This window comes from Lontra canadensis, unplaced genomic scaffold (assembly GCF_010015895.1).
Source record: "Lontra canadensis isolate GAN:19392208 unplaced genomic scaffold, GSC_riverotter_1.0 scaffold91, whole genome shotgun sequence".
NCBI lineage: Eukaryota > Metazoa > Chordata > Mammalia > Carnivora > Mustelidae > Lontra > Lontra canadensis.
In genome coordinates, this window is record NW_022631085.1 from 6,999,351 (window position 1) to 7,118,805 (window position 119,455).

Here is a 119,455-nt window from a genome sequence, read left to right on the forward strand (position 1 = left end):
TGGGCCTCGGTTTCCCCACCTACGAAATAAAGATAATGATGCCTATCTTTGTAACGTGGTTATTTTGAAACAGTCCCTGCTTTTAGAAGGCCCAGGGAGGAAGTAGGCAGACACATGGGAAATGCTGATAGTCAATTTGAAACACAGTCTTGCCTTGTGAGGCTAATACAACAAGACAGGACAAATATTAGAAATCTCAAGAAATCTCATCTTCCCATGACCTGGTGCCAAGGGAGAGGCACCTGCCCGCTCACTTGTCTCAAGGCCCCTTATGAGAGGCCCTTGCTGTCCTCAGAGGCAGCCAGTTCTGAAGGCCACGACCGAGGTAGTTCTGAACCGGGTTCATGGCAGGGCAGAGTTGGCAATGAGAATGACTCAGACCGGGGTGCACCTGTCTGGGTGCCATCATCTCTCACTAGGTCTGACCTCATCTTTGCCACCTGGTCTTTCCACATCCTCACTGACCCCCACCCCACTGCTGCCCCCAGACCCAAACTCAAGAACCAAACCTGACCATGCATGTTTCAAACAGGTCTCTGAGCTGGGTGCTGACATGTACAAGGCTGCGTGTTTGGCAGATGCCAGAAGCTGTGGATTAGTACAAGGAGGGCCCCCCCACCCCATAGAGACACCGAGGAGGAGCCATTGGGGTGCCCAGCCAGGAGCTGATGAGGTCTGAATTTTAGCAGGGGCAGCGGAAACAAAGAGATGAAGACTGGGCAGGCTAGCATTATAGCAGAACTAGAATGCCAAGCCTCCTGCATGGGCAGGGCAAGGAGCAGGGCAGAGGGGCTGAGCTGAGCCCCGGATTTGCCTCTATGAAAACATCCTTCCTCCTGTTGGTGGTCCTCTTCGAAATTCTCCCAAGCCAGCCGGGGGCTGCTTTGAATACAATCAATTCCCTCCTGATTAGGGAGCCCTCTCGGTGGCTCCTCAAGCCAACCTTGCCCTGAGCATGTGAATTTCTTTGCCTGCGGTCAGGATCCAGCAGGACAAACCACTGGTTACCAGGAGAAGCATTGAGCAAGTTGCCAGGCGGGGTCCTCTGTGAAGTCCCAAGGGAAGGACATGGGGGAAACTTCTCTTCTGAGTATGCTTGTCATCCCCGGCTGCGGTGTCCCCAGATAGACCAGCTCACCCTAGGTGGGTACCTCTGCTCGTGCAAGGCTGAGCTCCTGCCTTCTCCCCGTCGGGCTCTATTTTAGCCATCCTTCAAGGCCTGAGTTCTTGCTTTCAGCACCCTTCCACATAACATCAATCTTGGGCTTTACTCATTTTTAGAAAACTTGTTGCCTTGTACTTGGCAATGCATGGGTGAACTTCCCATTTCAGAAGTAGAGACTGTGCTGCCTCGGATTAGATCATGAGGTTGCTACTGTCTGGGACCCAGTGATTTCTTTTCTTCTTTAAAAGTCACACTACTCCAAGATTTTTTGAATGAAAGAACCCAAGTTTGGATTAGCACGATCAAGGCAGGCTCAGGTTCCCAATGGTGAAGGGTGCCCTCTTCCCTAGGTTGTAACTACCTTTTCTGATGCTTTTGGGTGACCACCATGATCCCTAGTGGGGGCTAAGACAATGATTAAGGAGGAGGGAAGAAGTGTAAGGAAGGAAGGGAATGAGGTGAGTAGAGATGTAGGTGACTAGATACAATAAAACTGGTATGTATCCAAATGAGGCCCATAGGAAGGTGCGTGAGAACGCAGACCTAGAAGTCAGTGAAGACAGGAGCAAATGAGTTGGCAGGGAGGCAGGTAGATAAATTGATACGTAAAACTATAATTGGTTAGATAGATTGATTGGTAAATGTGTGTAAGTGGAAAACATACAAGATGATGGGTTGAGGGGTGCCTGGGTGCTTCAGTGGGTTAAAGCCTCTGCCTTCGGCTCAGGTCGTGATCCCAGGATCCTGGGATCGAGCCCCACATCGGGCTCTCTGCTCCTCAGAGAGCCTGCTTCCTCCTCTCTCCCTGCCTGCCTCTCTGCCTACTTGTGATCTCTGTCTGTCAAATAAATAAATAAAATCTTTAAAAAAAAAGATGATGGGTTGATAAGTAGATATTGGTAGGTGGATAAGTAGATCAGGTAAGTTTGAGGGCAGGCAGGTAAGTGGCTGGGCAGGTGCCTAGAGAGAGGAATGGATCCCAAGGAAGGACACCGGTAAGCTGCTTAAGGTGCTTAAGGTAATGACAACAGAGAACAGAAACCGGCTCTGGTTGGGTCAGGTGCCCGGCTTGGAGCCAAGCAGAGAATGGAACAGGATACTGCTCAGCCTGGGAAAACCCATGGGGAAGTGCCAACTTCCGGGTGCAAGTGCTTTTCCTTCTGCGGCTCCTGGGGGTGACGATGAAGAGGGTCTGGCTGGCGGGGAAGCCGTCCAAGGTGAATGGACGACAGTCGTTCCCTCCAGCATGTCTCCTTCCAGGAGGCAGAGTAGGCTCCCCCCCAGATTGGAGCAGGAACAGGTCTTGGGAAGAGAAAGAGGCAGGTGGGAGGGCACAGAGCCTCTCCTGTCTGAGTTCCAGGCTCCGGGGCTAAGTGCCAAATGAGGAAGGAAGCCAGAGGAAACGTTTGGCAGCGTGAGGCACGTCCCTTCCTTTCCAATAAATCAGGCAACATCCTAGAGGGAGACTTTGTTCTATGGTTCCCACAACCGAGTCCTTCTGGCCAAATCTAATGCATCACGAGAACCTAAAGTGGCCAAATAACGAGAGAGAGCCAAAGCAAACAATAAAATAAAACATCCCAGGGACTGGGAGGTGGGGAGATTCCTACGGCTTCTGAGAACCCATGCCCAAAGGCACCACTGGGCAAACTCTCCATTAGCAAACCCGAGCCGGCTGTCACCTTGGGGCCGTAGCTGCCCAAACACCAGCCCTGACATCGATGAGTCAGAATCCATTCTCTCCTTGCTGGAAATGCAAACACCCTACATTAGATAATGGTCACTGGGTACCTTTATCGCCGCCATTTTACAGATGTGGAAAACTGAGGCCCAGAGATGTTCCAGAAAGAGCTCATAGCCACAGTCCTTGGAGTTAGGGAGCTATGACCGGCAGTCAGGCAGTCTGAGGGTAGAGACCATGTACCAGCCCAATGGTGGGGGTACATTGATGCGCTTCTCAGATATACACAGCACCCAAGCCCTCAGCATTGTGTTTTGCATGGAGTAGTTGTCTAGATATTCTGTGTGACCCCCCAGTGAGACTGTAGACACAATTGTTTTCTCTGCACCTCAAACCCCTGGTTTCTTCTTCCTTGTCCAATTCTCCCTGCTGTGACCTCTCTAGAGTTAGCTATCCAAGGCCAAGCACTGCCTTAGATAGTTTCCAGCTACCACCTCACTTAATTTAACCCTCACTCTAGCCCTGAGGGCTTTATATCACCACACCTATGCTCAAGATGAAGAAACAGAGGGTCAGAGTGGTCCGTCACAGGGCCGAGGTCACATGGTTTGTAAGAAGCAGAGTGTGGCCTCTCACCCAGAGCTCTTCAGTGTCCAGCCTGGTCCTTCTCCATCACTGCCAACCTCGCTGCCTCTTTTCTGTCCCCAGACCGCCTGACATGCACTGCTCCCCACTGTCACCAAAGAGTGCCCCGGATGTTTGCTCTGATTCCCCAGGGAAGCTGCTGGGTTGTGTCAGGACAAAGATCTGGACTCTTAGGCCTCCCCCCAACCCCCGAGCTTGCCTGGGGTTAGATGCGCCCATGATGCCTCAGGTAGCAGAGTCGGACTTCCAGGGTCGCAGCCCCAGACATAGGCTTTCTGCACAACCACACCAAGGTACCACGGTAGTCAAAGGTGACTTCTGAATCAGTTTGAAGTTTCAGGCCTAGTTTCAGTTTGAAGATGGTTAACCTGTTTTGGGTAGATTTACGGTATCCCTTGGGTTGTTTAGGAGAAGCAGCCAAGCAGAAAGTGCAGCAGTAGCTCTGGCCTTGGGACACCCAATAGTCCCCTTCGCAGGCCATCTCTTAACCTCTCTGTGCCTCAGTTTGCCATTCTGTGAAGTGAAAATAATGGTGGTACCTGAGTCATCCACTCACCCAGTCATCCCTCCCTCCCTCCCTCCATCCCTGTAACCATCCAACATTCAACAATCGACATCACACACCTACCCAGAGCCAGGCACCGTGCTAGGCATTTGGGATACGATATGATCAAAATACAGATCCCTGCCCACGTGAAGCTTATTTCCTAGTGGGAGAGCAGACAAGAAATGACAAACATAATACAAAAGTAAAGTATATAGAAGGTGAAAACGTCAGTCTAGGGGGGTGGGCTCAGAGTGTGGATGGGGACCTGAAATTTTTTTTTTATGTTTTTAAGATTTTATTTATTTACTTGTCAGAGAGAGAGAGAACACAAGCAGGGGAAGTGACAGGCAGAGGGAGAAGCAGGGTCCCCACTGAGCAAGGAGCCCAACACAGGACTCGATCCCGGGACCCTGGGACCTGAGCTGAAGACAGATGCTTAACTGATTGAGCCTCCCCACACGTGGGGACTGCAGTTCTAAAGGGGATGCTCGGGGTAGGCCTTGCTGAGAAGTTGAAATCTGAGCAAAGAGCTAAGCAGGAAGGCCAAGAGGCTATCTGGAGAAGAATGTTCCAGGTAGTAGGAAGAGCACATGCCAAGGTCCTGTGGTAGAGAGCGTGCCAGGCCTGTCCCAGGGATAGTGGGGTTGCTAGTGTGGCTGGAGGAGATGAGCAGAAGTAGGGTATGAGAGACGGAGAGTCCGTCTGTGATGAGCCTTGTGGGCCACTGTCTGGATTTGGCTTCTTCTCTCAGCGATGGGGAGCCAGTGCAGGGTTTAGAGCAGTGGAGAGTGAAGATCACTAAGGGCTGTGGAGAGAGTTACAAAACCTTCACAGGGTGATTTCCTCTTCTGAACCCCCGTTGAAACCAGAGTCAGGGCCCTTTCTTTACAAAGCACACAATGCCCTTCCCCTTCTCCCTCTTCCCCTAAGAAGGCTGCTCCCTCTGTCCTCTATCACAGCGGCACACCTTGTAGCCCTGTCAGGTTGGGGGGCTGAGCTGGAGGACAGGAAGAAAGGGTAGGGAGAGGGGGCGCCTTGCTCTTCTCTGTCTCCCACCCCGCTGTAGACCACGTCACTGAGCCCAGTTCCCTTTCTAGAGTCACATGGGCTCAGAAACAAAAATATGACATCCCTAGGGAGGAAACTGAGTTAAATAACAGGAACCAGCAGACAGGGGGTGGGGTGTTGAGGTGTCAGAAAACCTCCCCATAAAGGAGCAAGGAGCGTGCCATTTGTAGCGAAGGAGGGCAGAGATGACTCCCCCCCCCACCGGCCCTTGCCATCCCAGAGTGGCTTCTCCACCCCCATCAAGACCACAAGGCTGCCTGCAACCCCATGAAGAAATCAGGGAGGTCATTCAGGTGGGAAAGGGGGAGAGTAAGAGACATGTCCAAGAAGCCAACAGACACCATCTGGGTGAGAACTTAACCAGGAGGAAAACCAACCCTTTGTAAATCCACGTCTGGGCAGAAGAGTGGGAGAAATGCATACACCCCTCCACCCCCCAGTAACCCAATCAAGACCATCAGAAGTCTTTTCACTCCTCAAAGCCAGGTTGGGGATGAAGTTTGTCTGCCTTCAAATCCAGCTTCCACCGCCTTCCACCTGGGGACCCGTGGTGGGGTCACCTTGGGTGGGGGGCACATCTGGGTTTCCTTCATTCGGTTAGAACTGAAGGCTGCTGTGTGCTTAGTTGGGACCAGGCACGCGGCCCATACGCAATCAACGTGAATCATCGCGATCCTCTCCCACTTCAGGTAACTCTGAAACCATAAGGAGACCGTGAATGCCTAGAATCTGCGGCGATCTGTCATAAAATTGGGAAAGCCCAGATCTGGGTGGAGCAGGAGGCAGTGCAGACCTGCCTCTTTAGGAAGAACGTTGTTGGCAACGGAGCAAGAACCTCTGCAACAGGGAAGGAAGACCTCCACGGTCTGTGGGGCCGGGGCGTGGGTGGGGGCACCTTGGTGAGGGCTCATTTTTCCGATGGAAGATGCGTCAAGTGTCGTCAATGCCCTAAAAGTAAGACACTCTTCCTCTCTTTTCTCTGAATGGGTTCCTGTTCTCGGTCTCTGTCTCCCTCCTTCTCTCTCTTCTGTCTCACCCTTTTGATTTCTGTCTTTCGCTGATGTACAGGCGTACACGCACACACATGTGCACACGCACACACGGGCGCACACACCACAGACGCATGTACATGTGCCCACAGAGTATCCTCTGTCCTCTAGCTTCCTGGCTTGTAGTCTCTCTGGCACCTGGTTTCTCCGTGTTCAACCCCACCGAGTGCCTGAAGCCGTCTTCCCCACTGGACCGTGAGCCCCTGGCAGACAGGAGTGCATCTGTAGCCCCCAGCCAGTCCCCAGCATAGTGCCTGACACAGCAAGGCCACTCAGAGTGTAAATCAAGCAGCCGTTTGTTTGCATGCCTCTGGGATGGTCTTTTCTTACGCAGAGTGGGAAGGGTGCTGTGTGGGCTCCAGGATACCCGGGATCACAGACCGGGTCCTTGGAGCACTTGCTGCTCCCGCCAGCTCCTCAGAGGCCCTGACTCCTATCCAGCTCTGCCTTCGCATCTGGGGATAGGGATGAGCATAAGGACCCTCCTTTCAGAGAGGAGGAAAAACCCATCCATGCACTGCCTACGGCCAATCATTGCTACTTGGGCGAAGGGGAAGCTGACTTACCACCGTGGTCCTTGGAGCCAGGGTCCCTCTCGGCCACCGGGAGCTGCCACCCACTCCACGCCCACCTCAAGAGGGCCAAGTCTGGGTCTCCTCTCTCCAGCAGGGTCAAGGAGATCTTCCTGGCCAGGGCCTCGCCATCAGGCTCGCGGAGCAGGGCACAGTGGTACTCCCGGGACAGGAGCTCCTTCTCCAGCATGTGGTCCAGGAGGGCCTGCACCTGACTCGGCCGACGGCCGGACAGCAGCATCTGGACCCGCGTCAGGATGCTCTGGAAGTGGTTCATGGCAGGACTCGGAGGCAGGCCAGCTGCCTGAGCCAAAGCCTAGGATCTCTGCTCACCCAGTCTGCAGCATCCAAAACATGAAGTGAAAAACAGGATGAGGGAAACTCTGCAGTTGGGTGCCGTTAATTCCTGCTTGGGCAGGTTTCCTCATTTGTGTCGTAGGCTGGGGTGCCTGATGTCTGGTTGGAAATGGGTGCTCGAGCTCATTCGGACCCCACCGCTATTGGCTGGGACCGCCCACGTGCCTGGGTCAGAGCAGCCCCAGCCTGCACGTTTCCATTTGATCCAGTCTGGTATTCTCTAAAGGGGACGGAACTTGCCTCTCTGGGAACTTACACAGTGATGGTCCTTTTCAGAAGTTTTATCACTGCAAGAAGGCAGTCGGGGTGTAGAGGTTAAAAAGAGTTGGCTTTGGAGCCAGTCTGCTGGGGTTGAAATCCCAGCGCTGCTTCCTAATTATATGAACTTGAGCAACTTGCTCAAACTCTTCCCAGCCCCCATTCCTGCACCTGAAAAGGTTGGACGATGATCATCGTCCTCAATGCCCAGTAAGACAAGTGATGATCACAGCCCTGACCTCATAGAGTCGTTGGAAGAATTAATGAGATAATGTCTGCAGAGCACCTAGCACATTACCTATAGCATGACAATCGTTCAAGAAAGATGAACCATTATTATTACTATTATTACTGTTGGTCATGCACACGACTGTCACCTTGGGCTTACCCTCACTAAACCTCAGTCCCCTCCTTAGCAAAAATCTCCCAGGGAAAGTTATCCACCCTCGTTAAGTTTACCTGAGGATTAAAAAAGATAATGCATTGAATTGAATGAATGAATTGAATATTGAAAGGGCTTAGCGCTAGACCTAGTAAGCACTAACTGTATACAAATAACTATCTCGGATTTCCTAACGTACAAAACAGAGGCTTTGTGTGGGAGACAGTCTATTTGAGGATTCTATTCGGGAATTTCCCAACCCAGGGGTGCCTGGGCAATGCAGTCTCTTGGGCATCTGATTCTTAGTTTCCTCTCCATTCATGGTCTCAGGATCGTGAGATCTGGCCCGGCACTGGGCTCCGTGCTCAGTGTGGAGTCTGCTTGAGATTCTGTCTTTCTCTCCCTCAGTCCCTCCCACTCATCCTCCCCCCCCCACCTCTCTCTCTAATAAATAAATGATTCTTTTAAAAAAAGTTCCCAACCCAATTTTTTTTTTTTGTCATAATTGATTGTTTTCTCTTATCATTTTGAAACACATCGGTGATCTCATTTCCTAGCCTGGCCTCAGCTCTACCATCTCTCAGATGGGCCCATTTGCTTGTTCATTTAAGTGAGACAAATAAGGATCTCAACTTCAGTATACCCGAGTAGCTCCTTTCTGAGCAACTCTACCACAGATAACAACTTAACAACTCTGGGGAGTGGGGGACACAAAAAACAAAAGACAAAAAAACAACTACCTAAAGGCACGGAAGAGTGACCAGAGCTGGCAGATACTAGAAGGGAATCAACACAGGAAAGATAAGAATACCTCCAGTGAGTATCAGCTCGAGGTTTTAGCCTGAAGGCAAGACTCCATTATACTGTGCGGGACAACAAAAACTCTTAAAAAGTGCAAAGTTTAGCTGCCCTGAACAACCAGAGGACAGAATCCAGGCTAAGGATAGTTGCTGGAAAGTGGGTGTAGAAATTCCAGAAAACAGGGGAGGGAGAAGTTGTTTCCCATTCTGTGTAGAAACTGCCCAGATACCTAGCCGACTCCTGAACCATGTACACATTCACAGTCAGACTCCAAACAGCTCAGCTAAGGCTAAAAGAACTGAATTGGAGATTTGAATTGCCACTTAGCACAAGGGTGGGGAGGGAGGAGAAGACCGCATTTGATTCCAGCCAAGTTAGGAGCCCGCTAAATCAACAACAAAAAATTGACACGGTTCAGATTATACCGATCCAGAGTGTCTGCAACAAATGGATGTGCCATATACATCCAAAATTCCTTGACCAGAAAGACAACAGGGACCCATTTTCAAGAGAAAAAGACAATGGAAACTGACCTCTAGATGACCCAGATGTAGAAACTGGAAGACAAGGATTTTTAAAGCAGTGACTCGAACTATGAATGAAAAAGACGTAAAGGAGGGCTCCCAGCTGGCTCACTTGGTGGAGCAAGTGATTGATCTTGGGATGGCAAGTTCAAGCCCCTTGTTGGGGGTAGAGTTGACTTAAAACAATAAAATCTTTTTTTAAGAAAAAAGAAACATTTCATGGGTGGGCATTTCGGCGAAGAAGACATCCAGATGGCCAACAGACAAGTGAAAAAGTGCTCTACATTACTCACATCATGGAAATACAAATCAAAACCATAATGAGATACCACCTCACACCAGTCAGAATAGCTAAAATGAATAAGTCAGGAAATGACAGATGCTGGCGAGGATGTGGAGAAAGGGGAACCCTCCCACACTGTTGGTGGGAATGCAAGCTGGTGCAGACACTCTGGAAAACAGCATGGAGGTTCCTCAAAACGTTGAAAATAGAGCTACCCTGTGACCCAGAAATTGCACTACTGGGTATTTACCCTAAAGATACAAATGTAGTGATCCGAAGGGGAGTGTGCATTCCAATGTTTATAGCAGCAATGTCCACAGTAGCCAAACTATTTAAAGAGCCTAGATGTCCATCAACAGATGAATGGATAAAGAAGATGTGGTATATATATACACCACAGAATATTACTCAGCCATCAAAAAAATGAAATCTTGCTATCTGCAATGATGTGATGGAACTAGAGGGTATTATGCTGAGCGAAATAAGTCAATCAGAGAAAGACAATTATCATATGATCTCACTAGAATGAGAAATTTGCGAAACAAGGCAAAGAATCATAGGGGAAGAGAGGAAAAAAATGAAACAAGATGAAACCAGGGAGGGAGACAAAGTATAAGAGACTCTTGGTCTCAGGAAACAGACTGAGGGTTGCTGGAGTGGAGGGATATGGGAGGGAGCGCATGGCTGGGCAACGGACTTTGGGGAGGCTATGTGCTATGACAAGTGCTATGAATTGTGTAAGACTGATGAATCACCCATATCCCTGAAACAAATAATACATTATCTGTTAATAATTTAAAAAATAGGGGCACCTGGGTGTCTCAGTGGGTTAAAGTCTCTGCCTTGGGCTCAGGTCATGATCTCGGGGTCCTGGGATCGAGTCCCGCATCAGGCTCTCTGCTAGGCAGGGAGCCTGTTTCCCCTCTCTCTCTCTGCCTGCCTCTCAGCCTACTTGTGATCTCTGTCTGTCAAATGAATAAATAAAAAAATCTTAAAAAAAAATAAAATAAAAAAATAAATAAAAATAAAAATCCTTACCATGGAGATTAAAAAATAAAAAATTAAATAAAATAATTTAAAAATAAATAAATAAATAATAAAGAAAGAACCATTTGAAAGAAAGAAAGAATCATAAAGGATGTAAAGGAAAATATGCTCATAAAAGTGAAAAGATAGGAAATTTCAGCAAAAAAAAAAAATAGAAACCATTCAGAACTTACCAAATGGAAATTACTAAAAAAGGAAATATAATATATGAAATTTTGTCACTGGATGCAATTCACAGCAAAATGGGGAATGACAGAAGATACAAAGTTTCAGTTGGAGCAATAGAAAGTCTTTGATCTGAAAAACAAGAAAGATTGGGGAAATAAAATGAGATTTGAGGATCCATGGGATAATGTCAAAAGCTCCAACTTTTGGGGCGCCTGGGTGGCTCAGCGGGTTAAAGCCTCTGCCTTCGGCTCAGGTCATGATCTCAGGGTTCTGGGATCGAGTCCCGCATCGGGCTCTCTGCTCAGTGAGGAGCCTGCTTCCTCCTCTCTCCCTGCCTGCCTCTCTGCCTACTTGTGATCTCTGTCAAATAAATAAATCTTTAAAAAAAAAAAAAAAGCTCCAACTTCTACATATTTGGAATCACAGGAGAAGAGTGAGAACGGGGCAGGAAAGAGATTTGAAGAAATAAAGCCCTAAACTTCACAAATTTGGCCAAAGGAAAATGAATCTGTGAAGCTCAGCAGATCCTTCAAGAATCAATCCAGCGGTGTTTGGGGGGCTCAGTAGGTTAAGCGTCTGCCCTCGGCTCAGGTCATGATCCCAGGGTCCTGGGATCGAGCCCCATGTTGGGCTCCTTACTCAGCAGAGTCTGCTTCTCCCCCTCCCCCTGCTCATGCTCTCTCTCACTCTTTCCCTTTCAAACAAATGAATAAAATCTTAAAAAAAAAAAAAAAAAAAAGAAAGAAAGAAAAGAAAAGAAAAGAAAAGAAAAGAAAAGAAAAGAAAAGAAAAGAAAAGAAAAGAAAAGGTAAATACAAAGAAACCACACCTGGGTACATCGTAGCCAAACTGCTAAAAACCAAAGATAAGAAAAAACTCATGAAGGCAACCAAATCAGAACACCATGACCTGAGCTGAATCCAAGAGCCGATCGCTTAATGGACTGAGCCACCCAGATGCCACATCGACATAGATTTCTAAACCCAGTGAAAATGCCCTTCTAGAGTGCAGGAAAAATAGACATTTTCAGATAAAGGAAAAACTAAAAGAATGTGTCACAGCAGACCCTGTGTGTCAAGAAATGTGAAAGTACGTTCTTTGTATGGGAGGAAAAGGATGCCAGTTAGAAACTCAGATCTACAGGGAGGATTGAAGAACATTAAAAATAGAATCTCTTTTCCTCTTAATTTATTTTAAAACACAACTGCTTAAAGCAAAAATTGTAGTATGGTCAGTGACTTTTAAATACAGATAAATGTAATATATATGATGATTATAGCATTAAAGATATTATAATGTAGAGAGTGTTATGGGACTTTCATAGTTGCAAGGTTTCTAGGTATCAAAGTGATAGAATATTACTTCTATGTAGGTCAGGAGAAGTAGAAGATGTATATAAAAATCCCTTGGGCAACCACCAAAACACAGTGCAAAAAAGAATAAATTTTTGCAACTGTAAATTAATACAGACCTTTGAATGAGGCAGATTCTCAATTCTTGGTTTGAATAAGCAGGGCAGTAAGATCATGACATTAAAAACTTTATACATAGGGGCGCCTGGGTGGCTTAGTGGGTTAAAGCCTCTGCCTTGGGCTCAGGTCATGATCCCAGGGTCCTGGGATCCAGCCCCACATCAAGCTCTCTGCTCAACAGGGAGCCCGCTTTCCTCACTCTGTCTCTTCCTGCCTCTCTGCCTACTTGTGATCTCTGTCTGTCAAATGGATAAATAAAATCTTTAAAAAAAATAAAAATAAAATAAAAACTTTATGCATAAAGGCAGAGGTAGAAATTCCGAACTCTCTCACCTAACAAAGCGTTTATACTTTTCAGCACACAGAGATGTCAATGTAAGTATTATTCCCAGGGCAACAAATCATCAATTAAGATGGTAAAAATTGCATGCTTTTAGGCATTAAAGGTCATAATCCACAGGTTAAATCAATACTTTTTTCAGGCTCTGTATCTTTAAAGGCTACTTTGTACAAATAGCACTTTCGAGAATAGTTTTATAATCACAAGACAAACGTCACATTTTCACACGTCTCCTCTCATGACAGGAGATGGAGATGGACACTTGTGCAGATTTTCTCAGCTTTATCAGAACTAACTTGGGGATGTGGAATCAGCATTTAATTGCTGGAGCCAGAGTCGAAGAGGAAATTTCCTCCCTTTTTTTTTTCTGAGATTTCTCACCCCAGCAGTTAGGAGACCATGCAGTTTCTTGGACAAGGTAGTAATGCCCATCCATTAGTCCTGCGAGAAGAAGAGGAGGTATGAGGAGCCTAAAACTTAGAGGAGTTTAGGAAAGAAGGAGCCAAAAGGGAGGGTTTTTAAAAAATTTTAATTAATTATTTTTATTAACATATAATGTATTATTAGCCCCAGGGGTGCGGGTGTGTGAATCATCAGGCTTACACACTTCACAGCACTCGCCATACCCTTCCCAATGTCCATAACCCAAACACCCTCTCCCTACCCCCCTCTCCCTGGCAACCCTCAGTTTGTTTCGTGAGAATAAGAGTCTCTTACGGTTTGTCTCCCTCCCAATCCCATCTTGTTTCATTTTTTTCCTTCCCTACCCCCTAAACCCCCCATTCTGCCTCTCAAATTCCTCATATCAGAGAGATGATATGATAATTGTCTTTCTCTGATTGACTTAGTTCACTCAGCATAATACCCTCTAATTCCTCCATGTCGTTGCAAATGGCAAGATTTCATTTCTTTTGATGGCTGCATAGTGTTCCAGTGTGTGTGTGTGTGTGTGTGTGTGTGTGTGTGTGTGATATATACCACATCTTCTTTATCCATTCATCTGTTGATGGACATCTAGTTTCTCTCCATAGTTTGGCTATTGTGGACATTGTTCCTATAAACATTCGGGTGCCCGTGCCCCTTCAGATCACATTTTTATCTTTAGGGTAAATACCCAGTAGTGCGATTGCTGGGTCCTGGGGTAGCTCTATTTTCAACTTTTTGAGGAATCTCCATGCCGTTTTCCAGAGTGGCTGCACCCGCTTGCATTCCCACCAACAGTGTGGGAGGGTTCCCCTTTCTCCACATCCTCGCCAGCATCTGTCGTTTCCTGACTTGTTAATTTTAGCCATCCTGACTGGTGTGAGGTGGTATCTCACTGTGGTTTTGATTTGTATTTCTCTGATGCCGAGTGAGGTGGAGCACTTTTTCATGTGTCTGTTGGCCATCCGGATGTCTTCTTTGCAGAAATGTCTGTTCATGTCTTCTGCCCATTTCTTGATCGGATTATTTGTTCTTTGGGTATTGAGTTTTATAATTCTTTATAGATTTTGGATACTAGCCCTTTATCTGATAAGTCACTTGTAAATATCTTCTCCCATTCTGTCAGTTGTCTTTTGGGTTTGTTGACTGTTTCCTTTGCTGTGCAATACAATGAGTTTCTTTAGACAGCATATTGATGGGTTTTGTTTTGTTTTGTTTTTTACCTATTCTGATACCCTTTGTCTTTTGATCGGGGCATTTAGCCCATTTACATTCAGGGTAACTATTGAGAGATATGAATTTAGTGCCATTGTATTGCCTGTAAGGTGACGGTTACTGTATATTGTCTCTGTTCCTTTCTGGTCTACTACTTTTAGGCTCTCCCTTTGCTTAGAGGACCCCTTTCAATATTTCCTATAGGGCTGGTTTGGTGTTTGCAAATTCTTTTAATTTTTGTTTGTCCTGGAAGCTTTTTATCTCTCCTATTTTCAGTGACAGCCTAGCTGGATATAGTATTCCTGGCTGCATAGTTTTCTCATTTAGTGCTCTGAATATATCATGCCAGTCCTTTCTGGCCTGCCAGGTCTCTGTGGATAAGTCTGCTGTCAATCTAATATTTCTGCCATTGTATGTTACAAACTTCTTGTACTGAGCTTCTTTCAGGATTTTCTCTTTGTCACTGAGACTTGTAAGTTTTACTATTAGATGACAAGGTGTGGACCTTTTTTTATTGATTTTGAGGGGGGTTCTCTGCGCCTCCTGGATTTTGATGCTTGTTCCCTTCGTCATATTAGGGAAATTCTCTATTATAATGTGCTCCAATATGCCTTCTGCCCCCCTCTCTCTTTCTTCTTCTGGGATCCCAATTATTCTAATGTTGTTTCATCTTATGGTATCACTTATCTCTCGAACTTTCCCCTCCTGGTCCAGTAGTTGTTTGTCTCTCTTTTGCTCAGCTTTATTCTCTGTCATCTGGTCTTCTATATCACGAATTCTCTCTTCTTCCTCATTTATCCTAGCAGTAAGAGCCTCCACTTTTGATTGCACCTCATTAATAGCTTTTTTTAAAATTATTTTATTAATTTATTTGACAGACAGAGATCACAAGTAGGCAGAGAGGCAGGCAGAGAGAGAGAGGAGGAAGAGACTCCCCGTGGAGCAGAGAGCCCGATGCGGGACTCGATCCCAGGACCCTGAGATCATGACCTGAGCCGAAGGCAGAGGCTTAACCCACTGAGCCACCCAGGCGCCCCATTAATAGCTTTTTTGATTTCATATTGGTTAGATTTTAGTTCTTTCATTTCTCCAGAAAGGGCTTTTATTTCTCCAGACAATGTTTCTCTAATATCTTCCATGCCTTATTCGAGCCCAGCTAGCACCTTGAGAATCATCATTCTGAACTCTAGGTCTGACATATTACCAATGTCCATATTGATTAGGTCCCTAGCCTTTGGTACTGCCTCTTGTTCTTTTTGTGTGTGTGTGTGTGGTGAGTTTTTCCGCCTTGTCATTTTGTCCAGACAAGAGTATATGAATGAGAGAATAAAATACTAAAAGGGTTGCAAAGACCTCAGAAAAATGTGCACTAACCAAATCAGAAGAGACCCCAAATCAGGGGGAGAAGAAAGATTGGTGAATAGAACAGAGTCACCCACTTGATTTTGGGTGTATTTTGGTCTCTTAGAAGAAACTACCTCTCAAAATTTTAAAGAAACACACACACACACACACACACACACACAAATAAGGGTAAACATGGTGAAAGATTGGAATATGACCGGAAAGATGAAAAAAAATCTATAAAAGGAATTGATAAGATAAGTTGGTTGGAAAAAGAAAGAAGAAAAAAAAAAGGGGGCGGGGAGAGAATGTGCTCGGGCTGGAGACTAGAACAAAGCCCTGTCCTAGATTTAGGGTATATTTTGATCTATTAGAAGAAATTGTAGCCCAGAATTTTTTAGGGGAAAAAAAAAAAGCCTCTATGTATATAAAAAATAAGGTTAAATACAATGAAGGATAATATATGACTATCATAATGAAGGTTTAAAAAGTTTTTTTTTTTAAAGAAAGGTGTGGTTAAGATGAACTATTTTTAAAAAGAACATTAGAAGAGGGGAAAAGTTAAAAAAAAGAATAAGAAAAAAAATTTTTTAAAATTTAATTTAACTTTGCAAGACTAAAGGATCTTGGGGAGAAAGCCATGAATTCTATGTGTTGCTCTCCCCTGCCTCTAGCGTTCCGCAGTTCTCATTGATGGGTGGATTTGGTCTTGGCTGGATGCTCTTGCTAATTTTCTGGGGAAGGGGACTGTTGCAGTGATTCTCAAATGTCTTTGCCGGAGGCAGAATTGCGCCGTCCTTGCCAGGGGCCGGGCTAAGCAATCTGCTCGAGTTCGCGCTCGGAACCTTTTGTTCCCCGAAGGCTTTCCGTAGGGCTCCGGACGACGGGAACGAAAATGGCGGCCTCCCGATCTCCGGCCCCAGAGGAGCCGAGAGCTCCGACCCCACTGCTCAGTGCGTCCTCGGAGAAAAGCCGTCAGTCCCTCCCGTCTCCCTGGTCTCCGGCCTCACTCCCAGCTCACCCGGCCTGTGACCGAGCGTTTCTGTCTCCGGCGCACACACACCCCTTTGGAGTCTCCAAACCCTGCAGATTCCTGCCTCCAGAGAAGGAAGGTGAGTCTCCCCAGATCGGCCGCTTGTGGCGGTCCCTGCCCAAAGAGCAGTGGCCCAATGTGCCACGGATCACGGTTTAAGGTAATCCCGAGCTGAGAGCTCACTCCTCAGCTCCGTCTCTGTAGTTGGCTTCCCTGCTCTGATACCTGCGAGCTCTGCTACACCCAGACCCCCCATCCTTCTGTGGCCCCATGGGACCTGAGACCACACTGTCCCCACGAAGGCTCCACCCCCACTTAGCCTCTGGAGCGACGTCCCTCAGTGGAGCAGACTTCTACAAGTTCGCATTTTGTGCTCCGCTGCTCCACCGCTTGCCAGGAGCCAGCCCCTCCCCCACCAGTCTATATTCCCATCACTTTGGATTTACTTCTGCCCACGTCCTACCTTCCAGAAAGTGGTTGGTTTTGTTTCTAGAATTGCTGTTCTTCTTCTCTTCAATCTCCTGTTGGATTTGTACATGTTCAGAATGGTTTGGATAACTACCTAACTGAACTCCTGCGACCTGATGTCGTCTCCCTCTGCTACTCCTCTGCCATCTTGCCTCTCTCCAAAAGGAGGTGGGGTTTTTTTTTTACACTTAAAAAAAATAAACTTTAGTGTTTAGAACAGTGTTAGAGTTGCAGAAAAACTGAGAACGTACCATACACCCTGAACCCAGTTTCCCTATTACAAACATCTTAAATTAGTCTGTTACATTTGTCACAGTTAATGAAACAATATTGATGCATTATTATTAACTAATCCATACCTTCTTTAGATTTCCTTAATTCTTACCTGATGTCCTTTTGTGAGTCTGGGATCCCATTTAGGATCCCCCACGACATTTAGTCATTATATTTCCTTTGGCTTCTCTTGGCTGTGACAGTTTCTCAGACTTTCCTTGTCCCCCACCCCCCAAAAGGGAGTTTTAATGGCATGCGGGAGTATGGATGGCATATAATCTTCAGCCATGTTTGTGGAGAAGATGGCCAGGGGTCAGTTACTGGGAGGGATAGGGAAACCATGTTCTTAGGCACTTGAGAGAGAGGACCAAGCCATGAGGATCCATCCCCAGGCATTCAAGGTGGGGATGAGGACCAGCCATGAGGACACATCCCCACACATGGAAGGTGGGATAATGGATAATCAAACAGCAAACACTGGGGACACAGAACCAGGGATAAGGGTAGATTCTCTTAGCCATCTGTAAGGCTGCCTTCCTCCTTCCTAACAATCCAGCCACTACCCCGTCATGTGCTTTGTCAGGAAAACTTGAATGCCAACCTCCACTCAACCACTGATTCACTGTGCCGCCACAGGCAAGACATTTCCTCTGTCTGGACCACACTCTCGTCACCTGTGAAATAAGTGGTTCAGATTACATGATCCCTAGGATGTCTTTCAGTTTCGAAATACTGCAAGCGTTACCTAGCTGCAGAACCCACTGGTCCTAGGGCTCCACAGTATTCCCCTGTGACAAGTCACAAGTGTTGTATTTCCCAGGTTCTTAGTCATTTGGGTCTCCCTGCATGACTTTTTTCTCCCCACATGATCATGTGTAGACTGATAATCAAATAATTTCAAGAAACAGAATGCAGCCGGAATTGAGAGTGGAATTCAGATTCTCCTGACAGGGAGTCTCCAACGAGCTACCACTCACCAGGCGGCCTTAGTTTGGTCATTTTCCCATTGTGGGGTTGTCAAGGAGAAATCACTGAAAGACATTAATGACATTGAAAACACTATCCTTTGATATGCATAAGAAGAAACAGCATTTTTCTCTAAAATTATCGGTTTTCCTTGGAAGTGTAGCCAGATGGCCCTAATGACATATAAGGTATACTGATTCTGGAAGAAGTCATGGGTGGGAAATCATGAGTGACCCATACCTCATAAGGTATGGAGAGATTGTACTAGCAGATCAGCTCAAGAGAAGATTCTGGAATGCCCATATCTGAATTCCTAGCCCTTAGTAACCTCTTTTAAGGGTCTCTTAGAAATATAACATTCTCATGGACGTTACGGCTATTGGTTTTAATGTGTAAGACCACACTAGTATGAAAGAAGGAGAGAAAATTGTAAAGACTCAACCATTAAGCCTTCAGAACATGTCCTGTGTCCCAATGTATAATGGATCTGACCAACTTTATTTCAACAACCATTCAATTCCTCACGTGAAAGATATAAATTGTGTTCAATTTATTGAAGCCACACTTACTCTGGAATGCTTACAAAAAACCTTTGTATCTATTTTTGTGTTGCTTTTTATTTATTTATTTTTGCCATCACAAATACAGCTGCCTTGTGTGTCTTATGCACATATGTAGGAATTTCCCTGGGGTGTATACTGAGGAGGGGACACTCTGGGTCTGTGTTTCTCCCGTTTTAATAGGTATCATATAGGGGAATCCTGAAAGAAAAAAATGCACACCTCCAACTGGAAGGCATTATAATGTTTACAGTGACCAATAGCACTGCGTGTTTCTAAAATTTCATTTTTCTTTTTTGAAATGTATTTTGTTTTTATATAATTTCATTTTTCAGGGTTTGCAACTTGATTAGCTCCCTCCTCCCGTGTGATATGACAAAACCAGCTTGCAGTCCGCAGCTAGTAGTAGCTAAGGGTGAGGGACACATGGGTGGTCGGAAGTGCATGAAAATGACCAATCGTCAAGTCAGGGGCTGAAGGAGAGAGAGAGAGAGACTCACAATCAGACTCTGAGCTGAGCACAGCCCAACCCAAGCTCGATCTCATGACCTTGAGATCACGACCTGAGTGGAAACCAAGAGTTGGATGCTTAACCAACTGAGCCACTCAGGTGCCCCCATATTCTCGTCCTTTATGACTTCTTATATGTCTAAAATATCCAGTTAGGTTGAGTCATATAAAATTGTTGATATTTGTTTTAATCTACAGAAACAGCCATTTCACTTGGTGTAATTTAATATAGTGATAATGATGGGCCACTGGGGTGGTTCAATCGGTTAAGTGTCCCACTCCTGATTTCAGCTCAGGTCTCAATCTCAGGGTCATGAGTCCAACCAAACCCCATGTTGGGCTCTACACTGGTCATGGAGCCTACTTTAAAAATATATAGTGATAATGGTGATTATGGTAAATCACGGAAAGGAGGCTCTCTTCCTTGCTGTATGATTCACATATTTAAAGCGTATCGGTGAACCTGTTCTTCAGCTCTCTGGTTCCCAGCAGGGTGGCACAGGAACCACACTTTGGGAAACAACTGATTTAGTAAATGTTGTCATGCTTCCATCACAAATCGAGGCCTGGGGTCTGGCCCTGGGGATGGCACACTTACGGTCTGAGACTAGAAAGGGAGGACACCAAGGGGTCTGCAAAGAGCAGGCAATGCCCCTGGGCAGCATGCAAGGTGTTCAGGCTCCAGACCCCCCAGAGCCAAGTGAGGGTTCAGGAAGTGCTTGGGCTCAACAGCCCGCAAAGTGAGAGACAATCACATTCTCTCTATCTCTGGCCCCTCCAGGTTGGGGCTCAAGGATGAGAATGTTGATGCACTAAAATATCCAGATGTCACTTCTTGAGGGAGAAGTGTGAGCAGCTAGATGTTTTCTGTATATGGTCTCGTCATCACCAAAGGCACTACAAGGTAGGCATGAATCATTTCACAGAGGCCCAGAGTGATGAAGTCACAGACTTCGAGCAGGAACCTGGAGAGAAATTCCAGGCTATGATTTGCAAAAGGAGAAGAGGTTGGAGTACAGTGTCTGCTAGGGGTGGGGGCGGGTGGGGAGGGGGCAGGTCAGCTCCCTGGGGCCACAGGTCTCCTGTGGCTGCCACATGGTTGCCCACAGAGCAGGGGTATGGGTTGCTGCGTCTCAGCCTGAGTCACCTTGACCACCGCTCGGGGACTTGGCCTGCTCCCATGCTTCCTGGGTTTCCCCCCAAGGCTCAGGGAGTCCACTGCGGCTTGTAACTGTAGAATAAAGGTCTAATAACTCTCACTTTCTCTAAAACATATATTTAAAATAAATAAATAAATACCCCAATTTACCGCGTTTACCAACTCTCGTGGTGTCCGTCATCCTTGTGGTCGATTTCAAGCTACCGATGAGATCAGATTGAACACAGGGTAGAAAAGAGATGCTCGCAATCAGCCTTGAGGAGCTGGCTGAAGCCCGTCACTGACGTTTACGTGTTTTGTATTTATACTGTGGCGTCTGAAGTCTGCAGGTCTCTTTCTACCATCAATTATTTGTACTCATTTCCACTTACGGTGCTCTGCCTCCTTTTCTCAACGTGTGATTTTTTTTTTTTTTTTTTTTTTTTGGTACTGTGAACTCTCCTTAGAACTTCATTGTAGGTGATCTTTGAGTCCCGGTGTAAAATTAAGTTGCATTACTGAGTTCTTTGGGGTGCAGTTCTATGAAGGGATCTACTGTTAAATTCTCACCTGGGGTGTGCCTGACACTGTGTCCTGCCTTACTTGTCTGTGGCCTTGAAAGGGGAAGCTGACATTTTTCAGAGTCTGGAAGAAACCCTCAAGGAAATAGACCAACTTTGGTGGGTGTTCCCCACTCAGCATCTCTGACTCCGTGTCTTTGGGGACTCTGGATTCATTACCTTTGTGCCGACCAGCGACGTGTTTAAGAGATACATTCGGGTATCTTCTTCAGCATTTAGTTATTTGCGTGGGCAGAGTATCAGAGTATCTAATCCCTCAGAGGGCTGGAATTAGATGTCTCTTTATTACTTCTAATAAATAAATGACTTCAAGGTGTGTGAAGTTTACTAGCATTTTTTTCTTAGTCCTCTCCCTCCTTGACCAAAGTCTGTTGCTCCTGAGCCTATAAAAGCTTGGTGGGACTCCACTAGAGTTGCTATAGTTTCTTCTGGAACAATATATGATTCATATATATGATATGATATATATATGATATGATATGATATGTATATATCATGTATATATATCATATATGATATGATAATATATGATTCACTTAACGCAAAGTTGCATTAAGTGAAAGCCAACTTTCATATCATATGTATCTATCATATATCATAAACCAATTATCATATCATATATGATAATATATGATTCACTTAACGCAACTTTAACGCAAAGTTGCGTTAAGTGAAAGCCAACTTACAGATAAAGCTGCCTCACTACCATATGGCATTACAAGCTTCTACCTCTGCTCAAAACCAAGCCCATTGCTTCTTTTTATTTATTAAGATATTTTATTTATTTATTTGACAGACAGAGACCACAAGTAGGCAGAGAGGCAGACAGAGAGAGAGGGGGAAGCAGGCTCCCCGCTGAGCAGAGAGCCTGATGCAGGGCTCGATCCCAGAACCTGGGATCATGACCTGAGCCGAAGGCAGAGGCTTAACCTACTGAGCCACCCAGGCGCCCCCAAGCCCATTGCTTCTGAACTCAGCACCTGCTCCTCCCTACTGTTCTGGGAGTCAGTGAAGGAATAGTCCTCCAGTTGGGCAGCTGGATCCTGACCCAGAGTCCATCTTTCTGCACGACGTCCTCCCCCTTATATGCTATCTGTTCCCAGATCATTTGATTATAGGGCAAGGTATTTCTGGAGTTTCTCATACACCTTTCTCTTCTACGTCTACCCAGGCTACATTAGAGTCCTTAATCTCAATCCTTCCCATCATCTCTCCTCTAGCTTCCTATGGGGGTCTTTATCTACTGGCTCATTATTTGACAGTTACTTCTCCTGAAATGCCAGGAGGTAGGTACTGTTATCATTCCCATTCTACAGATGTGGAAGCTGAAGGTCAAGTGGGGTAAAGGTCAAGTGGGGGTCCTGGGGCTGGTCTGTGGTAGAGCCTGACTCCACACAGTGGTCTAACCCAGACCCTATACATTGTCTCCTACTCCCTGAGGTTTTTTTTCCTGCCTTCAACCTCACCTCCCTCAACTCACTCTCACCTTGCAGCAGCTAGAGGGATCTTCGTAAAGGGTAGCACTGATGACACACTACCTCAGCCCCAAATCTTCTAGTGGTTGCCCACGCCATGGGATAAAGCTTCAGCTCTTCTGTGAGGCTCATAACTACAGCCTCCTCTCCTATTACAGAGAACCACCCCTCACTCCACCCTGCTGTGGCCACATCACAGCCCACTCACAGCATCGGAAGTGAGGTCAGGCTCTTCCACCCTTTGGTGATTTCAATTCCCACTGCCATCTAATTGCATACATTTTCTCTACTCGGTGAACTCCTACACATCCTTCAATACCCAGCCCAAATATTACTTTGTGGAACACCTTCCTGATCTCCCCCAGGCAGAACTAGTCATTGTGTACTTAATACTATAATACCTTGGCAGGAAATTCTTGACCTTTGGGGATCATTAGTACCCAGAAAATCCATGCGAAAGCAAATTTGGTTAGAATGGAACTAAAATGTCATAGTAAATACTGAGTTAAAAAAAAAAAGAAAAGAGGACCTGATTGATGCTTTACCTTTAAAAAATGAAACTAACATTTTTGGGCATTATTCCATCTTTCACTAAGAAAATTACAATAGAAATTCTGTACTAATTCTTAGATCAGATTATAGAGCCAAGGGGCGTGTGTGTGTGTGTGTGTGTGTGTGTGTTCTGCTTGGTATGATTTCTTGACAAAAAATTGTTTAAAAGTCATGATATGACATCCTTTTCTGCAAGTTTCATACCATGATCACACATAGTCACTTTTTGGGAAAAAAGAACAAAGATAAGATGCTATCAACTTCCCAGCAGGCTTGTCTTAGTCTTTTCATACTGAAATAATGTTCTTGTGAACACCTGTCCTGTCTTCTTGCCAGTATCCTCTTGTTTAGTTGTTCCTTTGTCAACCAATGGGATGGGCCAGATGATCATTTGTCAGTATCTTCAGGGTGTTCTGATCCCTTCTCCAACATCCAGTGACACCAACTAGGGAAATTCTATAATGTTGCAAGCCAGGATGGCAATTTTATGATGCAAATGTGGCAAACACTGAGATTGACCAACACCCAAGAAAGACCATGTTGATGTCAGGGACAGAGCCAGACAATGAGTTCAGTGGGAGGGTTCAGTTAGTAGCTAATTCTATAGGCTAATGTCAGTTTCCTGGTTCTGACACACTGTCATAAGATGTTGCCATTGGGGGATGCTGGGCAAAGGACACAGCGCACTGCTTGATAGTATTTTTGCAACATCTATGAGTCTATAATAACTTCAAAATGAAAACTTAAACATATTACAAAAATAACTCCTAGGCAAGAAGAGCCTAAGGGAACATAGAGGCTAAATGCATCGGAAGACCTGAACTCGTAAGTTAAATTTCCAAGTGACCAGATACTTCGTTAACATTTTCTTTTCTTTTTAAAAAATATTTATTTATTTGACAGAGAGAAAGAGCAAGAGCGAGAGAGGGAACACAAGCTGGGAGAGTGGGAGAGGGAGACACAGGCTCCTTGCCAATCAGGGAGCCCAATGTGAGGCTCCATCCCAGGACCTCAGGATGACGACCTGAGCCGAAAGCAGATGCTTAATGACTGAGCCACCCAGGTGCCCCATCATTAAATTTTCTTGTAATGGTCATTTTTGTTCTCCCCAGGCAATCTCTTCACCAGGTGGGGAGTAAGGGTTTTCACTAAATACTTAGGTTTTCACTAAAATCTTTCCATGGAATTGTGACTATTATGTAACTACCTACCTACTCCCATTAGACTGTGAGCTCCTTCAAGCCTAGAAGTAGATCTTAGTCATCGTTTTGTTTCCAGTTCCCATCATAGGGTTTGGCATCGATGAAGCCTCCGAAAAAAACTTAATGATTAAATGAATGAATGAATGAAAACATGTACAAAAAACTAAAAGATGGGGTTTCTCATTTGGTCCCAGCCTAGCTCAGCCCTGGGAAGGAAGGTGCTGGAGATATTTCCTCTAGAGGTGATTTGTTTTGAGTCTCAGACAACAGTTGCCCCAGGGGATGGGAAACCTACCTGAATGATCTACTCTGCTGTCTCCATAGACCCAGGCAGGTGGTGTTTGCCCACATACTTCTCCTGCCCCCCACCCCCAAGTCAGTGAGGAGAGCTTGGGGACTTTCAGGGATGGTGTGTTTGGGAAAGCCCAATTTGGGGCAAAGCCACCTCTAATGGCCCCCAGAAGGTGCCCCATAGCCAAAACCAACTCTTCCCCACACTGCTCAGCCTCAGGTTCAGTAGGTGGGTTCTAAGAGTTGGCCTTGTTCTCCTGGGAACTAACACCTCCATCTGCGTGGTGGGAGTATCAATCCCCCCGCTCCCCAGCGCTCTTGGCCTCTTATCTTCTGCCTGAAACTGATAAAAAAGATAAATCTCACTACCCAGGCTTGTCCCTCTCCATAGAGGCAGTCTAGGGAGATTTTCTATCATCATACTGTAGCCACTGGTCGGCAACTCATTTTTCCTATTTTTGGTTTAATGCATTTTGGACATCTTTCTATGCTCTTGTGTGCAAATGTCCTTCGTTCATCATAGCTCTGTCATGTTGCACAGAAGGGCTAAAGCATTGCTCACCTAAGCAGTTTCTCCTAAGGATGGGCGTTGATGTTGATTTTGTTTTGCATAGCATGGCAATGGCCGCACACCGTTGCATGCCCAGACGGTGCTGGCTAGTGCTCAAAATGCCCTCGCTGAGAGTGGCAGTTTTCACACTCCCACCTGTAGCATGTGGCCCCGAAGCCCAGGCTTTTGAAAGAAAAAGAAATCCCGTTACCCACGATGATGAAGCTTACTTGGCATTTTGTTGTTTCTGTTTGTTGTACTCTCAGTCTCCTCACTACCTGGTGGGGACTGTGCAACTGGGGACTGGCCTTGCTATTATGATCATTATTGAGTGAACGCACATTTTGTGCAAGATTCATGCTGGATGCCAAGTGGGGGGCCAGGAGGGTATAATGGCCAGGAGAAGGCAGTCCTCTGAAGTGCTTTGCTCAGCTGCTGTCCCCTCCAGCCCCTGTGTCACTTCTCAACTCCCTTTATTTCTAATTTTTTTCCAGCTTGATGAGATAGAATTGACCTATAACATGGTGTAAACTTAAGGTTTGATATGCTTGTATATTTCGGTATTGTGACAGCGCTCTAAGCTGCCTGAAGGATTAATTTGCTTCAAGCTTATGCACTTCTTGCTTGCTGACCTAACTCCCTTGGTTTGTAGCAAACCAAGTCAACCTTTCCTTGAGATTTGCAGCCTGCTGGCCTTGGGGAGTGAAGGACTGGACTTTCCCAGAAGATAAGGTCTGGATGCATTCTAAAACAGCCAGTCAGACCCTGTCTGATGTAGTCTGTTCAAGGTCACGTCCACATGTGCCTAGCCTCCAGGGCACCTGAACACAGCCCCTCTCCCCCTTTCTAGTGCCTTGCCCTTAAAAACCCTCTGGTTTTGCCTGGACAGGAAAGGTGGTCTTTGAGACATTAGTCCACCACCTTTCCCAGGTTGCTGGCTTCCTAAATAAAGTTGCCGTTCCTTTCCTTCTATCCTCCATCACTTGTCTCTCAAGGATTGGTTTCTGAGCGGCAAGCAACCAAACCTGAGTTTGGAATCGGTTCTCTGTCCAGTAACAATATGATTGCTACCGTGGTGTTAGCTAGCCGCCCCCCGCCCCCACCTTTCCCGCCGTAGAAACTCCACTTCTTTTTGTGATGAGACCGTTTAAGATTTACTGTCTTTGCAACCTTTGGGTATACAGGTTAGTGTTGTTATCTGCAGTGCATTAGATCACCAGAATGTATCCATCTTCTAACTGGAAGCCTATACCTTTTGACCAACAGCTCCCTGTTTCTCCTACCCCCTGCACCTGCTCACCACCACCCTGCTCTCTGTTTCTATGAGTTCAGCTTTTTTTTTTAGATTCCACATATAAGTGAGATCGTACGGCATTTGTCTTTCTCTGTCTGACTCATCTCACCAAGCATCATGTCCTCAAGAACCATCCATGTTGTTGCAAACGGCAACAAAAGCATTTCATTCTTTTGTGGCTGGATAACATTCCATTGTATATATACACCATATCTTATTTTTCCATTCATCTGTTGACAAACACTGAGTTTGTTTCCATGGCTTGGCTACTGGGAATAATGTAGTGAACTTGGTATCTCTCTCTCTCTCTTTTTTAAAAGATTTTATTTATATAATTGAGAGAGAGAGTGAGCGAGAGCATGAGAGGGGAGACGGTCAGACAGAGAAGCAGGCTCCCCACAGAGCTGGGATCCTGATGCGGGACTCGATCCCAGGACTCTGAGATCATGACCTGAGCCGAAAGCAGAGGCTTAACTGATTGAGCCATCCAGGCACCCAAACCTGGTATATCTTCAATATTCTAATTTCATTCCTTTTCAATGTAGCCCCAAAAATGAGATGACTAGAGCCTCTGTTAGTTTGATTTTTAGTTTTTCTGAGGGACCAACTTCCATACTGTTTCCCCCAGTGGCTGCACTGACTTACATTCCCCCCTGCAGGGGACCAGGGTCCCTTTTTCTCCACAGCCTCACCAATACCTGTTGTCTCTGGTCTTTGTGATGAAAGCCAACCTCGTCGGTGTGAGGTGGTGTCTCTCTTGCTCCCTAGTGAGACTTTAGAACAAGTGATCACATCCCACTGGAACAACCAGCAGCATGTGACCCTGTCTACCTCCCTCTCATTGAATTTTTTAAAAAGATTTTAAATTATTTAATTGACAGAGACACAGCAAGGGACAGAACACAAGCAGAGGGAGAGGGAGAAGCAGGCTCCTCGCTGAGCAGGGAGCATGATGCGGGGCTGGATCCCATGACCCTGGCATCATGACCTGAGCTGAAGGCAGACACTTAACTACTGAGCCACCCAGGCATCCCCACCTTCTCTTTGAAACATCTTCCTCACTGTCGCTTCTCGTTGCCGTCCCCAGCTCTCAAAATTACGACACCCCTGGGCTGTGTCCTCACACCTCTTCTCCTCCGTAGCCACACTTCCTCCCTAGGTGATCACATGGGAGGTGATCACTTTAAACAGCATATGCTCTTGACCCCTGCAGGTATGTCACCATCCCAGACCTCCACCATGAACTCTGCATGTCCAACAATCTTCGCTTCATCTCCATCTGGATGTCCAAAAAACTGGCACAAATGTAACACACTCGGTCATGAGCGGGAGCATTTAGTCATCAGGGAAATCCAAACCAAAACCACTTCACACTCACTAGTGTGACGTGTAATCAAAAAGATGAATGATAGTAAGTGTTGGCAAGGATTTGAAGAAATTGGATCCCTCCTACAGCGCTGACGGCAGGGCGTGGGAATGCAAAATGGGGCAGCCACTTAGGAAAATAGCTTGGCCGTTCCTCAAAAAAGTGACACAGACAGGGGCACCTGGCTGGCTCCATCGGAAGAGGGTGTGACTCTTTTTTTTTTTTTAATTTTATTTATTTATTTGACAGAGAGAGATCACAAATAGGCAGAGAGGCAGGCAGAGAGAGAGGAGGAAGCAGACTTCCTGCTGAGCAGAGAGCCCGATGCAGCCTGATGCTCAGCGGGGAGCCTGCTCCCCCCCACCCCTGCCCCTGCTGCCTGCTTCTCTGCCTACTTGTGATCTCTCTCTCTCTCAAATAAATAAATAAAATCTTAAAAAAAAAAAAAAAAGAATCATATGCTTAACCAACTGAGCCAGGCCTGATTTTATTTTCTTAATGTAACAAATCATTTCCTCCTCCAGACCTACTCAGCCACCCCTGAGTTCTTCTGTATACTTCCTGGTTCCTCACACCCTCCCTCCCAGCCATCAATGAAACCTGTTAGCTTTGCCTTTGAAATTTATCCAGAATCAGAACATTTCTTTACCACTTCTGCCACCATCTGTGTCTGAGCCACTAGTCTGTGTCACCTGTCTTACCCCATCACCATGACAGTATCTTCTCCGTCCAGCAGCTAGATGTTCTTCTGCAGGAGAAGCAGGTGCTCCTCTACATGCTCATAGCTCCAATGGCCGCCCTCTTGCTCAGATGAAAACCTCAACTCCTCCCTGTACCTATAAGACCCTGACGTTCCCATCCCTCCACTAGCTCTCCGACCTCACCTCCTCCCAACCTTCCCTTGCCCACTCTGTTCCCACTGACCTCCCTGCTGTTCCTCAAATCCGATATACCCGATCCACCTCAGGGCCTTTGCACTTGCTTTTGTCTCTGCCTGAAATGTTCTTCCTCTCAGTTATCATTGTTTTCTCTTTCTCTGCCCTCCTCAGCTTTATTTCTCTCTGTAGTGTGTGTCTCTCTCCTGAATGTGAGCTCTATAGGGACGGGGTGGTTAAATCCCCAGGCCCTGGCAACCTACCAGTTGCTCAGTAAATGCTTGTTGAACAGATGAGCCGAAGAACTACACACAGGTCATGCTTGGGAACACCCAAGCAGATGGAAAATGGGGAGTCTCCAGTACGGAATATATTTCCAGGCTTACAAAAGCTTAGCGCTGGGCCATCTGGCTCAGAAGAGCATGCAACTCTTGATCTTGAGGTATTTTTTTCATATAATATAACAGCCCTAGGAGATAGACAAGCATTTAAACTATATTCAGATAAGAAAACTGAAGTTTAGAGCTGGCTTCGTGGAGTACCCAGCAAGGAACAAGCCTTCAATTAATATTATTGTGGTTGTTTTTATAATACTATTGTGGTTGTTTTTATAATTCTCCCCACTTACCATTTCAAGCCCAACTCTATTCACTTCAGCCTTCTCCCTGAGACAGAGCCCACCCGCTTCCCCACCCACAGACAGAGCTTGCGAATTCCCCCTCCTCGCTTTTGCTGCCATCAGTCCCTCCACCTAGAATCCCCTCACCCTTCCTCTCTACTTGTCGATAGCCCAAACCCCCTGCACCATTGACTTCACTTACGCTTCCCCCAGGAAGCCTTCTCGGATTAACCTGCCCACTGCTCACCACTTCCCTATAATCCTCCCCTCCACTCCTGGTCCACTCACCACTGCTGGCCACATTGTAGATTCACTTGAATCTTGACATCTCACATATTTTTTCACAGATCACATAGCACCCTTTGGGAAGCCTGAGAAACCGCTCCCAAGCTGTGTGACCTTGGGCAAGTTGATTGACTTCTCTGAGCTGCATCTGTGAAGTGGAAATAGAAATAAGCCCATCTCTCTTAGGGTTGCCATAGGCTTAACACGACACATGGTAAACAAGACCCCTCTGCCCAAAGTGAAAGTCCAGTCCAGATTAGTATTTATTATTATTATTTTATTATTATCTCAGAATGACCCTGCAAGGTAAATAGAGGAACACAAGAATGGGGTGACCTGCGCAGCTCACAGTAGCATGATGGGACTCGAGCCCCATTTCCTGCCCTTCTGTTCGAGCCCCATTTCCTCACCACACCTTAAAGGGACTTGTTTCTGGGGGTTCACATTACGCCCAAGGGTGTTGATACCACGTGTGATCTTTGAATCCTTCTCGGCAGTCTGGTTTCGACAGTGCCCTGTGCCTCCCAGGCCTTCATGGCTTCCAAGAGCACACTCACCTAGATTCTCACACCTGAGTTGCCCAGCCACCTGCAAGGCAGGTAAGGGACACCCTCATTCTTGCAGACAGGACAACGGGGGCTCAGAGAGGCCAAACCCTGACTCATGACCTCGCAGCCAAAAGAGCAGAAAAGCCGTCCTTAGAATCAGCCCTGCATGATGTCCTCCACTAACTCACATGCCTTCTTTTTTCCACTCTCTCATGCCACCAAAGGGCTGTGGCTTCAGCAGCCATGCCACCCCCCCCAGGCGTGGGTGAGGATAAAGGTGCGTGATGCCACCTGCCAAGACGCCTAGGGATATGGGAGAAGGGCCAGGTGGGGTGAGCTGTGGCCTTAGACCCACTCAACCCTGGAAATTCTCCTGTCCCCGAGGCTGCCTCCGCTGTGTTGCCCTGTCCGTGATCGCAGCTGGCAGGAAGGGGTAGTGGCGGTGGTGATTCTAAGTATCCAACGTATTCTGGGAGAAAGTGTTTCAGAAGCAAGTTTTGTTTATTTTTTTGTAAACTTCCTCATAGGACGGAGAAACCCCGGGGTTGAGTTCTCCTTTCCCACTAAAGGCTTTAATGTGCTTTCTCCAAATTGGAGCTGGGTAGGGGACAAAGGTTCACCCCAGTTCCAGCAAACTCTGGCTCATCTCGGCCAGCGAAGCTGCCTTATTTACTGCTCACTCTTCTTCGATCCGCATGCTACAGCGGACCCAGCAGCCCTGGCAGGGGGTGAACATGGCTGGTCTAGAAAATGAACTTTTTTTTCACATGAAAGGGAATATTCTCATGAAGAGTGTCATGGGCTGAATTAGAACTCCCTCCACAAAGTCATACATTGTAATCCTAATCCCCAGTAGCTCAGGATGTGCCTGTATATGGAAATGGGGTCTTTTTTTTTTTTACGATTTTATTTATTTGACAGAGAGACACAGCAAGAGAAGGAACACAAGCAGGGAGAGCAGCAGAGGGAGAGAGAGAAGCAGGCTTCCACTGAGCAGGGAACCCGATGCGGGGCTCAATCCCCTCAGGACCATGACCTGAGCCGAAGGCAAACGATTAACAACTGAGCCATCCAGGTGCCCTGGAAATGGGGTCTTTAAAAAAGTAATTGAGTTGGGGTGCCTGGGTGGCTCAGTGGGTTAAGCCTCTGCCTTCAGCTCAGGTTATGATCTCAGGGTCCTGGGATCGAGCCCCAAATCATGCTCCTGCTCAGTGGGGAGTCTGCTTCTACCTCTCCCTCTGTGGGCGTGCACTCGCTCTCTCTTTCTCTCAAACACGGGGATAGATCTTAAAAAAGAAAAAGAACTTCCTTCTTTTTGAAGGTTGGATAATATTCCATTGTAAGCGTGCACCACATTTCGCTTACTCACCTGTTGAGGGGCACAAGTGGTTTCCACATCTTAGCTGCTATGAAGACGGGTACACAAATATCCCTTTGAGACCCTGCTCTCCATTTGGGGCGGGCAGGTATATACCCAGAAGTGGAATTGCTGGATCCTATGGTAAGTCTTTTTTTTTTTTTTTAAAGATTATTTATTTATTTATTTGACAGTGAAAGATCACAAGTAGGCAGAGAGGCAGGCAGAGAGAGAGGAGGAAGCAGGCTCCCCGCTGAGCAGAGAGCCTGATTCGGGGCTCGATTCCAGGACCCTGGGATCATGACCTGAGCCGAAGGCAGAGGCTTTAACCCACTGAGCCACCCAGGTGCCCCTGACAAGTCTACTTTTAATTTCTTATGGAACTACTACCACACTGTTTCCCCCAGAATCTGCACCATCCAGCACTCCCGCCAACAATGCACAAGGTTCCAATCTCTCCACATCCTCAGCAACATGTATTTCCTGTTGTTGCTGTCGTTATGCCAGCTATCTAAAGGGGTGGGAAGTCACACCTCATTGTGGTCTCAATTTGCATTTCCTTGATGGTTAATAATGCCAAGCACCTTCTCATATGCTTATTGTTCATTTCTATATCTTCTTTGGAGAAATGGCTATTGAGGTCCTTGGCCCATTTTGGATCAGGCTGTCTGCTTTTTTTTTTTTAATTGTTGAGTTGAAGGAGTTTTCTATATAATCTGGATGTTAATTCCTTATCAGATATATGATTTACAAATATTTTCTCCCATTCTATGGGTTGCCTTTTTGTTCTGTCGATAGTGTCTTTTGATGCGTGATTTTGTGTGTGTATCAAGTCCAATTGTCTATTTTCTCTTTTGTTGCCTGGGCCTCTGGTGTCATATCCAAGAAATCAATGCCAAATCCAATGTCATGAAGATTTTGCCCTCTGTTTTCTTTCAAGAGCTGTGTGGGGTTTTTTTACATTTTTATTTATTTATATTTAGAGAGAGAGAGTGTGTGTGTGGAAGTGAGAGCATGGGGGGAGGGGCTGAGGGAGAGGGAGGGAGAAAGTCTCAAGCAGATTCCCTGCTGATCAGGGAGCCCAATGCAGGGCTCCATCTCATGACCCTAAGATCATGACCTAAGCCGAAATCGAGAGTTAGACGCTTAACCAACTGAGACTCCCAGGTACCCCTGCTTCCAAGAGTTTTATGGTTTTAAGTCTTAATTTAGGTCTTTGATAATATTTTGAGTTAATTTCTGTATGTGATATGAGGTAAGGGTCCAGCTTCATTCTTTTGCATGTGGATATCCAGTTTTCCCAGCATTATCTATTGAAAAGACTGTCCTTTCCCCCATTGAAAGGTCTCAGCAACCTTGCCAAGAATCGTTTGACCTGGGGGACCTGGGTGGCTCAGTTGGTTGGTTAAGCGTTGCCCTTTGCCTCAGGTCATGGTCTCTGTGTCCTGGGATCAAGCCCCACATCCGGCTCCCTGCTTGGTGGGTAGTCTGCTTCTCCCTCTCGCTCTGCCTCTTTCCACTTCTTGTGCTCTCTTTCTCTCTCTCTATCTCTCTCAATTAAATAAATAAAATCTTTAAAAAAATCATCTGATTGTATATATGAGGGTTTATTTCTGAGCACCCTGTTTTACTCTATTGACCTAGATGTCTGCCTTTATGCTAGTACCACATTTTGTTTACAGCAACTCTGTAGCAAGTTTTGAAATCAGGAAGTATGAGTCCTTCAGCTTTGTTCTTTTTTCAAGATTGTTTTGACTAATCAATTGATTGGTTTTGAGATTCCATACAAATTTTATCATGGATTCTTCTATTTCTGCCAAAAGAAAGAAAGAAAGAACGAACCACATTGGGATTTTGATAAAGGATTGCATTGACTCTGTAGATCACTTTGGGTAATATTGACATCTGAACAATATGAAATCTCCCAGATCATGAACATGGACTGTATTTCCATTTTTTAAAATTTTTAAGTTTTTTAAAAGATTTTTTTAAAATTTATTTGACAGAGAAAGGCACAGCGAGAAAGGGAACACAGCAGGGAGAGTGGGAGAAGGAGAAGCAGGCTTCCCGCAGAGCAGGGAGCCCTATGCAGGGCTCGAGCCCAGGATGCTGGGATCATGACCTGAGCCGAAGGCAGACACTTAACAACTGAGCCACCCAGGCACTCCTGTATTTCTATTTATTTATGTATGCTTTAATTTCTTTCAGCAATGTCTTATAGTTTTCACTGTATAAGTCCTTTACTTCCTTGGTTAATTCCTCAGTATTCTATTGCTTTTAATACCATTACAAATGGAATTAATTTCTTAATTTCCTTTTCAGATTGTTCATTGTTAGTGTATGGGAATACAACTGACTTTTGTGGTTGGCTTGAATTTGCTGAATTCATTTATTAATTCTAATCGCATGTATGTGGATAATCTTTGAGGTTTTCTACATTAAGTTCATACCATCTCCATAAAAGAGATCATTTTATTTCTTCCTTTCCAACTTGGATGCCTTTTATTTCTTTTTCTTGCCTGCCCTGGCTAGAACTTCCAGTACTATGTTGAACAGAAGTGGTCGAAGTGAGCATCCTTGCCTTGTTCTAATCTTAGAGGGAAAGCTTTCAGTCTTTCACCATTGAGTGTAATATTCGTTGTGGGTTTTTCATGTAGAGCTTTTACTATGCTTATAATATTTCTGTTTGTTGTGCGTTTTTATCATGAAAGGGTGTTGACTTTCGCCAAATGCTTTGGCAATTACTTCTGGTTCTCCACCTGTCTGAACGCCAAAGTGCCATCTTTAACATGCTCCCTCACCCCATTCTTTGGAGCAAACTATTTTAAGAGCCATTATTCATCTGGTGTTCTGCGCCCTTCAGTTCTAGGACATTTTCCTGAGTTATTGCTTTGGTAATTTCCTCTCTCAGTTTTCTCAGTTCTCTTTCTGGAACCCTTTCTGGTTAGACATCAGCCCTCTTGCATTGACCCTCTCCTGACTGTGCCCCTTCTCTCCTGTTTTCTGCATCTGTGTCCTTTCTTGCCAGCTCTCATGGTTTCTCCTACCCTGCCCTGCCAATCCATCCCTATCTATTGGCTTTTTTTTTTTTTTAAGATTTTATTTATTTTTTTGAGGGAGAGAGATCACGAGGGAGAGAGAATCTGAAGCAGACTCCATGCTGAGTGCAGAGCCTGATGTAGGGCTCAATCCCACAACCAGAAGATCATGACCTGAGCTGAAACCAAGAGTCAGATGCTCAACTGAATGAGCCAGCCAGGTGCCCCACCATATTAACTTTTGTATTCCAGAAATGTGTTGATTTCTTTTGTCCATTTTTATTTCCTTTCCATTTTCTTTCTTTGTCCCCCTCTCTTTTTTCCTTTTGTCCATTCCTATACAAGTTATGCTGATAAAGTGATAAAGCCCGTTCACCCCTCCCCAGAAGGAGAACAGGGAGAGGCCCACCTGACTCACATACCGGCTCAGGTTTTATGCCCCTGGCTGGCCTCTCTCTTCTATACTGAAAGCAGAATGGTGGAAAGAATAGGAACAGGTAGAGTGTATTAGATTAAACTATGCCTCTCAAAAAGATGCACCCAACTCCTAACCCCCCGTACCTGTGATTTTGATCTTGCTTGGAAATAGGATTTTTGTAGATGTAATGAAGGATCTTGAGATGGGCTCGGTGTAAAGTTACAGCGGGCCCTAAATCCAGTGACAAGGTCCTATACGACAAAGGACAGGAAGACATGAAAACACAGGGGAGATGACCATATAGAGATAGAAGGACAGGATTGATGCCACCATAAGCCAAGGAACACCCAAGGTGGCAGGCAAGCACCAGACACTGGAGGAGGCTGGGAAAGATCCTCCACCAGAGCCTTCAGAGGGAGCATGACCCTGCTGATACCTTGCTTTGGGATTAATGGTCTCCAGAACTGAGGGAATCCATTTCTGTGGTTAGGACCCACCCAGCCCTGGAAGAAGCTAAAGTCAGAGCTAGATTCAAACTCATGTGTCCTTGAACAGCTCACTCCACTTCTCAAGGACATCTTCGTCTCCACCCCCCAATCCCCCAGCAGGACTGTGGCATGTCCCAGAACTCCCTAGGGGACTTGTGACAGCCAGATTGCTGGTGCACAGCCCTCTCTTTCTGGATCCGAACGGGGCCTGAGAATGGGCAGATGCTACTGGTTCCAGGACCCTCGCTGTAGAGGATCCAGAACTGGGCGGGTTAGAAAAAAGTCAACTCCAGAGACATTGAAACTACGAAGAGCTGAGAGAAGGGAGAGAGCAAAGAAGCAGGGAAGCCACTGGGTTCTATGCGGGGAGGGAGGGAGCAGGGAATTTAGAAGAGTGGCTTTCAATCAGAGACGGCTTTGTGGCCACGTCTGGGGTCATCTTTGGTCCGTACAACTGCAGGAAGTGGGACTCCTGGGGTCTTGTGGGTGGCTGGCTGGAGGCCAGGGATGGCGCTAATGCCCAACAGCGTGCACAGGACAGCCCCAGGACAAGGGATCATCTAGCCCTGAATGCCAGTGGTGGCGCTACGGGAGGGACAGCAACTTAGATGGCTGGTTCCCGCTCCTGCTGCATTATCAGAATCATCTAAGGAGTCATTAGAGCATCTGATGCCCAGACCACATCAAACTCGCACGGTGGGACCCAGGCATCCAGGTGATGGCAGTGTGCAGCTCCGGTGAGACTCACTGATGGAGATGGTGGAAAGCACTGTTTATCCATGCAGGGTTCACGCAGGGACCTTGTTAAAATGTGGATTCAAATTCACTGGGTCTGGGACAAGATTTTGTGTTTCCAACAAGCTCGCAGGAGATGCCAATGAGTACGTTGGAGATTATCCCTAAGAGCTGCGGCTAGGTGTGTAGGGGTGTGTGTGTGGGTGGGGGGGGTGTCACGGAAATCTCCTGGAATGCGGAAGAGATTTTCCTACATCCTTTCTCCGCCCTCTGAGATGTAAATCTACCACCCCAAACTCTTTCCTCCAGGACCCAGACAGCCATCTCTTTGAAATGCAAATATTTAGGGTGAGAAAGTTCTCTCTCAGTCCAGGCGGAAGGTCAAGGGCCAAATTCTGTGGTCACCTTGCAGTCAGCCGGTACCCTCCCATCCCACCCCACACCGCCTCCTGGCATAAAGGTAGCAGAAGCCAGCTTCTCCCCAAGCCAAGTGTAATAAAGCTCAGTGCCTTTTCCCTTAACAAAAGCCTTTATCTCAGGCTAGTCGAATCCAGTTCGCATGGGGGCGGGGAGGTTTTCTGATTGCGGTAGCAGAACGGAATTAATAAACCTGTGCCCACGGCTTTCCTAACCAGCCTCCCACTGTGCTGGTCCCGGATGGAGGGAGCCAGAGGAGTAAGGACCTCAAACTCAGTCTCCTCCACTGCCGGTTCTCCTGTCTGGGGCCATCCCTCCACCACTGGCCAGGAAGTGGGGGGGCGTTGGGGGCTCAGATCTTGCCTGGGGTCCTGGCGGGTCAGCAGCCTATGTGGAGAGAGGCCGGGAAGCTCAAAGGCATCCGAAGGGCAGCGCAAGGGCACCTTCATTGCGGCCTGACGACGGTCACAGGTCCCACCCCCAGTTTACCTGGGCACAGCCCCGAGAAGGCCCCCCCCACTTCTGCAGAACATGCTCCCAACACCAGGACCCGCACTCCCACCCAGCCCTGTGTTGGCCATGCTGAGACGTCCAGCTCTCCAGGTGACCTCTGATATCAAATACACCCTCCATGCCTCTTGGGCCACACGCCGTGGCCGTGGCCTTGAAGTTCTGGGTCTGGCCCATGCCTAGATTCCAGTCAGGGAAGTAGGAGCCCAGACAGAGCCCCAGCTTCCGTCTGGGACGCAGTGCAGGGGTGGAGCCCAAGCTGAGCCTAAGGACACTCTCCAGGCTCTGCAACTTCAGGAAACCCCCTAAAACTCCCAGCGGGTGGTACTGGAGGCCCTACAGACCTCCCTCACTCTCGACTGGGAGTGTGGTTTCCCTCCGGGCAGCCTCCTGGCCTCCCTGCCTCCTCCTTCTGGGCAAGGAAACAGGAGGAGTCCTGGGGAGGGGAGGCGGTCTGTTCCTTCTTGGATCTGGCCCAGCTGTTCCCACTATAGCAAACAGAGAGACCAAGAAGCCACAGTGGGGGGGCGGGGGGAGGATTGCTCACAGCTGGGAAAGTTTCCTTGTGCTGGAAGAGAGCATGGAGTCTTTTTTTTTTTTTGGAGTCATGCTTTTGAATGGATCTCGCGATCCCTTACCAGGTTAGACTATTTGAAATCCAGAAAGGAAAACGAAACTGGGCTCTTTGAGGGCAGGATAGGGGTTCCCCCGAGGGAGGCCTGGGTGGACTGGAAACATCTCGTCACCTGATCTACCCCCTCTTCCCCCCCACCCCGCCCCGTGCTGGTTAAGTGGGAATGCTCAGTTTGGGAAAATGCGTTAAGCTGAGTTTTGGTTTTGCACTTTTTTTTTTTTTTTAAGATTTTTATTTATTTATTTGACAGAGAGATCACAAGTAAGCAGAGAGGCAGGCAGAGAGAGAGGGGGAAGCAGGCTCCCCGTGGAGCAGAGAGCCCGATGCGGGGCTCGATCCCAGGACCCTGGGATCATGACCTGAGCCGAAGGCAGAGGCTTTAACCCACTGAGCCACCCAGGCGCCCCTGGTTTTGCACTTTTTTTGTGTGTGTGCTACGTTATGCTTCCATGAACAAGTTCTTGTTGTTGTTCAGTAAGGCTTTGGAGAACAGTGTGGTTCCTCAAAAGGTACTAGAAAGGGATCCTGAGACAAAGATGTGGCGGGGAATGGTTTCTTTAGGAAAGATCCCAGGAAGGAAAGGAAGCCTGACAGGGGATGAGCACCCGAGGGTCAGTCCCACTGCAAGGCAGGGGGCGAGGGGGGCTGTTCCTCCTCCCCACTCCCCGCCCCCCCAGGGATGCCCTGGAGCATTCGAGGCCTCCCTCTTGCTCGCACAGGCTGAGAGCACCTGGACAAGGAGCCATGCGAGCCTACAGTGGGACACGGGGTACACCAAGGGGTAGGGGATGCCAGCCCCCCTGGGCAGCTGCAGAACCCTGAGTAAGCCCTGACCTGCAGGCCACGGTGTCCCTAGCTGGAAAGGACCCCCAGAAACCAATGCGGGCAGTGTCTTCAGCCCGACACTGATGTCTGCAGACACTGTCAGTTGTCAGAACTGGGTGGCAAGGTGGTCTCACCACTTCTGGGACCTGGTGGCTGGAGGCCAGGGGTGCTGGGAAGCACCCACAGTGCCCAGCACAGACTTCATGACACAGTGATTCAGCCCATTGTGTCCACAGGACCGAGGTGGAGGAACCCCGGCGAGCGGGTAGCTGAGAGTGATATTTCCAGCTTGAACGTGCCAAGCCCTAAGTTCCTCCAGCAAAGGCTGCTGCTGACCTCATGCTGGGCCTGAGTGACTGTCCCCTCAGCCTGCCGAGGGCCCTGGCTGCCCTTCCGAGGCAGAAGATCCAGGCTGTCCGGCTCCAACACTACTGTAGACCTTTCCTGCCTCCAGCCCTGTACCGTGGGGGCTTCCCCAGGGGACAAGCAGGACAGAAACGAGGACCAATGCTGGGGTCTGGAGATAGGTCTGTGGGCCCCCACTCCTGAGAACCTGGATTTTGAGGTAGTGCAGGCTTCAGGTCCCACACACCTGGACTCAAGTCTACTCTGCCCCTGGAACCTTGGCCAACCGGCCTCACCTCTCTGGGCCCTGGGAGAAGTGGCAGAGATACACGGTAGCCCTTGTGATTGGAGATTTGGCCCCTGTGGCTCTTAGACCAGGACTCCTATAGAAACTGCTGTCTTCTGTGGTTAGCATCTTAATCCTTAATCCCCATGTGGCAATCCCCAGAATCTCTGTTCATGCCCAGTTTTTGCTCCCCTGGACCCTGGAGGACTGCCCGTAGGTCTAACTTGGGTCACAGACCATTTTGAGTCAAACCATCCTAACCCTAATCCCCACAGTGGATGAATATCCATCCAGCCATTTATTCACGACCTGGTGTGCGAGACAAGACAGAGTTATGGCTGCTCTTACAGACCAGTAGGAGTGTATTTCTCTCATGTAACCGTAAACCTGTCAGCCATTCAGAATAAGCCACATGGCTCCATGGGACAGAGACCAGGCTCCCTCTCTTGTCTGGCTTTCTCATCTTTGCTCAGGGCTTCCACCTCATGATCCAGAGTGGCTGCTCCAGCTCCTGTCATCATGACTGTATTCCATCAGAGGGAAAGGCAGAACCCAGAAGTGGTACAATGTACTCCTACTAGCTTGGTCACACGACCCCACTAACTGTGGGGGAAGCCAAAATAGGCAGTCTTTCGTCTTTAGCATGAAGCAGCTAAAAATTCTCTTTCAGTGTAAGAAGATCTTGGGGTTTGCTGGTGGTTTTGGCACTCATCAAACAGAAGAACAGAGTAATTTTATTTGTGTGGCTGGGTGAACCCACACATCGAGTGGTGTGAGGAGAAACCCCCCAAAACCCTCGCAAGGTAATGGGCAAGAGGCTGGAGTGAGAAAGGAGCACCTCAGGAAAAGCAGTCAATATTTTCCTCCTATTAGTCAACATCCATGCATCAAGCATCTGCTTTGGGTCCTTCTAGAACAAGCATTGGGGTATGTACAGCAAGAGGAAGTGGAGAAAGGCCTGGGTGCTCCTGGCTGACACGGTGGTCGATGTGTTGTATACCCCAGTTCACTCAACCTCTGTGTACCGAGCACCTACTCTTTGCCAGGCCCTGGAGGGGCTCCCGAGGAAAACAGTCCCAACCTGACCCCGAAAGACTCTCACGATGAGTCTACAGTGCCCACAAACCACAGGGGAAAATCCTTCTGTTAGAATCATGATTGCCTGGGGGAGCAGGGTCTGCCCATCCTTCCTTAGCACCAGCTGCCTGGACCCCGGGCCCCCAACTCACCCCCACGCTGTCCAGCTGTGGCCCTGCCCCCTCTGTTAGGACCAGGTGGCTCGAGCAGTCTCCCCACGGCCTCTCCTGCAGACAGCAGGGACCCTTTCCTCTAAGAGTGGCCTAGGCGGGAGTGAAATACCACACAGCTGGCTTGGGGAGTACTTAGGGGTCCGACTCAACCTGGGTTGCTGGGGGTGGTCCGGGGTTTAGCAGTTGCAAATCCAGCATCCGGGGAGCCCCCCTCAGGCTGGGCAGACGGGGCTGGTTTGTCATGCTACAACTCTAACCTTGTTTTGTCCCCTCGCCTTCCCTCCCAACCAGGGCTTCTCAACCCTGCTCACGCATTGGCATCATCTGGAGGAACTTTCAGAAAAATGCCACAGCCGGAGTCTCACGTCAGACCAGGTTGTTTGGGGTCTCTGGGGCTGGGTGGGGCTCGGATCTTGTACAAAAATTCTCTGGGGGATTCTACAGCCCAGCTGGGGTTGAGAGCTCTGGGATCTGTGCCAAGTTCAGTGGGAGAGATGTGTGTGTGTGTGTGTGTGTGTGTGTGTGTGTTTTGTTTTTGTTTTTCCATCTCCATCAGCTAGGAGGTGAGGAGGGAGGGAGAAGGAGCACTGAACAGGGGTTCATGGCTCATGCATTCATTCATTTACCCGCTGTATACAGAGGGGCTGTCACAAGTCACAAGTTGAGTTCTTTCCCATGGCTGGAGGTACAGGGCAGGGAAGAAGGCAGTCAGGACCCAGCAGTCCATTCTAGTGGGGGGACCAGACTGGAAGCAAAGAAGTCACCTGTATCTCTGCAGGTGAAGATGGTCAATGGAGTGACGTGTCCAGGGAGGTGGGATACGCAGGGCTCAGGGACTCTGATGCAGTATTTGCTCCCTCGGGCTCCCAGGTTGCCACTAATGGGGCTTACCTCGACAGGAGGCCAGAGTCTGAAGTCAAGGTGTGTGCAGGGCCGGCTCCCTGTGGTGGCTCTGGGGTGGGCGGGGGGTGGGGAGAGGCTGTCTCCCTCCGCTCTCCCCACTTCTGGGGAGCTGCCATGGATCCGTGCTGCTCCTTGGCTGGTAGCGGCGCCAACCCCTACCTGTGACTCCACGTGGCCTTCTCTTCCGTGTCTCTCCATGTCTGCACCTGCTATCCTCATTTCTTTCTGCGTCCTCTCTCTTCTCGTAAGGACCCCGGTCACTGGGTGTGGGGGCCACCCATGGTGTCCAGTGTAGTCTCACCTTGAGACCCTTAAGTAAGTCCACAAAATGTTTATTTTCCAAATAAGTTCCCAGTCTCAGGTTTCAGGCGTTAGGATGTGGACACATCTTTTCTGACATGTTCAACCACAGTTACAGGGAGGTGAGGCCAGGGGACAGGAGGGGCCAGTTTTGGGGTGCTCTCTGGAACAGATCACCCTTGTGGACAGCTGGGGCTCAGTCCTATAGGGGACTTTAGGAACCTCAGAGGTACCCCCCACATGGGGGTGAGGGCATATACCATTGAGACACCAATTCCTGAAAGTCACTGGTGGGAACTCTACTAACCAACCTCCCACGCTGGGCCCAGCAGCTTCTGGAAGACAGAGGGAGGCCCCAGGCAGAGAAGGTGCTTGCAGTCATGGGAACCATGAGTGCAGAGAGGTCCTGGAGGGACCCCGACCATGGCTGCTACAGAAGGGACCTTTGAGCTGTGGCCTGCGCGATTACAGGGAAGGGCCATGTGACAAGTGTGCCTGAGCACATGGAGGGCTCGTCCAACAAGGAGACAGCAGGGGCAGACTCCCCGAGGCAGGAGTGAGTTGGGTGCAGCCCCAGGGAGGCACCCGGAGCCCCGAGCCCCCAGGGGGGCAGTTTTCAGGGCCCACCGTGCAGGGTCAAGAGCTGAGATTTGATTGTGCGGACAAGAGGAAGCCTTTTTGAGTGTGAAGCAGGAGTCCCACTGGATCTGGTTACTGTTTGACAACAGCCTGACCCAGATACGGAGATGGATTTCAGGGAGTGGCGGCGTAAGGGTACAGGGGAAAGACCGAGCCGGGGAGGGCCTGGCTCGGTCTCCCCCAGCAGCCTCCTGGCCTCGGGCCCCTTCCTTCTCAGTTTCCCATCTGAAAAATGAGTCCCCACAGGCTGGCCTCATCACTGCAGAAGGGCGTTTCGAGACTCTAGAGATCCCGAGAGAAGTCCCCTGGGCACAGCTGGGTGAGGGCCTCCCCGCGGTGCTGGGGGCAAACAGCCCCACAGGCCAAAGGGGCCATGCCTGGACCAGTCAAGTCCAGGGGGAGGCCTTTCTCAAGGTCTCTGCTACTGGCTGAATGTTCCCAAAAGTGATTTGAGCTATGAGTTTGAATTACGAGTGCCATGTCCTGGGGATGTGAAGAACAAGGGGGTCTGAGAAGTGAAGACTGAGTCTTCAGGGTCCCTTGGCAACATGTAGCCAGCCCTGGGATGGGCTAGTCATCTTGTGTAGGGCTCTGGGAGGCAGGAGCTATGGCCAAATGTTCTCGGCAACTGGCTCCATGGAGGTCACTTGGCATTCACAGCTGACCGAGAGGAAAGTTGAATTGAATCCTGAACCCTAAAGAAGCAGCTAGGTTTCTCCGGATAGAATCCAAGTGTGACCATGTTCAGTTAATGCCTTAAATCTAACCATGCCCGGACCTGCCTATAGTCCAGCCCGTCCATGTTCTCCTCCCCAGGGATTGCCAAGCCCCCTGAGTGTGGCTTCAAGTAGCCAATAACTTCGGATACTCATTCATCACGGGTTTGCCACTTGCCGGGTGGTGCTCAAAGCCTGTATTTGAGGAAGGATGGTCATCGTTCCCATCTTGGAGTATAGGAGATGGAACGCCAGGGACGTGAACTCATCCCTCTTCGAGCTGTGCTCCTTAGCAGGTGCCAATAGCTAGGCTGCCTGGGTCCCATGCGTCCTACACATAGTACTTACATGCTGAGGCCGCTGGGGTAGGGACGGATTTTGGCACCATTGCATGTGGTGCCTGCACCAACCCTTCCTCTCTGACTCCCCCACCACCACCACTTGGCCTCATTTTGATGCCCTTCCCGCATGCAGATGCTTATTTTCACCAGCTGGTGAATGCCAGCGAATGCTGGTTTGGATGCCCTGAGTACCCACCAAAGAGAGCTTTTAGAGGGGGGGGTCGTGTTTCTTGCAATGAGGCCAACAGGTGCGAGGGTTTCTCATGCCACCACTGGCTGACCATCCTTGAGTGACAGCCACCTCTGGGGACATGGGGAAGGGGGTGGGTGGGTACAATCCACTTCTGTCCTTGGCAGCTCCAGTGCCAACGAATGTGGAATGTGGTTGGTATGTAGAAAAAGGAAGGCGCTCAGCTGCTAGTGACTCATGTAGAGTCATTCCGAGCCCAGCTAGTGGGTGGCCGATGTGGGGTAAAGGTTATGCCTTCCATGCATTTGATGGAGGGGGGCGGCGGGGTCCACACCCCCTAGGATCCCTCTCCCACCTCCATGTCTCTCGGGCCCCCCATGAACTTTCCCTCCCAAACATACCACCTGTGCCTCTGAGGGAGGACGACCCCCGGTCTGCCTGGACTTGCTTTTCCAGTGTGTGCCCAGAGCCAGAGCCCCCGGCACGTCCTGTCCCTGCTCGAGGCAGCCCTTAAGCAACGGCTGATTGGGGGTGTGTGTAGAAAGCCTCCTGCTCCCTCCCCAGGGAGGACTTTCTGGGTGAGCAGCAGTTAGCTTCTGTTACAGGCTGAATGGTGTCCCCTGCACCCTAAGTTCATCCATCGAAGTCCTAACCCCCAGCGCTTCAGAATGTGATTTTACTTGGAATTAAGGTCACGGCTGGTGTAATTAGTTTTGGTGAGTTCCTACTGGAATAGGGTAGGCCTTCAATCCGACATGACTGGAGCCCTTCTAAAAAGGGGAAATGGGACACAGACAAGCACGTGGAGATGCCATGTGAAGTTTGGAGCTACGTTGCCCCAAAACTATCAGAAGCTGGGGGAGGGTCTGGAACAGATCCTGCCCTTAGTATCTTTGGAGCAGGGACGGCCCTGCCAACACCATGACCTTGGATCTCTGGCCTCCAAAACTGTGAGGAAAAAAAAAATCTGTTGTCCAAGCTCTTCAGTTTGTGGTATTTTATTAGGGCACCTTCAGGAAGCTCATACAGGTTCAGTGGGATTTTGCCTAGCAACACGTGCCTGCGGGGGGGGCCCCCTCCCTGGGGACAGTGCCTGATAGCTGGTGTTCTCATGGGTCCTTGTCACAGGCTCGGGTCTGCTCCTGGGCAGTACCGCCAAATATAGTGGGATTTTAAGGAGCGATCACAAATTTACCAGAGGCAAAGACCATAAATGAGCAAACTCACGACTGGGGAAGGTGAACCCCATCTCCAGGGGGACAGTCCCTGTGTTCAGTCAGGAAAACATGCAAGTCTTGATTTTGGGGTTGTGAGCAGGAGCCCCATGTTGGGTTTGGAGATTGCTTAAAAATAAAACCTTAAAAAAAAAAAACAACAATAAGCCCAGAAATGTGGATTTCCAAAGAAATAAATGGTGACATCTGATTTTCAAATATTGGCAACTGACTCCATTCTTGTTTGTCCTTTTAATCTACTCAGACCCAACTCAAACAGGTCTGGGGATCAGATCTGGCCCTGCTTGACAACCCCAGGTCAAGAGTTTGGGGGTGACTATGTCCCCTACCCCCAGCCTTGTGTGCCGACAAGAGCTGCGCGAGCCGGGCGTAGGACACCTGAGGTTCTACTGTGCATGAGCTGTGCACACCTGCTTCAAAAGCCCTCCCCGAGCCTCAGTCTCCACATGCATAAAATGGGTACCACCTCACATACCTTGCTTCCCTCCTGGGGTGGTCATGAGGCAGAGGGACATAATCTACTTAGCAAACACTGTGCACCAGCAGTGTTCTGACCACGTGGCAAAAGAGTAAGGCTTTGACTCTGTCCTACCTGCACTCAGAAGTGGGTGCCACGATGACCCTAGTTCATTCACCCAGGAGAAGTGAGGCCCAGAGGTTAAGTGACTTGCTAAAAATGCCCCAGCTGACCAGCAGTGGCCTTGGGCTTCATGTCCAGGTGAGCTGACTACCAAGTCTGTGCTCTTAGCCAACGTACCTGGCTGCCTCTTGGGAGACATTAAAATACTTTCCAAGCTGCTTTTCCCATTCCTTTTTTTATTAAGGGGGAGGAGAGGACGGATGGGTGCCCCTTGACCTTTTCTTGGGGAGCATGCTTTCCCTCTGCGGGCAGCTGCTGATCCTGGGAGGAACTGAGCGTGGGCTGACATAGCGGCAAGTCTTCCTGACCCGTCTGGACCGGGGCCAGTGTGCTGGGCCAAACAACACGCCACCCTTTCTCCTCAATAGAGCATTTCCTGTAAGTAGCAGCTCCCTGCCTGCTGGAGCACAGACTGGCCCACAGTCAGGAGGTGTCTGGGCTCGCCCTCCATAGGTGTGGATCCAGGCCACCATTGACCTTGATTCCAAAGTCCTTGTCTAAGCAATGGGCAGAGATTTGCAGCACAGCACAGTTCCTAGAGCTGTGCACTCTTCATTCACTTACTTTAAACTGTAAACTTCTCAAATATCCACAGTATGCCCTGGCTAAGTTATCAGAAGGGGCACCTGCTTTGATGGAGATACTACTAGTGGTGGGTGGGGAGGAGAAAGATTGCTTTACTAATAAACAAGATGATTTGAAACTGTGGACAGTGCTAGAAAGGACAAGCCACGCTAGGTCCCAGACCCTAAAGAGGGACTGAGCAATTAGGTGAAACATGAGCCAGGAGTTAGGGAAAGCCTCATGGAGAGAGTCCTCATGGAAAAAAGTCCTGGCAGGGAAAACAGCAGGTGCAAAGGACCTGAGGTAGGGAGAAGCTTGGGTGTCTCTGGAAATCTTAGAGTCTGGCCAGTGTTATCAGAACATGATGAGTGACAGAAGGTGAGGTAGAAAAGGCTTCAGGTCCCCTCCAAACAGGGCCTGATGGGGGCATGGTGGTGGAAACCATCTTCTCTAGCAGGGGGCAATCCAGCTGGACCTCCTGCTGCTGGGGGAGAGACTAGCATTATGATATCCCCAGCACTGGACCTGGGGTAGGGACTTGCAAGCTCCTGCTGCTCCAAGAGGGGGCCAGAGCTGTAAGATGGATAAGAGCCATTGCCCACTCTCCCAGCTTCTGGACAAGAAGGCCAGACTTACTGTGGACCTGCCATCTCTGTCCTTGGTCCCAGCCCTTCAGTGACAAGAGGCTTTCTCTGGCCTGTGTGCTGACTCCTCCATGGCCTGGCCAGGTTGCCAGTTCCTTGGGAAGCCAATCAAGCACATCGAAGCTTGACTGTCCCTTTGGCCCCACCCAGAATGTCCCCTCTTGGGGGAATGCCCGATTGGTCTCCCTACCAGACAAGGGCAGACTGGATAGGAAGCAAGCTTGGGGCACAGATGAAGCTTCACAGGACTTCAGAAAAGGAGGCCTCAGCAAGGAGAGAATGTGCAGAGGGGACAAGGAGTGGCAGCTGCAGGAAGGACAGTCAGCACACAGATCTCCATGCCAGGCACTAGACACAGATGAACCCATTCCTCCTGCGGGGGGCACTCCTTAAGATCTCGCTGGCCCTAAGATCTGCCCGCCTGGAACCTGGCAGAAGTTCTGCCATTCCTCCTCAAGCAGGACTGAGGATCTCACAAGCAAAAAGAAGGGAAATGGAACTTGAGGGAAACAACAAATCATTTCTTAGTGTAAGTATATCCCACGCACTATCTGGGATATACTTACTTTTAAAAAAAGTATCAGTCACTCACCTCAAATTCAAATTTACCTGGGGTCCTGTATTTTTCATCTGGCAACCCTATGCCTGCAGGCCAGGGTGCACCCAAGCTCATGGGGCCCAAAGCTCCCGCCCTGATCCTGGGCAGCTGTCCCTGTGCCTCTCCCCTTCCTGCCTCTCACTGATGCTCCACCCACTTCACGGGGGTCCACCCACCTGACCTGGCCTCTGTCCTTTATGCTGGCTGCCAGGGCAGTGTGGCCAGGAAGCCAAAGCATGGGGCAGAGGGAGGAAGGTGGGTCCCTCTTGTGGGCTGTCCCTGGGGGTGCCTGTCTTCCTTGTTGGGGTCAGGTGGTGCCCAGGGCTACCCAGACAGAGTCAGCGATACCTGGACCTCTGTGAGATGGGGAGAGATTCTCTACCCTGCACACTCTCGGGGTCTTTCACTCACTACCTACTCACCATCTCTAGGTAATGCACAGTATAGCACTTAGAAAGGCACAAAGGGTGTCTGCCTCTGTGGGCACACATTCTCATTGTGGATGGACAAAACCAATTAAAATAGAAGTCACAAGAGCTTTTGAATCAGTGCTCTAATGCCACCAGACAAAGCCGCCTTGTCCCGTCTGGGAGCCGTGAATCACCATGGAGCCCCTGAGAAGGGCGGGGCCAAATGGGGACATGCTGTACCCAGAATGTAAAGTATCTTTTTCATAATTTCTTAATTGCTCATATGTTAAGATGATTGTGTTTTGGAAATAGTGGGTTCAAGAAAAGTACAATTAAAATCAATTTCCTCTGTTTTCTTTTTGCTTTTTTAGATGTGGCTATGAGATATAAAATGACATACACCGCTCACCTGACCCCCCCCCTTTTTTTTTAAAGGAGTTTCCACGCCCAGGGCGGAGCATCCGCCTTGAACTCAAGAGCCTGAGATCAAGACGTGAGCTGAGATCCAGAGTCAGATGCTTGACTGACTGAGCCTCCCAGAGGCACCTTTGGTGACATTTCTACTGCCAGAGGTAATTAGGTGGGAATTTGAAAGGCGACAGAAAAGTCACTGTAAAACAAGCCTCAACATTAAAAACATTATTTTATTTTTAAGATTTTATTTATTTATTTGTCAGACAGAGAGAATGCAAGCACAAGTGGTGGTGGGTGGCAGGCAGAGGGAGAAGCAGGCTCCCCGCTGAGCAAGGAACCCCCCCTCCCCCCACCCACCAAGCAGGGCTGATCCCAGGACCCTGAGATGATGACCTGAGCCGAAATCAAGAGTCAGAGATCCAACCAGCAGAGCCACCCAGGTACCCCACTCCCCGCCCCCATATGATTTTGAAGCGAGCCCCAATGTCTTGTCATTTCACCTTACTATGTTGGTACGTAGCTCTAAAGAGGGACTCTTCTGAAACACAAAGCTGCAAGTAATTCCACTCCTAGCTATGTGGCCAAGAGAACTGAACCCATGTCCGCCCAAAGCCTTGGGCAGGAATGTCATAGCGGCATTGCTCTCAGTCACCAGAAGGTACACAATTGTCCATCAACTGATGAAGGGCTAAACCAGGGGCCCTATGGCCATACAGGGAACTGTATAGCCATGCAAAGGACCAAACCTCTCACACCTGTTGCAGGAGGAATGCACCTTTCGAACATGAGAAGCAAAAGACCATATGGTGTATGATTCTGTGTCTATGAGACGTCCAGGACAGGCAAATCCAGGAGACAGAAAGCAGGTGAGTAGTTGCCAGGGGCTGGGGTGGTGGGGAGGGGGCAGTGAGGGATGACTGATAATTATATAGTAATTCCTTTGGGGGTCATGAGAATGCCTGGAACTAGATAGAGGTGACGGTTGCACTGCTTTGTGAATCTACGAAAATCACCACATGTTATACTTTAAAAGTGTGAATGCTATGGTATGTGAATTTTATCCCAGCATTTAAAAGCCACAACATTGGGGCACCTGGGTGGCTCAGTGGGTTAAGCCTCTGCCTTCAGCTCAGGTCATGATCCCAGAGTCCTGGGATCGAACCCCATACTGGGCTCTCTGCTCAGCAGGGAACCTGCTTCCTCCTCTCTCTCTGCCTGCTTCTCTGCCTACTTGTGATCTCCGTCTGTCAAATAAATAAATAAAATCTTTAAAAAACAAACAAACAAAAAATAAAAGCCACGACATCATCCTTATGCCTTAAAAAAAATGAATCATTATCCTTAGTATTAGGGGTCTCACCTTCTAGGCGCTACCCTTCCAGGAGTCATTCCCCGATTGTCCCATGAGTGTTATTTCCCATTGTGTGTGTGTGTGTGTGTGTGTGTGTGTAAGATTTTATTGAGAGAGAGACAGAGCATGAGCAGGGGAGGAGAGGAGGGACAGAAGGAGAAGGAGACTCCCCACTGAGCAGTGAGCCCGATGTGGGGCTCGATCCCTGGACCCCGAGATCATGACCTGAGCTGAAGCCAGACACCCAACCAACTGAGCCCCCCAGACGCCCTCCCATACTTGTTCGAACCTCACCGTAGTAAGGTGCACACATTGCGTGTGATCCACACACGTGGATAAATGTGTTTAAACCAGAAGGTTCTTCTCCCTAACTCTTTCCTGGCAATGTGTGGAGGACCCAGGCCGTCACCCCTTTGCATCCTCCCACAGTCTATGTTCTGTTGTGTCCCTGGGGTGGCAGAAGCCGTGTTCTCAGCCTGCCTGGCAGCCCTGAGCTGGCCACCGTCCTGCAGCCCCAGGGGCAGCTGGTGAGACAGTAGAAGATATTTTGCCATAGGGGTGGGGTGGGGTCAGAGCCAGGGAACCTGGTGAAGAGGCAGGGCTAGGGCTTATCTGTAAACTGTTTGCTGGGTGAATGGTGGCGGCTGTCAGAGACCCAGAGGTCTTCAGCTAACAAGACCCTGACCAGGCTCTCTTACCTTTCCACCGAGCATGGATTTGGCAGGAACCTCACACCCCCAAAGCCACTAGAGTTGTGCTTGGGCCTGCACAGAGATAGGAACAGCGGAGCTGGGCCTCTGTCCTCAGCCAGGTGGCTTCTAGCTGCCCCTACCCATTGGGTCGCCACCTCACTCCCATCCTGGCCCCCAAAGCTGTGTGGGACAAGACCTGCTACCCTCTGCCGGCTGGCCAGACTCTGCCCATGGCTGGCACATACCCAGGTCTTGCCCTGCTCAGGACCTTTGCACCTGCTGTTTCCTCTGCATCCATGCTCCCCCCAGCACACACATCAACGTTCATGAGCTGAAAATGCAGAGGCTCCAAGTGGCCCTCCCTGCCCCCACTAAGCCCCCAGTGTCTCTATGCCTTTGTTCTCTTCTGTTGACTTTTTTTGTTTTTAAGATTTTATTTATTTATTTGACAGAGAGAGAAAGAGAGCACAAGCAGGGGGAGTGGCAGGCAGAGGGAGATGGAGAAACAGGTTCCCCACTGAGCAGGGAGCCGGATGCGGGACCCTGGGACCGTGACCTGAGCTGAACTCAGATGCTCAACCGACTGAGCCAGCAGGTGGCCCTAGGTTTGCTAATTGTTATTTCTCTCTTAACTAGAATCTCAGCTTGGTGAGGGTAGGGCCCTGTGTCTAGATCTAGATCAGCACAGAAGAGGTGGATGAGGAGGCAAGTGAGCGAGTGAAGGACCCCGGGAGTGTGCAGGGTCACGAATCTCTCCCCATCTCACAGAGGTCCAGGTACCGCTGACTCTGTCTGGGTAGGAATCCAGGGCTCTCCCTGGGCACCACCTGACCCCAGCAAGGAAGACAGGCGCCCCCGGGGACAGCCCACAGGAGGGACCCACCTTCCTCCCTCTGCCCCATGCTTTGGCTTCCTGGCCACACTGCCCTGGTAGCCAGCATGAAGGAAAGAGGTCAGGTGGGAGGAGCCCCATGAAGTGGGCGGAGCATCTGTGGGAGGCAGGAAAGGGAGAGGCACAGGGACAGCTGCCCAGGATCAGGGTGGGAGCTTTGGGCCCCCTGAGCTTGGGTGCACCCATCTCACAGGGTTTTGTCTGGCAATCTTATGGAGGCATAGGGTTGCCAGAAGAAATACAGGACCCCAGGTAAATTTGAATTTGAGGTGAGTGACTGATACTTTTTTTAGTGTAAGTATATCCCAGATAGTGTGTGGGATATACTTACACTAAGAAATGATTTGTTGTTTCCCTCAAGTTCCATTTCACTGGGCTTCCTCCTTTTCGCTTGTGAGATGCAAGGCCCTATTAGAGGTGGAATGGCAGAACAATGGTCAGGGCAGACCCTAGGGAGTCCAGCCTGTGGCAAGGCAGGGCTGACGGCAAGGGGCAACTATAGGCCTGGGGAAGACAAGCCCGGAGGCTGCAGCTATGGCCCTGACTGATGCAGGGGGACAGTGCAGATCAGGGCCTTCTCCAGCCCCAGATCTGAACCCTTGCCCACCCCCTGCTTCCCAAGGTCCTCTGAGCCATGACCAGCAAAAGCTGACTAGGGTTATGATCCCAGCAGCCACGTTCAGTGGTAGCAGTGTGAATCAGTGTTCACCCCACGTCAAAGCCAATGATGAATTCCCTGCAGAACTGATGGGTTCTCTGCCCACCCCACACCCAAATTCTATTGGCTGGCTCTGCAGAGGGCCAATTGGGTGCATGTTCAGGAACAGCTTTGTCTCTTGGGGAAGGAATGCCCCAGGTCTGGCCCCGGCATCTGTATCCTCAGCCTGTGCTCTGATGTGGTCAGGAAGGGGGAGAGTGGCGTGACCTTGTGTTTGTGGGGTGACTTCCACATGGCAAGGCCATGGCTAATTCTCAGCACGCCCAACCTGATGGCCAAGAATGACAGTTTGTCCCCACATGGGGTTTCCAAGGGGGTTTTCCTACCTTCTCACCCCCCTGGGGACTCTCTGAGCCCCAACTTAACAGCTAACAACAGCTGGTGATTCGCAGGGTTAGAGGAAAAACCCCTAAATGTTTTGCAACGGCTTCTCACCTCCACCTGCCCTTCCCCTGAGCATCCCAGGCAGCTGGGGACTAGTGGGGTAGGGGAAGCTTAGGGTCCCCCAGCCTCCCAGTGTGACACTCACCTATGCCTGGAGCAAGCTTCGAGCTGGAAGAGACAACAGGCCTTTCTAGAATCTGGGGTTTGGTAGTGCAGATTGTTAGGGTTCGAAGGAAGGCTGGGGGCCTGTGGCATCAGTATCTCCTGGGAACTTGTTAGAGAGATGCTTCTCAGGCAGGCTCAGACCCGCTGACCCCAAAAGATGGCATGCTGTCCCCCAAGAAAGCATGCTTCCCGCACATGCATTTGCCAAGCCCTTTACGGGGTCAGTGGGGGGGGAAGGGAGGGGTGCTCACCCACGGATCAGAGCTAAGGCAGCTCCTGACAGCTGTTTCCTACTCCTCTTCGGCACACCCCAGGCCATTCATCTCCTCAGGAGGCCACCCGTGAATGAGTTGTGTCAGGAGCTTGTGGACCAGTGGTCTTTTTGCAGGTCACCAGAGATGGGGGGGGACAAGCCCCTACTGCCCATGACAAGAGGGCAAAGGCAGGACTAGGGCCCCTGGCATCTAGACTTTCGGCCCTCTGCTCCTGGGTGGGGGGAGTGGGGGTCAGGAGAGGGAGAAGGCAGAAAGGAGGGGAGTGGCATTGTCCTTGCAAACAAGACTTGCAGGTGGCAAGCCTTCTTTCCCGGGAGATACCTGGGAAGGTCTTACCATCCTGGATCACTACTGTTACCGCCAACAATAGTGACTGCGTGCTCCGTGTGTGTCTGGCGCCCGGATGAGGGACGATCTCACTGAGGTCAGCAGATTCACCTATTAAAAGGCAGATTCCTCTGCCTGCACTCCAGGCCTTCCCGATCTCCAGGGCTGGGCCTGGGAATCTGCTTTTTAAGAAGGGCCCCAGGGAATTCTTGGGACCGGAGACTTGGGAGGCACTGGCTTTCTCCAAACCCTAAACGAGGCTACCCGACCCTGGCATTCATTCATTCGTTCCCTCACCTGGCCCGACAACTACGGGACATCCCCCTCATTCACCAGCCCACCCCGGCTCTGTTCCTCCCCGGATCACTGTTCACGGTCCCCGAGTGCGCCTTTGAGCCCGAATCGTCCACTCCGTGTCCACGGAGGCTGCTCGGTTTTCGCCCTCCGTCCCTCCAGCCTGGGAGCCAGGTCTTTCCCTTTCAGGCGCCGCTCCCCAGCGAGCCCTGGGTCCGGGACCCTCCCAAGCCCCGCCCCCTCCTGGGCCGCGGAGCCCACCTCCCCAGCCTGCGACTGCGCTCTGGGCCCCGCGCGCCCCGCGCGCCCCGCCCCCACCCGAGACCTGCACCTCAGGGCGCCAGCTCGGACCCCGCCGCTCCCCACCCTCCCGGCATCCCGGCCAGGCGAGAGCCGGAGCCGGAGCCTGGGCTGTGGGCTCTGGGTGCGCTCTGGGAAGCATGAAGCAGGTAGGACCGCGGGGATGCTGGGGCGGAAGGATGGGGGAGAGGACGGGAGGAGCCTGTGAGAGCTCCGGGCAAAGGAGGGGGGCGATGAGGAGGAGGGAGAGGGGAGGACAGGAGGAAGGATGGGCGAACCAACCGGGGCCTGGGCCGCTCCCCAAATGGACAGAAGGGCTCGGATTGCAGCCGCGGGGGGGAGGGGCCCTTCCAGCAGAGAGGGTAGGGTGGGGATGGCCACCGCCTGCCATCCGCGTTTGGTGTCCCCCAGGCCCTGGTGGATGATACTGAGGATGTGTCTTTGGACTTCGGTAATGAAGAGGAGCTGGCCTTTCGGAAAGCCAAGATCAGGTGCGTTAGGACCTGGCGTTTAGCAAGCATTCTCCAAAGCTGCGTATTCATTCTCCTTCACTTGCCCAGTTATTCATTCATTCATTCAGAATATGTTGAGCATCTAGTGTGTGCCAGGCATGGGTCTAGGGACATACTGGGGGCAGATCAGACAAGATCCCATGCCCTCCTTGGGCCTGCACTCTGGGCTGCAGGCAAGCAAAGATGGTAATGAGATAGTTACACAGTGTGAGAAGATTTTTGGGAAGAAAAATCAGCAGGTGGTGACAGAAGGTGATGGGAAGTCCGCTGGCCTGACTGCAGCCAGGGAGGGTCTCTCTGAGGAGATGGCATTTGCACTGAGACCTGAATGATGAGAAGCAGCCAGCCATGGGAGACTCCGGAGGGAGAGTGTTCCAAGCAGAAGAATAGCAGGTACAAAGGCCCAAGGCTGTGTTGGATGGGCAGAGAAAGGCCCCTGTGTCTGGAGGCTGGTGGGGAAAGGGAGAAGGGTTGGCAGGGAGGCTGGAGAGCTGGGCGAGAGCTTCCGTTTTTATTCTAATCCTTGCTTCGGCGCCAGACAGACCAAGCATCCTGGGTTGAGTCCCTTGCCTTCCCGAGACCTTCCACAACCCAGAAGGCAGCAGGACTAGGGTGTGAGGAATGACCCACAGACACTGTTGCTGTTGACCTGGGTGACCACCGCAGCTAGAAACGCATGCCTCAGGTACCCTTACCACCTCGCCTTCACACCCTCCGAGCCAGCAGGGTGGCAGTCTCTCCCCTAAACGCCCTTCCTTTCCAGCTCTCTGACCCAAATCCAATACACCCCACATTGGAATATGACCCTATGAGTGTCCTAGGGCTGCCGTTACAGATGACTCTAAAATCGTTGGCCTAGAAACAGCAGAAATTTATCCTTCCACAGTATTCCGAGCAAAAGATTCACAACAGCCCTCTTTGGGTTTTGAAAACGAAAGACAACTTTATTATTACTATAGAAATCTAATAGCGCCAGGAGAGGAAAGGAATCTACCCAGAGATGAAGGTAATAGTAGGCAATAAATGAGAATAAGGCAGAGTTAAATCAAATCAGGCTCTTAGAGCTTCTAGCCTCACCAGCTGGGGAAGCCCCGGGGAGACAGCCCGACTGGAGTCCCAAGTGAGAGGCTTCTTACCCTCTCTGAGCCTTCCAGCTGACCATCCCCATAAAGGCTATTACTTATAGGGCAAATGACAGGGTTTGAAATTGAGCCTTTGTCTGCCTACCTGCAGTTGGAGTGAGCTGCATTTCCGTGTTATCATGTTTCTGTATTTTTAAGGAGCCTGGGCTATGCATGTCTGCCTCCCCTCCTGGATTCTGGATTCCATTCCGGGGGGACCACCCCAGCCTGGAGCAGGAGGGGAGGTGTGACAAGATTCATAACCCTTGGCGCCCAGGACAGAAGGGCCAGTTCTGAGCTGGAGGCCAGATCATGTATTGGAAAGAATCAGGCTCCCAAGATCATTCTTGCAGCACGAGTCTCCCGAACACCATTCTGTAGCCCGCCTGCTTGCTTCTGTGCAGGTCCAGGAGCTGGGTAATGCGGGATAAGTCACAGAAACCTCTTTCCGTTCAGAACACACAATTCTGGAGGCCAGAAGTCCAAAATCAGTTTCACTGGGGGAAAAAAAAGGCATCAGCAGGGCCACACCCTGCTCGAGGCTGTAGAGGAAGATCCGTCCGTCCCTTGCCTTTCCCAGCTTCTGGTGGATGCTGGCTGGGGCCCCTTCCTCCATCTTCAAGGCCTGCATCGTAGCATCTTCGAATCTCTCTGCCCTGTCTTCATGTTGCATTGTCTCTGTCACTGTCCCAGTCTTCCTCTGCTAGGCTTGCTTGTGAGTGCATTTAGGACCAATCGGGATAATCCGGGATAATCACCCCATCTCAAGATCTCAAGATCCTTCACTGAATGGGATATGCAGAGTCCCTTTTGCCGTATAAAGTAACATTCACAGGTTCCAGGGGTTAGGACTTGGATATTTTGGGGGGGCCATTGTTCAGTCTGCCGTAATGACCAGTGAATGTCGTTGTAAGGCACTGTAAGAGAACTGAAATCGTGGGGGAAAATCTTACAGAACATCTGGGCTCCTTAAATGCTCCACTCTAGATTGTGGGTGGGGGACACACACTATACAGGACACGCACCCTTCCTTTATGGAGCTGTCCTATCCAGAGCAGGGATGGTCAAACTCAACACTGCCAATATTTTGGGCCAGGTGATTCTTTGCTGCGAGGGTTATCCTGGGCATTTTAGGACCGGATGCCAGGACCACCTCACCAGTAATGAATCCAGACTCTGCCAGGTGTCCCCTGGGTGTTGGAGGAAACTTGCCTCTAGTTGAAAATTGTTGGTATGGGGGTAATGGGTGTAGACGTGTCCATAGCTCTCATGACTCAGTATTTTACATGCTGTGATTGAACAAAGTTTGGGCACTTGTCCTGCTTAGGGGAGAAGTGACAGCTGAGACCCAAAAATGAGTAGGAGTAAGCCAAACCAGGAAGGCAGGAAGGGTATGATGTACAAAGATTTAGAGGGGAAAGCATGACTTTAGGGAGATGAGAGTGGTTCTTTGTGGCCAGGGATGCTGGGGAGTGGTCTGAGCAGTCTGGGGCCAGACCCTGAAGGGATCCCAAGCAAAGCTGTAGAGCTCCGCTGCCCACTAGAACTTTCTGTGAAGATGGGAGTGGGCTATACTTGGGCTAGCCAATATGGTAGCCACCAGCTATGTGTGGCTCTTGAGCATTGATACGTGATGAGTGTGAACTTGGGCAGAACTTGGGATATCGAACTCAAATAGCCACATGAGGCTACCATATTGGACGGGGCAGTTGAAAAGTCCGCTCAGTGCTGGAGAGTTTTGTGTGGGGCAGTGATAGGATTAGATTTGCAGGACAGAGAATGGATGGTGGCAGCAGTTGGAGGTAAGGAGGAGAAGCTGGAAGCTTGGACCATGGTGCTGGTAGGGGTGCTAGAGAGAAGTGGGGATGCCTAGAGGCACATAGAGGATAGAATCTGCTGGCCTTGGTGATGGTCGATATGTGGAGTGGGGACAGGGACAGACAAGGGTGATGGCCAGGTTTCTGGCCCAGTGATCCCAGCAAAGGAGTCAGCATGTTGGGTTCAGGAGGTCGCTGTTGGGTTGTGCTGGGATGTCTAATTGGCAGATTTGGTGGGCAGCTGGGGAGAGAGGCTGAGAGCTTAGGGGATCATCTGGGCCGCATTCCGAGGCCTGGGAGGCAGTAGCTCCCAGACCCATGTGTGTCTCAGAGCCACCTGTTCCAGAACTCTCCAGTGTGCCTCCTGTAGATTTCTGGGCACAGCCCTGCACCTCCTTAACCAGATCCCCAGGAGATGGCCCTGGGAGTGTACATTTATTTATTTTTATTTTTTACTAATTATTTTTACTAACATATAATGTATTATTAGCCCCAGGGGTGCAGGTCTGTGAATCATCAGGTTCACACACTTTACAGCACTCACCATAGCACATACCCTCCCCAATGTCCATAACCCAACCACCCTCTCCACAACCCTCTCCCCACAGTAACCTTCAGTTTGTTTTGTGAGATGTCTCCTTCTCGATCCCATCTTGTTTCATTTTTTTCCTTCCCTAACCCCAAACCCCCCACCCTGCCTCTCCAGTTCCTCATATCAGAGAGATCATATGATAATTGTCTTTCTTTGCTGGACTTATTTTACTCAGCATAATACCCTCTAGTTCCATTCATGTTGTTGCAAATGGCAAGATTTCATTTCTTTTGATGGCTGCATAGTATCCCATTGTATATATATACCACCTCTTCTTTATCCATTCATCTGTTGATGGATGTCTAGGTTCTTTCCATAGTTTGGCTATTATGGGCATTGCTGCTATGAACATGCAGGAGCACGTGCCCCTTCGGATCACTACATTTGTATCTTGAGGGTAAATACCCAGTAGTGCGATTGCTGGGTTGCAGGGTAGCTCTATTTTCAACTTTTTGAGGAACCCCCATGCTGTTTTCCAGAGTAGCTGTACCAGCTTTTATTCCCACCAACAGTGTAGGAGGGTTCCCCTTTCTCCACATCCTCGCCAACATCTGTCGTTTCCTGACTTGTTAATTTTAGCCATTCTGACTGGTGTGAGGTGGTAGCTCACTGTGGTTTTGATTTGTATTTCTCTGATGCCGAGTGATGTGGAGCACTTTTTCATGTGTCTGTTGGCCATCCGGATGTCTTCTTTGCAGAAATGTCTGTTCATGTCTTCTGCCCATTTCTTGATTGGATTATTTGTTCTTTGGGTGTTGAGTTTGATAAGTTCTTTATAGATTTTGGATACTAGCCCTGTATCTGATATGTCATTTGCAAATATCTTCTCCCATTCTGTCAGTTGTCTTTTGGGTTTGTTGATTGTTTCCTTTGCTGTGCAAAAGTTTTGATCTTGATGAAGTCCCGATAGTTCATTTCTGCCCTTGCTTCTCTTGCCTTTGACAATGTTTCTAGGAAGAAGTTGCTGCAGCTGAGGTCGAAGAGGTTGCTGCCTGTGTTCTCCTCAAAGATTTTGATGGATTTCTTTCTCACATTGAGGTCTTTCGTCTATTTTGAGTCTATTTTTATGTGTGGTATGGAAGCTGTCCAGTTTCATCCTTCTGCATGTGGCTGTCCAATTTTCCCAACACCATTTGTTGAACAGACTGCCTTTTTTTTTCTTTCTTTTTTTTTTTTAAGATTTTATTTATTTATTTGACAGACAGAGATCACAAGTAGGTGGAGAGGCAGGCAGAGAGAGGAGGAAGCAGGCTCCCTGATGAGCAGAGAGCCCAATGCAGGGCTCAATCCCAGGACCCCAGGATCATGACCTGAGCCGAAGGCAGAGGCTCTAACCCACTGAGCCACCCAGGTGCCCCAAAACTGCCTTTTTTCCATTGGAATTTCTTTCCTGCTTTGTTGAAGATTAGTTGACCATAGAGTTGAGGGTGTATTTCTCGGCTCTCTATTCTGTTCCATGGATCTATGTGTCTGTTTTTGTGCCAGCACCATACTGTCTTGATGATGACAGCTTTGTAATAAAGCTTGAAGTCTGGACTTGTGATGCCACCAACTTTGGCTTTCTTTTTCAACATTCCTCTGGCTATCTGGGATCTTTTCTGGTTCCATATAAGTTTTAGGATTATTTGTTCCATTTCATTGAAAAAAATTGATGATATTTTGATAGGGATTGCACTAAATGTGTAGATTGCTTTAGGTAGCGTAGACATTTTCACAATATTTGTTCTTCCAATCCATGAGCATGGAACGTTTTTCCATTTCTTTGTCTTCCTCAGTTTCTTTCATGAGTACTTTATAGTTTTCTGAGTACAGATTCTTTGCCTCTTTGGTTAGATTTATTCCTAGGTATGTTACGGTTTTGGGTGCAATTGTAAATGGGATTGACTCCTTAATTTCTCTTTCTTCTGTCTTGTTGTTGGTGTATAGAAATGCAACTGATTTCTGTGCATTGATTTTATATCCTGAAACTTTACTGAATTCCTGTACAAGTTCTAGCAGATTTGGAGTGGAATCTTTTGGGTTTTCCACATAAAGTATCATATCATCTGCAAAGAGTGAGAGTTTGATTTCCTCTTTGCCAGTTTGGATGCCTTTAATTTCTTTTTGTTGTCTGATTGCTGAGGCTAGGACTTCTAGTACTATGTTGAATAGCAGTGGTGATAGTGGATATCCCTGCTGTGTTCCTGACCTTGGGGGAAAAGCTCTCAGTTTTTCCCCATTGAGAATGATATTCGCTGTGGGATTTTCATAGATGGCTTTGATGATATTGAGGTATGTGCCCTCTATCCCTACACTGTGAAGGGTTTTGTGCAAGAAATGATGCTGTACTTTGTCAAATGCTTTTTTAGCATCTATGAGAGTATCATATGGTTCCTGTTCTTTCTTTTATTAATGTATCGTATCACATTGATTGATTTGTGGATATTGAACCAACCTTGCAGTCCTGGAATAAATCCCACTTGGTCGTGGTGAATAATCCTTTTAATGTACTGTTGGATCCTATTGGCTAGTATTTTGTTGAGAATTTTCACATCCATGTTCATCAAGGATATTGGTCTGTAATTCCCCTTTTGATGGGGTCTTTGTCTGGTTTTGGGATCAAGGTAATGTTGGCCTCATAAAATGAGATTGGAAGTTTTTCTTCCATTTCTATATTTTGGAACAGTTTCAGGAAAATAGGTATTAATTCTTCTTTAAATGCTTGATAGAATTCCCTGAGAAGCTGTCTGGCCCTGGGCTCTTGTTTGTTGGGAGATTTTTTTTTTTTTTGAAGATTTTATTTATTTATTTCACAGAGAGATAGAGAGAGAGAGCACAAGTAGGTAGAGAGGCAGGCAGAGAGAGAGGTGGAAGCAGGCTCCCTGCCAAGCAGAGAGCCCGATGTGGGGCTCGATCCCAGGACCTTGAGATCACAACCCGAGCTGAAGGCAGAGGCTTTAACCCACTGAGCCACCCAGGCGCCCCTTTGATTTTGTTATTAATTGGTTTATATAGTTGGCTGCTCCCATGTTAGGGGCATGGATACTTAAAATTATGAGATCTTCTTGTTGGACAGACCCTTTCAGTATGATACAGTGTCCTTCCTCACCTCTTATTATAGTCTTTGGATTAAAATCTAATTTATCTGTTATAAGGATTGCCACCCCAGCTTTCTTTTGATGTTCATAAGCATGGTAAATAGTTTTCCATCCCCTCACTTTAAATCTGGGGGTGTTTTTGGGTCTAAGATGAGTTTCTTGTAGACAGCATATTGATTTTTTTTTTTTTAAGATTTTATTTATTTATTTGAGAGCGAGACAGTGAGAGAGAGCATGAGCGAGGAGAAGGTCAGAGGGAGAAGCAGACTCCCCATGGAGCTGGGAGCCCGATGTGGGACTCGATCCCGGGACTCCGGGATCATGACCTGAGCTGAAGGCAGTCGTCCAACCAACTGAGCCACCCAGGCGTCCCTTGATTTTTTTTTTTTTTAATCCATTCTGATACCCTTTGTCTTTTGATTGGGGCATTTAGCCCATTTACATTCAGGGTAACTATTGAGAGATATGAATTTAGTGCCATTGTATTGCCTGTAAGGTGACTGTTACTGTATATTGTCTCTGTTCCTTCCTGGTCTACTACTTTTAGGCTCTCTCTTTGCTTAGAGGACCCCTTTCAATATTTCCTGTAGGGCTGGTTTGGTGTTTACAAATTCTTTTAATTTTTGCTTGTCCTGGAAGCTTTTTAACTCTCCTTCTATTTTCAGTGGTAGCCTAGCTGGATATAGTATTCTTGGGTGCATGTTTTTCTCATTTAGTGCTCTGAATATATCATGCCAGTCCTTTCTGACCTACCAGATCTCTGTGGATAAGTCTTCTGTCAATCTAATATTTCTGCCATTGTATGTTACAAACTTTTTGTCCTGAGCCACTTTCTGGATTTTCTCTTAAGACTTATAAGTTTTACTTTTAGATGACGGGGTGTGGACCTATTTTTATTGATTTTGAGGGGGGTTCTCTGCACCTCCTGGATTTTGATGCTTGTTCCCTTCGTCATATTAGGGAAATTCTCTATTATAATTTGCTCCAATATGCCTTCTGTCCCCCCTTTCTCTTTCTTCTTCTGCTGGAATTTCAATTATTCTAGTGTTGTTTCATCTTATGGTATCACTTATCTCTCAAATTCTCCCCTCCTGGTCCAGTAGTTGTTTGTCTCTCTTTTGCTCAGCTTCTTTATTCTCCATCATTTGGTCTTCTATGTCACTAATTCTCTCTTCTGCCTCATTTATCCTAGCAGTAAGAACCTCCTTTTTGATTGCACCTCATTAATAGCTTTTTTGATTTCATATTGGCTAGATTTTCGTTTTTTTATTTCTCCAGAAAGGGCTTTTAGTTCTCCAGACAGGGTTTCTCTAATATCTTCCATGCCTTTCTTGAGCCCAGCTGGCACCTTGAGAATCATCATTCTGAACTGTAGCTCTGACATGTTACCAATGTCTGTATTGATTACGTCCCTAGCCTTCAGTACTGCCTCTTGTTCTTTTTTTTCTGGTGTGTTTTTCTGGCTTGTCATTTTATCCCGATAAGAATATATGAATGAGAGAATAAAGTACTAAAAGGGTGGCAAAGACCCCAGAAAAATGTACGCTAATCAAATCAGAAGAGACTGAAAACCGGGGGGAGAAGAAGGGGAAAAAAAGAAATAAAAATTAAAAAAATATATATATGTATATATATATATTAGACTGATGAATAGAACAGAGCCACCCACTTGATTTTGGGTGTATTTTGGTCTCTGAAGAAACTACCTCCCAAATTTTAAAGAAAGAAAAACTTATATATATACAACAATAAGGATAAACACCATGAAGGGTTGGAATATGACTGTAAAGATGAAAAAATTTTTAAAAATTCTAAAAAAGGATAAAAAGGAATTGATAAGATAAATTGGTTCAAAAAAGAGAAAAAGAAGGAGGAGAGAATTTAATTGGGCTGGAGACTAGAACAGTGGCATGTGCTAGATTTAGGGTATATTTTGATCTATTAGAAGAAATTGTATCCCAAAACGTTAAAGAGAAAAAACCTATATGTATACAAAAAATAAGGTTAAATACAATGAAGGGATAAAATATGGCTATAATAATGAAGATTTAGTAAGATTTTTTTTTTTTTAACGTATTGTTAAGGGGGCGCCTTGGTGGCTCAGTTGGTTAAAGCCTCTGCCTTCCACTCAGGTCATGATCCCAGGGTCCTGGGATCGAGCCCCACATCAGGCTCTCTGCTCAGCGGGGAGCCTGCTTCCCCCTCTCTCTCTGCCTGCCTTTCTGCTTACTTGTGATCTCTGTCAAATAAAAAAATAAAAAATCTTAAAAAAAAACATATTGTTAAGATAAACTAGTTGGAAAATGTTAAAAGAGGAAAGAGGAAAAATTAAAGAAATAGAATAAGAAAAAAAAATTAAAAAAATAACTTTGCAAGACTAAAGAATCATGGGGGAAAAGCCTTGAATTCTCAGTGTTACTTTCCCCTCGCTCTGGAATTCTGCAGTTCTTGTTGGTGGGTAAATTTGCTCTTGGCTGGATGTTTTTGCTGATCTTCTGGGGTGGGGGCCTGTTGCAGTGATTCTTAAATGTCTTTGCCCAAGGTGGAATTGCACCGCCCTTGCCAGGGGCCGGGCTAAGTAATCTGCTCGAGTTTGTGCTTAGGAGCTTTTTTTCCCTGAACGCTTTCCGTACCACTTGGGAAGGCAGGAATGAAGGCAGGTAATCTTCCATTCTCCGGCCCTGTAGGAGCCGAGAGCTCAGGCCCCACTCCTCAGTGCGCCCTCAGAGAAAAGCAGTTAGTCCGTCCCGTCTCCCTGGTCTCTGGCCACACTCTGAGCTCCCCTGGCCTGTGCCCAAGTGTTTTTCTCTCTCTGGCGCACGGCCCCATTTGGAGTCTCCAAACCCAGCTGATTCCTGCAGCACACTCCTGCACTGCTTCTCCCAGAAGAGGAAGGGGGCGTCTCCCCAGATCTGCCACTTGTGGGGTCCCTGCCTGAAGAGCAGTGGATAACGGTTTAAGGGAACCCCAAGCTGAGAGACCCCTCCTTGGCTCCATCTCTAGCTGGCTTCCCCGCTCTTGTGCTGTAAGGGCCTCTTTGCCAGAGCAGCTCCAACCTGCCCCCCCCCCCGCCCCGCCTTCAGGGAACTGACTTAAAAACAAGTCCCGGAAACCAGTCCCAGGTAACAAAGCCCGAATACAAGGGTGGGTCAGGCCAGGTAGAGGTACCCAATCGGTGGGTGGGGGCCCGCATACTGTCCCCCTAGCTACCAAGGAGTATGGGCCCCGCCCTTTGGGCGCCCATTCTGACCAAGGTGATAGGCTAATTCAAATATCAACTGTAGGGTAAATTGTAATTCAATTGGTCACTTATGTGTGACCTGGCAGGACCGTGCAGCTTTCTCTGTGTTACAATCTCATTGGTCACCTGTGCGTGGCCAGGCCCAACCACATGGCCTTTGCCCTTAAAAGCTAGTCTGTAAAGAAGAGAGGGGTTGCCTCTTTGCAAGAGACGGCCCTGGCCAGTCAGTTTGATTCTCAATGCTTGGAGCGAAATAAAGCTTTGCTTGACCTTTGCTTTGTATCAGTCTCGCTCCTTTGACTGTGGACCCATTATTGGGGGACCCAACTGTACCTGGGAGCTCTGCCACACTCAGACACCCTTGATCTTTCTGTCACCCCGCAGGACCTGAGACCTCATTGTCCCCATGAGGGTACCACCCCTGCTTAGCCTCTGGAGCGACATCCCTCAGTGGAGCAGACTTCTAAAATTTCTGATTTTGTGCTCTGCTGCTCCGCAGCTTGCTGGGAGCCAGCTCCTCCCCTGCAGTCTATCTTCCCTTTGCCTGGGATTCACTTCTCTGCCCGTCCTACCTTCCAGAAAGTGGTCACTTTTCTGTTCCTAGAATTGCTGCTCTTCCTCTTCTCGTCTCCTCTTCTACCTCCTGTTGAGTTTGTAGGTGTTTGGAATGGTTTGATCACTGTCTAGCTGAACTCGTGGGACCCAATTTCATTTCAGTTTGCTACTCCTCTGCCATCTTGCTTCCTCCCATCCAGGAGTGTGCATTTAAAATAGCATCTTTCCTTGGCTCTGATGCTCAAGAATGTAGATATGGCTCAAAAATCCTGAAGATAAATAAGGTCCCCTCCCCTGGGAAAGCAGGATGTAAAGGGGGTTCTTAATGAGCTCGATGGAGGGGCTCCAGGAGGTCCAGGAACCCTCTGGAAACTATTCTCTAAGTCTCATATGTGTGTGCCTTTGGGAAAAGGACTCTATTAGGCCCATGATCTAAAAAAGTTAAGACCCACTAGTATAGGGCCAGAATTACTATTTGGGAATTCCTGTTGAAATGGGTGCCAGATTGACTCTGAAGGGAGATGGTATGAGAGAAGGGTCATCTGACAGGAGTCTGGCATCTTGGGGCCTCCTCTCCTTTTACCATCAGCTGGCTTTTATGGTTTTAGAAAGGTCATCTTGCCTTGCTGAGCCTTGATTAGCCTGTCTATAAGATGGGGATAATGGTACCAACTTGATCTCACCACATGGTTGTTACTGCAACTTGTTCAGCAAATATTTATCTCACATCTGCTGGGTACCAGGTGCTGGGCTAAGCCCTGGGACAGAGACCAGAGCTGGTCCTCTTCTTCCTGTCCCCAGTTCTAGGTCAGCGAGATGTAGCAGTAGCTCTCAGGGGAGGGCACCTGGCAGGATCAGGGCAAGATCAAGTGTGCCACAGGACACTTGGGTAGGTAGCAGAGCTGTTAGCTATGCTGTGTGTGCGTGCGTGTGTGTGTGTGTGTGTGTGTGTGTGTGTGTTTGTGTTCCCCACTGGCTACCTTTTCCTGTTTCTTTATTCTTAATTTTGTTTTGTTTTGTTTTATCATGGGAAATACCCAAACCCAAAAGTTACCAGTGTATCCACTCGTAAGTATATAGTTCCATAGCATAGAATATATTCATTTTGTTGTGAAATAGATCAGCAGAACTTTCTCATTTGGCAAATCTGAAACTCTGTACCCATGAAACATGAAATAACTCTCCATTTCCCCCACTGCAGCCCGTGGCAACCATCATTCTTCTTTCTGTCCCGGTGAACTGTAGATGTTTCATGAAAGCAGAATCATATAGATTTTGTGCCTGGCTTATTTCTGTTCACATAATGTCCTTGAGATTCATCCACATTTTAGCAGGTGCTAGAGTTTCCTTCCTGTTTAAAGAATGAGTAATATTCCATTGTACAGAAAGACCACAGTGTGTCCTTCCAGTTGTCTGGCGGTGGACACTGGCTGGCTTCCGTGTTGAGCTCATGTGACTAGTACTCCAAGGAACATGAATGTGCAAATCTATCTTCAGGACCCTGGTTTCAATGCATGGCATTGGACCTATGGCAATACGGGTTTTTATTTTTTTGAGGAGGTTTCCATTCCATTTTCCATAACACTTGTCCCATTTTGTAGTTCTGCCAACGACGTGCAGGGCTCTCATTTCTCCCCATACCCACCAGCACTTGTTATTCCCTGTTTTCTCATAGGATCCATGCTGATGGATGTGACGTGTTCTCTCTTGATAGTGTCTATTGATGTTTCCCCGATGATTGCTGGTGGTGAGCGTCTTCTCATGCGCTTGTTGGCCATTTGTATGTCTTCTTTCAAGGAATGTCCATCCAAGTACTTTGCCCATTTTTTTTAATCGAGGTATTGGATTTTTTGCTGTTGAGTTGTAGGACTTCTTTATATATGCTGCATATTAATCCTGTATGAGATATGCAATTTGCACATACTCTCTCCTCTTCCATAGGTTACCTTTCCGCTGCTGATTATATCCTTTGATACATGAAAGTGACTTAGTTTGATGTAGTTCTGTTTGCCTATTTATACTTTAGTTATTGTTGCTTTCGGTGCCCTATTGTGTTGTGCGTATTTTAAATTGGAATATAGCTCATATACCCTAAGCCACCCTTTCCAAGAATGCAAGCTCAGTGTGGTTTTTAGTATATTAACAGGGTTGTGCAACCATGACCACTGTCTAGTTCCAGAATTTTTTCATCACCCCAGATGGAAACCCTGTGCGCATTCAGCAGTCACTCTTCCCACATGCTCCTCCCCCAGTGCCCTGGCAACCACCAATCTACTTTCTATTCCGACGAATTTCCCTGCTCTGGACATTTTATAGAGATGGAATCACACCACATGTGGCCCTTTGTCTGGCTTCTTTCACTGAGCATCATGTTCTCTAAGTTTGTCTGTGTTTTGACATTTCTTCATTCCTTTTTATGGCTGAATAGTATCTCATCGTATGGCTAGAGCAATTTGTTTATCCCCTTGTAGTTGATGGACATCTGCATTATTTCTGCTTTTTGGTTCTTATGAGAAGTGTTGCCTTGAACGTCCTTGTACACGTTTTTCTGTGAGCGTATGTTTCCAGTTCTCTTGGGAAGGAGGGAAGTTGCTGAGCCATAGAATAAACTGTCTTTTTGCCATGCTGTGCTGCGGACCAACTTTGAGTGACTACTCTGGGCTCCCAGCTGCTTCGGGGGAGCCCGGACTCAAGATCAGACAGACCCAGGTTTGGATCTTGGTTTCACCATTCTCTAGCCAACTAACTTGGTTAAGGGTTCACCTTGGCCGACAGCCTCACAAGACACAATAGGCGTTCAGTTAAAACTACACCAATTCACCCATCCTATGGAAGGACGTGAGGCACCGCATCTTCCTCTCATCGCGAGATCCAGCCACCATCCACACACACGGTTCCTTGTGCTCTGCCACTTACATGGGCCGTGTTAGGGTATGTCCTACCAACCTTTTCTATGATTCTGTTCCCAGAAGTCCAGTTCCTCCAACCCAGGAAAGTGCCACACTCTGAGCGGGTAGAGGCCACACTGCCATGGGAGACCCAGATCATTCCCAGGCAGACCTGATGTTAACCCTGTACTCTTGATGTTGACCTTGAACAAGTCAGAACACCTTCCGAATCCCCCATTTTCTCATCTGTAAAATGGGGATAATGTTAGCTCCATCATAAGGTTGCAAAAAAAGGACTAGAGGAGGTGCCAAATGTATCAAACCAGCTGAGTGGGACCCCCTGAGACCTTATAGGGGCTTCATAAACGGTACCTCGTATCTGCCTTCTTGTGACTCCTGTGTCCTGCTCCTGTGGGCGGGGCCAGGGAGGAGGCATGTCCTCAGTTGGAACAGGATGTCACCTATCACTTGAGATTGTCTCACAGGAGCCCGAAACTCTATCATCTTGAAAGTTATATGTATACTTTCAAGGTACTGTCTTCACAAAATTCATTTAGACCCAAAGGTCACAGGGCGCAGGGGCTTCCCCCCCAAAGTAGGCTGGTTTCTTCTTGCTGTGGATGGCGTTCTTAGGTCTGATTTTGGGCTTCACAGTCACGATGGGCTGCTGGGTCTTCATCTAGGCCAGAATCGTGAATCAAGAAACTCACTGTTCCCTGGTCCCAGATGCCCCAGGGAGTCATATGGGGGTGGCAGGGGGGCCAGGCCCTAAGGCAAAAACCGCACGAAATCAGAACTACCCCCGCAAATCCCCAACTCGCCTGTCCAGCAGAATAACGTTCTGTCTCTCAGGAAGTCTCCCACCGTCGCTTTATCTTCCCATTCTGGGTGCCAAAGTGGTTCCTCAGCTTGAGCCACAGATGAAATTCTTGGCTGTGTTTGAGGGGAAGTAATAGTGAATGGAAGAGGCTTAATAGCAATAGAAAATACCTGACCAGCGCGTGCTCTGTGTCACAACAGTCTGTTTCACCCATACTGCAAACCTGTGAAGGGGATACTATGATGTTTAGTGATTTGAAGAGACAATAAATTGATGGACAGATGTGCCCAGAGTCTCACTTACTCCAGTGACTTGCCCAAGGTCACACAGCTAGCAGGTGGCAGGATGGGGATTTGAATCCCGAGAGTCTGAATTTCTGCCTGGTGGGCCAGATGCTCACACAAGGAGGGACACTTGGGGATGAGTCGTGGGGATAGGATTTTTAAGGCTCCCATCTTATGCTTACCCCGGGGGAATACTTGACCTTTTCCCCCTGTCTCCAGGAGTGCAGAATTGTTCCCCATTTTTATTTATTTATTTTTATTTTATTTTGTTTTGTTTTTTTTAAGATTTTATTTATTTATTTGACAGACAGAGATCACAAGTAGGCAGAGAGGCAGGCAGAGAGAGAGAGAGGAGGAAGCAGGCTCTCCGCTGAGCAGAGAGCCTGATGCAGGGCTCAATCCCAGGACCCTGGGATCATGACCTGAGCCAAAGGCAGAGGCTTTAACCCACTGAGCCACCCAGGTGCCCTGCTCCCCATTTTTAGAGCGGGTTTCCTTTCTTTCTTTTTTTTAAAGCAGCTTCCATGCCCAGCACAGAGCCCAATGCAGGGCTCGAACACACGACCCTGAAGTCCACCTGAGCTGAGATCAAAAGTTGGTTGTTTAACCAACTGAGCCACCCACACACGCCTTAGAGCAGGGTTTCTTCAGCACTGACTGATATTTTAGACTTGGCAATTCTTTGTTGTGGGGCTGTCCTGTGAGTATTGTAGGAATCTAATGGTGGTAGCATTCACCTCCACCCCTGGTTACAACCAGAAAAGTCGCCAGACGTGGTCAGATGTCTCCTAGGGGCAAAATCACCCGTTGAGAATCCTGACGAGATTATCCCCTCTCTCTGTGTGTGGGGTTAGGATATAGATAAGTTAAATTTGCACTCGAGGGGACTCTGAGAATTCCCAGCAATTCCCTGGGGTTAAGGAAGGAGCATCGGGCAGATGACCACAGACAGAGCCTTGGTGGTCACCTGCCATTCTCAGAAATCCAGACAGGGGCAGCTCCAGTCACTACGCAAACACACACACACACACACACACACACGCACACACACACACACACCATGCTTCAACACACTAAGGAGGAGAATTTTGGGTTTTTTTGTTGTTGTTATTCCAGGAAGTCTGTTCCCTGCAATAAGTGAGGCTCCCTCCCCCCCAGAACCCACCCCCACCCCATTGACCTTGGGGAGGTTCTGCTGCTCCTCTCCCCACTCCGAAATCTCTATTTTAAAACATATAGAAATACAACACATAAACAGGTCCCAGCAAGAGCTGATTGTTTAATTTTGAGGAAGGTCCATGATTACCAAGGAAAAGAACCCACAGAATCAGGGAACTAGACAAATTTCAGTTCTCTTTGATTAGGGCACGGAATTACATGTTTTGAAATTAACTCCTTACATCTACAACGGCTTAACTTCCCCTTGTGTGTAGTTCTCGTTAACTTGAAATTGATTGCATAAGCCTTGTCTCCAATAAAGTCACCAAGAGGAGATTTCTGCTGAAGTGTGGCCCACACAAGAAGGGAAGGCACTTGGGGACATTGGTCTGGTTCCTTGATGGTTGGTATTGGACGGCAGGCTGACTGCGTGGACCCGTAGTGATTAATTTACTCGCTCATTCATTCTGGGGTTGATGCTATTGACATTTGGGGAATATGTTCTTTGTTGGCGAGGGCTGTCCCTATGTGCGGCAGGATCCTGAGCAGTCGTCCTGGCAGTATCCCCTAGATAGTAGCCGTCCCCCCATGGTGACAACCAGAAATGTCTCCAGATATTGCTGGGGGCAGAGGCAAAATCACCTCCCCTTTGAGAACCACTGTTTTATTTGTGCCCTCATTTCATTTATTCATTAAATCAACACAAGTTTTTGGGACATCTGGGTGACTCAGTCGGCTAAGCGTCTGTCTTCGGCTCAGGTTATGATCCCAGGGTCCTGGGATCGAGTCCTGCATCAGGCTCTCTGCTCAGCGGGGAGCTGCTTCTCCCTCTGCCTGCCTCTCCCCCTGCTTGTGCTTTCTCGGACAAAGAAATAAATCTTTAAAAAAAATAAATCAACACAAATTTTCAAGACTTGCGAGCTGAACACTGTTCTGGGGGACACAGAGAAAACCAGCCAGGCCTAGTTCTGGCCTGCACAGAGCTGACATTTTAATTAAGGAGAAGACCGTGAGCTGCTAAGTAAATATCTATAAACAAAGTAACTTCAGAGAGTGGTCAGTGCTAGGAAGGGGTATGTGAGGGAAGGGGGCTCCTTTAGATGAAGGGGTGTTTAGAGTTGTCCTCTGGGAAGAGGCACATTTGGACCCGAATTTGGAGGAGGAGCCAGGGGAGGAAAGATGCACAGCAGGAGAGTTCTGGCAGGAAAACAGCAGGTGCAAAGGTCCAGAGGTAGGAGGTGTACTTTGGGGCTGGTGGAGCCAGGGTGTAGGCAGAAGAAGCTGGTGGCCTGGGCTGGCTGAACACCAGGGATGCATGTGGGGACTTGGCAGATTTTTCTGGATTGTTCATTTGTGGATGAGTAGGGAATGCTCCCATTGGCTCGTGCGTGTATGTGCACGTGTTTACTTTCTTTGGCACGGGGGTGTGTGTGTTGATACAAAGCTTAGCCATAAGTTCTTGTGAGTGATGCTCATGACATTTTCTTAGTAAAGACCAGCTCAATGAATTTGGGTTGGAACCCAAGGGGACCAGCCCCGGGGCAAGCCCTTCTCCAGCCCTGAGGAAATCCTCTTTACAAAGGGGCTCAGCCCTGCATGTCCCACCACCATAGCCCTTCCTCACTCATTACGGGAGCGAGTCACTCTCAGGATGACTCAGACACGACCACAGATGGTGGTAACAGGTCCTTACAGTCTGCCTGCATTACCGTACAGAAGTGTGTCTTCCCTGGATTTTAAAATACCCTAGAATAAGAACTGTAAAGGGAGAGTCAGGATGCTGATTCCAAGCCTCAGACACACGATCTGAGGCCTGGGAAGTATTTTAAATGAGTTTGAATTTAAATTGAAAAAAATTGGGAGGTCACATTAGAAACCTGACTTGCTCAGAGAAGCTGCACCAAAGACAAAAGGCAGATGGCCGTCACCAGGGGATGCGGGGAGGATAGAATGAGGAAAAAGTGCCCGGAGGGGATGGGGTTTTACTAAGGAATGGTGAGGGAGTTTTAGAACAACAGTGTGAATTTCTAAGTGCCACTGAAATGTTTGCCTTAAAATAGTTACTTTTATAGGATGTGAACTTCACCTCAATACATTGGTGCCTATTTTTATTTTTTAAGACTTTATTTTTAAAATTTTAAAAAGGATTTTATTTTTTTTATTTGACAGAGAGAGACGCAGCGAGAGAGGGAACACAAGCAGGGCAAGTGGGAAAGAGAGAAGCCGGTCTCCTGCTGAGCAGGGAGCCCGATGTAGGGCTTGATCCTAAGACCCCGGGATCATGACCTGAGCCAAAGGCAGATGCTTAACCGACTGAGCCACCCAGGTGCCCTTTAAAGATTTTATTTTTAAAAGAAGTTTGAGGTTCACAGCAAAACTGAGGAGAAGGTCCAGAGATGTCCCCTATGTCCTCCTGCCCCTCCCCACGGCCTGTCCCATCTCATTACCCCCCCAGATACAACTTTTATTACAGTTGACGAACCTACATGGACGCGTCATAACCCAAAGCCTGCAGTATACCTTACAGTTCACTCTGTGCTGTGCGTTCTCCTGAGGGTATCATAAAGACTGGCTTCAGTCCCCTAAAATCCTCCGTGCTCCCTCTCTTCATCCCTCCCTCCTCACAACCCCCAGCAGCCACGGATCTTTTTCTTGTCTTTCTAGTTTTGCTTTTTCCAGAATGTTGTGAAGCTGGCATCCAGCCCTTTGAGATTGGCTTCTTTCACTTAGTAAGATGTGATTAAATCATTTAAAACAAGAGACTGATAGCTGGTTTCTTTGGGAAAACCATGAGTTTTGGAGGGATGAGCTGAGTTTTGGACCTGCTCCCCTGTGGGGGAGACACTGAGGCAGGTTTTTCTGGATTGTTCATTTGGGGATGAGTAGGGAATGCTCCCATGGGCTCGTGTGTGTGTGCATGTGTGTGTGTGTGTGTGTGTGTGTGTGTGTGTGTGTGTGTGTTGGGGGTTGTTGGTTGGAGGCCAACCACATGGCTATTGGTTGGAGACCTCCTTGCCAGGTGATCCTCTCCCCAGCACTGCTCCCAACATGGTGGCTGGCTTCCCTCAGGGAGAGCGAGGGAGAGAGCAAGAGAAAGTAACTAAGATGGAAGGCCAAAGTGTCTTTTAGCCCAATCTCAAAAGTGACAGATGGTCAGGTCTTAGTGTATTCTATTAGTCATGCAGACCAGCCCTGGTTCACCGTGGTGATGATACAAGGGTGTGCACACCAGGAGGTTGAGGTCACTGGAGATCATCTCAGAGACTGGCTACTGACAGAGCACTGCCCAAGGAAGGGACAGATGCATGAGTGTCTACAGAGTGCCCCTGTGCTCCCGGCACTGCTATTAGGTAGATGTGATTATTCCCATTTTGCAGCCGAGGAAGCTGACCAAGAAGGTTAAGTCACTTGTCTAAGGTCACACAGTAAATAGCAGAACTGAAATTCACAAGGCAGTAATCTGCTTCCTTGACTACCTAAAAAAAATTATTATAGAGAGTTCCAAACACATGCCCAATAGAATAAAATAATGAATCCCGTGTACCCATCACAGCTTCATGATGGACTCATGACTGATCTTTCATTTATACTGATTATTTTGAAGCAAACCCCCAGACATCATGCCACTTTAAACATACACTGATATGTTATCTTGAAATGTATTTTTATTTTTTATTTCTTTTTAGAGAGGGGGGTGGAGGGGGTGAGATGGGTGGAGGGAGAGGGAGAATCCCAAGTAGGCCCCATGCCCAGTGCAGAGCCCGATGTGGGGCTCAATCTCATGACTCTGAGATCATGACCTGAGCTGAAATCATGAGTGGGACGCTTAACCGATGGAGCCCCCCAGGCACCCCAAGAACTCAGTTTCAAAGGCAAATCCATAATAGCATTTTCTCACTTGAAAATAATGAATAATTCCCAAATACTGTGAAATATCCAGGAGGAGGGGGAGGGGGATGGAGACGGGGAGGAGGAGGAAGAGGAAGAAGAAGAAGGAGAAGAAAGAGGAGGAAGAGGGGAGGGGATATGATCTGACAAATGAGGAGAACAGAGAAATACACTAGATTCTGGGTGTATTTTGGTTGGCTTGTTAGAAGAAACTGCATTCCAAAATTGTGTCCAAAGTTTCTTGATGGTCTCATACTTTTATTTATGTATTATTTGTTGGAACTTGCAGTTGAGTAACATGCACATGTTAAAACTTGGTTGCTGAATTTCTTGGGTCCTTAACCTGTAAGTGCCCCAAGTCTCCACCTGTCTTTTCTTCCACTTTGCAATCATGCTGGTTTTCTGTAGAGCTTCCTACGGGCTGGAGTTTGGAGTGCCCATCAGGATTTTCCTTCAGCCCCTACACTTCTTGCAGATCAGTAGGTGGAGCCTGGGGCTTGATGAAATTCAAGTGTGGCTGCTTGGGCGCCAGCTTCAAGGGGTGGGGGGTGTCCTTCCACCAGGGGCTCCTGATGCCTTATGGTCCTCTGTGGCCTCCATCCCTGAGCCCTTTCAGGGTTGTAGCCTGGCCGCTTTCCACTTCTGTCATTCCGTCTTCATTAGTGAGCCGAAATGATCTAGAAGCTTCCTTCTCCCCCATCAATGTTGTAGTCATTGCTACGTGTACTTTATAGAGAAAAGACATGATGTCTGTTAGATTCCTGCCCTCCACTCTTCGGTGTTCTAGCGATGAGTCCGTCATGTGCTCACATCTCCCATAGGTGAGCGCAGAGGGCTGCTTGTAAGTTTCATGACTTACGGATTAAGGTGTATTGTCGTTGTTACTCAGATGGGCCCACCATTGACCCACGGGAGCTGCTCCCAGTTGGCCTCTGAGCCTATTGCCCCGACTCTCATGGTCTTGAAAAGCCTTCCTGCTACCTGCAGTGCTCAGATGTCCCAGCCTTATCCTACGGATTTCTCCATCTGTGCTTGAAATGTGCCGTGTGGCGTCCAGAGGCCACAGTCCGGACGTGTTTCATGCCTCAGCTCCCAGGCCCCCTGGCTAGGACGTGTGTCAGGTGGGGCCTGGACTGCCATTCTTAGTGGATGTATTTGGGGTTGGGGGAGTCACCATTGTCAGCAGGTCCCTTTCTGTTGATCTGTGGCTCACAGCGGGGCAGGCCACAGGTGGGGCAGCCTGGAGGCTCAGGGCTGAGATTAAGGACTTGGGTCTGGTGCTCAGTCTCCGGCTCAGGGCCACTGCTAGCTCTTAGTGCACCTTCGTGCAAACCAGACCAGACGACCCAGCTGGAGAGGGGAGGCGGGGCCTGATTCCAGCCGCCAGCACCTGCATAAATGATCCTTTGCTCCAACCTGGGGTCGTTCCCCTCACCACCATACTTCCCACTTCCTTACCTGCAAGATGTCTATCTCCTTCTTACCTGCCTTATTCGGGCTCATTTGTCCGAAGATAGGTGTTATGGGTTGGCTTGTCTCCTCTCCAAAAAAAAAAAAAAAAAGGTATGTGGAAGTTCTAACCTCTAGCTCCTCAAAAGGTGACCTTCTTTGGCAACAGGGTCTTCGCAGAGCTAATTAGTAAAGCTGAACTCTGGTGGGAGCAGGGTGGGCTGCTCATGCAGCGTTGACTGGTGTCCTTCTAGAAAGCCAGCCTTGTGAAGACAGACACATGGAGAACGCTGTGTGACGTTGGGAGCAGAGATTGGGGTGAGGAGTCACAAGCCAAGGACCACGAGGGGTACCAGCTGCCGTCAGAAGGCAGCAGAGGGGCACGGGATGGATTCTCCCGCGCAGCGCTCAGCAGAAACCAGCCCTGTTGACACTATGATTTTGGATTTCTGGCCTGCAGGCCGAGAGAGTGAGAGAGAAATTTCTGTTTTAAGCTACGCTGCTTGTGGTGCTCTCTTAGGGCCGCCCCAGGAAACCGGCACAGCAGGTGATTTTACTCCTTACCGGTGGCACCTGGGTACTTGCTGCAATGCTGGCTCTCCGGCCCCACCCTAGCCTTCCCGAGTCAGAATCCGGATTTAACCGGAGACCCAGGTGATTTGTGTGTGGAGGGGCTGCCGTGTACAAAGGAAGGTGCTGGAAGGACCACTCCCCAGTGCAGATGCACCATTTCTGATCCCGGCTGGCACTCACGGAACTCCTGCTGCCCACCAGGCTCTACCCTAATCCCGGAGGTGCACTGATTAGTCTCCTGGGATTTTCCCCGAAACTCCGTGTATGCATTTGGCACCACTGGCGGGCACACACATGACTCACGCCAACGATGACTGACTAGAACCCCCTGACAGCCGTGAGTCTCAGCCATCCTGTTTTGTAGCTGAGGACACTGGGACCCACAGAGAGGTTGAGTCACCCGCTCAGTGTCACACAGGTCTTCGGGGGTGGGGCTGGGATGGGCTCGTGCCTTCCCTGCCCCGTCTTCTTTCTGTAGGAGAGCTCCCCAAGCCTCTCATGCCTCCCTTCCTTTTTTGCTTGTTTTTAACTTGAGGTAACATAACATATAGGTAATGTGAAATTGACGGCTTTCACCATTTAAAGTGAACAGTTCAGGGACGTGTGTGCAACCATCCCTATTGCCTGGCTCCAGAACCCTTCCCTTGCCCCATAAGGAAACCCGTACCCACTAAACCCTCAGCCCCGCGTCCCCTGGCCCCCGACAACCTCTCAGGTGCTGGCTGGCCCCCTCGATCTGCCTGTTCCAGGTGTTTGCTCAGAATGGGGTCCTCCAGGACGTGACCTGGCTGCTTTTACTCACAGTCCTGTTTTCCAGGTTCCCTTGTGTTGTGGCTAGGGCCAGGACTCCTTCGCACCCCCCCCCCCCACTTTTTTTGGTATTTTTCTTAGTATGGTTAAATAGGCATAATCTAAAATTTACCATTTTTTACCGCTTTTTACCATTTTCAAGAGGACAGTTTGGCAACTTTAGGTAGGTTTGCACTCCTGTGCCAGCGTCACTACTGTCCATCTACAGAACGTTTTTTTTCCCATCCATGTGAAGCCCCGACACATGAGGCAAGAGCCCATCCCCTCGCAGACCTATTCCATGTCTGTCTTTCCTACGTGCAGCCCTGCGCTCTCTGTGCCTCTGGGTCTGACTCCCGTGTTCTGGGCTCGTCCATGTGGTGGCCTCTGCTTCATTCCTTTCTCTGGCTGAGTCGTGCCCCCGTAGGGGTAGGTCCCATTTTGTCCATGCTTCTGGCGATGGACACGTGTGTCCACTTTGTGGCGATTGTCCATGTTGTCCTTAGGAACATGCATGGACACATTTTTGTTGGAAGAGGTTTTTAGCTTCTTCGTGTCCAGGTGTTCTGGAAACTCTGAGCTGTGTAGGGGGGAGTCCTGCTGGGTGCCCCCAGGAGAGAGAGGGGGGATCCACACCAAACACAGGGCCCAACATGGGCCCACCGATGTGTCCCCGGGAGGTTCACTTTAATTTGCTCGCTAAGCCTGTTGAGCCTCTGAAGTTGGGATGTCTCTTTAAGAAGAAATCAAGAACAGAAACAAGAGTTAAAACCTTGATGACCACAGGGAAGTCTGGTGTTTTTTTTTGTTTGTTTTGTTTTTTGCTTCCATGCTCAGACTGACTATTGGGCTGACCTTTGAATCGAAGCTGTGAGGACCTAGCCATCCGCCCATGCTGACATCCCAGCTGTCTGCAAACCTGCCTGTCCCCGGCTGAGAGACCGGGGGTGCAGGGGGACATGCTGTCGTTGGAAGCGAGAAGCCCGAGTCCAAAGGACCGAGTGGTGCTCACGGTGCCTCTGGGGTATTCTAGGAGAGAAAAATTTGATTCTGCCCAGATGCTTCCCCTGCCCCGTGGCTAGCCAGGCCCATGGGGTTTCAGGTTCTTCCAGCCTCTCTCTGCATGGCTCCTGGAGCGGAGTTGGTCTAAAGATGGGGTAGAGGAGGGCCCCTTGATTGAGAGGAGCACGTGAGTCCCCTGTGGTCTTGTTAAAATGCAGATTCAGGCTCGGGAGGTCTGGGGGGATACCCCTGATCCCGCCTTTCTAAGGAGGTCCCAGCGGTTGAGGGCAGCAGCTGAGGGATGGGCCGGTGGCGTCTTCACTGTCTCCCCCTCGTGCGTGGGGGTCCCCTTCTTCCCACGCCTTGATGGTGGCACACGGCCGTCAGCGGAAGAGCCACCTGACTAAGTGGGCGTCAGGACTGAAGAAATAAATAGCAGCACCCTATTCTTTTTTTAACAATGGGGGAAAAAACATCTGAGACAGGACGTCCAAAAAGAGCACCACTGGTCAAGGCTTTTTTGTTTTGTTTTCACTTTCTTCCCCTCTTAAAAGTCCTGACCATGAATGAGAAACCGTAAGCGAAGTGAATGGCCACAGCTACCTGAGGCCCCCTCTGGTCTGGGGTCCGAGGTATTTCCTCTCCAGGAACCTCAGGCATCTGGGGTTGTCGTTGTTCTCCCATTTTATAGATGAGTAAAGCAAGGCTCTGAATGGACCGTGTCCCCAGCATGGGCAAGGATGGCATGTGTGTGTGGATCTAGGTGCTCTGGCTCTCACCATCCCCTCTGTCCTGGTGGGGGCTGGGTGAGCATTTATGTCCCAAGGAGCGGTGCCCTCCCCACCCACATTTATCTTTTGGTTGAGAGATTGGTAAGCCCAGAAGAAAGGACCCGCTTTCTGGAATTTTCCTCATGCATCCAAAGGTAATGGTCAATTACTCAGTTGGGGATTTTTAGGTCTGGATTTTTATGTGGCCACAGATAGCCCCCTGAATATCAGCCCATGGGCTTGGTTTATTCTGAAAGGTGTCTTGTCTCCATGCAAAGCGGAGGCTGCCTCTGCTTTTTTGATTCTTCTACTTTTTACTTCAGATTTACATAAAAGTACAGGGAACGATGAGTCTCCGTCATGACCTGCACGTGGCCGGGTCCTCTTCACCCCTCCCCCCTTGGGTCCAGCCCTGAGCTAGTTGTGAAGCAAATCCTGGGTGTCGTCTCAGATAACTTGGGTTTTGGTTTTGGGTTTGGTTTTTTTGTTTTGTTTTGGTTTTTTTTTTAATTTTAGGGGCAAAAGAAGTCAAGGAGGAAAGATAGTTTTTCCTTAACTTGTGTTCCAGCAAAAAGCAGAGAGCTTTCCAGAGTGTCTGAAGGATGAGGATTTATTTAGGATTTTATTTATTTGTTTGACAGAGAGCACAAAAACACATGTAGACAGGGAGACAGGCAGATGGAGAAAGAGAAGCAGACTCTCCACTGAGCAGGGAGCCCAACGTGGGGCTTGATCCCGGGACCCTGGGATCATGACCTGAACCGAAGGCAGACGCTTAAACTACTGAGCCACCCGGGTGTCCCAGAAGGATGAGGTTTTAAAGGAAAAGAACTTAAAAGGGGCTGTTTGCTAAGGAATTCAAGCTGGAGACCGTCTTTAAAAACCAGAGCACGGTTTTCAAAGTGATTTAAACAGTGAAACAAAGGATGGCTTTTTAAGATACTCTTCAATTCCTGCTGAGTTTAGGATTAAACCACCCTTTTCCGGTCAGATCAGACCTGCCTTAGAAGTTTATGGGAAAGGCGATATGTATGCCTCTGGGACATGGTTCTCCCCTGATTTTACTCTCTTGATTCAATTTAGACACAGGCCCCCCAATCCCCCACTACCGCCTGTGTCCATTTTTAAGAGTCCTTTTAGGTTTACAGAAGAACTGAGCAAAAAGTACAGAGTTCCCGTAAGTCCCTCCCCCTGAGAAGTTCCCCCTGTTAACATATTGCATTAGTGTCTTGTATTTGTTACGAGTGATGAACGAATGCAGCGTTGTTACCACATAATCTGTCCTTTACATGAAGCTTTGTCCCTGTGCATTGTCTGGGCTCGGACAGACGTGTGATGACATCAGTCCACCATTACTACGTCAGAATGGTTTCGCTGCCCTGGAAGTCGCCTGTGCTCATCCAATTCATCCCTCCCTCGCCCACTAACCTCTGTCAACCATTGCGTTTTTTTGTTTTTGTTTACTGTGTCCATTTCTCAGTCTTTTCCAGAACATTCTAGCGTTGGGGTCCTACAGCATGCAGCCCTTTCCGACGGGCTTCTTTGATTTTGTAATAAGCATTTAAGGTTCCCCCTTGTCTTTTCCTGGCTGGGGAGCTCCTTCCTTTTTAGTGCTGAGTAATGTGCCCCCGTGTGTGGAAGGACCACAGCTGACCCATTCATCTGTTGAGGACATCTTGGTGGCTCCCAATTAGGGGCAGTGATGCCTAGAGCGGTTGTAAATATCTGTCCCTGTTGCGGGCGGTGACCTGAATTTTCAACTCCTTTGGGTAAATTCTGAGTACTGCGATTGCTGGATTATGCCACATAGAGAATTTTTAGGGTGATTTGCAAGGATCTCTTTTTGGTGAGCGGCTTCAGTCAAAACTTGAAGGTGTGATGTATATGAAATGCACTAATCTTGATGGATGGTTTGAACTTCCGGACATGTCTATGTCCAGATCCCGAGATCCGGATACGGAGTGTGTCCAACACCTGTGTTTGTGTACTGTCTCGGGCAGTGTGTCCCCCCCCCCACCCCCTACCCCAGAGGTAACTCTACTCGGACTTCTAGCACCATCCCTCGGTTCTGCGCGTCTGCCAGCTTCCACCATGCTTTGGAAAGCAGGTTTTTTGGGGGGGTGGCTGGGGAAGGGGCCGTGAGTAGCAGTATGCTTTATTTTGGCTTTATTTTGAGCAGTGCCTGGTTTCCTCATTGTTCATGCTGGTCTGGAGTGGAAAGCTTGGCACACTTCCTGGGTAAATATTTTGAACTGCAGGCCAGCGAATGAATAAGCGTGGCTATGTTCCAATAAAACTCGACTTATAGAAACAGGAAGTGGGCCAGATTTGGTTCGGGGACCAGAGTTTGAATCCGGTGTAGAGGAGGGCTTTTCCTTTGTAAAATCCGGCCCTGGGCCACGCTCCAGGTCTGACCCCACATGCCCTGGGAAAGGGGGGCCTTGCGTACCTCCCAGGGCTTCCTCAGGTGGCCTTTATGTGCCTGCCAAGCTGAGAACTTCCCGAGTTTCCTCCAAGGAGGAAGACCACAGTTGTGGGGCCCAGGTCTGTAAAAATGGATTAAAACAAACAGAAACCCAGCCCGACTCTCCCCACCTTGACCACCACTGAAGTCCACTCCTTTCGCATTCACTGCCTGTCCTCCCCTCCTCCTGCTCATCTCCAGTGGCAGGCCCTTCCTGCCCGGCGAGTGGAAAGCACTGTTAAAGCTGAAGGTCAAGGAAGGTTCTTCAGTGAGGTGGAAGGGAGCGGAGGAACACGGAGAAGTCAGGAGACGTGGGGGATCCCTGCAGAGGCGAAGAGAGTGAGAGAGAAAGTTGTGGCCAGGCGGGGAAATTTTGCCGTCAGGCTCCTTGGAGGTGCATCGGTTTCGAGTGACTGAGGGCTGAGGTAAGCTTGTCATGGTCCCTGAGCACGGTCTGGGTTTCAGGCACTTTCTATGTGCCACCTTCACGCAGCGAGGAAGTGGCCACTGTCGGCATTCCCACTTTACGGAAGTGGAGACTGAGGTGTTCAGGGGTTGTGTGGCTGAGGGCGGGCTGCAGAGCTGCTCTGAGGTTGGAACCAGGATTTGAACACTGGCAGTCTGGCACCTCGGTCCTGGTTGCCTCTCAGGGCGGGGTGGGGGGGTGGGCAGCGGGGAGTGGCCAGGTGGGTGACTGGAGGGTGGCGTTGGAAGCCGGTGGCTTTGGGAGGTGGAGGTGACGGTTGGTGTGTGTATGTGTTCTGTGGCCGCGGAGGTGGCAGAGAGAACTGTGGGGGATGGAGGACCCCCTGGCAGGGAAGGGTGGACAGGGGTAAGCCATGGCCTTCACAGCTCTCAAAACCAGGAAACTGGTCTGAGACCATGTGAGTGTCGGCGGGGGACACAGGCTGGGCCAACTCCAGAGGCGGACTGAAGGAGGGTTTGATAGGTGGCCCAGGGGACAGCCTGCATCAAACAGGATGAGAAGAGTATTTGAGGGTGCCGTCGGCATCCTTGTCTACTCTAGGCTTTGAGTAATGACAGCGGCCATGGTAGTGGTACTTTCCATGACAAGTTAAGGACATCACTTAACTGGGACCCCACTAAGCAGAACCTTCCAACAATGGGATTTTCTCTGGTTTTTATTTTAGGAAACCACAGCTGAAAAAAAGTGGGTGGGCAGGGGATTTATTCGAATGCATTAACTTCCAGGTTTTACCCTGGAACAGTGGCCACGTGGGTCTCATACAAGTCAAGACTGTTCTACAACACAGACCCGATTACAAGGCTTGGCGCAACTACTGGCTGAGAAACTTAAATGCCAGGGGCTATGGGGGACATAAAATGATCTCAGACACGGCTTCTGCCCTCAAAGAATTTTCGGTTAGTGCATAGAGGATGCCTTCATCTTCCAGGCGAAGAGGCAGGATTGTGTTATGACATTTAGTTCAAAGATCCTCAGGAAGATTTAAGGTTGAAAGGGTGTAAGAGAAGGGGTGCCTGGGTGGCTTAGTTGCTTGAATGTCCAACTCTTGGTTTCGGCTCAGGTCTTGATCTTGTCGTCACGGGATCAAGCCTGGAGTTGGGCTCTGCGCTCAGCAGGGAGTCTGCTTGAGATTCTCTTCCTCTCCCCCCCGCCCCACTCCTGCCACCCTGTGTGCTCACTCACTCTCCCTCTCTCAAAAAAACAAAACAAAACAAAACAAAAAAAAACCCAAACCAAAAAAAAACAATAAAAGGAGCAAACATTTATTTTTTAAAAAAGTATGCGAGAACCCTAAGGGTGTGATCTTCGGGAACATTCCAGATGCGGGGGGCGTACGGGTCATGTCTGACTCTTCAGGGCCGGGTACGGGTCCCAGGCTGGCTTACAGCCAGCCTGCCAGGAGAGCTCAGCATCTGAAAGGCACAGATGAGAAGGACTGGGGCGGACAGCTGGGGTTTGGGCCCTGCTCCTTCTTCCTTGGGAACATCGGGAGCATAGGCAGAAGTCACTATAAATCCTGCTTCGGAGTTCCCAGTTCCCTAGGAGCCCAGTTTACTTTCTCTGAAGGGCCCTTTCTTGGGAGGACAAGCAGGCGCCTCCCCCATGCAGCTCCCAGGTCCGCTGGCTCCCTCTCTGAGCACCCGACCGGTTGGGAGGCGGAGGCTCATGGGCCCTCGTGAAGCAGCCCGCGCTATCCTATTGACGTTACTTGTCGTCACGCAGAAGCACACTCTTGTCACAACTCTGAGTTTCTGGCTTCTCGTGCCAACAGTGGGTCTAGCAGTTGCCCCTCCCTCCCAGCACTGGCTGGTGCTTTCGCTGTCATCCGCCCCCTGGCTCGGACAGTGGCTTTCTCGCTCTGCGTTGTTTCCACCTGTGCTCTACCAAAGTGGATTCCAAAGGGAAAAGCGGGATGGTGTGAGGGTCTCCTACCTGGCCCGTGTCCCCCACCACTGTTGCCTGCTGGAACCCTATGGGCAGGTGTTCTCTCTGGATACATGGGCAGCCCTTGTGCTCGAGCGAGCCTTGGGTCTCCGGTCTTCCTAGACTTTTCTTTTAAACAGCCGATGTGGGATGAGTCATGATTTCTCTCTGTCCAGGTACGTGGGTTCCCTGCTGACACGAGATTCTGCACTCATGGACTGCACGTGGACTGCCCAGTTACTGGTGGAATAACCCAACCTTTATCTTTAGGGAACTGGTCCTTATCGCTATCAGGTGGGAAGGCAGTGACCACTGTCCTGTTTCACTTCAAAGGTGGCTGAGTTTCGAAGAGGGCCCATGATCTTTGCAATCAAATGAGGGGAAAGTACTGGATTCTTCGAGAGGGGAAAGATGCTGGTAGGATAATGACTGTCTCAGGACATCTGATGTGCTGGCGTGCTCCGAGCGGCAGCCTGGCGGGGTGGGGCTTGAAGTGCACGGGGGACAGCGTGCAAAGTCAGAGCCCATACGGTGAGTTTGGTGCTCACCCTCTTGGCCTCTGCAGTGAGGGGGCTTCTGGGTTCTTTCCTAGGCACCCGTTGGCCACCTTTTTCCACCTATTTTTCCGAGTAAGTGCCATTATCACTTATGTGTGCTGCGACTGGTTCAGCAGAAGCTTCGTGGGCTGCTTTGTCACCGTGCTCCTCCTCCTGTCCTTTGACTTCTGGTCTGTGAAGGTAAGGCCGCCTCGCTCGTGACGCCGTCGCTCTTGAACCCACGAGGGCTGTAATTCTCAGCTGCCACGGTTGCAGATCGCTATCTAGGAGGGTGGCAACTCCCTACAGCTTGCATTTTCTGTAAAATTTGCGTAAATTTAAAATATGTATGCTGCATATTGTTTGTGGGGAGGGCGTGCATGTGGGGGTGTGGGGGGGGGGGGAAGTCCCCGGTTACGTTAAGCGCGGTTCAGCTTACCTCTCCTCTTGCTCCAAGGGCAAGTTCGATACAATTGGTGACTTTATTTTGTGCGCCAGCGGCAAGGTGATTTTCTCTCCCTGTGGCGTGCTTAGAGTCGTCCTATTTCCCCCAGAACGTAACTGGGAGACTCATGGTGGGCCTCCGCTGGTGGAACCAGATAGACGAAGATGGGAAAAGCCACTGGATTTTTGAAGCCAGAAAGGTATCGTCTGTACAAGTCAAACTCGACCCAGGAGAACGGCTGTGGAGGGTTTGCACGGGTCCCTGCGGGGCCCTATGCAGATCGGAGCCCCGCCCTGGGCTGAGGCCGCCGCTGCGGGAGCGCCCCGGACACCAGCGGGTGGCAGAAGCCTGTGGACGAGAAGCCAAGAGGACCGCCTGCCCCTCTGCAACCAGTTTCCCTCATTCTGAAAATGGACTCTCTCCTCCCTTCCCAGGCCTCTCCGAACCAGATCGCCGCCACCGAGGCGGAAGCTCGCATCTTCTGGCTCGGCCTCATCATCTGCCCGCTCATTTGGATCGTGTTCTTTTTTAGCACTTTATTCTCCTTGAAGCTCAAGTGGCTGGTAAGGCGACACCCTGGCTCGGACGGTGCTTTGCCGTCTGCACGGGCCAGGGCTGCGGAGGGGGCTTCTAGTACCCACTCGTTTGCGACCGCTATGCTGAGTCACGTACCTCACCAGCCACCCCTTGGGCACGTAGAGCTGTGGGCTTCCAGTATATTCAGTGTGCAGTCATCACCACAGCCCATGTTAGGGTATTTCCAGCACCCCCAAAAGGAGCCCCGTACCCTCTAGCCCTCGCCATCTCCAGCGCCTGGCACGCTCCTCTTTCTGTTCCAACCCTTACCAATCCAGACGTTGCCTGTAGCTGGAATTCTACACTGGAATCGTTGGTGCGCTTCTTTCACTGCACGCCGGTTTTCAAAGTTCATCTGTGTTGTAGCCTTTACCAGTACCTGTTCACGGCTATGTAATATTCCATCGTAAGGACCTGCTGCGTTGTTTCTCCACTCGTCCACTGATGGACTTTCGGTTGTCTCTTTTGGACTCCTAGGAGTAATGCTGAGAGAGGAGTTGTAAGCAAAACAAAGTGCTTTCTTACCCTAGGATGTTCCTAAGTAGGAATAAGCAGGTCTGAGTTCTGAAGTTTTGTCTTACAGGTTGTGAGTATATTCAGACACAGCCTGGAGCCCCACCCAGGGCTCGAACTCATGACCTTGAGATCAAAACCTGAGCTGAGGCCAAGGGTTGGACGCTCAACCCACTGTGCCACCCAGGCGCCCCTATTTCAGTTTTAGGACTCTTATTTCATGGCTGTGATCGGGCTCCTTCAGGGAGAAAGCCTCCACAGACGGTCTAAGTAGCCGTGTAATCAGAAGCGGGGGCTCCGGAGTTTGGCTGCGGGCCCAGCTATGCACCAGCTCTGGGACCTCAGGCAACTTTCCTTTCTCTGGGTTTCGGTTTCCTTCCTACAAATTGGGATGATGAGGGCATCGCCCACTCCGGTGGCGGCTGACTGAAAGATGCCCGTGAGGATTTGAGAAGGCTCACCAGAGGCTGGCTGTTATGAGGTACAGGCCAGAGCCACTGCTGCGCGGTTTGGGAGGAACATTCCCGAATGTGCTATTGGAAGAACCGCCTTTGCTGTGTCTGTCCGCAGGCCCTTGTGATAGCTGGGATTTCTCTCCAAGCCGCGAACCTGTATGGCTACATCCTTTGTAAGATGGGAGGCGAGAGTGACGTCAGCAAAGTCGCAGCCAGTTTTCTGTCCCAGACGGTGTTCCAGACGGTGAGCTGCTTTAGTCTTCCTCCCGGACCCCTGCACTCCACACCCTTGGAGCGCGGGTGGCCTCCGGGCAAATGCAGTTGGAACCTGTTCCCTATCTGCTAGGCTGCCGGGGTCAGTGGTGTGTGTGTGTGTATTAAAATCGGCACATTACAGGGACCACTTGGACCGTTTTTAAATGTACAGGTCAGTGGTGTTAAGTACATTCGTGCGGTCACGCCACCTTCAGCACTGTCCCTCTCCAGAGGCTCCCCATGACACAGTGACTCCTGGTCTCCCCTCCCCAGCCTCCCACCATCTACTTTGCTCTACGAATCTGACTCCAGCAGGGCCCTTGTGTTAAGTGGGATCCTACGGTACGAGTCCTTTCGTGATGGCCACTGTTAGTGTTGAGTAATCTAAAAACTACAGAATTAAGTACTACACATGCGCCATTTTTTTTAACCTAGCATATATTTCCAGAAGTGTCAGATCTTTTCAAATGGATGGTTTGAGCCATCTTAAAATTTGAACAACGCTACTTTACGCCAACACATTGAGCAGTGAGCCCTGCGGGCTTTCGGTTACATTGTGGGTTTGCTCTGGGCCTTGTATCGGCAGAGTCAGGCCCCTCACGTGTGAGGACAAAGCCCCAGTTGACTTTTCTCCTTGCAGGCCAGCCCAGGTGACTTCCAGAAGCCTGGCCTTGAGGGGCTGCAGATTCACAAGCATTAGGTAAGAGGCAGGACAGAGGTGGGGGCTGGGGCTCCGCTGTGCGGGGCGGCTAGCACAGTGGGGAGGGAGCTAGCCGGAGGGGTCTGGTCGCTGGGCCTTCCCCCGGCTTCCCGGTCCCCCTCCCCTTCCTCACATGGAACAGACACAAACTCCACCTCGGGTGCAGGCCAGAGGTGGGGGTTGGGAATGAGGGGAGAGGGAGCAAACGAAGGGATCTGCCCATCCTTTCCCGGATGGCCGGAGGGAGCTGGAAAACGGCAGTTACCTCTCCACCCCCCCCTTGGTGTCAGTTCTTGTGCATCTCCTCACAGCGAGAATTCTAGAGTTTATGTTGGTCTCTCTTATGTAATGAAAAAAAAAACAAAACAAAAAACAACCCTGTAAACGGTCTCATAAGACGGCAGAAATTACTGGACAGTGAACGCATCTTAGCGAGTGGGGCACGGGTCTGGCCCCGCTGCTCTGTCTCCAGGGGTGACTGAAGGGCTCTTCGGGGCTGGTTGCATTTTCCCCTCAATCTAAAGCAGCGGCATTTGGACCATGTTATTCGAAACCATGACTGGATTTTGAGATGGTTCTTTTTTAGGCGTCTCTCCTGAGGCCGCAGTGGCTTAAGCAAGAGCTTCTGTCCTTCCGCAAGTTTCCAGCAGAGAAGAACTCCCTGACCAACCAGCTGTCCGTTTTCCGGAAGCAGGCCTTGGGGAGAGGTTTGAGGAGACATTTTTATTCTTAAGACAGCGTGTTTGTAAAGAATGCCTTTATATGTATGTTGAAAAGTATACAAATAATACGATTAAAGTGTCTGCAAAAATGACTTCACGCCCTACCAGAGTCTGGTCCTTTTCTGCCCAAGACCCCCGCTCTGTCCCCGGGCTGCTCAGGCTGCGCTCCACGTGCAGCTCGTGTCTCAGGAACCAATGAGGTGCTCTTCTTTGGGCTGATGGTGACCACAGAACTCCTGGATCCCTGGACCAGGAGACAACACAGAAGCAGTGAGGCTGTGCCCGTCTCTCCGGCAGCCCTGCCTCCGCGGGCGAGGGCCAAAGCCCCCAACGGCTCCACTCCCCCAAAGGCCCTGTTTCTGCCGATGCCCTGACTCTGTCCACGGGCCTCGGCGCACAGCTGGAGACCTTACGTCGGCGCATTCCACAGATCAAGATGCCCGGCATCTTGATACCAATGATACCAATGATACCAATCCGTCCCGGACACTGTTTTCCTGGGCAAAAAGAACTTGTCACAGCGCACCAGCTGACAGCTTTAATGACCCGCTCCACCCCAGTGGCCTTAAAATGCAGGCCACCGCGGGCCACTCCCCAGCACGCTCAGGCCTGCACGTGGTGGTTTTCTTTTTTTTTCCTTCCTTCCCTCCTCCCTTCTTTCCTTCCTTTCCTCCTTCTTTCTCTCCTCTCTCCCCCTCTCTCTTCCTCCCTGCCCTTCTTTTTCTCTTTCTTTTCTTTCCCCTCAACGGCTTTCTCAAAGATGCCTGGCTTCCTGAGCTGAGGGGTCATTGCAGCCCCCACGAGCACTACTGTCTCCAGCCGAGGCTGAGTCGTGGTGAGCCTGATGACCCACAAACGGCTCTGCGTGGGACCTTCACACCCAGCCGGGCAGCCCTCTGGACCCAGGGCACTCGCGGGCACACGTACTTTGAATGATACTTCTATAGGCTAGAGCGGCTGCAGAAGCTGGTGCGTCCATCAGGAAAGACTGTCCTTTGTCGCAACTCTTACCTTAGAGAAATGAAAAAAAATTCGTGAAGAAAATAGTGGCAAGGTGAAGTAGGGGCTCTTTTGGGCCTGTGACATGGAGACCTTGAGCCCCTCTGACCTGTGGTGAAGCGTGAAGCAGAGGACTCACACGAGATCAATGGGACATGAAGACATGCGTGGAATGAGACCGCCTAGCCTGGTGCTGTTCTCCCCTCCTCCCTCTGCTCCTCCCTCCACTTTGCGTGCCCCTGAGCCTCAGCGGACCCCCCGGCTCCCTGCTCAGCACTATGACAGAAGCATGTCAGTGGTTCTGCTCCCCAACCTCTGGAGGGTCCTGGCAAGGCCAGCTGTCCCCTCAAAGAGCAAAACCAAGGGAGGGAAGGAACAAGGAGAAGGGGGCAGCAGAGGCAGAGCCCAGGCTACCCTGGGAATATGCTGGACTACTGGACTAGGTCTGGGGAGGCCTCATGATTTCAGCTAGAAGTGAGGCTCGAGGCCTCGTGACTTGTCCCAGAGGCCTGCCCGCTAGAAGGCATCTCGTTCGCTGGGCTTGGGACTGAGCACAGCTGCACTCGGGGCCCGCGGCTTTGCTATCATCTACCGTGAAGTGCTTTTTTGTGAAAAATGGCCCTAAAAAGAAAAACCTGGCCGAAGCTGGAGCCAGGCAGGAGGGCACACCCACCTCCCCTTCCGCCAGCAGCGCTTCCTCTCTCCTTCCGTTCCCTGCCAGGCGTCCCCCAATCTCTTGCCCGCCACTCCTGTCCTAGGGACCCGGACGCAGGCAGTAGCACACCCAGAGGCTGACGGCACGGAGTGTGCCTGGATGCCCCTGGCCACCCCATCACACCCCTCCTGTGCGTCCTCCTGCCTTGAGCGGCCTCTGCGCAGGAGACGCCTGCTCCCACGCCTGCAGGGAAAACGTGGGCAGACTCGGCACCAGGTCTGGTCAGCACACAGATTCCTCTGCCGGGGGCTTGTACCCTTGCTAAGCAGCAGCGGGCTGTCCGTGTCTCATGCGGGAAAGCATGGAGCAGGGCAGTGCTTCAGGCCGGGGGAGCACACGTGAGGAAGGCTCTCGGGATCTGCTGGGAGCCAGGGTGCTCCAGCAGCTGCTCGTCCCGCATGGCTCCCCCAGGCCACGCCTCCACACCATGCTCTAGGCCCCGCCTCTCTACAGTCCTCTGGCAATCTCCCCTGGATGGGCACATCCCACCACGTGCCGAGACTGCTGCCCAACCCCAGGCCTCCCCTGCCTCGAGACCCAGCATGCGAGGGGGAACTTAGCGCTCCTCTCAACACTGCGTCCTGTGGTCACTTTCTGAGGGAGGTCCCCATCTTCTAGATGGCTCGAACAACTCCCGGCCTTTCCCCACCCATCAAAAATCCTGTCATCTTCCCGCTCACTGTGTCCCTCCTCCTCTCTGCCAAGGCCCAGGCCCGCAACAAGTGCTAACCTCCTATCACCCGTTCCCCGGCAGGGCCGCTCGGAGGCCTCCCTCTCGGCACTCACCCCCGTGCCCTTGCTCGATCTCGGTTTCCCACTTCCTAACCCCTGAAGGCCCAGGTCCCAGGCTTGGCTGCAAAGCCGTCCACACCCGGGCTCCAGCCCACCTTCCAGGCTGCTCCCCGGGCTTCCCTGTGGCCCAGGCCCCGCAGCTGACCCTACTGCCCCACCACTTCCGCATGTCACAGGCTTGGCTACCTTAAGCAAGTTTAACTCTACCTCAGGGAAACAACAATTTAGAGGCAGGTGTCCTTTAAGGAGTGGGGGTGGCCCTCCCGACCCTGCCACCCAGCAGCTGACACCGGAGAGTGAACACAGAATGGGGCCGCCCGTGCAGTATCTGGAGAGGACCCGGGGACTCTGGTACTAAAAAGGGAGCATTTTTCATGCAATGGGGCCGCTGTGAGCAGGCCAAGGCTCCCCTCTACTGCTGAGACAGACAGGGCCGTCTGCACCGGGATGGACCTCCTGGGAGGTAGGATGTCTTCCTAAGGGGTTTTTGAGGCTAACTCTGTTCATGACTTTCACCTCAGAAGCCAATTCCTGTCTGAGACGGGACGCCAGCACACTCGCCTGTTATTTCCACCTCCTGTCCCTTCTCCTTGGTGAAATTCTACCCTGGGACCTCCCAGCACGTCCCTGAGCCATCTGCACCCCACCTTCCAGGACCCACCCTGCCATGCCCCTCACACTGAGGGCTGCTCGCTCCCGGGGCAACATGCCCGCACAGTTTATGGTTTCTCTGGGCTGCAGGGGAGCTCTTGAGCGTGGGGTCCTCGTCTGCTACTCCCCTGCCCAGCACCGCGCCTGTGGTGGCTGAGCAGGGTGTGAAGGCCCCGTCCGGCAACGGACTCACCCACCTATGTGTGGGTCCAGAGGCACTTTCCCCAGGAGTGGGATCTTCAGATCCTGGCACATGACCTCCGCACCCCCCGTTGTTGGGGGGAATATCTGAGATTCTTTCTGTGAGGCAAGTCAAAAGGGGAAGAATTAGGATTTTGTTTCAGAGTCATTAAAAATGGAGATTTTAAAGCAACTTAGAAAAAAAAATGGCTGTCTGAATGTGAAACATTAACCACCAGAAGAAATTTCATTAAATCAGCAATAGAGACTTTTGTGATTCCACTTCCCCAAATGACGGAGGAAAGCAGAAACAGTGTCCCAGAGACCCCCTTCCAGGCTTCCCTTCTCCACGGAGGAAGGGACCCATTGGCTGAGCCCCAGGTGGCCGTGCCCCCACCTTGCACTTGGGGCAGACGAAGACGCTCATGTTCTCCACCACTCCGATGATGGGCACCTTCACCTTGTGGCAGAAGTTGATCTCTTTCCGGACATCCTGGAGGGACACCTCCTGTCAAGGTTCAAAAGACGGTTTGTTTCAAGGTCAAAGTGGAAGAAAGAACGTTTGTGTGGTTGTAGGGATGGCCAGTGAGATGCACTGGGTTCCCCAGAAAGCCTCGGAGACTAATTCAGCAAGTATCTCTCTAGTCCCAACCATGGGCTGAGCCCTATCCTAGGGGCTATTTCCCCCCAAACCCTAAGAGGATAAACGTGAACGGCCGGATAGCAAACTTACAATTAACGCACAGAAAAGTAACCTTTTGTAATATCCCACGTTCTAGTTTCTCATCAACATACTACACTGAGCCAAACTGTGCAGTATTTTCTAGACTGGGGGATAGGAAAGGATGGCCTGTGGGCCCAGTCTGGACATCTGTTTTTATTTTTGTTCAGACTTAGTTATGAGAGCAGAAAGGGGTGGGGGTGGGATGCGTGAGGGGGAGAAACTCAAGCAGACTCCACACTGAGCATGGAGCCTGACCCGGGCCTTGATCTTATGACCTGAGTTCACGACCTGAACCAAAACCTAGAGTTGGATGCTTAGCTAGCCATGGAGGCGCCCTTACTTTTTTTTTTTTTCCTAAATAAACTTCTAGACATAGCCACGCCCATTCCTCTACATGTAATCAGGACCTGCTTTTGTCCTACAGTGGTACAAGGGAGTGTTTGGGACAGAGGCCCAGGGTAAAGGGTACAAAGGGTAAAATACTTTATTGAAAAAGTTTGCTAACCTCTGATCTAGACTATTATAAACACAAACAACTTTATGGACAAGAAGAAAACAAGGAATATTCCCATATTCAGATAAAATTCACCTCTGAACTCTAAAACCTCCTTTTACAGTGATAAGTAACGTAGCCTCCTGGCTTGGAATCTTCTCTACTTCCCCCGGGGTCATGGAGTCACAGACACACTATTCCTAGCTTGCTGTTGTCAAGTAACCGGGCTCCCAAAGGTTCAAGGCTTCGAGCCGCCTCTCCTGTGGCACACATTTGGTTCTCAGTCCCTTTGAGACCGAGATACAGACAAAAAGGCATTTAATTAGAAAATAAGCTGGTTTCAACTGGTCACAGCAACTCTGCGGTTCCCTCCTCAGTGGTCCTATAAGAAAAGGGCCTGCTTTGTCAAAAAGGACCCCCAAAAGAGAGCTGCCTGCCTGTGCCCGCAGCCGTGAAGGACTCTGAGAGGGTGGGTGACCCTACTGTTAAGTCACGCTCTCCAGAGAAGTTCCACACAAAGAGGACACAAATGCCAAGCATCTTCCCACAGCTTCCTGGAGAAGGGCCAGCAACTGCTCTGTTTCCCTCCTGACCCCAAGGGGGACGTCATGCTCAGCTTCATAATGTGGCTCTGGGGAGGCCATCTTTGCACCAACTGCTCTGTCGCTGTTTCTTAACAGATGATTTTAGAGTGGTTCCACGTTCACAGCAAAACCGAGCAGCAAGAGCTCCCGTGTGCCCCTTGCCCCCACACCCATAAACCTCCCCACCAGCGACATCCCACATCACAGCGCTCCGTTCCACATAGACTGTCTTCCTTCCAGGTGACGTGGCTGGGACCCACTCGTGACCACACTGCTGGTAAAAGTTCAAAACCGCTGTTAAGTCCATCTTCACTACCACCCGCTGGGCCAGGTGCTCCCCACCTCTCGCCACTTAAGTGGTGTCCTGCCCTTCCCTGTGACCCCAAGACCCTCTCCACAGGGCACCAGAGTGCGGTCACACACACATCCTGTGCCAGCACTCGCTGACCCGGGCACCTTCATGTGGCCCCTGGTGTCTGTCACACGTCGTTGGAGCGCAGTGTGTGCCTCGCGTCCAGCACCCACCTTCCTCTGTGAGCCACACGGGGAGGCACAGGGGGCCGTGAGGGAGGGCCGGCCTGTTTCTCCCCTGGTGCCTGGCCTGCTGGTGGTCTGTGAAGGTCTGGTGAGGCCTGAGGGTGGGACGGACTGATCCACGGACAGACTAAAGCCTCCCTTGCCTTTTTTTCTTAGGAGTGGAGAAGAGTATCATGACAAGAAGGTCCCGTTGAACGGAATAATCTATTATTTTCTTGGCAACGACAGTAAAGCCTGTTGCAGACCTGACCGCATTTATTTGCTGCTGGATTCACTCCAGAGGACACCCCTGCGCTCTCCTCAGTCTGGGTGCAGCACGGCCTCCAGGTGACTGGGGCGGGCACTGCTGGAGAAGGGGCCAGGACCACGGCGGCTTCTCCAGAAATCGGTCTATACCCCAGGCCGGCTCTAGGGAAGCTGGGCAAAGCGCACGGAAGCAGCACGCAGGCCACGGGGACTGCTGCGTGAGCACAGTAAGGGTGACATGACCTCGAGGGACAAGCCGGATTCTAACGGCACCAGGGGTCTTGCCGGCTTTCTGAGGGAAATGGGAAAGGCCACTGTGAGCCAATGCGGCTTTTACCTGGGGACAGAAAAAACTGTGGAATGCTTATTTGTGAACAGCAAATGCCTGGGCCCCAGATCCAGCTTCTAACCCAGTTTCTGGAGGTCCACACTGAGGGCTGCTGGAGCGCCACGTACTGGGGAGCTGCTCTGGGAAACGGGTCCGGAGGCTGTGTCAGAGACAAACCTCAGACACGGCCAAGTCGGTGCCAGCAGCCCCCGGGCGCCCGCTCACCTGAGGTGTGGTGATGATCACGGCCCCGTCGAGGCGCGCTGCCGACAGGTACTGCACGGCCGACAGGTGTTCGTCTGACGTGCCGGGCGGGGTGTCCACGATGAGGTAGTCCACCTCTCCCCAGTCCACGTCACGGAGGAACTGCTTGATCATGCCTGCGGAGAGCGCCACAGAGCCGCTGAGGCCTCTGCTCTCCCTTCTCCATACCTGCAGCCCCTCAGGCACTTTGGGATTCTCAGGGGCCCCGGCCTGTGCTGTCATTGGTGGCTGCGATGACGGAGACATGTCGCCGGCACGACTTGGGGGGGGGGCGGGGGGCACTGGCATCCAGACGGTAGAGGCAGGGGTGCGGCCAGCATCCTGCGGCCTGCAGCGCAGTCCTGCCCTCCCCTAACGAAGGACTGCCCGGCCCCCAACAGCAACGGTGCCAAGGCCGAGCAACCCTGCCCGGTGAGGGCCACTCCTGCCTGCTTCCCTTAAGCCTCCTGCCCAACCACCCTGCTAGTTACCTCACACGCTTCCTGCACGCAAAATACTGTGAAACCACAGTGAAAGAGCCCGAGGGTTACCTAGCCTTCAAAGACGGAAAGTCGCTGTAGATGTTACAAATGATAAAACAGCGTCTGTTAGCTCCCTTGCTATGTCTATGGCTCTCTGCAGCCAGTGCAGAAGCAACCGGATACTCCACTGCAATGCTCCGGAAAGCCCGGCAGAGGACCGTTGCCACCGTGACGGGAGACGGTGCAAAGGAAACCTCAAGCAGTTCTGCTCTCGGAAGACCGCGCTCGCAGAGAGAAAGCAGAGGGGCAAACCATTTTTCTTTGGTCCCCTCCAGATGACGGCGTCGTCAGGACTGCTGAGCAGGAAACCGACTGACATCACCCCCAGGTTGTCTTCCACGAACTGGAGAGGATGAAGCAGAGAACACTTAAAACCACAGCACAGGGCACTTCCTCGTCGTTTATCGGAGCTCAGACTGAAAAGGCTGTTTTGAGAACAAAATGACCCTGGGATCTCTGGGTCTATTCATTTTTTGATTCCACAAATCATTGTGGGGGAAGAAGGGCTACCATCCTGGGGGACCTGCACGGGGTGCCCCGGGGCCACATGCAGCAGTGCGGGAAGCGCGGCCCAAGCACGTCCTCGGCTGCCCTGGCCTAGGCTGGCAAACTGTGGCCAAACCTGGCCCAACTCCGTGTTTCCTATAATGTTTTATTGGAATACAGCCACTCATTCGTTCACGTACTATGACTTTCCCACTATAATGGGAAAGTGTGTGGCCCATAACAGTGAAAATACGTACTGTCTGACCCTTTATAGAAACGCTTTGCCAATCCCTGATCTTACCTGTGTTCCCTGAGTCTAGAAGAGTGGCCCAGTCAATACTTGCTGACACATAAATAGCTGGGCTGAGGACCGTGCTGCATGCCCAAACCGTGTCTGTTCTGAACACGTGGCCCAGGGCACACTGCCTGGCAAATAAGGCAAAGATGTGAAAACTCACCACTGGAGACCAGCCCGAGCCACTCTGGTGAACCTGCAGAGACATGAACACCGATGTTTGCTGGTAAGAAATGAGGCACCGTGGACATGGTTCTGACACACTCAGATTTACGCGTTAGGAAGACGATTTTATAAAACACAGTTCATCGTTTTAAATGCCACCACTCAATTCTGACTTGAGAGTCAGCAGCTGGGGTGAGGCCATGGGTAACAGAAGCTGTGTTTCCTACCCCCCGACCCCCACGCCTCGGGCTGGGTTTTTCTGAAATGCTTAGATGAGTCCAGGCAGGGAAGCAAGCTTGGCCGAGCTCACACAGAATTTGGGGTGTAACGTGTATTATAAGCGGGGCAGGAATCAGGCGGGGGTTGCTGAGCAAACGGGGCCAGGCTGCCTCGGTGCACATCCGGGAGTGAAAGGCTTGGCTTCAGTGAACCAGGGGGACCAGACCCTGCCCCGGCAGAGCGTCTGCGCCGGTCTGCTGCACCTCCCGGGGGGAGGGGGCCAACATGAAGCTCATGGGGCCCCCTCGAGATTCAGATGCTGTCCTTCCAGTAGGTGCTCGGTAATAGCCGGCATCCTGCCCCATACTGCCTCCTCATCCTGAGACTAGAACTGACTCAAATGCCAAGTACACATCGGTCTTAGCACGTGGGCCTTACAGCAACCCCGGAGCCAAAACAGAACCCGTTTTCTTTTCTCAACGGCCCTACAGAGGCCTAATTCACATACTACACCGGTCTCCCGTTCAAAGCGTACACATCCATGGCTTTCGGGCTATTGCACAGCTGGGCACCCACCACCAGTCAGCTGGAGAACGTTTTCATCACTCCAAGAAGCTACCCTAAGCCCCGTGACGGTCACGCCCAATCCTTCCACGTCCCCTCTGCCGCCCCCCATCCTAGGTGACCCCCATCTCCGCTCCGTGTCCACAGATGTGCCTGCTCTGGACAGCTCACAGAAATGCAACCCTTGGGTGCCTGGCCTTAAGGTCTTCTCGATTTTTATGTACTTCGCAAATTCCAGTACAGTTAACGTGCAACGCTGCCTCCGTCTCGGAGGGACGTCACGGTGATGCAATGCCTGCACGCTGAGTCCGTGCTCATCACCCCAGCGGTGCGCTCAGTCCTCGGCACCTAGTTCACCCAGCTCTTAACAACAGCCACCCTTCATGCCTATGGAAGCTCATTCTGCATGGGGGCAGGCCTGGAAGACGGATAAATGAAACGAGCCGTAGCACAGGAGAACAAAACGGCCGAACTTCTCTCTCGCACCGTGTGAACTATCAGTGCCCACAGAAGCCTCGCGGACGGTGTGGTGGGTGCCCAGAGCCCGCAGGCCAGCAAGCGCAGCCGTGCAGTGGGTGCACGCCACGGGGCCTGCTACCGATGGGTGCGCGGGCAGACGTGCGCCCTGCAGCTCGGCCTCCACCCCCGACGGCCTCGCGCCCTTCCCAGCACCCTGGGCAGCATATCCCAAGCCCCGAGCAGAGTCCACAGGCCCAGCCTGTCTGCTTCTGGCTCCTGTCCCCTCCCTTTGTCCCTCTGCCACTGTATGGAGGACACGCCTGCTTCAGCCATCCTGTACTTGCTCTCATGGCCCAGAAGGCTCTTCGCCCACTCCCCACAGCAGGGTGCCCTTGGCTGCACCCTGACTCGCCCCATCCCCTTACCCAGCCTTCATCCTCTACTGTCTATCAACTGCCCCCTCCCCCCAGGGCCGGGGGCTTCATCTGCCTCGTTCACCACTGTACCCCAACCCAGCAGGGCCCGGCAATCACATCAAGAATGAGCCCGTCTGACACCCTGGGAACATCCTAGCCCCCCAGCCCCATTTCAGTGCACTGCCTTTGAGGGGGCCCCTTTCCAGAACAGCTTCTTGCCACGCAGGACAGGAGGGGGCGGCCAGCACCTGCGTGGACTGCTGTGGTGCTGCAGCCCTGTCCCCACCCCATGTCACTCTGCCACTCACAGTCTCCGTTCCCCAGGGGTGACAACAAGGGCAAAAACATTCCCTCGTTTCCAGAGTACAGACACCTGGCAAGGACTGGTCTAGCTTTCCCAGGCACTGCGACATCTCTGTGCCCTACTTCCACATTTTACTTGCTGTTTCCCTTCCCCTCTGAGAAGGGACTGAAACTGAGGGTTCTCAAATGGCGCAGGCGTACTTGACAGTCCCAGTCCTCCAAGTTCACAGTGGCCGCTGAGGCAGACAGACGGACTGCTGAATGTGCACCTGGGTTCAGCATGGCCGTGTAAAAACGCACGGCTCTGCTGACCCCTCTGTGTGAGATTACAGTCCGGGGCCACGGCATGCCGTGAGAATACTTTCCTGCGGTTCCTCCTAGGCTTATTACCTGTTCTCCTTCCAAGCCCATTATCTTGGGAATTGACGGCCCACATATGTCAATGTCCAGAAGAGCGACCTGGGAAAAAAGAAGAGACCAGAACAGTGATGCAACTGAATGTACAATCTTCCAGATGTGCACCAGTGGGAAAGGAGGGAGGAGGAAATGAGGAAGGGGAGAAGATGGAAAGAAATGGAGTCAAATGAGGACCGAGTAGAGTCTCGGTCCCCATCCCCCATGTCTAGCCTAACTCTGGGGTGATCTTCTGGAGCCGGCGTCAGGTCCCCTAAAGATTCGGGCCCAGCCACCATCCACTTGGCCTTTACCATGGCCTTTACCATGGGCCTGAGGGGCGGGTATCGTGATCCCGGCTTTCCAGAAAAGGGAATGGAGGTTGGAGAGGCCCAGGGATGCGTTCAGTAAGCAAGCAGCAGAGCCAGGACCTAGCCCGAGTTCTGGCGACTCCCCCACCAGGGCTCCTTCCATTAGCCCGGGAGGACTAGAGAGGAGGGCCCAAGTGGAAACTCCCACCAAGCTCTGACCGAGCCCCACTGTGCTGTGATCCCGAAGGTTAATGACGGCTTAGCCTCAATTTCTAAAATAAGAAGGAAGACTAGAAAAGCTCTTTGCTGGTGATCTCTGCAACGTCCAATCACTCCTTCCACCCCAAACACCCTGCTTTCTTGGTGTGATAAACGAGAAGGTCTGAGACAGTCTCCAGGAGCCATCTGAAGAGCAGAGTTAATATTCATCTTGAAAAGTCAGATACCAAGCATCCAAAGTGCAGCACGTCTGGGTAACTTTTTAACTTGCCCCGAATTGGTTACTTGCTTCCTGCTTCACTGCCCCCTGCAAACCCCTACCTCCTGCTTCCTCACACCCGTGATCACGAAGACTGTTCATCCTGAGACCAGCCGCTTGCCTCCCCCGCCCTCTGCTGGACCAGCTGAAGAAAGCACCAGAAAGATGCCGTCGCCGCACGGCAAGGCGGGTGTGTGTTAATGATGCACAAACATTCTATCTCGGAGACTCACAATTCAGGAAACTACACCATTACTATGACCCTAGCAGACTTCACAGCACTTTCGGTTTCTAGCCACTCTGTCTCTGCGCCCTTTCTTTCGGGAACAATTTAATGTTTCAAGGAACTAAACTCCCCAAGGGGGTGAGTCTTGAGAAATGACTCAAGGAGGGAGGAAACATATCATGGGCACTCACGCCCATGGCGGTACCCAAAAAGGCTGTGAATGGCCCTGCTCTTCGGACCCCTGAGGGGCTCTGTGTTCCGTCCCTTTCAGACTTCCTGTCGAACCTGTCCCTACCTTAATATCCATCCAACTGGACTCCCTTTCTGCTCAGGCCAGAGAACCTGAGCAGAGAAACGTGCCTGAGGAAATCCTACCAGGGCCTCTGGGGAAGGTGCTAGAACCCTGATGAGACAAGCAGACTTCGCCACACCTCTCTCCCAGCCAGAGACTGGTGGAACAGGATAGTGTCAGGATCCACAACTTTCCCATACCCAGCACACCCAAACTCCCCCTTAAGAAGAGGTCCTGGGAGGTGACTCTTGGCACTCCAAGGCTGTGTCACCTCATACAAATGGCTTCTGTCAAACAAATGTTCAGGAGACCATCAGGCCCCTTCCAGCTCCAAAGTCTACTAGCCCTAGAGATGGGCCTCAAACACTTCAGTCCGGAAGCCCCCAGAGCAGACCTGTTATCTGCAAGGCGTGCTATAGCTCACAAGGCAGGACGACCTCCTGGTCACTCGTGGGAGCTGGTGCCCCTCCCATGGAGAAGCAGGATGTGAGTCTGCGGTGTCTCCCAGTTCAGGTGTCCTGCTCCCCTCACCACAACTCACACATGCCCGGCCCGCCTGTGAACCAGGGAGGCAGTTCCCAATTCTGCTCCCTCTTGGCTCATGCCCTTTGTTAACGAGCTGCTGGACACCTGCCTGCCTTGAGCAGAAGAGCCCCGCTCAGAGGCAGGGATGAGCTTCCACTGACAGCAGACAGGAAAGGGACCAGGAGTTTCCCTCCTGAATTTAGGCAAGGAAGAAATGTGTACTGAGAGTGATCAGCCAGACTCGGGATCTACTGTCTGTCACTAGCCCGCACCCTCTGGAGACAGGGCCGTTCCCAGTCACGAGTGGGATCCTGGAGGAAATACACTTTTCTTAGTGTGGACTTATTTTTTTTTTTTTTTTGGTAAGCCACCACCACATAAACAAATCTAGCTTCTCTAGCCTGATTTCCACACTGGATGGTACGTTTTCCTTCACTTGCCAAGTCCAGGCAACTACGTCACAACAGAATTATATAAAAGCACAATTTTACATAAACAGCTCTCTATTTCCAAGGGGTTACTTGCTTCTGGCCCGGTTAAAGCCCATCTTCAGAGGGCTGCTTAAGAAAAAAAAAAAACCAGAGGAATATAGGGGAAGGAAAGGAAAAATGAGTTAAGATGAAATCCGAGAGGGAGACTCGTAACTCTAGGAAACTAAGTGAAGGTTGTTGGGGGGCAGTCGGGTGGGGGGATGTACCTGAACGATGGGGATTAAGACACTGCATGTGACGAGCACTGGGTGTTGCAGGCAACTGGTGACTCACTAAATTCTACCCTGAAACTCGTAATACGCTATGTTAATCAGTTGATTTTAAATAAAAAGAAAATTAATGCACACACAAAATAAAATATGCCTGACAGCTTCTAAAAGCAAAGAACACTCTGGATGGTATGGATACTGTCTCAGAGAAATAATCAGTTTTTGGCCAACCAACTGGCCAATACGCATCTGACCCTCAAATGTCAGGAGACGGTTACAGAGTACATCAGTCCGTGCACTTGTACCTGCTCAGCCCCGTAGTTGGTGGCGGTGGGCCACGAGCCCGGCACTAAAGCAGAAATAATCACCCTGCTCCCCCGCGTTCCAGTTAGTGGGTAAAGGAACGACGCCTGCTATCACAGAATTCACTGAACACTTACTACGTAGAAGACATCAGACTCCGGCCTCATTCGTCCCCTGGCACTTGTTACACCCGCTGCCCTCATCTGGGCCCTTGTGGCTGCTCACGGAGACACGAACACCATCTCCCACCTGGCTTCCTGTCCCCTCTAATGACACCCAATCACACACTCGGCTGACGGTCATTGCGAGGCTCCTCAAGCAATGCTCCAATCCTGCCTCTCTGCTTTCCAGATGCCTTAGCAAGTCCTTCAAAGCCTCCCTGGTCTGGCCCAGCCTCCTCCTCGGGCCCCCTTCACCGGAGAAGCCCCACGACACTGCCCGCCACAAACACTTTCCATCAGTCCCCACCACAGGCCAGAGGCTGCCTTCTCTAAGCCCAGGGGACCCTCCCAGGCTTCCTTCCCTTGTCCCAGATCCCTAGAGCACATCTCGGAAGGTGGATGCCAGATTTCAGAGAAGCCCGCCTCAGCCACTGGCAGGCCAGCATTCTAAAATGCTCAGAACAGAAATGAGGAATAAGGGAGAATTCAGAGCCTGGGTGCGTGAGAGGAGCACCGAGCATGACAGGTCACCAGGTCCAGCCTCTTCCCTCCCAAGAAGGCTGGGCCTTGCCCAAGGTTTCAGTCTTGCTCCAAAGATGCACTACCCCAGCCGGCACCAGTGTTTCTGGTGCTACCAAGCAAACTAGGGGCCGGTGAACTACAACCTGGGGGCCAAACCCAGTCTGGTACCTGTTTTTGTTCAGCCCACAAGGTAAGAATGGTTATTACATTTTTAGAAGGCTTGGGGGGGGGTTGGAAATTTTAAAAAGTCTACTTCATGATGTAAAAACTATGTGAAATTCAAACATCAGTGACAGTAAAATTGTGTTAGAACACAGCCAAGTTTGTTTACAGACTGCCTATGGGTGCTTTCCTGTTGGAGGGCAGGACTGAGCAGTTGCCATAGCAACCGTAGGGCCAACAAAACCTAAATTATTCACCATCTGGCTCTTCACACAAGAGGTGTGCCCAGCCCTGAAGCAAATTCTAATTTCTTTCTTTCTTTTTTTTTTTTTTTAAAGATTTTATTTATTTATTTGACAGGCAGAGATCACAAGTAGTCAGAGAGAGAGAGGGGAAGCAGGCTCCCTGCCGGGCAGAGAGCCCGATGCGGGGCTCGATCCCAGGACCCTGGGATCATGACCTGAGCTGAAGGCAGAGGCTTAACCCACTGAGCCACCCAGGCGCCCCACAAATTCTAATTTCTTAATCCAGCGATTTGAAAACTGTATTCCTAGAGTCCTTGGATACTGGCGTAGGGTCTCGGTAGCCTCTGTGTCCTGAGCATAGCTCAGAACGGTGGGTTAGATCCTCTGTGCGCTGTAGCTGGCTTTTTTGTGAAGAAGTATCAAGCCTTATGTCAAGATCTTATGGTGTTGTTTCCTACTTACGTACAGTGGTTTATTTACTATAGGTATACAACACTGAAATTTATCCAGCTTTTAGAGTTTTTGTTTTTTATTTTTTTTAAAGATTTTATTTATTTATTTGACAGACAGAGATCACAAGTAGGCAGAGAGGCAGGCAGAGAAAGGGGAGGAAGCAGGGTCTCCGCTAGCAGAGAGCCTGATGCAGGGCTTGATCCCAGGACCCTGAGATCATGACCTGAGCCGAAGGCAGAGGCTTAACCCACGGAGCCACCCAGGCACCCCAGCTTTTAGAGTTTTAAAATATAACAGGCAATGTGTTACAGTTGTGAAATTTCAACACTAGGCTAAATGTACCTTTACAGTCCCTTTTAGCACTTTTTTTTTTTTAAGTCAAACAACAGTGAAAGGCCGTTAGAAAAGAAATCTAAACCTCAGCCTTCGTATATAAAAATAACTCAATGTTCAAAATGCATGCAAAGAAAACGAACGCTCAGGAATAAGTCGGTGTACGAAGGAGGCGTGATGACCACGGGAAAAAGTGAAATGGGAAGAAACAGCTTTCAACATGAAAACACACACAACTGTTTTCCTAACTCCTCTGCAGGCCCTGAACAGTGTCCTGGGACGCAACAGGGCAGGTGGCCATCTCCATCGAGAGCCCAGGCTCTCTAACCCAGGCCACGCACAGCACTGGCACCCAAGTCCTCAGCCAGGTCTCTCGTTTCGGGGGTCAACCCGTTGGACAGCAGGATTCTAAGAGACATGCACGCTGCTCTAGCAGTTCTCACGTGGAAACATGTTTTCCACTGGAATTTTGAACAAAATTTTATTTTGGAAGAAAAACAAAGATGAAATATGTTCTGTGTTTTTAAAAAAAAAATGAGAAACCACAGTATCCATGGTTTTATTAGGTATATCAAGTGGTAATCAACGTGAATACTGGGATCGCTTTTCTAGGGTCTGCAAAATTATCCTGAGTCCCACGAATAACTCAATGTATTTTTAAAATCACAGGTACTGGGAATTTCCAATCGAGCTTTGTGGTGAAAAGTTATTTCTTCCTCATCATACCATACCTTTCATTAAAGCTGAAATCCAGAGAGCAGCTGAACTTTTACTGGGCAACTGGAGTTTTCGTGCTCATGTGTGGGCTGGGGTACCAGTAAGTGGCCCAGTTCAGGGGCTGGCAAATGTTTTCCTTCCCAGGAGTCAAACAGAAAATACACTTGACCTTTGAACAAGGCGGAGGTTAGGGGCAACCCCTGTGCAGCTGAAAATCCGTGTATAACTACTGACTCTACCAAAATTTAACTACTAATAGCTTACCGTTGACCCAAAGTCTTACAGGTTTAACAGTCGATTAGCACATATTTGTGCATATGGGTATTATACACTGTACACTTATACTACACTAACCTCCAGAAAAAATGTTATTTAGAGAAATCATAAGGAAAACACATTTATAGTACTATAAAAAAAATCCAGGGGCACCTGGGTGGCTCAGTGGGTTAAGCCGCTGCCTTCAGCTCAGGTCATGATTTCAGGGTCCTGGGATAGAGCCCTGCATAGGCTCTCTGCTCAGCGGGGAGCCTGCTTCCCCCTCTTTCTCTCTGCCTGCCTCTCTGCCTGCCTCTCTGCCTCCTTGTGGTCTCTGTCAAATAAATAAGTAAATATTTAAAAAAAAAAAATCCACATATAAATGGAACCATGTGGTTCAAACCCATGTTGTTCAAGGATCACCTGTATTTTAGACTTTGTGGGCAAAATCAAGGACACTATAAAACAATTCAAAAGCAACTGTTTATAGATGTAAAAATCATTCTTAGCTCATAGACCGTAAAAAGGCAAGAGAGGGGCTGAATTTGCCCAAAGGCAGTTTGCAGACCTCTGGCTTAGAAAGAGGCAGGAAGGGACTGAGAGGAAGAACTCTGAACTTAACAAAATGATCAGCGGTGCCAAATGAAATCTACACTTGCTATCCATTGTCACAGGTAGGGAACCTAATGAAACGTTTCATCTCACTGCATAGCAGCCACGCGCTTCCTCCTCCTCTCTGCAAGGATCTAGAGTCCCAAGAGACCAATTCAATTTAGTCTAAGCAATCAGTTCTCCAGAAGTCATCACACATCCTCATATAGGATCCTCTCCCACTTTTCCCCAAGGTCTCACCTGTGTGTTTTCATCCTCTGCTAGGCCATGGGCAAGGTGGGCACTGAATGTGCTTTTTCCAACGCCACCTTTCCCAGATAATACCAAGATTTTGTGTTTCACGGTCTTCATTTTTTCTTTGATTTCTTCTATGGCTGCAAAGAAAGCAAATCAGGTGATTTAGTCCCTGAACTAAATTTCAAGTGTCACTTTTCCAATGGACCAGCAGGAGCTAAATCCTTGGGGCCATTTCAAGGGCCTGTGTGTGAAAGATCACCTAGTCAATGACAATAACAAGCACTACAAAGAAAATAAAGTTATTATCATCTCTGAAATTTTCTTGTTTATTGGTTTACTTGTCTGTCTCTTACTAAAACATAAGCTCCACGAGGATACAGCCTGTCTGAAATGTTCACAGCCATGTTCCCAGCTTCAGAAGAGCTTCACACATAGTCATGGCTCCCAACCTGGGGGCAAAATCCACCTGGGGACACTTTTGATTGTCACAAGGAAGGGGTGCCGCTGTTATGTAGTGAGTAGAGGCCACAGATGCTGCTTAATGTTTAACAATGCCGGCACCTGGGTGGCGCAGTAGGTTAAATGTTCAACTCTTGGTTTTGGCTCTGGTCATGAGATTGAGCCCCGTGTTGGGCTTTGCGCTCTGCTCAGCATGGAGTCTGCTGGAGATTGTCTTCCTGTCCTTCTGCCCTCCCCCTGCTCGTGTTCTCTCTCTCATATAATTCCTTAAAAAAAAAAAAAACAAAAAACCTAAGAATGCTCAGGACAGCACCCCACCCCAAAGAATTATCCAGATTAAATGTTCATAGTGCCAAGATTGAGAATCCCTTACAAACAGCAGGGATTTATGAGGACCAGTCACAGATAACCATCACAGATCATACACTTGCTGTGCACTCAACATTTCACCTTACTTCAATTCCTTATCATAACACCATGAAGTAACTAGTCTACCTGCCCCTTATTTATAATTTTTTTTTAAAGATTTTATTTATTTGACAAAGAGAGAAGACAGCGAGAGAGAGAAAGAGAGAGAGAGAGAGTGAGCACACAAGCAGGGGGAGTGGCAGAGGGAGAAGCAGGCTTCCTGCCAAGCAGGGAGCCTGATGTGGGGCTTGATCCCAGGACCCCGGGTTAGAAGGACCCCGAGCCGAAGGCAGCTGCTTAACAACTAAGCCACCCAGGAGCCCCTGTCCCTTCTTTAAAAAGTAGGTTACGAGGGGCGTCAGACTCTTGGTTTCTGTTCAGCTCAGACAATGATCCCAGGGTCCTAGAATCAAGCCCCAGGTCTGGCTCTGCATTCAGTGGGGAGTCTGCTTGGGATTCTCTTCCTCTCCCCCTCCCCCCTCTCCTGTTTGTGAGCACGCTCTCTCTCAAATGAATAAATAAACCTTAAAAAAAAAAAAAAAAACCCAAGAAGTTGGTTCCAAGCCCAATGTGGGGCTTGAACTCATGACCCTGACATCAAGAGTCACATGCACTATGGACTGAGTCAGCCAGGCATCCCGACCCCCATTCTGGATAAGGGAATGGAGGCTCAGAGACTTTAGGAGTCTTGCTCAAGGTCATACTGTTTGCGGGAACCAGGAATCAAACCCGAGTCTCTCTTTGAACTCGTTCACAATTCTCTCAGCCTCCTTTCTCTTCTTTTCTTTTCAATTTGACAGACAGAGATCACAAGTAGGCAGAGAGGCAGGCAGAGAGAGAGGAAGGGAGGCAGGCCCCCTGCTGAGCAGAGAGCCCCATTCGGGACTCGATCCCAGGACCCTGAGATCATGACCTGAGCTGAAGGCAGAGGCTTTAACCCACTGAGCCACCCAGGTGTCCCAGCCTCCTGCTTTTTAAGATCCTTTTGGTAAATCCCCAGAGTCTGTCCCACCCTCCAATTTGTCCTTCGTCATACTTATCGCTGCGATGATTTAATGCTTGCTCACTGGTTTATGGGGGGTCTCCCCTATTAAACTAACATCCACTAGGGCAGCGACCTCTTCTCTCTCATTCACAGCTGTATCCCCAGTACAAAGTACTGTGCCTAGCAGGCGAGGATGTATTTCTGTTAAATGAACAGGAGAAATGCTCCTTCTCAAAAGGAAAACAATTCCGGGCACCTGGGTGGCTCAGTGGGTTAAAGCCTCTGCCTTCGGCTCAGGTAATGATCCCAGGATCTTCGGATGGAGCCCCGCATCGGATGGAGCCCCACATCGGGCTCTCTGCTCAGCAGGGAGCCTGCTTCCCTCCCCGCCTCTCTGCCTACTTGTGATCTGTCTCTCTGTCAAATAAATAAAATCTTAAAAAAAAAAAAAGGCGGGGGGGGGGGACAATTCTGCCCAAGAATAAGCCAGAGCAACCCCCAGTTCAAAGTCTATACCCTATTCCCTAGGACGCTGCCTTCCACCCGACCACTGACTACTGCTGTCACTCAAACCTCTGGCTCCACCCCTTCCCTCCCGCCCCTAGACCCGCTTACCTTGAGACACGCCCTCCCTTAGACTGGCAGGTCAGTCCCCGGTCCTTCAGGCTCCGCCCCATCCCACTACTTCCCTCTACTCTTCGGACTTCTCCACAGCCCGCCTCCTCTAGGCCCACCCCTCCTCCTTAAAAGGCCCCCCGGGTCCCACCTCTTCCGGGTTGGCGCCCTTCACTTCCGGTTCAGGCCTGGCCCCTTCCTCACCTGGATCGGGAGCGGCGCCGGCTCCGGAAGCGCAGAGCCGCTGATTGGGGCAGCCCTGACATGAGGCCCCTCGGCCCGCCTGGGCGCTGCCGGTCCCGGGACAGCCTGCGCGGGCACAAGGTCACAGTTAGAGTGGCTCCAGTCCCTTCAGCCTTTCCACCCACGCCCCTTCCGCGCGCTCACCCTGAGGCACCTCCTCCATTCGGCTGCCTTCGATGTCTACGCGGTCACCGGAATACGCCTTACGTATTTCCGTCTCCCCGCGCCCAATTTGACTCTCCAGCCGCGCGAAGTAAGTCTCGGAAAGAGGGATTTGCTCACGCGCGGACCTTGTGCGCGGTGCTTGGGGCTGGTCTTTTCCTTTAAAGCCGAGCTGTGAAGATCTTTCGTAAATTATTCAGTGTATAGCTCCTAGGAACAAAGGCATTATCCTCCGTGACCTCAGTGCTCTTTCATACCCAGGCAATCGGATACTGATGCAAAATTATTAGCTAACGTGCACTTTATATTCAAACGTACTCAGTTGTCCCAAAGAAGTCCCTCCGCCCCCGCATCCTGGATCCCGTCAAAAGTCGCACCTGCCATTGGTCCTCATCAGGTTCTTAATTCAGAACAGTCCTCCTCTCCTGCCCCCTTGCCATTTTCTGTCTTTGAGGACATGAATGAATGTGGATACAGTCCAGGCCATTCATTCGCCTTATACCGTACCCACTCCAGGATCTTGTTCTGTCCGATTGCCCGCCCCCGCCACGATTAGATTCCGGTTAAAAGGTTTTGGCATAAGGCCCCTGAGTAATGTGAACAACGGTGGTGTCACAGCGAGAGGCACAGAATGACAGTGGGTCCCGCTGTTGGTAAGGTGAGGGCTTGGCCGCTTGGGGAAGGCGGCGTCCGCCCGCCCTGCCTCTCCAGCGAGTGGTACCCTTTTCCATCTGTAATGAATAAGGGTTCTGAGATGATTCCTGGAGGTCATACGAGTATCCTGTTCATCAACCTTGCCCTTGGCGGTTTTAGCACTGTGCTTGCCTGAACCCGTTCTAGCGGTGTTCCCAAACTTGTGCCTTTGGGTGAGAAAACAGAGGGTCCAAATGTCTGAACTCCTTTCCTCAGGTCACACTGCTGCTAGCGAGGGAGCCAGAGGGATGAACCTGGGCCGTGGGGCTTGTGAGCCTGCCGGGTCACCCATAACACACAGTGACAGGTGCCTCCGTACGAGCTGCTGGTGCCACCAAACTGCCATGATGCGTCGTCCTGGCACCCAGCCTGGCCGCCACAGTGGATAACGAAGCAGGTAATTAGTTTTATAAAAGCTATGACATTAGACAACAGGGGTGTTAGGGAAGAAGTCCTTAAAGGGCGGTGGCGGGGGTGACGAGTGGTGTTTCAGACAGAACGAACCACACAAATAAGCCCAGAGGTCAGAGAGAAAGTCTCCTGTTAGGCCGGGACTGTCCTGATCTGCAGTTTGCAGGTAGGAAGACAAGGTCACTGGGTCTTCCCCTCCTCAGTCCCTCCCTCCTCGCTCCTCCCCATAAGGCTGTAAAAACCATCATATTCCACACTAGAAAGTAAAATCAAGTAAACTTCCTCTCTGCTTTGCTCCAGATCTCTGTCCTGCAGTCCTCGGCCAAACTCCTGTCTCACTGGGGATGGAATTTTCCATCTGTGGGAGTGGGACCTGGAGGGCAGGAGGGAGGCTGCAGAGCAGATTTCCAGGCCCATCCTGACCTCCTGAATCAGAAACTCATGGGCTGGGCTGGGGAATCCGCTTCTTTATGCTCTCACCAGATAGTAATTTTATGCACTAAAGTTTGAGAACCACTTCTGAAGAGGAGTACGTCTCAAGACTCTGTCCTTGGCCCACTTGTAGTCACCCTTTCCACATCCTTCATGCCTTCAGGCCTAACAAACTTCTATCCACAACTCTTTCCTCAAACCACTTCCTCCTTCCAGAGTTCTTATCTCAGAGAATGGTACCCCCGCTGCCCTAAGAACTCAGGTCCGAAATGTGAGCATCAGACTTGCTTCCTTCTCACCATCTCCCTGTATCAGTTAGCACCTGCTGCGTAACAAGTCATAAATACACATATATGTATGTATATATGTATACACACACACACACACACACACACACACACATACATATATATACTGTGGTTAAAACAAAGATTTATTATTTCTCATGAGTCTTCTCATGCTCACTAATGTGGCATCATTCAGGGTGGAACAGAGTAGATTCTCATTCTCGTGTGTGCCTCAGTCTCCCTCCTTGTGACCACTGTCTCTCCACAAAAAATTCAGTGGTCTAGCCGAGCGCCTTTCCATGGCAGCTGAATAAGGCTGAGATCTGGTGCAGGGTCTCTTTCTCATATCGTACTGGTCAAAGCAAGTCCCAAGGACAGCCTGGGTTCCAGGGGCAGGGAAACAGAGGCCACATCTAGGTGGGCAGAGTGGCAGGCGTGTATAGAGATGGCGGTACAGGCTGGCAGTCATTGCTAGAAACGTTCATGATGTCTCCCTCCATGTCCAATCAGGCATCAAGTCCCCTGGCCTCACTCCTGTGTAACGTGATGGTGTAGTTCCCTAACTGGTCCCAGTGTGTCACCCCACTGTCAGCAAGTCCTCTGTTCTACCCCTAGACTCTGGGCTCAGGCATGTGACTGACTTTGCTCGTGAAATGTTAGCCAAAGTGAGCTAACAAAAAACAGGTACGAGCCTGCTCTCACTTTCTTCACTTGCCCCTCTGCCCTCACTATGAGAACACCTCGTGGGCTAGCCCGCAGGAGGGAAGACATACGGGGCCAGGCTGAGCCACCTGGAGTGGTCTCAGCCAAGTCTGTCCCAAATCAGGGACCCTGAGACCCGGGAGAGTCCAGAGCCCCTATCCAGACCCACAGGTGACCACCAGGTATGTGAGTCCTGAAGAACCATCCAGCCAACACACAGACTCAGGAGCTAAACAAACACTTCACTGTGTTAGGCCCCCAAGTTTGGGGTGGCAACAGACAGCTGACGCTACATGACATCATCGCCCCGTGACCTTCATCCAGACCCTGGTTCTCCTGGGCCTGCAGTGGTTTCTGGGTAGCCCCACTAGGCTATGTGGCCACAACAAGCCTCCCCCAGCCTGTAGAGGCTTGAGGCAGCAGAGATCATTCTTGGCTCCACCTACTGAACAGGTTCATGGGCACACACCTGCTCGTCGTTCCTCAGGGACACACAGGACATAGGCCCTACCGTCTCACGTTGCCATGGTCTGAGCACCAAAGCTGGAGCACATGACTTGTACGATGCTTCTTCAACACATCCCCCCCCCCCCCCCGAAACGACCCCTAAGCACACACCTTCTATCCAGAGAATCGGTCACACCCAAAAGAGGCATAGGGAGTGTGGTCCCTGGAAGGAGCAGAGACCAGGGAGTGGCCGGTACTGGACTGTCTCTCATGGTTCCCCAGGGGGCTCCTCTGCTACACGTCATACGGTCCTTTCCCCTCACAATTCAGATGGGTCACTCTGCTACTCACGCACCTTCCCTGGCTCCCCATGGCCCAAGCTAGCACCAATCTTGATACGGTTTTCAGTCCAGTCAACCCCATGACTCGGGTTACCCCTGCCACCCCATTTTTGCTCTGTGCCACTGTGCACGCCGAGCTCGATCTAAAACTGAAGAGCAGGCTTTTCCTTGGCACCCCAGCCATTCCTCTGCGGCTCACACCAGTCCTTCACCACGACTGTCCTCCCTCTCTGGCCCTCCTCTGGGACAGGTCACCTCCACCTCTCCGCATCATCCCACGGGAAGCTGGTTCAGGCCCATGGAACCCACGGCCTTCTCCTTTCCTGAACACGGCATGTTCCAGAAGTCTGAGCCCAGTTTTCCGTTTTAGGAACCCAGAAAGTGTGAATGCTGCAGACCTAACCAGAACCAGCGTTTGAAAGTCTATTTCTATTTACATCTCCTTTACATTTATTTAGTTTAGGGAGTTTGATAGATTTTACATTTAAAGTTTTTATTTCGGTCCCCCTGACTGAAGGTGGCAAGGAGGACTGAAACAGCAAAGCGAGAGCTAGAAATGTTGTCATTTCAAATGTGGAAAAACCTCAGTACATGCCAAAAGATTTAATTAGCTACGTTTTGAAAAGCTTTTAAAAATAAGTTTGTCAAAGTAGAGACCCAGCAGAAAGCTCAGCGACTGCCAGGGGTTGGGTTAGGGAGGGAGGAGTAGGCGGAGAGCCCGGGATTTTGAGGGCAGGGCAGCTCTCCCGTGTCAGGTGTGATGGCGAGTACTTGACATTGTGCACGTATCCCGTCTCCCAAACCCTGCACCAGCAAGAAGGAGCTCTAACTCACCCTGTGGACTTTAGTTAATAATAACGATTCACTATTATGGTTCACCCAGATGACCCCACCAACGCCAGATGTTAGTAATGGGGGAAATTGCCAGGGTGGGGGTGGGGGGGAAGAGGTAGAGAGGGAATATTCTGGAATTCTCTAAGCTTCCTGATAACATTTCTCCATATGCCTAAAACTGCTCCGAAAACAAAAATATTTTTTTTTTTCCTTTCTAAGTGTGGTTATACCTCCGATGTGATGAGAGTTTAAATGTGCGTAAAGGGTGCTGGGACACTTGTGCACATACCCCCTGTAGCTTCCTTTCTCAATGTGAGTTCATAGTATGATCCCCTGGGGGTCTTAGGCCAGGCACCTGCTCAGGCGGGGAGCCTTGGCATGTGCCCAAAGGGGTTCTGAACCCGGTTTCCAGTGTGGGGTTTCTCCAAACCAGCAAACAGCGCCGGGGCGCCTGCCGGGTGTCCTACAGTTGAGGCGGGTTCCTTGATTCTGATGCTCTTCACTGGAGATGGCGTTCGAATCCACAGATTAGGGGCTCAGTTTTACAGAACTGGACAACCCCCCCTCCCCACCCCACCCCCCGCGACTTCATGTGTCAGTTGCACTTCCCGGTTGTCACCTCTCCTGATCGCCCGGCTGTACTTTGGGGGTTCCCGTGATACACACGCCCCTCCGTGGACTGCAGACACCTGTCAAAGTCTAGATTGTTTTCTGACCGACTGGCTACAGATCAGTTTTCCGTGACCTTCTCTCCCTTTGGATTTGATTAATTTGCTAGAGCGACCCACGGAACTCAGAAAAACTTTCCACTTACCGGATGACTGTTTTTGCTGTAAAGGGAGAGAATTCCGGAACAGCCGGGTGGAAGAGATGCTTAGGGCAAGGTCACGGGGAGAGGGTGCAGGGCTCGCACGGCCGCACTGGGCACGACTCTTCCCAAACTCCCACAGTTCACCAAACCGGAAGCTCTCCAAACTGGCCTTTTGGATTTTGCGGAGGCTTCATCACACCAGCACGATTGATTAAATGATTGGCCGTTGGTGATTGGCTCAACACCGGGTTGGGGCGGGGGACTGAAAGTTCCAACCCTCCAATGGCAGGGTTGGTTCCCTGGCAACCGGCCCGCGTCCTAAGCCAAGGCCCTAAAGTCGTGTCATTAACATAACAAAAGACCTAACCCACTCTCTGGAAATTGCCAGGGGTTTAGGAGCTCTGTGTCAATTACGGGGAAGAAAACCAAACGTGTTTATTATAAATCACAGCATCACATCCTGTTTTAAAAACCCTCAGGGTCCTTTTAAATGACTTTGTAGGTCAAATGTAACGTTTTTAGACAATAAAATTGTCAGAAAATTAAAAACTCTTCAGAGTCTGTCGCGATAGCCCTCCAGACTCCCTAGGGTGTGGATATGTGAGATGCGTGAGGGCAGATGACCCGGGGCTCTACAGCCGGTGTTCTGAAGTCGAGGTCGTGTTCAAATCCTGATTCCAGTTCTCATGAGCAGTGCCTTCTCATCTGTGGCCTCGGTTTGCTCACCTGTAAAATGGGGATGATAAAGGCATTTCACACCTCCACCCCCACCCCATGCGGTTGCTGCGGGCGTAAAACACTGTAATTCATGGAAATCGCGAAACACAGAACATCCAGAGAGCAACGATCCAATACAGGCTTGTGTTTAGGTAAACTCAGGTGAAATCCTGCACCCTGTTTACGAATGCAGGAACGGAGGCCTAAACCGGGAAAGTTGAGCAAAATCACACGGCTGGTTAGTGGGTGAAACAAGACTACACCTGGGGCAAGCTGGTTCAGCATTTGGATGCCGATTCAGCGGGACGAGAGCATTTTAGACCCGTGCAGGTGGAGAAAACACGCTCTTTTGAGGTGCCTGCAGTTCCGCCTTTCACCGGTAGGTGGCGGGCTCCCCCCACCTATGATCAAAGTGGTGCGGAAAAGCCCGAAAAATTAAGTTTTAAGTGGAGAGAATTTTCTACCTCTTTCCCTGGATCCAGCAAAAACATCTAACAAAGAGCTATCTATATACACTTAACATAAAAATGAGTCAAAAAATAAGGTTCAGACCGATTACATCTAGAGAAGTCTACTCATGTTGATTAAGCACCAGGATTCTTGAACGCCTGGTGTCGGGTTCAAATCCCAGTTCCCCGTTTACCAGGCTTGGAGTCTTTTCTTCATGCTTCAGCTTCTTCCTCCGTGAAATAGCAATAATAATATGAACTACGTCAAAGGGTTAGTTGTTGGGGGGATAGAACACGCTGGTGTTCCAGTAGGTGGACAGTCATATCTTATTGTGGCTTTAATTTGCATTTCCCCAGTGTGTAATTATGTCCAACAGCTTTTCATGCGCTTATTTGCTGTTAGCATAGCTTCTTCACCGAAACGTCTGCTCAGATCCTAAGCCCATTTAAAAACATTTCTGGCTGTCTCATACTGCATTTCAAGTGTAGTATAAATTCGGGATACACGTCCTTCATCAATAAATTATATGTTTGGCAAACATCTCCTCCTAGTCTGTGGCTTGTCTTTTCATTCTCTAAAAGCGTATCTTTTGAAGAGCCGTTCTTAATTCCAATGAGGCTCAGTCTGTCCGTTTTTTTCCCTTACGGGTTGTGTTTTTAGCATCACTTACAGCAATCTTGGCCGAACATAAGGTCACAAAAATTTTCTGTTTCTTTCTAGAATCTTTATACTTTCAGACTTTATGTTTAGGTCTGTGACCCATTTGGAGTTAAATTTTGTATGTAATGTCGATCTACGGTGTCAGGTGTGGGATGCGATTTGCTTTTTTAATACGTGGATACCCAGTGGTTCCAGCCGCGTTTGTTGAGAAAAGTATCCTTTCTCCACAGAACTAACTTTGTGCCTTTGCTGAAGATCTCTTGACTGTGAATATGTGGGTCTATTTCTGGATTCTTTATTCTGCACTGATCTCTCAGAAGGCCGTGCTATTCCGTGGATCCTTCTCTGTCTTTGTGCCGATACCGCACTGTAGCTTTCTAATAAGTCTCCAAGTCAGAAGGTCTAAATCCTCTTACTTTTTGCTTTTCAGAGTTGTTTTTGGCTAGTTTAGGTCCTTGAATTTGCATTTAAATTTTAGAACCAGTTTACTAGTTTCCACCTGAAAAAAAAAAAAAAAAGAGTAAAAGCCTGCTGGGATTCCCACTGGGGTTTGCTTTGACTCTGACCTTCAGCTGGGAAACAAGTGACCTCTTAGTACTGTTGAGGTTTCCGGTCCACACATGTAAGGTGGCTCTCTCTCTATTTAGCTGCTTCTACATTTCGCTCAGCAATACTCTGTGGTTCTCCCCCCACCACCCAAATCATCTGTTTCTTTTTGGAGGCTTTCTATTGCTGTGTCTTCAGCTTTGCTGATTTTTCTTCTTCTTTATTATCCTAGTCTGCCTCGTTATGGGCTGAATGTTTGTACCCCCATCCCAACCCCCAGTTCGTATGTTGAAGCCCGGACTTCCCCTGTGATGGCGTGGGAGGCGGGCCTTGGGCAGGCGATGAGAGTGCTTGTGAGGTGGGACCTCGTGACGGGATTAGTACCTCTAGAAGAAGAGACGCTGCAGAGCTCCCTTTCTCCCCGCAAGGAAAGGCCATGTGGGGACACAGAGAGAAGGTGAAGGTGGCCGTCTCTCAGCCAGCAAGAGAGCCTCACCAGAGCCCACCACAGTGGCACCCTGATCTCAGACTTCCAGCCTCCAGAGCTGTGAGAAATACGTTCCTGCGGGTACCTGGGGGGCTCAGTCGGTCAAGCACCTGACTTCAGTTTAGGTCATAATCTCAGGATCCCGGGATTGAGCTCAGTGGACAGTCTGCTTGTCTCTCTCCCTCTCCCTCTGCTTGTGCACTCATGCTCTCTCTCTCTCTCTCTCTCAAATAAATAATAAAATCTGAAAAAAAAAATGTGTCTGTTGTTTATAAGCACCCCAGTCTGTGGTACTTTCTGGCAGCCCCGGCTGAATGAAACCACCTATAATCCCATCTTACGTATTTTTCATCTAGACTTTGTCGTTCCATCTCCCCACATTCGATTCAGGCCTGTGTGTGTGTGTGTATGCACGCACATCTGCCATGTCTCCACTCATCGTGTCCTAAATGTGGTCTAGCTTCTTGAATTCATATAATGTGGTTATAATGTTTAAAGTGTCCTTCCCTGCTAATGCTGTCATCCGTGTCATTGCCGGTTTGGTCTCGATTGATGTCTCCCCCTTTCCTCATCATGGTTCATATTTTCCTGTGTCTTTGCCTGCCTGGTAATTTTTGTTCGATGCCAGGCATTGCGAATTTTCCCTTATTGAGCACTGGAAGTTTTTTGTTTTTTTTTTTCTTTCTCTTTTTACAAGTATTCTTGATCTTTTCTCTGGGGCAGGGTTAAGTGGCTAGAAACTTCTTTCATCTTTTGAGATCTGGCTTCTCAGCTTCTCTAGACGGGACCAGAGAGGCCTTGAGTCCAGGACTAATTTTGCCCTAACACCGAGGCAAAAACCCTTCCGAGTATTTGACTCGATGCTGCCCAAAATGATGACATTGTCTACTGTGGTTGGTGGGAGGGAGAGCTATTCCCAACCCCGTGGGAGCTCTGGGGATTGTCCCCACTAACCCTTAGGGATGATTCCTTCCCCTGCCCAGGGCTGTGTCTTCACATGCCAGCACTGGGGATGCTCTGCTGAAGAGGGCCCCTCTGCGTCTCTCCAGAGCTCAACTCTGGCCACATGGGCGTCCCGCCTTCCCAGCTCTGTCTCCTCAATACAAGGGGCTCCCCGTCCCTGTGCGTGGCCTGGAAGCTTTGTCCAGGCTGTGAGCTGAGGGTAAGGGTACGACTTGCTTCGTTTGTTTCTCGTCCCTCGGGAATCACTCTCCTTCATGGCCTGACGTCCAGTGACTTCAAAATCCTTGCTTTATATATTTTCGTGTTTTTGAATTGTTTCAGTTCAAGGGTACAGCCAATCTCTCTTATCCAATCTTGGCCAGAAGTCCTATTAGGGTATACGTATGAGAGATATATATAATACCCACGAGACTGTCTATGTTATATATATTAGTATATATGAAATACATACTATGTATATGCTAAAATAAAATCATGTGAATGTGTATACCTATAAATATGTTAGTATGGAAGGCTTAACCAAAAAGTAAAAGCCTCCCTCTGTGCCCCTCACCCCTCAGTTCCACTCGTGTATCCCCTAAGGGTAATCACTCCAATGCTGGTTCCCTTGCATCCTTCTGGAAGTGTTTCTGTGTGTACATGTTACATACACATCCACGTAAGTTACATGTATATCATATCGTGTATCCTGTCTTGTATCCTGCTTTTCTTCACTTATATCTTAGAAGTTGATTCTTATCAGCCAGCACAGGTCCGTCTTCTTTTTATGCTGCAGCATACAAAGCCATGAAAAGAGGGTTTTTATTTTAGCCATCCTGTACCAGGGGACGGAAGTTCGTTCTGCCTTTTTCGCTGCTATGATCATTGTAGCAGTGAACACACTTAACATTCATGGGGGCGCGTATCGGCAGGGGGATGTCCGGAAAGATTGCTGGGTTATTACACACCTGCCGGGGCTGGTGCTCTAAGCTCTCAAAAGATACCCTCTTTCAAGTGCAGGGATGGGTGGGGGAGTGCTTTATTTTAAAATGCAGGTTTTGGTTTTGAATGACACAATCCGACACAGATGCTGAATTGAAAGCAGCTTCTTTCCAGATTTTCTGGTCTCCCCCGCGTGTGTCCCTATTTTGCTGTTTTTCTGAGCACTGCTTGGAGCCACCTCCAGTCCCCTATTTCGGTGGCCCAGCAGCCACAAGTGCAAGACCCCTGCCTACCCATAGGGGACGCCCAAGGAATGCTTGCTGATTTGATCTGTTTGCTACAGAAAGTTCTGTGAGACAGTGGCTCCAGCCATCACCTAAAGATGGTCTCGATGCTTTTCTTCCTTTTCTTCCATAGGCTGTCGGGGTTCCCATTAAGTTCACAGATGCGAAGCTGTCCCCTTCACAGCCCGTGGGAGTCAGGCAGCGACCTCAAAACAGCAGGTTTCAGGCAGGGATTGTGGTAGAATAGTCGGGGCTGAATGTGGTGTCTCCCGTTTGGGGGGGCAGAGCTGGCGGACCACGGGGAACCCCACCGTGTCACTCATGTGACGGTCCCCATCCACTTCCTACAGAGATTCCAGAAAGAGAATGCATTTTCCATCAGCATGCTTTAAAGGAGATTGAAACAAACCAAAACAAAACTTATGGTGAGTGGGAGGTCTCTAAGCAGTGGCTACCTAGTTAGATAATTGTTTTAGCGCACCCCCCCCCCCCCGCCCCGCCGGGGCCCGTCTTCAGTATGACAGGATTTTGGGTAATAGTTTCGTTCCAGGTTAGTTTTTTTTTTTTTTTTTAAGATTTTATTTATTTATTTGACAGACAGAGATCACAAGCAGGCAGAGAGGCAGGCAGAGAGAGAGGAGGAAGCAGGCTCCTTGCTGAGCAGAGAGCCCGATGCGGGGCTCGATCCCAGGATTCTGAGATCATGACCTGAGCCGAAAGCAACGGCTTAACCCACTGAGCCACCCAGGCGCCCCAACCAGGTTAGTTTTGATACAATGGGCAAATACAGAGATTACTTTTCACTTTTTTTTTTTAAAGATTTTATTTATTTATTTGACAGACAGATCACAAGTAGGCGGAGAGGCAGGCAGAGAGAGAGGGGGAAGCAGGCTCCCCACTGAGCAGAGAGCCCGAAGTGGGGCTCGATCCCAGGACCCCGAGATCATGACTTGAGCTGAAGGCAGAATCTTTAACCCACTGAGCCACCCAGGCACCCCTACTTTTCACTTTTAAAGACACTGAAGTCAGAAAGTTTTTCATATGAACAAAAATGCCCACTTTCCAAATAAAAATAATCACACCTCAAAGGTCACGCTCTCCGCCATTGTCCATTCTGAGCATGAGTGGTCACGCAGAATGATGGAATGGAAGCAACCAGGTTCTGGTTTCTTCCCATCTCGGCTCTCCTCGTATATCTCCAGCCTACTGTCTGAAAACGGGGGTGCAAAGCACCCCAAAGGGTTGGAGATGAAAATCGCAACCAAAGAGAGCACCACTGATTCCCAAACATTAGGAACTTATTGTCAAAATGGAGTGCAGGGTGTCTGCATGTGTTGGAGCTGACTGAACCCCAGGCTAAGGGTCCTCTACGTGTACTTTACTTAATAGAGAATAAGCAATAAAAATTGGCTAATTTGAAACTTACATTTTATTAAAACTCAACAGTATCTTATTTTAAAGAATATTTTTTTATTTATTTGAGAGAGAGAGAGCACAAGCAGGGGGGAGGTGTAGAGGGAGAGGGAGAAGCAGGCTCCCCGCTGAGCAGGGAGCAGGTTTCAGGACTCCATCCCAGGACCCTGGGATCATAACCTGAGCCTCAGGCAGATGCTTAACTGACTGAGACACCCAGGCGCACAAAACTCAACACTGTCTTAGCCAGGATTATCACAGGACCCAGCAGTTCCCATCCCTGCTCTATATTTGAGAGGACTAGAAATTTTGACGTGAATGTTCATAGCAGCAGGATTCATAATGGCCAACGTCCATCCACAGATGGATGGACACACAAGCGGTCCATCCCACGATGAAGTATTATTACGCCCCCAAAAAGACTAAAGTATGGACATCAGCTATGATGTGACTGAACCTTGGAGATGCCACTGCCCCACCCACGGCGAGGCACTGCTGAGAGTCAAAGTCCTACTCCACTTGCTGTAATATTTTTCACTTGCTGACTTTTTAGAAGTCGATTCCTTGGGTCATTTGGATTGGATGCGCTGCTTACCATTCCTTTTTCCATTGAGCTATCGTCAACTGTTCTCACTGGCTGGCTTCTGATGTTTTGTTGCTTCATTGTCTACTCAACCATCCACCCACCCACTCCTCCATTTTTTTATTCATTCAACAACCCCCACTTGTGCACCTGCTACGTTGCAAGAATCTACCAAGTGCCGTGGGTGCAATGACAAGGAAAATCCAAACAAGGTCCTTTCCCTCCTAGAACCTATTTCAGAGTCGCACTACTTCAAGTATGGTTCCTGGAGCAGCTGAATGTAAACCTTCCTTTATACCCTTAGATATCGGTCACATTGTTATTTTTGGACATGAACCTTTCGTGCTTCCAACATACCCCGAATCTTTTGGGCCTCTTTCTTGATGTCCCCAGATGTGCTGCCACTTCCTGTGTGTGGTGTCTCATCTTAAAGGAGCTTACAAAGGAAAGCATTGTAGAGGTGGAGGGGGTCCAGAGCCCACCCTATAAGGTGGGGATGAGCGTCAAGCCCTTCGTTCTAGGTTTGTGGTGGAGATTCAATGAGTACATAGAAAGAATCAGATATATACAAGGTGCTTAATAGCATCTTCCTCTGCCTTGGTCCTCGATAGCCCCGGTTTTCGGTTGTAGTTAGGGAGAGAATTTCCCTTGACCATCACACTTCACTAACAAGGACAACTTATTTGAGGGTTAGGTTCCTCTTTTTCTCACATCGGAAGGGGGAAGGCTCTGCACATTAAGCACCCCTCTTGTTCTGTACCTTGGGATCACATTGCTGATCCCACCAGCCAAAGAGGGGTCGAGTTTCTTAATGGTTTAAAACCAGTGGCAGAGAATGGAGGGTTGAATATTCTTCCCGGCACAGTCAGGCTCTTGATTCAGGACGCCCATTCATTCCTTC

The 119,455-nt window shown here is 49.6% G+C and overlaps 3 protein-coding genes across 9 annotated transcripts in view; 1 reads left to right on the forward strand and 2 right to left on the reverse strand.

Annotated features, from left to right (window-relative positions):
• CIITA (class II major histocompatibility complex transactivator) overlaps nt 1-7,032 on the reverse strand; it is a 45,327-nt gene extending 38,295 nt beyond the window's left edge. Inside the window, exon 1 of one of the 3 annotated variants that reach the window (XM_032836317.1) lies at nt 6,722-7,025. In XM_032836317.1, coding sequence (XP_032692208.1) covers nt 6,722-7,004 — 283 coding nt within the window. In that variant the 5' untranslated portion in view covers nt 7,005-7,025. Of the gene's footprint in view, nt 1-6,721 lie in introns of all 3 variants that reach the window. The other 2 variants (XM_032836325.1, XM_032836326.1) reach the window with 2 other exon arrangements.
• Nucleotides 7,033-40,317: 33,285 nt separating this feature from the next.
• TVP23A (trans-golgi network vesicle protein 23 homolog A) lies at nt 40,318-86,926 on the forward strand. 2 transcript variants are annotated; one of them, XM_032836331.1, is made up of 9 exons: nt 40,318-40,330; nt 53,309-53,371; nt 53,634-53,713; nt 83,225-83,369; nt 83,723-83,812; nt 84,048-84,176; nt 85,273-85,401; nt 86,053-86,112; nt 86,699-86,926. In XM_032836331.1, exons 2-8 carry the CDS (start codon nt 53,363-53,365, stop codon nt 86,110-86,112), a joined length of 642 nt encoding a protein of 213 aa, XP_032692222.1. In that variant the 5' UTR covers nt 40,318-40,330; nt 53,309-53,362; the 3' UTR covers nt 86,699-86,926. The 2 variants fall into 2 exon arrangements, with proteins under 2 accessions (XP_032692222.1, XP_032692221.1); XM_032836330.1 differs by lacking the exons at nt 40,318-40,330; nt 53,309-53,371; nt 53,634-53,713 and having other exon boundaries at nt 82,823-83,369.
• On the reverse strand, nt 81,951-111,645 carry NUBP1 (nucleotide binding protein 1). Of its 4 annotated transcripts, none has more exons than XR_004380161.1 (13): nt 111,534-111,645; nt 106,555-106,782; nt 106,372-106,476; nt 103,704-103,837; nt 97,166-97,234; nt 94,813-94,845; nt 94,121-94,211; nt 93,309-93,463; nt 90,569-90,679; nt 90,189-90,291; nt 87,762-87,845; nt 86,940-87,078; nt 81,951-82,121 (listed from the first exon to the last, which is right to left on the reverse strand). XR_004380161.1 is itself a non-coding variant. In XM_032836328.1 (12 exons), the coding sequence occupies exons 2-12, from the start codon at nt 106,571-106,573 to the stop codon at nt 87,020-87,022; spliced, it is 963 nt and encodes a 320-aa protein (XP_032692219.1). In that variant the 5' UTR covers nt 106,574-106,782; nt 111,534-111,645; the 3' UTR covers nt 86,853-87,019. The 4 variants fall into 4 exon arrangements, 2 of the variants coding, with proteins under 2 accessions (XP_032692219.1, XP_032692220.1); XR_004380160.1 differs by lacking the exon at nt 81,951-82,121 and adding an exon at nt 86,690-86,808; XM_032836328.1 differs by lacking the exon at nt 81,951-82,121 and having other exon boundaries at nt 86,853-87,078.
• Between the last annotated feature and the right edge of the window lie 7,810 nt (nt 111,646-119,455).

What these genes read in the sequence shown, in the direction of transcription:
- NUBP1 (XM_032836328.1), bottom strand. An exon ending in TGGGCTTGGAAGGAGAACAG is followed by an intron (nt 94,846 to 97,165) that starts GTAATAAGCCTA and finishes ATGTCTCTGCAG; the next exon opens with GTTCACCAGAGTGGCTCGGG. An exon ending in GCTCGGGCTGGTCTCCAGTG is followed by an intron (nt 94,212 to 94,812) that starts GTGAGTTTTCAC and finishes CATCCTCTCCAG; the next exon opens with TTCGTGGAAGACAACCTGGG.
- TVP23A (XM_032836330.1), top strand. Translation starts at nt 83,007, where the DNA reads ATGAGGGGAAAGTACTGGATTCTTCGAGAGGGGAAAGATGCTGGTAGG. An exon ending in TTGACTTCTGGTCTGTGAAG is followed by an intron (nt 83,370 to 83,722) that starts GTAAGGCCGCCT and finishes TATTTCCCCCAG; the next exon opens with AACGTAACTGGGAGACTCAT. An exon ending in CCCAGACGGTGTTCCAGACG is followed by an intron (nt 85,402 to 86,052) that starts GTGAGCTGCTTT and finishes TTCTCCTTGCAG; the next exon opens with GCCAGCCCAGGTGACTTCCA.